The sequence below is a fragment of the Prionailurus bengalensis genome, chromosome D3 (assembly GCF_016509475.1).
Source record: "Prionailurus bengalensis isolate Pbe53 chromosome D3, Fcat_Pben_1.1_paternal_pri, whole genome shotgun sequence".
Taxonomy (NCBI): domain Eukaryota; kingdom Metazoa; phylum Chordata; class Mammalia; order Carnivora; family Felidae; genus Prionailurus; species Prionailurus bengalensis.
In genome coordinates this window covers 53,430,817-53,574,995 of record NC_057356.1, presented here as the reverse complement: position 1 = coordinate 53,574,995, position 144,179 = coordinate 53,430,817, and the positions used below count along the sequence as shown (strand labels likewise).

The window sequence follows — 144,179 nt, the reverse complement described above, 5'->3', positions numbered from 1 at the left end:
ACAGTGAAAAATAAGCACCCTCCCTCCCAGTAACACCCACCAACGACATACTCCTGTGGCCAGTTTATGAGGTATTCTCCAAGGATGCTTTATGCACATCAAGCATACAGATATACATATAAACCCCTTTTTGTACACAAATGGGAGAATACTATACACAACATTCTATGGCTTCCATTTTTCATTGAATAGATCCTCTTTTGTCACTTCATGGGTCACAAGATGATACCGAGATCTCTTCAATGCTATGCTCATTCTGTTTCTAGGCTTTCCAAATTATGCTTCCTTCAAGGCACGCTTCAATATAACTGTAATGAGGTGGCTGTGGATTATTCAATTGCATTCTGTTATTTGGGTTCATCCTAGGCTGATCTTAGATTCAGTCAACAATATCGCACAGCTTACAGATAAGAGGAAGTTAAAAAGGATGCAGAATAGGAGAAATTGCTGAATCACACACTATGCATTTGCTAGGGCAGTAGTTTTCAACTGTCGATTGTGATCCACAGATAGGTTGTGAAATCCACTTATTGGGTTTTAAAATCCAGGATACATTAGAATGTAATAAACGTAGAATAGAAAATAGATACAGCACGTATAGAAGAGGTAAGTAGTATTTGATAAAACATTTGTTTCAGTTTTACATTCACAAGCATGTATGTGTACTGGTTTCTGACATGAAATATATCCCTAACTGAAATCACAGGAAAAAAGAAAAAACAACAGAAAAAAACATTGTCCCCACATGCGCTCCTTGGGAAAATAAGTCCATTAAAACTTAAGAAAAAGTTAGAGGTGTGCGGTCAAATAAGTTTGAAATATGTCTGAGAACCAATTTGCCTTTTGGAGATTCAAAACTCAGGTTAGTATATGAAAAGCCCTTTATAGTCTTACAGTGAAGAAGCTTATTTAACCAAACATTTCCCAAAGATTGGCTGCAGAACTTTTCTCGGTATTCCAGAGATAGCATTAACATCCTCCATCATGGGTGTGAGAAGAAGCACAATTTCATCCGTGCTGTCATGGTCTTCAATTTCTACTGGCAGGTTGTTTTCTTTGAGAGTGCTAAGTCCTGTCCCCAAATCCGATCTAGTTCTGTCTCACCCAGAATGTTACAAAGAGGGCTAAGACCTCTTCTCAAGCTTCCTCCAATCCGGGCATGCTAAGGCAACTAGTCTGGGGCCAGAGTGTGAGAACCCAGGGCCTTCTCTTAATAATTCCTTTTGTAGCTCCGATGGTATAACAAGGAGCACTGGCTTAAGCGCCAAGAGTCCTAACATCTAGGAGTGATGCAGTAACTAACCAGATTAAGATACTATCACCTTGGACAAGTTACATACGTCCTTTATGTTGCCAGTTATCATATCTAAAATAAGGAGGTTGCACACTGATTTTGGAGGTCCCATTTTGCACCAATATTTGGGTCTTTATCTGGTGTTCTTTTTTTTTTTAACGTTTATTTATTTTTGACACACAGAGTGCAAGTGGGAGAGGGACAAAGAGAGAGGGAGGCATAGAATCTGAAGCAGGCTCCAGGCTCTGAGCTTTCAGCACAGAGCCTGATATGGGGATTGAACCCATCAACCATGAGATCATGACCTGAGCTGAAGTTGGACACTTAACCTACTGAACCACCCAGGTGCCCCTGGGTCTTTAACTGGTGTTCTTAAATCTTTACAGTAATTCTGAAACTTCTTCCCTCCAGCCTTTGCTTCCTTCTTTATTTTTTTCTTAAAGTTTACTTATTTATTTTGGGGGGGGGGGAGAGAGAGAAAGAGAGAGAGAGAGAGAGAGAAGACCAGAGAGAGAGGGAGAGGGAGAATCCTAAGCAGGCCCCACCCTGTCAGCACAGAGCCTGACCCGGGGCTCGATCTCCTGAATCGTGAGATCATGACCTGAGCCTAATTCATGAGTTGGATGCTTAACCGACTGAGCTACTCAGATGCCCCTCCTTTCCTTCTTTCTTGACTTACTTTCAAAAGTTGTTTTGAGAGCCTGCTCTTTGCTAAGCATTGTATCAACTGTTGGAGATATGGTGAACAAATTTTTACATCCCGTACCCAGCAATTGCCTGCTTGGACAAAATGATAATTCCAAACTCTAACTTTGGCCCAAGTGAATTTTGAGAAGGATAGTCTTGTGTCTGATCATTATCATTACTACAGAAAACATTTCTTCATTTTACTGAAACATCTATTCTTCTCAAAAATAAATAAATATATGACTCATATTTACATTAGAAAATTGATCATGCCAGTTTTCTATTTGGGATGCTTCCCCAATACTATCCTCCTTGTTCCCTTGGAGAAGGCCCATAATATCTATAAGTGCTGCCACCATACAACAGCTGGTCTCAGTTCTTATATTCATGTTCTAAACAAGCCCTATCCAGTGGAAATTAGTTCAGGCAAGAATCATTTCTGAGCAGCTGATAGACTGACTTAAACCTAAGCATCAAGGTGGACACAAAATTAAATGTCCCATAACCTTTATCTTCTGCAAGTTTTTTTTAAAACACACATATATATGGGGAACCTGGGTAGCTCAGTCAGTTAAGTGTCAGACCCTTGATTTTAGCTCAGGTCATGATCTCACAGTTCATGAGTTTGAGCCCCGCATCTGGCTCTGTGTTGGAAGTTCGGAGTCTGCTTGAGATTCCCTCTCCCTCTCTCTCTGCTCCTCCCTGCTCTCTCTCTCTCTCTCTCTCTCTCTCAAAGTAAGTAAATAAACTTAAAAAAATAATAAAACATACGTAAACAAAATAGGCAAAATATGAGGGCTATTCCTTTAACGGCCCTCAGAAATACCTGCCACATACATGACAGTCACCGTAAACTTTATTTTTAGAAAACTTCCTACTTGTTAGTTGACATTTAAAAATTTTTTTAATGTTTATTTATTTTTGAAGGAGACAGAAACAGAGTGTGAGCAGGGAAGGGGCAGAAGAGAGGGAGACACAGAATCCGAAGCAGGCTCCAGGCTCTGAGCTGTCAGCACAGAGCCCCACGCGGGACTTCAACTCATGAGCTATAAGATCACAACATGAGCCTAAGTCAGACACTTAACTGACTGAGCTATCCCAGCGCCCCTGTTAGTTGACATTTAAAAGGTATATTTTCCAAGGGTGCTTGTCTGACTCAGTCATAGGAGCATGAAACTCTTGATCTCAGAGTTGTGAGGTAGAGCTCCATGTTGGATGTAGAGATTACTAAAAAAAATTAATAAAGTTAAAAAATAAATGAACTTTAAAAATAAATAACTAAAAAGTAAAAAAAATAAGGTGTACTCTCCACATGATGGAAGATAATCATCGCATTGCACTTTGTACTGATCAGATCATATCTGGAACACTGTTCGATTCTAATTACTGCATTTTATTTATTTATTTATTTTTTAATATAACTTACTGTCAGGTTAGCTAACATACAGTGTATACGATGTGCTCTTGGTTTCAGAGGCAGATTCCTGTGATTCATCGCTTACGTACAACATCTAGTACTCATCCCAACAAGTGCCCTCCTCAATGCCCATCACCCATTTTCCCCTCTTCTTCCACCCCCCCAATCAACCCTCAGTTTGTTCTCTGTATTCAAGAGTCTCTTATGGGTTTGCCTCCCTCTCTCTTTGAAACTATTTTTCCCCTTCCCCTTCCCCATGGTCTTCTGTTAAGTTTCTAAAGTTCCACATATGAGTGAAAACATATGATAGCTGTCTTTCTCTGACTTAATTCACTTAGCATAATACCCTCCAGTTCCATCCATGTTGTTGCAAATGGCAGGATTTCTCATTGCCAAGTAGTATTCCATTGTATATATAAACCACATCTTCTTTATCTCTTCATCGTTCGATGGATATTTTGAAAATCTCTTTCTATGATTTGGCTATTGTTGAAAGCGCTGCTATAAACATTGGGGTGCATGTGCCCCTATGCATCAGCACTCCTGTATCCTTTGGATAAATTCCTAGTAGTGCTATTACTGGGTCATAGGGTAGTTCTATTTTTAATTTTTTGAGGAACCTCCATACTGTTTTCCAGAGTGGCTGTACCTGTTTGCCTTCCCACCAACAGTGCAAGAGGGTTCCCGTTTCTGCACATCCTCACTAGCATCTGTTGTTTCCTGATTGTTAATTTTAGCCACTCTGACTAGTGTGAGGTGGTATCTCAGTGTGGCTTTGATTTGTATTTCCCTGATGATGAGTGATGTTGAGCATTTGTTCATGTGTCTGTTGGCCATCTGGATGTCTTCTTTGGAAAAATGTCTATTAATGTCTTCTGCCCATTTCTTCACTGGATTATTTGTTTTTTGGGTGTTGAATTTGGTAACTTCTTTATAGATTTTAGAGAAACACAGACAAATGAAAGTATTCTCAGAGAAGTGAAGGGAAAATGGAAAAGGAACTAAAAACCATGCCTGAATGGAACTGTTAAAGACGTGTATATTTTTAGTGTAGAGAAGAGCAGATTATAAAGGCACATGGTACTTAGCTGGCTCTCTTCATATATGTAAAAGGAGATAGTATTTTTGTTATATAATGCTCTAGAGAGCAAAATCCAGACAAAGGGTAAAAGTCATGAGGAAGCATGTTTCAGTTCAGGCTAAGATGTGGATTAGACATTGGCTTTGGTATTCAGTCATCAGAGGCAACGAAGTAGAGGCTAGACTATCACCTGACTGGAATATTGTAGCTTTTAATTCTAGTTTGAATATTAGATTTTATGTCCCTTCTTGTCCTTTGATCAGTCGGTGTGAAACCCAGAATCTGATGAAGGAACTAAGCCACACTGCACAATTCTACAATATATTTGAAAAGCTTTAGCTGGTACAAGTTGACACAGAACCTAGGTGGGTTTTTTTTTGGAACTGTGTTACTCACAGCTCTAAACCGACTGCAATGTAGTGCGTGATCTCATTCACATTTTTGATGTGTATTTTCCAAGCATAAGTAGTATAAAATATCTCATACAATGACTTCATGGACACAATTTCAAGATATGTATAACTTGCAGAGCCAGAAATGTAGTCTTCTGGCTTTTTAAAAATTGAAACTTTAAGAGAATTTTCTTAAAATAGAACGAGTTGAACTTGCCCTGCAATTTTCTGGAAGAAAACCTGTTATCAATTTTCAGAGAACCATCCTGGAAAGTGCTCTCTGACTTTCAGAAGTAGGATGAAAATCATATCCCATGGGTATCACATCCTGTGTGTGGGTAAAGTGGCTCTATAAAGTGTCACTCATAGAGGCATGCCCTGAGTGAGGGGTTGGGAAATGGGTGACAGAACAAAGCCGAGGAATGCATGTGGCCTGAGGTGGGAGAGGGGGCGGCCATGACATAAGAACGAGGCTCTGCAGGAGAAGACGGGAAGGATTGGTAGGGCCACTGCAGTCAGGGGTTTCAGCATTTAGCAAAGCAGATGAGATTAAGCACAGATCCATGCAAGGATGCTGGAAAGAGTAAGAGTCCCCTTTCCTTTCCAGAAGGTCACTCAGATGGATGAAAGGAGAATTGTATACTCTCAGATTTCAATGCATTGGTGTTGGAAGAATAGAGAAGCCTACAGATTCTGATGGTAAAAGTACTACTTTATATTTGCATACTATCTTTGAAATACTATTTTGAATAGTATAGGATTTTGAACAGTATTTGAAATATTATTTTCCAAAGTTCTTTTCATTTAATGGAACCAGATATAATACTGTAGAAACTTTAAAATACGCTTGATATTTTTGGAGTTCCAAACCGGCTTAATGACTGCAAAATTCAGACTACCAAATGTCTCTGTAAGGCCAGTGAATTTTGTGGGTATCAATAATAACTTCTCCATTTTATTTTTGTAGTAACTAATACAAAGATCATGTCTTCAGCTTCACATTCTGGTCCACTGTATGTTTTGGAAGGTTAGAATTATTTTTGTGATGCAAAATACTGTCCAGAGGGAAACTGGGCCAGGACATTGACTCGATTGCTTAAAAGCATGAACAACAGATCCAAGATGCATTTTATAAGTTTATTCTGGTTTATTCTAATAAACCTTATGTTCATATGGTTTTAAGACTTGTGCCAGTGATTCCTCAAACTAAAGCAGAAATGTTGAGTATTATTTTCAAATCAATATTCTTCATACTTTGTGGTCTTTTTAAGAAAATGCCAACTCTATTATTTCTCAAGTACAATATTAAGAATTCTACTCACATCCATTTATTGAGTATTTTTTGAGGAGAAACTTGAAATACAAGTTATGACATTAAAAAGAGTCAGGGCAATAGAAGGGGTACAGCATATAATAGATAAGAATGTGGAGTCAGAGTCTGTCAGAGTTTAGATTCTAACCCTACCACTTACTACATGGGACTTCTTGGGTGAGTCAATTTCTCTGTGACTTGGTTTCCTCAGTTGCGAAGTGAGGCTAATAATAGGATTCACTTCTTAGAATTGCTGAAAGTTTTCAATGGACTAATATACATAGAACACTCTGAACAGTGTCTAGCCTTTGGCAAATGCTCTGTAAGTGGTAGCTACCATTAGTCAGAGATTTCTACTTGAAGTTCTAAGAATTGAAGCAAAAGTTTCCTTAATCTTACCATGTATTTAGAAGTATTGGGAAAGAATTTTATATCTTAGAGCTTTGGGAGTGCCCAGCTGGCTCAGTCGATATAGCATGTGACTCTTGATCTCAGGGTTGTAAGTTTGAGCCCTACATCAGATATAGAGATTACTTACAAAATAAAATCTTAAAAAAAAAAAAAAGATCTTAGACCTTTGAAGAAATTATACATCTTACTGTTTTGGGATTCCAAATCAATGAATACATGTAAATATAGTATTGTTTAGATATTTAAAATGAAAGAATTTCATTTAAAAAAGTGAGAGAATTTAGATATATGTAGATTAAGGGACTTGCCCAAGATGTGAAAGGCAAAGATTATATTAGGAATTCAGTCTTCTTATAATCTTTAGAGCATTGCAAGCAAAAGTAAATGAATACCCAGAGCCAACTCTGGTTCACAGATACTATTAACACTTGTACCCTTCGGTGTTTTATGTACACAGCTTTTTTTTTTTTTTTTTTTAATTTTTTTTTTGAACATTTATTTATTTTTGGGACAGAGAGAGACAGAGCATGAACGGGGGAGGGGCAGAGAGAGAGAGGGAGACACAGAATCGGAAACAGGCTCCAGGCTCCGAGCCATCAGCCCAGAGCCCGACGCGGGGCTCGAACTCACGGACCGCGAGATCGTGACCTGGCTGAGGTCTGACGCTTAACCGACTGCGCCACCCAGGCGCCCCTATGTACACAGCTTTAAATGCAAGGTGACTTATTCCAAGGTGAGTTGAAATGAGTGAGTTGAGTCATCTTACCTTCTGGAAAATGTACTCATTTGTTTTTCCATGCTAGCAACCTTAAGACAATTATCTATACATAGGCAAGGTAGAAAGATTAACTGGGAAAGCAAACCGTATAATTCAAACCAAATGACCCCTTTGGTCTGAACTAGCCAAATAACTATGACTATAAACAACGTGGTTATTTTTTTGTTTTTTGTTTTTTTATTTACTTCATTTTGGAAACTGGAGGATCAGCAAAAAAGTGGATGTAGAAAGAACTGAAGTATCCAAACAATTGTCTCAATTTTCTACTCAGGGACAGTCACTGTGGACCCTTAAAATAGATAACCGGACGTGCTATGAAAGTGTTTTGCCCTAAAATAAGAACCCTAGATCCTGTCATTTCACTATTATGCATAATTTCTATTTAAATTTTATGTTTAAAAAGCATTGCTGTTATTAAGATGTTTACTCTAAGCTGCTCTCGGCCAAAACCTGATAGTGCAGTGTCGTCACTGTCCATCAGCAGAAAGCAAGGTTAGCAAATTGGTTTCTAAATATTTGTCTTAGAGAAGAAAAAGTCTTAGACATGAGGACCCAGTTTTCCAATATGCATGACTTGGATTTAGTCTAAAATGTAAACCCCGGGATCACCTATCAGTATGAAATTGAGTTATTACACATAGAAACGAAAAAGCAGGGCACCTGGGTGGCTCAGTTGGCTAAGTGTTCGGCTCTTGATCTCAGCTCAGGTCATGATCTCAAATGGGATCCAGTCCCATGCCAGGCTCTGCAATGACAGTGCAGAGGCTGCTTGGGATTCTCTCTCTGCCCTTCCCCCACTCACACACATGCACTCTCTCCCTCAAAATAAATAAATTTTAAAAAATAGTTAAAAAATAGAAATGAAAGGGGAGCCTGGGTGGCTCAGTTGGTTAAGCGTGCAACTTCAACTCAGGTCATGATCTCATGGTTTGTGGGTTTGAGCCCCGCGTCAGGCTCTGTGCTGACAACTCAGAGCCTGGAGCCTGCTTCAGATTCTGTCTTCCTCTCTCTGCCCCTCCCCTGCTTGCACTCTGTCTCTCTCTATCAAAAATAAATAAACATTAAAAAAATTAAAAAAATAGAAATGAAAAAGCTAGAGCAAAATCAATTATCAGTTGCTACTATCTAAAAATATTAGAAACCTCTAAAAGTATTTGTCATCATAGTTGATGTGAATTAAACTATCAACTACCTTAACTGATATCAACAGAACTCTACACTTAACAACTATAGAGTTGTCCCCTTTGATTGCACCTTCCAAATTTTCAAATTTCTTTTCAAATTCATGTTTACTCATGAATTTTGACTCAAAGATGTTGACTCATTAAAAATATCTAATGAAAAAAATCATAATCATGTAGAATATGTTGCCTGACTATAGCAGTATTAAATTAGAAGTTACAAACAAGATATCTTGGTATATTAGGGTCCTCAGGCTGCTACAACAAAGTACCACAGACTAGGTGGCTTAAAGATTTAAGGTGCCAGCGAATTTCTGGTGAGTGCTTTCTTCTTGGCTAGTACATAGCTAACTTCTTGCTATGTCTTCACATGGGTACATGAAGAAAGAGAGATGTGAAAGGGCTCTCTGATGTCTCTTATAAGGACATGCTAATCCTATCGGCTCAATGCCCCACCCTTATGACCTTATTTAATTTTAATTAATTTCTTAGAGTCCCATCTTCAAATATAACTACACTGGGGGTTAGGGCTTCAACATACGAATTTTGGAAGGACACAAACATTAAATCCATAACACGTGGAAAAGTTCAAATATTTAGAAATTAAGCAACAAACTTCTAAGCGATCCATAGATCAATAAGAAATGACAGGAGAAATTGGAAACTATTTCAAACTGAATAACAATGAAAATACTAGATATCCATTTTGGGGAGGATGCAACTAAGGCAGTGCTCAGAGAAAACTTTATAGCTTTAAATTCTTATATTAAATAGAAGCAAGGCCTAGGGCACCTGGTTGGCTCAGTCAGTAGAGCATGCAACTCTTGATCTCTAGATGGTAAGTTCAAGCCCCATGTTAGGGGTAGAGTTTATTTTAAAAAAAATAAATAAAAGAAAGGTCTTACATCAATTATCTAAGATTCTACCTTAAAAAACTTAAAAACAGAAGAGCAAAGCAAACTCTAAAATTGTAGAAGGCAGGAAATAAAGCAAAGAGCAGAAATCAGTGTAATAGGAAACAGCAAACAATAGAGAAAATTAGTAAATATAAGAGCTGATTTTACATTATTCACTAGTAATGCTAAAAAGATTAGCATATGGGGCACCTGGGTGGCCCAGTTGGTTAAGTGTCCAACTTTGGCTCAGGTTGTGATCTCACAGTTCACGATTTTGAGCCCTGTATTGGACTCTGTGCTGACAGTGTGGATCGTGCTTCGGATAATCCATCTCCCTCTCTCTCTGCCCCTCCCCTGTGCTCTCTCTCTCTCAAAAATAAATAAACATTAAAAAAAAAAGACAAGACATTAGAAAAAATATATAAAAATATTAGCATAAATAGTCAAGCCTTAGAAAAGGAATCAAGGGAAAAAAATAATACATATTGCCAATTAACAAGAATGATACAGGAATTATTACCATAGATCCTAGCGGATGCCTGAAACTGATCATAGTACCAAGCTCTATGTATCCTGTTTTTTCCTATACACACACACCTATGATAAAGTTTAATTTATAAATTAGGCACAGTAAGATATTAATAACAATGCTAATAATAAAGTAGAACAATTACAATGATATAATAAGTTTTATGAATGTGGTCTCTCCCAAAATATCTTATTGTATTTACCCTTTTTTCTTATTATTTATTTATGTATTTAAAAAAAAATTTAGAGATAGAGCATGCATGAGCAGGGGAGAAGGGGAGAGAGAGAGAGAGAGAGAGAGAGAGAGAGAGAGAGAGAGAGAAACAGAGAATCTCAAGCAGGCTCCGTGCTAGGCATAGACACAGGGCTCAATTCCATGACTCTGGGATCTTGACCTGAGCCAAAATCAAGAGTGAGATGCTCAACCGGCTGAGCCACCCAGGCACCCCTGAAACAAAGTAATTTCAAAACAAAAACACCAAAAATTGAAGGACTTAAGCAACCTGATTTCAAGACTTACTATAAAGTTATAGTAATCAAGATGGTGTAGTATGAAGGAAAAAAAACCACAAACAAACAAACAAAACAAAACAAAACAAGGGGTGCCTGGGTGGCTCAGTCAGTTGAGCGTCTGACTTCGGCTCAGGTCATGATCTCATGGTCCATGAGTCTGAGCCCCGCATCAGGCTCTGTGCTGACAGCTGAGCCTGGAACCTGCTTCAGATTCTGTGTCTCCGTCTCTCTCTGCCCCTCCCCTGCTCATGTTCTGTCTCTGTCTCTGCCTCTCTCTCTCAAAAATAAACATTAAAAATAAATAAATAAAAAAAAATAAATAAACAGAGCAAAGCAAAACAAAACAAAAAGATGATGTATTACTGGTATAAGGATAGATGTAGAATAAAGAATCCAGAATTAGGACTTCAGATACATGGTAAATTGGTTTTCTACAAAGGTGTCAAGGCAATTCAATAGGAATGAAAATACTTTTAACAAATGATGCTGTAATAACTTGATATCCTTATGAAAAAAAGTTAGTGTTGACTCTCAAACCATTTACAAAATTAACTTGAAATGGATCATAAATGTAAACACAAAAGCTAAAAACTATAAAACTTGAAGGGAAAACCTTGGAAAAAACTTGTGTCACCTTGGTATGTTTGGGGGGTGGTAAATTAAAAAAATCAAAATTATAAAACATCAAGGAAAATAAACAAATTTAAGTTTATAGATCACTAAACTCCTATAAGCGAATATATCTATGCAACCACTCCCTATATCAGGATCAAGAACATTACCAACACCCCAGAAACCTATCTCATGCCCCTTTCTAGTCACTATTTCTCCACCAAAGTTTACCACTTTTCTGACATCTGTCATTACAGTTAATTTTACTTATTTTTTATTCCATAAATGTGGACTCATATAGGATGTCTTTGTACATGTAGTATTGGTTCACCACTTTTGTATACATTCTATCATAGGAATATGCCCCAATTTATCCACTCTACTGTCAATAGTCATTTTGAGTTTGTCAAATTTAGAGCTATTATTAACAAACTCCTATGAACTTTCTTATACAAATCTTTTGGAGCATATATGCCTATGTGTTAAATATTTGAATGGAATTACTGGGTCTGTTAAAGTATGCTTGGCTTTATTAGATAAATGAGATATAATTTGTGTTTCTCAGAGGGATCTGGTCCAGATAAGCAGGACAGTAGTGGATTTATTTAGTTTCCACAATTCTAAATGTAAAGAGCAGCTGAAGCCAATGGGACTGAATCAACTTAAACTCCCATAGCAGAATATGACAGTTCCAGTTACTCTACGCTATTGTGAACACTGAGTATTGGCCATGCCATAACTTTAGCCATTATGGTGTGTGACAAATGATATGGAGCACCCTTTCATTTGCTTATCAGGCATTTGAATGTCCTCTTTTGTCAAGTACCAGTTCAAATCATTTGCCTATTTAAAAATTGCAGTGTCTGTCTTTCTTACTGATTTGTAGAATCTGGATACAAATTTTTTCTTGTCAAATATGTAAATTGTGAATATCATCTCCTATTCTGTAGCTTGCATTTTCATTCTCTTAATAGTACATTTGTTGTACAGAAATTTTAATTTTAGTCAAGTCCAATTTAGCAATCTCTTTCATTATGTGTCTTGTGTTACGTTTAGGAAATCTTTGCATATCCTAAAGTCATGGGCATATTCACCTATGTTATATTTTAAAAAGGTTTTGGGGCGCTGGAGTGGCTCAGTTGGTTAAGCATCTGACTTGATTTCGGCTCTGGTCATGATCTCCCAGTTCACAAGATCAAGCCCCACGTTGGGTTCTGTGCTGACAGCACGGAGCCTGTTTGGGATTCTCTCCATCTTTCGCTGCCCCTCTCCTGCTCATGCTTCAGCTCTCTCTCTCTCTCTGTCTCTAAAAGATAAAGAAACTGAAAACAAAAGTTTTTTTTTTCTTAGACATTTAAGTGTATGAGCATCTGGCATAGATTTTTGATGTTGTTTTTGAAATTTGTTTTCTGATCCACTGATCCATTTGCTACATTTGAATCAATACCATGCTGTTTTTATACCTGTATTTAAAAATAATTTTTGATATTTGATAGTGTAAATTCTCAATTTTGTCCTTTTTCTTCAATATTGAATTTGTTATCCTTTAGATATTGATATAAATTTTAGAATCAGTTTTACTAAATTTTCTATTCCTTTCCCCCCAAAAATATTCTTTGATATGGAAAGAATCATCATCTTTAAAATATGGAGTTCTCAAATCTGTGAAGATAACACAACCTTGATTTATTTGGGTCCTCTTTAATTCTTCTCTGTGATGTTTTGTTGTTTTCTGAATATAGGTCTTGGATATTTTTTATTAATTTTTTTCCTTAGGTATTTGATGTCTTTTGATGCAATGTTAAGTTACACTGTTTTAATATTTTATTATCTAATTTTTTAGATTTTGTTATGTATTTTTTTCCTAGCTTATAGAAATACAACTGATTTTTATATATACTGACCTTATATCCAGTGACCTTGCTAAAATTACTTATTAATTCTACTGGCTGATGCAAAGTTCTTTCTGATTTTAATGTGCACAATTGTATCATCTGTGAATAATGACTGTTTTATCTCTTTCCATTCTTTGTAGATTTACTTGTTTTTCTTGCTTAATTGCATAGTTTATATCAAGTAAAATATTGAATAAAAGTGGTGATAGTGGATATCTTTTTTTTCCCCAGGAAGGCTTTGGAGATTTCATCATCAAAGGTATTTTCTGTATGAGTTTTGTAGATACCTCTTTTCAGATAGACTGTATTATTTTTCCTTATTTGCTGAGAATTTTTAGATCAATAGGTATTTTCATATGAAGGGATATTAAATTTTACCAAATGCTTTTTGGCATCAATTGAAATTATTACATGATTTCTCTCCTTTGTTTTGTTATTGTGGTAGGTTACAATGATTGGTTTTTCAAATGTTTAAATGAATTTTATATTCCCTGGAATAAAAGCATCTTGGTCATTATGTAACACGTATATCTGTATGAATTTAATTTATTAATATTTTATTTATAATATTTGTACCTATGTTTATGAGTAAACCTATAACTTGTTTTTGTAATTTACTGTTAAGTTTTGATATCAATGTTATGGTGGTTAGGTAAAATGAGTTGGGAAGTATTCCCTCGCCTATCTGGAAGAGTTTAGGATACTTTTTTTTTTTTTTTTTTTTTACATGTTTGATAGAATTTACTAATGACGCCCCTTGGGACTGGAGTTTGCTCTGTGAGAATATTTTTTTTTTTAATTATAGATGCAATTTCTTTAATAGTATAGTATTATTCACCTATCCTATTTCTTTTGGTTTCCTTTTTGTGAGGGATTGGTCGGCTTCATCTAAATATTCAAATGTATTGACATAAATAGTTCATTCTCTTATTATCCTTTTAATGTCTTTGGCATCTTTTTGTCTTCTTTTTCATGCCTGTCTTTGAAACTTCTACCTTTTTCCTGTTAAGCCTTACAAAGGGTTTAATAAAAACTTCAAAGAAAAAGTATTTTGCCTTGTTGAATTATCTCAATTTGTTTTCTATTTCTTTGATTTCTGATCTTATCTGCATTATTTCCTTCTTCTTTTCTTTAGATTTAATTTGCTAATTTTCTCTTAGCTTCTTTAGTTGGTTGCATAAACAGTTAACTGATATCATTTCTTTTTATTCATAAATATTTAAGTCTTAGATTTTCCTCTACGCACTTTCACTGAGTTCCATGACTTTAAATGATATGTTTTCATTAGCATTTAGTTCAGAATTTTTCTAATTTCATTCTGATTTCTTATTTAGCCAAGAATTATTTAGAAGTATGAAATTTCCATGCATTTGTGGATTTACTAGTTACCTGTTATGTATTTCTAGCTTAATTTCTTTATAGTTAATTTCTCTATGATTGTAATCTTTGATATTTGATTAGTCTTGATTTATGACCTAGCATATGATTTATTTGAATAATTGTTCCATGTGTATTTGAAAATAATGTGTTTTCTACACTTGTTGAACTATATTTTACATAATGATTAGGTCAATTTTGTTAAGTGTGTTATTCAAATAACCTTATGGACTCTTTTCTGCTTGTTTATCAATTATTAAAAAGATTTGTCTGTTTTTGCCCCTAATCCTTTAAATATTAGCTTTGTATATTTTGAGATCATATTAGGCAAACAACTACATTTTTATTTTATTTTTAAATTTAATTTTATATTAAGAGCATTTAACATGAGATCTATCTTCTTAACCTGTTTTTAAATGTGCAATATACAATTGATGACCATATGTGCAGATCTCTAGAGCGTATTCATCCTGCTTGACTGAAACGATATGCCCATTTATTTGTAACTTTCCATTTCCTCCTTCCATCAGCCCGTGTCAACCACCACTTCACTCTTTGCTTTTTTGAACATTTAGATATTTCTTGTAAGAGAGATCATGCAGTTTTTATCTTTCTGTGTTGGGCTTATTTCATTGACCAAAATGTCCTCAAGATTCATCCATGTTGTTGCAGATTGCAGAATTTTCTTCTTTTTAAGACTGAATTATATTCTGCTGCATGTATGTATATACCACATTTTCTTTATTCATTCATCAGTCAATGGACATTTAGTTTGTTTCTACATCTTGGCTATTATGAATAGTGCTGTGTGGGACATTAGTGTCCTAACATTTCTTCAAGATTCCAATTTTAATTTTTTTGTACAATTTTTCAGAAGTGGGATTGTTGGATCATATTGTAATTGTTTTTAATTTTCTGAGGAACATCATACTGTCTTCCATAGTGGCTGCACCATTTTGCATTCCCACCAACAATGTACAGAGCTCCAACTTCTTCATATCCTTGCCAACAGTTATCTTTTATTTTTTTGATAATTGCCATCCCGACAAGTGTGAGATGTTACCTCATTTCGGTTTCGATTTGCATTTCCCTGATGATTTGTAACAGTCAGCATTTTTTTTCATATGCTTGTTGATCATTTATATATATTTTTTGAGAAATGTCTATCACGTCCTTGGCCCATTTTATTGGTTATTAGTTTCTTTGCTATTGAGTTGTAGGATATATTAGATATATGATTTGCAAATATGTTCTCCCATCTTGTATGTTGCCTTTTCATTCTATTGATTCCTTTGCTGTGGAATTTTGCAGCTGAAACCACCTGAAAATAATCTCAAAATGAATCTCCTTTTCCACCTGAAAGTCTAAGTGATATACCTTTGGAATAATCTCTCTTCCTGTTTTACATTTCTTTCTAATAACCCTCTCTTCCCTACTCTGCTTCACATATCTGGGGGAAAAATTACACAGGAGATATTAGTGAACTAAATTAGTGTCTTGATTGTCAAGTATAGTTCAGAACCATGGAGAGCAGCCCATATGGTTTCAACTTTTAGCAGTTAAGATATTATTATAGAAGGATTGTTTGCCTTGTTGTAAACCAATTGGGGCAAGACTATGAACACTTCCATAGCCCTTGATACATGCCACCATATTGCTTTTGAAAAGCGAGACATTAATTTACAGAGCTGCCAAGTAAAACTTCTATGATCTCTCTCTTTATATCCTTCTTTCATTTATCTTACACGGGTGATGAAATGAGTGCCTACTGTGTACTTGCTCTCAAAAAACTCAAAATTTATATGTGAGAACAAATAAGAAAACAAATGATTATATTACAATGGGACAGTCTATATTAACTTTTGCTATGAGACACGTAGAAGTATACGACATTGCTAAACTTGAAAGAGAATTCTATCTCACGAGAAGATGAAATTTGAGCAGAATGCATTTGTGGAGGAAAAGACTGGGGAGAGGACAATGTCCGGGTAAAAATATATCCTAACATGTCATGTTAGGGATTTGGGCTATGGAGAGTCACCGAAAATTTTTACAGAAGTGAATAACATGTTTAGATATGCATTTTAGAGAGTTCACTCTAGAGAATGGCATTGAAGCTGAACAAGATTGGAGGCTGAAAGAGCAATTAATGGGCTATTGAAAAATTGAGGTGAGGTATAATAAAACAGTAAAGGCAGCAAATACCTGAGGATAGAAAGAAGTGGGACTAATTGGAGAGATGCATAAGAACAAAAAGATATGAGGAAAGATTTATCATAAATATAACAAAAATCAAATATGTTTCTCCTAGAAAGGAAACTCTGTATATGGAAAACATTTTATTTTTGTTATATTTACAATAAACCTTTCCTCCTGTTTGGTTATTTTCTGATTATCCCTTTTTTTGTAAATAATAGTTTTAAATTTTGAAGTAGTGAAATTTACTTATTTCTCCTTTTGTAATTCCTCATATTTTTTTTAAGTTTATTTATTTATCTTGAGAGAGACAGCACAGAGCCCAATGCAGAGCTCAAACTCATGAACCAGAAGATCATGACCTAAGCCAAAATCAAGAGTCAGATGCTTAATCAACTGAGCCAACCAGGCACCCCTGATTCCTCATATTATTAAATTTAGAATTGAATTTACAGATTAATTTGAGAAGAACTGCCATCCTTACAGTGTTGAGTCCATAAACAAAGCGTATCTATTTACTTAAGTATTATTTTAAATTTTTTAGTTTTTCAAAAAAATTATTTACTTTTTCAATAAAGTTTTAAGGTTTTCTCCACAAAATAATTTCATGTTTAAAATTTACATGTAATAAATTTCATATTAAAAAATAATAAAAAAATTTCAAAAAGCTAAAAAAAATTTACATGTATATCATACATATAAAAATACATCATATATATTCCAATCAGGTCAAATATTTAATTGTTGTTGAAGAATTATCTTTTTAAGTGTCAATTTTCTGGGTATCTGTTGCTGATATGTAATAGCACAATTGGTTTTTTGATCTTTTATCTAGCAATTCTGTAGAACTCTCTGTTGTAAATAACTTTTCTATGACAATAAAGTAAATTTTCTCCTTAAGTAATATCATCTGTCAAATAATGAGAGACTTACTTATTTTTCTTTCTGATCCATAGACCATATATTTCTTTCTTGCCATATTATGCAAACTAAGACCTTCAGTATTATGCTGCATGGGAGAACGATAGTGTTCATTCTTCACTAAAAAAGCCAATCTTCAAGAACACTTAGCAATACTAAACATTAATGCACCAAATTGAGAGCTTCAGATTATATGAAGCAAAAATTCATCGAACTGAAATGAGAAATAGGCCAATCTACAATTATAGACAGAGATTTCCATACTTCTCTCTCAATGAATAGATGTACATCAAAAAATCCACTGTAAGTCTAAAGATACAGAATGACATATCCTTCTATGAGGATAGATATACGGATATAAGAATAGATATAAGAATAGTGTTGTGGGTTCAACTGCATCTACAAAAGAGGTGTACTGAATTCCTAACCCCCATATGTATAAATACGACTTTATTTGAAAAAGGATTTTGTAGACGTAATCAAGTTAGATGAGGGTGGGACCTAAATCCAATCACTGGTGTCTTTATAAAGAGGGGGAAATTTGGAGATACAGAGACATAGGAAAGCAATCCAAGTGACAACAAAGTCAGAGATTAGATTTGCCACAAGCCAAGGAATGCCAAGGACTGTCAATATTCACCATAAGCTACAAGAGGGAAAAGGAAGAGGATTCTTCTTTAGAGTCTTCTAAGGGAGCACGGCCTGCTGACACCATGATTTTGGACTTCTAGATTCCAAAGCTGTGGAATAATAATAATTTTCTGTTATTTTAAGCCACTCAGTTTGTGGCAATTTTTGCTACAGCAGCCCTAAGAATAAACAGATAATAGAGGTGCCTGGGTGGCTCAGTAGGTTAAGTGTCTGACTCTTGATTTCGGCTTAGGTCAGGATCTCATCATCATGAGATTGAGCCCCACGTGAGGCTCTGCACTGACAGTGCTAAGCCTGCTGGGATTCTCTCTCTCCCTCTCTCTCTGCCCCTCGCTCTTGAGTGCTCTCTCTCTCAAAATAAATAAATCAACATTAAAAAATTTTTTAAAAAGATAAAAAGATATTAATAAGATAAAAGATAAATATAATAGATAGATATAAGAGTACAAGGCAATTGAAGATCATGACCAATCAATGTTACCTAATTAACATTTAGAGAACAACCTTCCAACAAGAGCAGAATACATAATTTTTTTTCAAGTATGCACAGAACATTTACCAAGATAGACCATATTCTGAGCCTTAAACCAACTCTCACTAATTTAAAATTATTCAGTCATACAAAGTATGTTTGATCACAAAGGCATTAAATTATGAATCAATAATAGAAACATATCTGGAAAGTCCTCAATATTTGAAAAATAACTGAAATTTTCATTGATTGAGATAACCTTCCAATTCAGGAGTATAGATTTGAATGTGACATCTTTTTTTAAAAAAAAAATTGTATTTTCCAATTAAACCTAATTGTTCATTTCTATTGACTTTTATGAATTTAGGACACTTTGTTGAATAATTTTTATTAATTCTCATGATTTTTTTTCTAAATTTGTCCAGGTTTTCTGAATATATAACAGCCTGTTTTTCCTTTTTCAATATTTATACCAGTTATTTTTATTTCATTTGTCCAAAATTTCAAAACAATATTAAACATTAATAGTAATTAACAGTGCCTTATGATTTATACCAGAATGCCCCTGATGTTTATCAACTTCTCAAAGAGATCTGTGATCCTAAAAATTAAGAACCATTGTTTAGAATCATAAGTTCTTTAAAAAAAATTTTTTTTTTAATGTGTACTTATTTTTGAGAGAGAGAGGCAGAGCATGGCGGGGGGAAGGGGGCAGGAAGGACAGAGAGAGAGAGAGACACAGAATCTGAAGGAGGCTCCAGGCTCCAGGTTCTGAGCTGTCAGCACAGAGTCCAACGCAGGGCTTGAACCCAAGAACCGCAAGATCATGACCTGAGCCAAAGTCAAACGCTTCATTGACTGAGCCACCCAGGCTCCCCTAGAATCCTAAGTTCTTAGCATTCGTACAATCCTTAACCTACAGATGATGATTCTTGAGATCTACAAAAGTTAAGTGACTAGTGTTCCAAGGTCTTACAACTAGGCAGTGGAAAAACCATGAAGAATTTCTTTCCATTTATGGTTTTGTTGTTACCAAACATTACAACACAAATTGTAATGCTTTTCCTCATCTCTGATCTTTTTTAATTGCAAATCATTGCAATTGCACTTTTTGAGTAACAAGTTTATTGAGATATAATTCACGTATCATACAATTTCACTCACTTAAATTATACAATTCAGTGGCTTTTTAGCACATTCACAGAGTTGGGCATCATCATCATAATTATTTTAGAATATTTTTATCACCCCAAAAGAAGCCTGGCAGCCCTTAGCCATAAGCTTCCAACTCTGCCACTCCTCCTCCTCACTCCCCCCAACCCTAACCTATTTTGCATCTCTATGAATGTATTCTGGATATTCATATAAATGGAATTATATGTGGTCCTTTGTGACTGACTTCTTTCACTCAGCATGTTTTCAAGGTTCATCCATGTTGTAACATATATCGTAATATTAACAGTAATAATATTCTGTCGCATGGTATATACTTACTTATTCATTCATTAGTTGATGAACACTTGGACTGTTTCCACTTTTGGGCTATTATGAATAATACCATTATGAAGGTTCACATACCACTTTTTGTGTGGACATACATTTTCATCTCTCCTAAGAGTAAAAGTGCTGAATCATATGGTAACTCTATGTTTTTTTGTTTTTTGTTTTTTTACTTTTTAAAAAAATGTTTATTTCTTTTTGAGAGAGAGAGAAAACACAAGCTGGAGAGGGGCAGAGGACCTGAAACAGGCTTGGTGCAAACAACAGAGAGCCCAATGTGGGGCTCAAACTTGTGAACTGCAAGATCATGACCCAAGCCAAAGTCTGACACCTAACCTACTGAGCCACCCAGGCATCCTGGCAACTCCATGTTTAATAGTTGAGAAACTCTGTTTAACAAGCTGTTTTCCAAACTGCTGCACCCCTTTAACCTTCCCACCAGCAGTAGAGGAAGGCTCAAATTTCTCCACATCCTTGTCTCATTTGTTATTCTTTGTTCTTTTGATTACAGCCATCCTAGTGGGTGTGATGTCATATTTCATTATGGTTTTGATTTTCATTTCCGTGATGGTTAATGATGTTGAACATCTTTTATGTGCTTATTGCCTATTTATTATCTTTCTTTGGAGAATCATCTATTTGTATCCTTTGCCCATTTTTTTTTAACTTTGAGAATATTTAAATGTTTATTGACAGTTCAAGTTTCCTTTTCTGTGAAATGACTTTCTGTCATTAGTCCATTTTTCCATTGTACTGTTTCCCCTTTTCCTTATTAAACATAATTCCTTAGTGTAGATACATATCTTTTCACATCTGTAGCTTGTATTTCTGCTATCTTTGTGGTCTTTTGATGAAAAGAAGATCTTAAATTTAATTAATTAATTTATTTGTTTAGGTTTTTTGTTAAAAAAATTTTTTTAATGTTTATTTATTTCTGAGACAGAGAGAGACAGAGCATGAGTTGGGGGGGAGGGGGCAGAGAGAGAGGGAGACACAGAATCCGAAGCAGGCTCCAGGCTCCGAGCTGTCAGCACAGAGCCCAATGCAGGGCTCAAACTCACAAACTGTGAGATCACAACCTGAGCCAAAGTCGGTCGCTCAACCGACTGAGCCACCCAGGCTCCCCTAGAAGATCTTAAATTTAATTATCAATATTTTCTGTCAGGATATGCACTTTTGGAATCTTGTTTAAGAAATCTGACCCTCCTCTGTCCGAAAGGGAGACAATATAATGCATTAACATATGGCATATTAAAATGGTCTCAAGAGGCAGATTACCTAAGTTCAAATCATAGTTCTTCTACTTAGTGGCTTTGAGACAATTTAATTAACTTCTTTTGCCTCAGTTTCCTCATTTATAAAATGAGATGATATTAACAGTACCTATTTGATAGGGTTCTTATGAGGAATAAATAAGTGGCATACGTAAAAGGCTTAAAACAATGCCAGGCTTTTATTATTTTTTTTTATTTAAAAAAAATTTTTTTTTTCAACGTTTATTTATTTTTGGGACAGAGAGAGACAGAGCATGAACGGGGGAGGGGCAGAGAGAGAGGGAGACACAGAATCGGAAACAGGCTCCAGGCTCTGAGCCATCAGCCCAGAGCCCGACGCGGGCTCGAACTCACGAACTGTGAGATCGTGACCTGGCTGAAGTCGGACGCTTAACCGACTGCGCCACCCAGGCGCCCCAACAATACCAGGCTTTTAATAGGCATCAAGTAAGTGTTTGCTATTGTTATTTGCATCTTTATTCTATCTAAACTGTTTTTTTAAAATCTTTTTTAACATTTATTCATTTTTGAGAGACAGAGTGTGAGTGGGAGGGGAAGAGAGCACAGAATCTCAAGCAGGCTCCAGGCTCTGAGCTGTTAGCACAGAGCCTGATGTGGGGCTTGAACTCACGGACCACGAGGTTATGACCTGAGCTAAAGTTGGAAGCTTAACGGACTGAGCCACCCAGGTGCCCCTACCTAAACTGGCTTTTTTAATGAATTGGATTTTTCTTCCAAAGAGATAACCGATTATTAAAGCGCCATTTATTGAATACTCCATCCTTTCTATATTGCTTTGTTTCAAGTTGGTCTATCCTGCTGCTCTCTGTTCTATTCCACTGGCCTATTTGTCTACAGCTGTCTTTTGACAACTGTATTATGACCTTGGTATGGCTGGCTTCCTGGTAGGGTAAATACCTTGGAATTTGTCTTCAAAATTATCTATTCTTAGACCTTTGTTCTTAAATGTTGATTTCTGAATTAGTTTGTCAAATTCCATAAAATCTCTGTGGGTATTTTGATGAAAATTGCATTGAACCTGTAGATTAATTTCAGTAGAATTGACATCGTCGTGGTGCCTCTGCCACTACCAGGGAGAGCAGAAGTTAAAGTTCTCCAAAAGCATATCTTCTCATGTAGTTCACTTTCAGATAGGACTTTTGCAAGTATACGCCTAGCTGACCAAAGCCAAGTCAAATGATGATGCCTTAACTCTAAGAGCTGAAAATATGAGTTCTGCCTTCCACTTGTGAGAGAGCAACTGAAGAGAAGATGAACAGCCACATGAATATGATGAAGGTGCACTGGATATTTACTCCACTATATCATCTCCAACCAAGTACAGCTTTGTTTCTTCCTTTTGAAAGCCTATAAATTTTGGTTATTTTTCTTTTCTAGCTGCTTTTGTAGGAAGCTAGAAAAGTATTGAATAGCAACAGTGATAATGAACATCCTGTTTTATTCTGACTTTAAAGTAAATGCTTCTTATATTTCACCATTGGGCATAATATTATGGATTTTTGCTACATTTTTATCCAGTTTTGGGAAGTATTTATATATAACTTAAAAGCAAGCATTTAAATTATTTTTAATGTTTGTTTTTGAGAGAGAGAGTATGCGTAAGTGGGGGAGGGGCAGAGAGAGAGGGAGACACAGAATCCGAAGCAGCATCCAGGCTCTGAGCTGTCAACACGGAGCCTGATGTGGGGCTCGAACCCATGAACTTCAAGATCATGACCTGAGCCGAAGTTGGACACTTAATGAACTGAGCCAAACAGGTGCCCCTTACTATATTTTTTAAATTTTAGTGAGAGAGAGTACACAAGCAGGGGTGAGGGGCAGAGGGAGGGAGGCAGAGAGAGAGAGAGACAGAGAGAGAGAGAGAGAGAATCCCAAGCAAGCTCCACGCTCAGTGTGGAGCCTGATTCAGGGCTTGATCCCATGATTCTGGGATCATGACCTGAGCCAAAATCAAGAATTAGGTGGTCAACTGACTGAGCCACCCAGGTGCTCCTAAAACCAAGCATTAAAAAAAAAAATAAAATCAAGCACTGATACAATCTCTTATTTTAGAAGCATAAAGGAGAAAAATACTTACAAAAGATTTTTACCTGCAGATTTAATTAGAGAAGATTTATATGGAGTGTAAATACCTGTAATAAGTATAAAATAGAATTATGAGCTTTGGAGTACAAAACTGTGGTTATGATTCATCCTTAAAATAATTAGAAAGTGGATGTCATGTGTTTTAGAATGTTAATAAATAATCTTAAAACATCAAGTGCAGTAAATAAAATAGAAAATATGGGCCAACATGTGGGTTATATATTTAAGTCTTTTTCCCCCCTAGCGTTTTAAAGCAACATAATGTAAAATCTTTGAGCTTAAGAAACTTTCACGTATGAATTTTCTGGTCATCCCCTGATCTCCGATGCTCTAATATACAGGTAAGTGTCTCCTATGTGAAAACTATGTATCCAGGAATTAGAAAGGCTTTTACTGGGGTTTAAAAGCCAATACTCAATAGCACCATCTACTGTTCACACAATGAAATTTAATAATAGTGGAAAGAATAGATTCTCAGATCTTCACCTTCAGATGAATACAGCAAATCTTCTAGTCTCAACTTTCTAAGCTTACAGATAAAGAATGTGAGGCTCAGGAAAGATAAGTGACTTGTCAAAAGCCACAGATTTCTTGCTAAAACTATGTATACGAAACTATGCAAATGAAAATTTCTATAGGTGCTTTCAAAGCAAGGAAACGTGGAAAAGCAATTTACCCTAGTGATCAAGTCTCTAGGTTAAACTGTGCTGGTCCTGTTCCACGCTCCATTGCTGATTATCTTTGGGCAAGTTAATTAACTGTTCTGTGTTTCAGTTTCTACATCTAAAAATTGGCGATGCAAATACTTCTAAGGGTTTGTTGACAAGCAAAAGTAGTAGAGAATGTAAAGCATCATGCCTGGTGGATAGTGACCAATAATGGTGATATTATTTCTATTCACAAGTGGTAGAACTGCTTTTTCACTCAGGCCTCTCTGACTCCAGTGTCTCTGTTCTTTCAACTTGACTTCACCAGCCATCAGAAGAGATCAGCAATACCATACACACCAAATAAAATAATCAATGAACGTTTGATAGCACAGTATACCAAAATATAAGCCCATTGGCTTAGCAGAAATTTTATGTCATTCTTTGATTTTGGGGAGAGAAGGAAGATAGTCCTCATATTTAATATTGGAAAAGAGGTCCTTAGTTGTGTTATTGTTACTATTTTGTCCAGCAAGTTTCCTCTTTTAGTGATAGACCCTATCCTCTTGACTTTGAGGTTGGGCACATGACCAAAGCCTGGCCAATCATAGCACCTCATTTTTCCTGGACACAGTGAATAGTCCCAAGGACATGAGATACAAAAAGTTCCAGTGTCCAGAGGAATCAGAGAAATGAGAGATGTGTGATATCTTGGACCCCATATAATACATTCAGTTACATACAAATACATTCTGCAGGGTATCTCATTAATAATAAATAATGAAATGTAGTGGACACCTTGACTTCCATCCCATATTCCCTCTCCTCCTCTTCATTTAGCAACAGAAGACTATGTTTTTCAGTCTGTTTTGGAGATACATGAGATTGTGAGACTCATTAAGGCCAGTAGTATGTGAGTGAGATTATTGAGTGCCATTAATACAATTTGAACTTAAACTATTAATCATGTGCTTTTCCATTCTCTTTTGTCTACTCTTGTAGCCTGGAAGGCAGTGACTCAGCTTTAACCTTTAGATGAGGACACCTTATAAGATCAGGATAGACGAAGAAAGAAATAGATTTTTACAGTGAATTACTCACCCACTCTGTGGATGTGGTGTTAGATTGTAAAGTCAGTGCATAAGACAAAAATCCATTGAGGTTCAGCCATAAAGAGGAATGAAGTACTGATAATATGCTAACATGAATAAATCTTGAAAACACGCTAAGTGAAAGAAGCCAAACACAGAAAGTCACATCTTCTATGATTCCATTTATATGTAATGTTCAGAATAAGTAAATCTTATTGAGACAGAAAGTAGATTAGTGATTGCCAGGGGCTGGAGAAGGTATAAGGGTAGAGAGTGTCTGCTAATGTGTACCAAGCTTCTTTTTAGGGTGATGAAAATGTCCTGGAATTAGATAGTAGTAATGGTTGTACCACTTTGAATACACTAAAAGCCACAGAAATGTATACTTTAAAGGGGTGAATTTTATGGAATGTGAATATCTCAAAAAATTCACTTAGGCTAAAATATTTGAAAGTCCTTCTCAGGGGTGCGTGGGTGGCTCAGTTGCTTAAGTGTCTGACTCGTCATTTCAGCTCAGGTCATGATCTTGAGGTTCATGGGTTCAAGCCCTGTGTCAGGCTTTGGGCTGGTGTTGGCAAGCCTGCTTGGCTTGGGATTCTCTCTCTCTCTCCCTCTCTCTCTCTGCCCCTCCCCTACTCATTCTCTCTCTCAAAATAAATAAATAAATTAATTAACTGTTTTAAAAAGAAAAAAAAATAAGAGTCCTCAGAGAGGTTAATACAAATAGTTTTAATTTTAGTGTAAAAAATATGTTGCCTTTTTAATTACTTTGAGTACTAAATAAAGTTGTATGCTTGCAGTGAGGCGCCCTGTTACCAAAAAAAAAAAAAAAAAAAATGTATAACTTGAGTCATACTCACTTTTATAGGATTCTCACATAAGGGATTGAGGTCCAAGGTATTCAAAAGGGGATGTGTACTCCTGAGGATACAAGAAGAATTTCCAAGAGATGCTCAGGCACAGTTTTAAGGAAATGAATTCCCAGATCCTCAACTTGCATGTTATGTGTTCGAAATTCATTTGTGGCTAAAATGTCATGTCATTAGGTCCTGTCGTCCTTTCCTACCTTCCATCAATTTACAGGAGAAAGGCATACCTCTTGCCTGTCATAAATTCTTACCAAGGTAAAAACCTCAGGGTGCCAAACAATCCGACAATTTGAGATACTGGTGTTGGGGAAGCCTCCTTTAAATTAAGGTACCATGAAAGCATGATAGAGCATTGTAGTTTTCCTTGCCTTGTATCTTTGGCTTATAATTCAGAAGGAATTCAAACAATTGAGTGACACTGTAATAGAATCCCTTTCATTCACCTCTACTTACGTAACCGAACAATCTCTAAAAAGGCAAGCTAAGAACGGAAGCCAGTTTAGGACTTCATTTGGTAAGGAATTACTGGCTTCCCGCAACTCTATCACTGTGAAGAAAACATCCAAGCATAGTGGAGAAACGAACGTGGCGGCGGACGACTCAGATGTTTGCAAGCACACCACTACCCTGCGACCAACAAACATACAGTAGTGCCAGGAGTTTCCCCTTACACGCCTGTTAATTCCAGCACCCACAAGACCACACATTTCTGCTCACTGGTTGGGTCCACGTTTGTGGTAGTCCATTTCTAAAAGCATGGCTGTATTTAAACGATACAAGGTCTGCTTAGGCCCGCGCCACGAGAAACAGGCACATATCGCACGGGCAGCACACTTTTCCATGAGCAGGTGTCCCTTGCTGCTCTACGGGGAGCGTGGGAAACAGCGCGAACAGCCACATTATTTTGCCTACTGTTTCCAGGGAGAGACTTTGGGGCTCCAAATAGGCCCGGCCCGCGTGGAAGGCGAGCGAGCTCCCGCACCACTGTGACAGCACGGATCTCGAACGCGGACCCACACGCTCGGCGCCTGCACCCCGCTCGGCTTTGCCAAAGGCTTGTGTGAGAACCAGGCCTAAAGTCGCGCGTCTCCTGTTTGGCTCCGCCCACCGCGCTTGTAGCCCCGCCTCACTCCGTAGGGGCCCACCCATCGCACCACTTCCGGCGCCAGCCTCCCAACCGGCCTCCGTCGCTCTTCACTTCCCTCTCCTCTGCTCTTTCCCCGCCCCATCACCTCTTTTAATACCGTCACGTGAGGGGCGAGCGCGGGGCCTGCTGGGACGGGTACTGCCGGTGGGTCAGGGTTCGGCCTCAACATGGCGGTTCCGGTCGAGCAGTGACCAAGGTTTTACCGTCTGGAGGATTAACTGGCGATTGTCGGCGTCTCCACCCATCACGGTGGAATGCGAGGACGCCGGGGCGAGCGCTGAGGAGCGGCGGTGCAGGGGAGGGGTCCGTGGTGTGTGCCTGGGAGCCGAGGCAGCGGCGTCTGTTCCTTCTGTTGGTCTCAAGGCTTCAGTGTGGGGCCCCGCCCGGCCGGGCTAGGCCGGCGGGCGGCGGCAGTAGCTGCTGCAGCCGCAAGATCAGTCTCTGAGAGTGGGCCGGAGGGCGGGCGCCGCCGCTGCTTGTGCCGCGGCGATGGCCCAGTGTGTACAATCAGTGCAGGAGCTAATCCCGGACTCCTTCGTCCCCTGTGTCGCCGCGCTGTGCAGCGACGAAGCCGAGCGGCTCACTCGCCTCAATCACCTTAGCTTCGCGGAGTTGCTTAAGCCCTTCTCTCGCCTCACTTCGGAGGGTATGTGGTCTACTCCCTTTTTCACTGTGCTTCCTCAAAGCCGGGCCGGGCAGGGAAGAAAAGGGCGATGTTTACATCTCGGAGCCGGTAGAGTGGCGTCCGCGGCTGGGGCCCCGGGGTGTCTCCACTGGCGGCTGGGGGAGGGGCCATGAGTGAGGTTGTCAAGACAGCGCGGTCCTAACCTCTAGTTTCTCTAGGCACTTTCCTTCTTCCCCGGACCAGCGGGGCTGCTGGGTAATTGGGGCGGGGGGGGGGGGGGGGGAGAGCCCCAGAGAAGGGCTTTGAGACTGTTTTCAACGACCATAGGGAGGGAATTAGGAAGTTGCAAGGCAGGTAAGGGTAGGAAGATGCTGCCTTAGACCACTGAAGTCTTAATGAAGAAGACGAATCATCTTCCCCTGGTGTTAAACTGGACTTTCAAAGTTGTTTTGAGTAGTATTCTTCTGGTAGTGGGGCCTAGCTCTGTCTCTTCTTAAGTTTATTTATTTTGAGAGTGAGAGAGCAGGGGAGGGGAAGAGAGAGAGAGAAAATCCCAAGGAGGCTCTGCACTGTCAGCACAGAGCCTGCTGCTGGACTTGATCTCATGAACCAGAGCGGAAATCTAGAGTTGGATGCTCAATCAAATGAGCCACCCGGGTGCCCTCCTGGGGCCTATCTCTTTCTAAGCTTCTATTTAGTTATGTTTTTTCTTTGAAAATGTAAACACTTTCTTAGGCATATAGTATTTTACTTAACCTCTTGTGGAAAAAAAAATGTTATAAAAATAATAAAACTTGCAACAGCCTTTTGCCTGATGGATGAAGAAGTAAGGACAAATTGTAATTTGGATGGTTGGAATTAAATAGATTTATAGGAATGGAAAAGTCGTAAGATTCAGTTTTTCAGATAAAAGTTTAATCAATAGGAGAAATGTGTCTTTAATTGAAGAGCCGCCTGTTTTCATCACCTTTACATTCTTTATTAGTGAAAACTAAGCATAATAAAACTCCCGAGTATTTAACCAATATATTTACCTTTGCAAATAGAACATAGCAAAGTATAAATAAAGTTCTTTCTTCTTAAGGTCCGAATAAAATGAAGGGTTCTATGATGAGGTTGTATCAAGCAAATGACTATGATGTTTATTTGGTTATGATGATTTCTTCACAGAAAGTGCTGGGCCATACATGTATGTATTTACGTGCCACAGGTGTGTATTCTTTGAGAGAATAGCTCCATAAGTTCACTTTATTATTTAAAGGAGAGTGGGAGCTGTCCAAAAAAACAAAGTTTGGGAACCTTTGGATTTTCTTCAGCTTGTACTTTAGCCATCAAGCTCAGCTCCTCCAATGTTCTACTAAGTCAAGAACAACAAAGTGCCCTACATTCTGTTTTTGTTTTGTTTTTAAAATGTTTATTTATTTTGAAAGAGAGGGTAGGGGAGGGGCAGAGAGGAAGAGAGAGAGAGAGAGAGAGAGAGAATATCCCAAGTAGGCTCCATGCTGTGGGTGCAGAGTCCTGCGTGGGGCTTGAACTCACGAACCAAACTGTGATCATGACCTGAGTGGAAATCCGGTGTCTGATACTTAACTGAGCCACCCAGGTGCCCTTAAAGTGGCCTACATTCTTAAGTTCTTAAAAAAAGTGTGAGAATCAGTTTGACTTTGATGTGTATGCTCTTTCCTGCTTTGTTGATGAGGAATAATAACGCTACTACTTGATACCTGCTTTATTTAGCTCTTCTCTTCTAGCTCTGGTTGAATCCTATAGAGTAGATAACTCTTCTCACCATTTTAAATTTGAGAGCATTGAGTCATAAAGATGTTAACTTGTCTACAGTCCTGTATGTAGGAAAGATTTAAAAACAGCCAATGTGACTCAAAGTATTCTTAAGTCATCTTATCTCTTAGCAGTAGGATTGTTATTCACACTAGAGAGCAGTGCTGTCCAGCAGAAATATGATGTGAGTTACATATATAATTTAAAATTATTTAGAAGTCACACTATAAAAAAAGTGAAAAGCAGGTGAAATTAGTTTTAGTATTGTATTTAACCCAATATTTCCAAAATGTTACTATTTCAACATGTAATCAGTATAAAACATCTTAGTATTTTATGTTCTTATGGCTAAGTCTTTGAACTTTGGTATGCATTTAGACATTTATAAGGTTTACATTTTAGTTTGGATTAGACATTTCAAGTGCCCAACCCAATAGCTTCATCTGGCTGGTGCTTCCTGTATTGAATAGTGCAGTGAATAGGGGCCCACCTCAGGATTTTTCTGATTTCCTTCTGTAAACTGCAAAAGATTTAGGAAGAAACAAAATGAATTGGACTTTCATGGTTAGGTAGAGAGTTGGTGGAAAGGAAGAGTGCCAGCATTTCCCGTTGAGGATGGGGATGAGGTGAGAATGGCAAAAGCTAGAAGTTAAGATTGAGTGCTTCCTGAGCAGTGAGGAAACTGTCCCATCAGAGTACGGTATAGTAAGGGAAGATGATTCCTAGGTAAGGAAGGATCTTGAATTCTGGGAATGGGATTTTGGATTTCATATCTAATGGTAAAAATGTGTGGTAGTCATAGATTCTTGAGCAGGGGTATCAAGTTAGAATTGTATGGTTTATAATGATAAATAAGAGTTGATAAACATTTCAAAGTTTAAGGTGATTAGGACATTGGACTTTGGTGGTGGCATTAGAAATTTGGTGAAAAGGACATAATTTTCTGTAGTTTAACTTTTTGCTGATAAATAAATTTTGGGGTTCTTAGCCATCCAGAAAAGGCTACTGTTTTTTTTTTGTTTTTTGTTTTTTGTCTCAAGTGTGGGGATTCCTCAAAGATAGCGTATCTTTAGGCAATGAGGCATGAGAATATAACTTCAGGCACATAGTTTAAGAACACAACTAACTAAAACAGCTAAAATTTCCTTAAAAGGAGAAAGGAGTGTTAAAAAAAATAATTGGACTCCATTCTGCCCTGTGGGTATATTATTATTTGAGGTCAAAACTTGCTTTGACTATTGAGATATAATGTAGAGTGCACTTTTTTTTCGATTTCAGTAGAAAAACCCATGGTTTAAAGCTATAGTGAATAGTGAGGGAGGGTTGATAAAACAAATTTGAATACCATGCATGTGTAGGGCCTTAAAAATAGAGTTTAAATAAAAATAATAAAAAAAAAAGAGTTTATTTGATGTATTAGTCAGTGGAGAGCCATTCTAGATTTCTTGGATACGTGTTTTAAAATCCAACAAGTATTTCTTTATATTAAGTAATGGTGAGTATATATATTTTTCTTATCGTTATGCTATATATATGTTTGAGACCTAAAAGAATATATATTCGTCATTTCAACACAAAGTTTGTAATCTTAATATTGCTTGAGAAATTTCTACTGGCCATCTATTTCAAAGAATAGTGGCGGTAGTATTACTTAATCAGACTTCACTGTTCTTGCTGTCATAGTGATAGTTCTTCAGTAATTTTAAACAGTATTTCAACATATCATTTAGACATTTATAAGACTTAAGAAAATTTCACTTAAACATCAACTTTTGAAAGTACTTGACTGTCACTTTCAAAAAGTATTATTTTTAACTGGAGTAAATTTACTTAAGGGTTTAAAAAGAACAGAATGTAAATCTTCAGTGTAAATCTTGAATATTTTCTAAAGGACCTTTGAAGGAAACTTATTGCCTCTAGTTTTCTTTAAAAGGAAATATTTTATTAATTTTAACTACCATGTTAGTGTGACTAGATAATTAACCTACAAGTTTTTCAAGTACCAAACTTTGGATGAATTCAAGTCAAGTTTCAAAATTTAAATTTTTTTTTAATGTTTTTATTTTATTTTTGAGAGACAGAGTGTGAGCGGGGGAGGGGCAGAGAGAGAGGGAGACACAGAATCCAAAGCAAGCTTCAGGCTCCACACTGTTAGCATAGAGCCTGATGCAGGGCTCGAACTCACAAACTGTGAGATCATGACCTGAGCCGAAGTCAGATGGCCTAACCAACTGCGCCACCCAGGCACCCCTTAAAATTTAGATACATATGTTGTTTGTGTCATTTTTGTACAAGTTATGATTATTTTTCCAGCAATTCAGGTTTCCTGTATATAGTAAAGTCTCGTGTGCTAGGTAAAAACATAGAAGATATTATCATTTTTAAAAATATATTCCATAGGACACCCAATGTGTTATACATGCCCTGCAAATGAGTTTTATGATCAAATAAGTTTGCTTCAAATAGCATGTGTTTGGGAGAATTACAGTGTCACTGAGCACATTAAAGGCTCTGGGAAGACCTGGTATAAAGAGACTTTTTAAAAACTTAATCCTATGTTTCTCAAATTATTTGAACATGAAATTGATTTTTCTGAAACAACTCTTAATTAGCTTGAGGAAACAGTAGTCTGTGGACCTGCACATACTGGGAAATGTTACTTCATAATACAGTATTCAAGAAATTATATTTGCGAGACTACCTGGCTGGTTCAGTTGGAAAAGCATGCAAGTCTTCATCTCTGGGTCGTGAGTTCGAGCCCCATGTTGGGGGTAGAGGTTACTTATATAAAACAACAAAAAAATTATATTTATATGGTAACTTGTAAAAGTAAGACAATGGTAGAGCTGAATTTCATTTTGAAATTGAGATGTCATGTGATTATGATGTCACCTTTTGTGATATACTCTTAATGAAGCCAAGCTTTAGAACTGTGTGAGTTTTTTCAGAGTATTTCTTTTAATCAGTCTTAGCTCTTATCTTCCTCTTTATTAGGTTAGTTTTGGGATATTCCAGTGTTTTACTTCTCTGTTGTTGTATAACAAATTACTCCAAAATTAAGCACTTTAGGGGGGACAAAAGCATTTCTTGTCTCAGTTTGTCAGGAATCTGGGAGTAGCTCAGCTGGGTAGTTCTGTCCCAGGGTCTCTCTTGGATAGGGTCTCTCTTGAGGTTGCAGTGGTACTGTCAGCCTAGACCGTAGTCATCGGGTCTGGAGGATCTGCTTCCAAGCTCACTCATGTGGTTGTTGGCAAGTCTCACTTCCTCACTAGATGTTTTCCTGAGATCTCTGTTGTGTGCAGTGTAGGCTTTTCCATAGGCTCCTTGAGTATCCCCATGGCACGGCAGTTAGTTTCGCTAAGAGGGAGTGATGAAAGTGCACCCAAGATAGACCCTGTACTCTTTCATAACCTTATTTCAGAAGTGATGTACTCTTGTTTTTGCTGTGTTCTGTTGGGCACATATAACAACCCTGGGTGGGAAGGGATTACACAAGTGTGTGCATAACTCAAAATACAGGATTATTGGGGACTGTTTCAGAGGCTGGCTGTCACATCTGTTAACTCATTTCTGGATTTATTAGTAGGATTACCTAATAAATGATAAACTCATTCTGAATATGGGCAAAACTAGAATGTCTTTTTTTTTTTTTTTTAAAGTAACCTCTACCCCAAACGTGTGGCTTAAACTCATGACCTCTGAGACCAGGAGTCATGTGCTTTACAGACTAAGCCAGTCAGGCGACCCTAGAATGTCTTTTTTGTGTTGACACTTTTTTGTGTTGATACTAACAGTAATTAGCCAGTTTAAAATTTTGAGAGACACTTTTATGTTTTTTGACAATTAGAGACCAACTTTAGGGAGAATACTTGTACAGTATTTTCTAAAAGATATCAGAAATACAGCATAGTATTTTCATGCTTTTCATTTTCTCTATTTCATAGTTAGACCAGCTGGGAAATTTAATTAGGGAAAAAGGCTTGTGTGTGTTTATTTAAATTAGAAAACAGGGGCGCCTGGGTGGCGCAGTCGGTTAAGCGTCCGACTTCAGCCAGGTCACGATCTCGCGGTCTGTGAGTTCGAGCCCCGCATCGGGCTCTGGGCTGATGGCTCAGAGCCTGGAGCCTGTTTCCGATTCTGTGTCTCCCTCTCTCTCTGCCCCTCGCCCGTTCATGCTCTCTCTCTGTCCGAAAAATAAATAAAACGTTGCAAAAAAAAAATAAAATAAATTAGAAAACAAACAATTATTGAAGAATTCAGAGAATTTCCTACTAAGCTTCCCACTACCCAGAACCAACTAATATTAATCTTATTACATTTACATTGTATTTCTTCCTTTTCTTTAAAAAGAAATCAAATATTATACAGTTGAGGTTCCCTTTCCTTTCTTCCTTTTTAAATCATAGCCAGTCATAATGGAACTTAAATGTATACTTTCTTTTTTTTTAATTAAAAATTTTTTTTATTTTAATTTTTTTAATGTTTATTTTTGAGAGAGCTAGAGAGAGCGTGAGCAGGGGAGGGGCAGAGAGAGAGGGAGACAGATTCCAAAGCAGGCTTCAGGCTTTGAGCCGTCAGCATAGAGCCTGACGCGGCTCTTGAACTCGTGAACTGCAAGATCGTGATCTGAGCCAAAGTCGAGCGCTTAACTGACTGAGCCACCCACGTGCCCCTGCATGTATACTTTCTATACATATATTTATTTTTATAATACAAGTGTACATATTTATGCCACATGTAGTATTTTTAAAAGATTATCGTCTTATGTTAATTAAAACTTGAGAAGTCAACAGAGAGGACACATAGGAAATTTTAGGAAGACATTTGATGTAACTTTATTTTAAAATATGGGCTTCATATAGAGGCTCAGTCAGTGAAGTGTCTGAATCTTGATTTTGGCTCAGATCATGATCTCACGGTTGGTGGGTTTGAGTCCCACGTCTGGCTCCATGCTAACAGTGTGGAACCTGCTTGGGATTCTCTGTCTCCCTGTCTCTGCCCTTTTCCTGCTCTCTCTCTCTCTCTCTCTCTCACACACACACACACACACACACACACACACTCTCAAAATAAATAAGTAAACTTTAAAAAAAAAAAGTTTGATGTAAAGATTCTCCTCTGAGGAAAATAAGTGTTTGTTTTTTTTTTAATGGGTAGGTATCCAAAGCCAGTTTTCCAGTTTGCCTCTTATTTAAAAATGATGATCCATGCTGTACTTGAATGTGTGTGATACCTGCTGCTTTCATTTTTTCTTAAGCACCTAACTATATAGTTATGTATATGTCAGGTTTGGTGCTCAGTGCTTTTCACTTAATTGTCTCATCTAACGATATCTCATCTAAATTCTTAACCCTTTGAAGAAGGCATTAATTACATGTTATAGATGAGGAAATTGAAGCATAGAAAAGTTGAAAAGTTTTTAGGATAACATGTGGTGGGCTAGGATTTAAAGTAAAGTCTGACTTTAAAAGTTGAGTCCAGGGGCGCCTGGGTGGCCCAGTCGGTTAAGCGTCCGACTTCAGCTCAGGTCATGATCTCGCGGTTCATGAGTTCAAGCCCCGCGTCAGGCATCTGTGCTGATGGCTCAGAGCCTGGAGCCTGTTTCAGATTCTGTGTCTCCCTCTCTCTCTGACCCTCCCCCATTCATACTCTGTCTCTCTCTGTCTCAAAAATAAATAAACGTTAAAAAAAAAAATTAAAAAAAAAATAAAAATAAAAGTTGAGTCCTTAATATAATGGACTGCTTTTAATACTGTTATGAAAACTAATGATCTTCTTTGATTACATTTATGTGAAAAGAATACGTTCACATTTCCTGCTGTGCACTGTGGACACCGTCTTGTTACAGTCCCCTGCAAACCTATCCCCTGACCTAAAGTTCTGAAACACTGGTTATAAATCCTGTCGCCTTGGCAAGGCCTATAGCAGGGTGGAGTCAGGGTTTTGGGGTGGGGGAAGGGATCTGGGCACTTTCTTTTTGTTTTTTTTTTTAAAGTAGACTTTCTTTTTTAGAGCACACTTTCTTTTTTAGGTTCATAGTGAAGTTGAGCAGAGAATACAGAGTTTTCAAATACTTTATGTTCCAGAACATAGCCTTACTACTATCAACATCTTGCTCTGGGGTGGGCACTGAGTTTTGTGATGGTAGAATAGGGCTGAGAATGCAGGCAGTATACTAGGAGAAGCAGAGGAACCCACATGCAGCACTTAATTCCCCTTTCTTCCCCTTTACTATTTTCAGCATTGATACTACAGGTCTCACAGGTCACACTGCCTGGGGATTGCCCTTAGGGTGAGTGAGAATTAGGGATTTGATATAGATGGGGATTGGTTCCTGGCAACTCCAGAAAATAGGGGGAAGGAAAGGACCTACAAATAGCAAAGTTGTGAGTAGTAGCATTGAGGGAGAAGGTTAGACTCTACCTAGTCCTCTTGGTATATAAGTAAGTCAGTTGTGTTGTACTTCTGGAAGACTTCCACTTGGAATTCCTGGTTTTTGATTTGTGCATTCTTTTTGTAAACTATTAACCCAATTGTTTATTGTTGGATTGTTATTGTGTAGGATTAATTTCAAGTTTTTTTCCTTTTTTTTTTTTAAAGTTCATATGAGAGATCCTAATAATCAACTTCACATAATCAAAAATCTGAAGATAGCAGTAAGCAACATTATCACCCAACCACCTCAACCCGGAGCCATTCGGAAGCTTTTGAATGATGTTGTTTCTGGCAGTCAGCCTGCGGAAGGATTAGTAGCTAATGTGATTACAGCAGGAGATTATGACCTCAACATCAGTGGTATGTAGTAAGTTTTATTACTACTATTTAAATGAAATTTTCTTTTGTTAGAAAAAGTAATTCTGTATCTTGGAAATCATTCAATATTTAAATGCCTACTGGGTGCTAGAGCCTGGGAATACAGTATTGTAAAAAACCAATCCTTGCTTTTATGGAGATTATAGTCAAGTAGGCAGCCAACTATGAATTACATCATTTCATTTTATTTTTTTATAATGAAAATGTTTTTATAGTTCTAATTGTAAAGTTAATAGAAGGCTCCATGAGGACAGGAACTTTGGCTCTTTATTTTCTTTCCAGTACTTAAAGTAATGCCTAAAACTTATGCATGATAAATCTTGAATGAAAGAACTAGCAGTAGATAAAAAGCAATATATTCTTTTGTGACATAAGTGATACTAAAATGAAAAGAATTAAGTTTATTTTACTTTTTATCCTGCTTGGTGTTAAGTTGAAGACATTTTTCTAATATACGAGTAAATATTTAATTTTTTGTAAGAGCTTATTTTTTAATTTTTTATTAAAAAGATTGTTTTTAATGTTTATTTTATTTTTGAGAGAGAGAGACAGAGCATGAGCGGGGAGGAGCAGAGAGAGAGGGAGACACAGAATCCGAAGCAGGCTCCAGGCTCTGAGCTGTCAGCAAAGAGCCCAACGCGGGGCTCGAACTCACAGACTGCAAGATCATGACCTGAGCCGAGGTTGGATGCATAACTGAGCCACCTAGGAGGCGCTCCCCCAATTGCCTTTTTGAAAAGCAAACTTGCTTAGAGTTCTTTGTATCTCTTCCTAGTCTTTTAAACTTCCAATAGCCTCTTGATAAGATTTCATGATTGACATTAATTTATCAGATAATCTGTTTATCAGGATCTCCTTCCTGAAGTTTTCTCTCTGCATTCTTAGTGAGGAATGATATCATCTGTCAGTGGGGGAGAAAATTTGGTTCTCAGTGGTGCAAAAATCCTAGATATTACAATGGTTTATGACTCTCCAAAGGACCATGGTACATAAATAGGTGCACGGTACATGTATATATCTGTGAAGACTAATTAGAAATGTCTAAAAGGCTCATAGGGGAGATTACAAAATAAAAGTTGTGAAAACTGTTCTGCTGCACGTTGGACTAGTTACTTTTCAAGGTCTGTTCCACAACTGTCAGCCTGGGGATTTCCTTCCTTTCTCTTCTCTGTAGACTCTCAGTTTTATCTTTTTTGGTATATTTTCTTAATTTGGTGAAGGACATCTCCAGTAGCTTCCTGAGAAAGGTCACTTGGAAGGTAAAGTTTTTGAGCCAATTAATGTCTGAAAATGCTTTTAGCTTTTATATTTGATAGTTTGGCTATATATATTGTTGGAAATAATTTCCTTCAGATTTATTCCACTTTCAGTTTCTGGTATTGCTGTAAAGAAGCTGGATGACATTAGGATACCTATCCCCTCATTCTCTCCAGCCTTCAGAAGCTTTTAGAGCCTCTTTATCTCTGTTTTGAAGTTTCATTTTGGGCCTAATTTAACTTTTTTTTTTTTCACTCGTATCAGCAGCCCCTTTTGATAATTTGGGCATACATACTCTTTTGTTAAAAAATTTTTTTTAATGATTTATTATTTTTGAGAGAGAGAGAGAGAGAAACAGAGCATGAGCAGGGGAGGGGTGGAGAGAGAGAGGGAGACACAGAATCCGAAGCAGGGTCCAGGTTCCGAGCTGTCAGCACAGCCCTATGCGGGCGGGGCTTGAACCAGCAGTGAGATCATGACCTGAGCCGAAGTTGGCCGCCCAACCGACTGAGCCACCCAGGTGCCCTGGGCATACATACTCTTAAACTTGACAAATTTTTTTATAGTGTTTCTTGGTTAATTTCTTCCTCATTGTTTTTCCCTGTTCTTTCTGGAACTACTTGTTAATTGGATGTAGAACTTCTCAGTTGCTCCTTTAGTGTTCTTTCCTTTTTTAATAAATATTGTTCATTTACAGCTCTGTGTCTTTTTGTTTTACTTTCTGGGTGATATCTTTATCTCTGACTTTGTTTTCCTAACCTTCCGTTGAAATTTTAACGTTTATTGTGTGTGTATGTGGTTTGTTTTTTTTTTGAAACTTTGCCTTGCTCTCTTTGTTTTCCTATTTGTACTGGGCAGTTCTTGTGTCATGTTGTGGTATTTTAATTCAGGAAATTAATAAATTGTTGTTGACTTCTTTGAGTATTTAAGTTTTCTTTTATCCTGTGTTTTCCTCTCATTTGTATTATTTTTTTCAGTTTGTTTTGGTCACTTTTTCACATTGGAAACTTTTCTCACATATCTGCTGAGCCTGTGGCATTATTTTCTATTTCAAACTGAGAATTAAACGCCCCGCTGGGCATAATAAACTCTTGTTATCTAGTGGACTTCTGTACTGGGTGGTGAGGCTGTGAATAGGCTTTAGAGTTGCCCAATACTTATGGTTCTTTTATTTGGGGCCATTTCATTTCTCCAGAGAAAGATGCTCAAGTCTGATGTCTGACTATCTGTAAAATGGGGGGGGGGGGAGGCTGTTTTATGTCTGTTTGTTTTTTTAACAGTCTATTAAAGTAGTTTGGTAGATACAGAACATCATTTCCCCATGTCTGAAGATACCTTCCTATTTAATCAAATTTTCATTATCTTTTATTTTATTTTCTTGTCCTTGGTGCTGTGTGAAAATACATATTAATTTTATAGCTAGACTAATTTTGACTGATTTTGGGGGAAGATATAGGTTATTGGTTGTTTGGAAAGAAAATGGGTTATAACATTGGCTAGTATTGTCATTTATTCTCCAATTTTTTGTCACTTTTCATATAGATTATGGTATTTCTAAGAAAGCTTTTTCTCTCATATAGCAATGAACATGAAATTGTTACATTGATAGCCCTCCTAAACAATATATGGGTTATTCTCATAAGGTATTTGTTGGAATTAAAATTTTATATGTTTATATATGGCACCAGGTTAGATACTACTATTTGGCCAAGGTTGAATGGTTTTTTTTCCCCTTTACCTTCCAGTTGGTTAATGTAGTATTATAATGTGAACAAAGTATATTAGGTTTTTCAGTGATTGAGGTGAAAGGTTTGGTAGTCAGCATAAATAGCTAGGAATAGAATGTCCTTTAGTAAAACTGTGATTTTTATAATCTGTTTAAACCTTGTGAAATGACCTGTCTAATGACTTAATTGTAAGTTAGTTTAAAAACAAATAAAGAGTAGTTGTAGAATGCTTAGCATGGAGCAAGAGAAGTTTGACATTTTAAGAATTACATTATATACATTTATAAAAATGTGAAAACACACCTCCTTATATTTGATTACAAGGTAAATATACTTTGAAATTTCATTTTAGGAAGTTTTGTTATTGTCATACTCAAGTAATCAAATTATAAAGTAGATGTTGTCAACCTTACCGCTATTGACATTCTGAGCCACATAATTCTTTTTTGTGGGGAGCTGTCTTCTGTTCATTGTAGGATGTTTTGCACTGTTCTGGACGTATTTGCCTAGAAGTCAGTAGCACACAACCCCATCCCTAGTGTGACAACCCAAAGTATCTCCAGACATTGCCAAATATTTCCTGGAGGTCAAAATCACTGTTGGTTAAGAAACCATTGTTTTGAAATGATGTTTATGAAGAGGAGAGGGGCACAAAACTTTAGTTTCAGAATCTTTTTACTCATGTAGGTAATATTTAAAGGATTAATAGGTAAGTAGGTTGTGGATCATTGTGTAGGTTTAGGAATAAGTCAGTTTTATTTTTGCAAATGTATATTCCTATATGTGAATATATTTGTGTGTATGGCACAGACACTAATTTTAAAGCAGAGGTAGAAAATGCTTGTTTATATCTTTGAGTACAAGTGAAAAATGCTTATTTACTGTTGGGAATCTTTCACACCTTTTAGGAGTATGGACTTGACATTTTTTTTGTTGTAAATTGATTCTGTTAAGGAATTTTAACTGTTGTATATCTTGTTTATTTTAGCTACCACTCCATGGTTTGAGTCTTACAGAGAGACCTTTCTTCAGTCGATGCCAGCATCAGATCATGAATTTTTGAACCACTATTTAGCATGTATCCTTTGACCTTTGTGTTTTTTTTCTTTAATTTATTTTTATTTTTTGACAGAGAGCGCACGAGTACACAAGTAGGGAAGGGGCAGAGGGAGAAGGAGGGAGAGAATCTTAAGCAGGTTCCTCCCTTAGTGCAGAGCCCGAAGCAGGGCTTGATCTCACGATGGTGAGATCTTGACCCAAACTGAAATCAAGAGTTAGATACTTAGCCGACTGAGCCACCCAGGTGCCTGACCTTTGTGTTTTCTTTCCTTTCCTTTTTTTTTTTTTTTTTTTTTTTTTAATTTTTTAACGTTTATTTATTATTGAGAGACAGAGCATGAACGTGGGAGGGGCAGAGAGAGGGGGAGACACAGAACCCGAAGCAGGCTCCAGGCTCTGAGCTGTCAGCACAGAGCCTGATACGGGGCTTGAACTCACAAATCTTGAGGTCATGACCTGAGTCGAAGTCGGACACTTAACTGACTGAGCCACCTGGGCGCCACCTGGGTGCCCCCTGACCTTTGTGTTTTCTTAAAATCAAATGTTTTGGAAATTAGTAATCTCAGAAATAGTTCTATGAAGGCAAATTTTTAATTTTTTTTTTAATGTATATTTCTGAGAAAGAGAGTGCAAGCAGGGGAAGGGCAGAGAGAGAGAGGGAGACACAGAATCTGAAGCAGGCTCCAGGCTCTGGGCTGTCAGCACAGAGCCCAACGCAGGGCTCAAACTCACAGACTGCGAGGTCATGACCTGAGCTGAAGTCGGACCCTTAACCAACTGAGCTACCCAGGTGTCCCCTATGAAGGCAAATTTTTTGAGAGGACATGGGAGAATAGAAAAATTATTTTTCATTGATGATGCTTCAAGTTTTTGTAACTGTTGTTTTTGTTAAATGACATCCTAGACAAGACTGGTTTTAATAAATTAATTTTTATTACAGAGTAAGAATACTGATGGCTTGCTTACTGTTTTTCTTTTTTCTCCAGCTCAAATATTTCATGTTTAGTAAGTTTCTGAACCAAAGAGTAAATGTGAACTGTCATTGTTAACTGCTTTTGCTGATTGCCTCAAGATTAGTTTCTTATGCAAGATCTCATATATAAAAGCAGTTTTCCATTATTTTAGTAACCTGTTTTATAGCTGTTAACCTCTTTTGATGCTTATGACTTTTTAGTTTTCTTAATGAGGTTGCAGAGAAAGTTAAGAGGTAGGATAGAGTATGAAACCGCTGTGAGATGGAATGGAGAGGAGCAAGATTCAGCAGAATTGTTCATTGTGTTGATGTGTAACTTTGATATTGTCCATTTTTATGTTCATGGATTTCCTTATATATGTAAATGACCTAAAAACCATCGTCAAAAAAGTATTTGAGATTTAAAACCTTGAGTTATTTGGAAATGCTGGAGAAATTATTTTGTGTTTGCAGTGAAAATCTATGAAATCAGATTTTTTAGCTTAGAAAATTTCCTCAAAGTTTATTTTAATAGGATAATATGTATCATTTAGTGATAAGTGATAATTACCTTAATATGGTTTACAAGGTATGTTGGTAGCATCATCTAGTGAAGCTGAACCTGTGGAACAGTTTTCAAAGTTATCACAAGAACAGCATCGAATTCAGCACAACAGTGACTATTCCTACCCCAAGTGGTTTATACCAAATACACTTAAATATTATGTACTTTTACATGATGTAAGTGCAGGAGATGAACAGAGGTAAGCTTTATTTTTTTAACTAAAAATGTTTCCCTGTTATATGATTAGATATTAGTTTGCACATTTTATTTAAATTTTAGATGTATTTTTTTATCTAAGAAAGTAAAAATACTAATAAAACATTTAACTATATCTTTGTTATGTTCAACAGCTAAGTTATTTTATGTTAGATTTCATATGCTTATCCAAACTTTGCTTTCAATATATATCTGTTACTACAATCTTTGTACCAAAGTGCCTGCCAGTATTTTACACTTGTAGGTCTTAGCTGTTATTTCTTACTTTCTCATTTTTTTTTCTTTTCTCAGTTTTCCTTTTAACTTTTCACTTCTTGACTTTTTTTTTTTTTTAATTTTTTTTTTCAACGTTTTTTATTTATTTTTGGGACAGAGAGAGACAGAGCATGAACGGGGGAGGGGCAGAGAGAGAGGGAGACACAGAATCGGAAACAGGCTCCAGGCTCCGAGCCATCAGCCCAGAGCCTGACGCGGGGCTCGAACTCACGGACCGCGAGATCGTGAGCTGGCTGAAGTCGGACGCTTAACCGACTGCGCCACCCAGGCGCCCCATTTCTTGATTTTTTTTAAGGGCATTTCTGTTTCCACTCTTTACCCTATTGTCACTTTGTATTTTTAGCCTTGATATTTTCATAGTCTCAAAAACATGCAGACATTTCTTTATTTTCTCTTCTCTTCTCCTTTCCTTTCCTTCCTTCCTTTCTTTCTTTCTTTCTTTCTTTCTTTCTTTCTTTCTTTCTTTCTTTCTTTCTTTCTTTCTTCCTCTCTCTCTCTCTCTCTCTCTCTTTCTCTCTTTCTGTCCATCTGTCTTCCTTCCTTCCTTCCTTCCTTCCTTCCTTCCTTCCTTTGTGTCTGTCTTTCTTTCTGTCTTTCCTTCTGAGAATGGGCACAGCGTGAGCGAAGGGCAGAGAGAGAGAGAGAAGTGGGCCTCACCTGGGGCTTGAACTCACCTTGAAGCAGGGTTTTGTGCTCCCCTTATGCTCACCTGAAGTGGTGCTCGAGCTCACCCGAAGCGGGACTTGAACTCAGAAACTATGAGATCATGACTTGAGCTGAAGTCAGATGTTTAGTGACTGAGCCACCCAGGTGTCCCCAGACATTTCTTACATGTCCTTTAATATTCATTACTAGTGATTTGCCGTAGTCCTTTTATCTTTGGAACAAATGATTAACTTATCTTTAAAAATATAGTAAGTTCTTAAAAAATAACATAAAAAGCAATTTTATTTTTATGGTTTTGGAGTTTATTTTGACTTTTGATTTGGGATGTGGATCAAATTAATTTTTTGTTTAAAATTGTCAGTCTGATAAATCAGTGCCATTTAGGATATACAATCAAAGAATCATTTCTTGCCGTTGTTTTGAGCACATATCATTACCTTTTAAATAAATTTTCCTTTTACGTATTTATTATTTTAATTAATTTATTTGAAAGATTTTATTTTTAAGTAGTCTCTATACCCAACCTGGGGCTTGAACTTACAACCCCAATGTCAAGAGTCGTATGCTCCACTGACTGAACTAGCTAGGCACCCCATAAATTTTCCTTTATAACCAAAGAACTTTTCTGAGGAATAATTAATATTTAGGATTTTTTCTGAAATCATATACAGGCTGTAGCCTGTGGATGAAGTATACTATGTAAATAGAAATAATTTGAACTGGCTATTAAAATTAGTTTCTATCTATAGAATATGATATGTATCTTTCATATTGAAGGGTTGTAACTAGGATATTTAAGTGGTAATTCAGGTATTAGATCAGTGGTTCATATCTTTAGCAGTATCACTGGTAAAGTGAGCAGTTTATTTTATTGTACTTGAGTGTATATACACATACATATACTTATATCTGCTTGTATACATTTATAACTTTTATTAATCCAGCCTTAATTTTATAGTGTGTAAATATGATTCGGTAGTCTGTTAGGCATGTTACTTGTATAGTATTATCTTTTGCATTTAAATATAATACAAAATTTTCTCTTCCCCCCCCACCCCCCCAGATGGCTGATTGACTTAAAAAGATACCATTTAAATTAGATTAGCCCTATGTACTAAAATTTCAGTTTTCATCAGAATATGCTGTTTGCTTCCTAGGCTGTGTTATCACTACCAGCTAACATAGCTTAGTTAACTTAAACTATGGCAATAAAACTACTTTTTATTGCATCTAAGATGTAACTCATGGATTCAGCTATTATAAATTTTGCAAGAAAAAAGGGTGGATTTTATGTAATAAATAAGTCAGCTGCTCTTCTTGAGTTTTCTTTCCTTTTCTGTCTTTGAACTGTGTCCCTTTGGAAGACAGCTAAGGGAAGGATAAACTGTAGCAGTGAAAGATGTTTTGTAAGTTTTGGGGTGCTATACTTTTCTGTTTCGGCGCTTACGTTTTTTGATAAATGTTTGTTTTCTCAGATGGAATTTCCAAAAGCTTCTTCCCTAAAGCCTGGTACTCACAGTTGAAAGAGTTCTTGATCTAGAAGTTTGAAGCCATTCTTTGGAAATTTACAGTGCACATTAGTAAATGGAAGGCTTGGAGGTGGTCTGCTGGTTTTGTTTACTGTAGTTCAACTAGTTTGACCACCAGAATGGTCTCTTTGACAGTTGAAGCACATTTTGTTAACTCTGCTTTAAGGTGATATCCAAGCTAGCTAAATTTCAGTTAGGGTCATGATCTTTGTTTTAATTTTTTTACTATTTTATATCTGCTTTTCTGTTCTGCCTTTTTTGGGGATTATTTTTGCATTATTTTAATATCTGTTATTGCCTAAGGTATGCTCTCCATTTACTACAAACTTTTTTCCATTTTTTATTTTAGAGCTGAATCAATTTATGAAGAAATGAAACAGAAATATGGAACTCAGGGTTGCTATTTACTTAAAATTAATTCTCGAACATCTAATCGAGCATCAGATGAACAGATACCAGATCCTTGGAGTCAGTATCTTCAGAAAAATAGTATTCAAAACCAGGTATATGTAAAAAACAACCATGAAGCAAACCACAAAAGCTGTATTTCAGTTTTATGACATAATGGCATCACTGTAGAATTTTTTAAGTCTTCGTTTAACTAGTAGAATTGTTTATTTATTTTGTGGAATCTAGCTAGTTCTGATCTATCAGCATGTGAGCTCTTAATTCAGTGGTTTAAAACTGTTTTTAACTAACACATAATCCCTTATATGTATTCCATTCAGGTATATAATGTCCGTATTAATTGATCTTTTCTTAAAAAAATGAAAAGTGAATTACATAAGAATTGAATGAGATTGGCTAGACATGTAGAGAATAGAAGTTTTTACTTGTACATATAATTCCTTATGAATGCTTACAGTCAATTCTTTATTATCCACATGCTCTGGGGTTGCCTTCCTTCATTTTCAACATGCTGTTCTTATGGCCACCTTTTGGAGCTCATACTTTTTAGGTGGGTGGGCTTTTTTCCCTAACTTTCCTTTGATTTCCTTTCCTTCTGAATTTTCAGGAAGTGTTATTTCTTCCTAATTTTCTCCTTTCTTAATCTAGAGTCCTAGTCTAATGTTAATTGCCTATTAGTTGAAGTGGGTAGGTATAAGGTTTCATGGTCTGTTGAACTTCTAAGATAGAATTGTATGCCACTTGGTAGTAGTCAAATATGAAGTTCCCATGTTTAGTTCAGATAATCAGGAGTTGACTTTTCTGTGTGTGTGTGTGTAGAAGGGGGGTTTTGTAAGTAAATGAAAATATAGTTGTGTTCTGTACATTTGAATTACATTGGGTACTCTATGATATTCTTTTTAAAATAACAAAGTTTGTGATTTTTGATGTCTTAATATAAATATTGTTTAATAATCTGTTTGCCTTATTTTTCTATCTAATATATGGAATTTTTCATCCAAATACAGTGTTATACTGATATTTACTCACTTTAAGAAAGTGCTGGGAAAAAGTGAGAAAAAAGAAAAACCAGTTGCATATGAAGGAGTTTTATTTAAAAAAATGGTCTTTCAGGGCCACACTCAGAATAGGGACAATATTGAAAAATGGAATTTATTATTATTTTTAGTGTTTATTTGAGAAAGGGTGTGTGAGCAAGCAGGGGACGGGCAGTGAGAGAGAGAGGGAGAGAGAGAATCCCAAGCAGGCTCCATACTGTCAGTGCAGAGCCCGATGTGGGGCTGAATCTTACAAACTGTGACATCATGACCTGAGCTGAAATTAAGAGTCAGATGTTTAACTAAGTGAGCCACCCAGGCGCCCCCCCAAAAATGGAATTTAGAGTCCAATCATTCTAAGGAAGGGAAACATAAGTCAAATTGACCAGTTTGAGAACTTTTAAAGAAGACAGAGGTATCAGAAATTCTATAGCTAGATGCCAGGATTGGAGGATAGCTTTTTTATTTTTTATTATTGTTTTTATTTTTTATTTTGAGAGAGCAAGCAGGGGAGAGGGGCAGAGAGCAAGAGAGAGAGAGAGAGAGACACTCTCAAGCAGGTTCTACATGGAGCCTGATGCAGGGTTCAATCCCACGACTGTGAGATTTTGACCTGAACCAAAATCAATAGCCGGACGCTTAACAGATTGAGTCATCCAGGCACTCCTGGAGGATAGTTTTAAAGCTTATCAAACCTAACCCCTAATCTATTTTAATTTCCTTTACCTATGAATAACCTCATCAAGTACTCTCTTCATGTCTGAACAGCTGGAGGATCAACCAAAAATTATCTCCCTTAGCTTATACTCCTTGGTCCTTTGGGACCAGTTTTTCATTAAGTCACCTTTCAAAATGTAGAAGGATAGTTTTTGTGTCCCCTTCTGTATTTACCAGGCTAAATATAACCACTTTTTTCAACTTTCTTGAGTGGCAGTTTCTTGTCCTGATCGCTTTTATCTTATTAAGTACTAGTTTGTAATTTCCCTCAAAGCATGACACTCAGAATAATACCTCAAATTAGTCTGGGTATTTTTATTTTAAGTTTGTTTTGTGACTGAGAAACCAGTGCCTTTGTAAAAATAAACATTGCATTGGATATATTTCTAATGCACTGTGATATATTCAGAATTTACTCCAACCTGTTAACACATGTCCATAACCCAGGAGATTTCATACCATCCTCTTATTTTCCCCTGCCTGACTCTAGTAGTCCTTCTCTCTTGGCATTTATTTCTTACTTCAGACAACTCTGCAGGTATTCATGTACTTACTACATATAAACAGGTAAACTGAGGTAGAGATCATTTGAATTCAGAAGAATTAGGATAGTAGATTGAACGTGAAAGGGCGTTTAGGAATATAGTAGGTGTGGATTAGAATGATAAAATATATGAAAGAAATTAAGAATTTGGAGGAATAAAAAGAAAGTGTCTTGCTAAAACAAATAAATGAGGCATATAGTCAGCAGAAAAACCACAGTTGTTGATGGATTTGGTGATATCTTAAACATGATTAATTAACTAACTGCTAATGCTTTTTTATTTTATTTTGATAGGAATCATATGAAGATGGCCCTTGTACTATAACTTCAAATAAGAATTCTGATAGTAACTTGCTTTCATTGGATGGATTAGATAACGAAGTCAAAGGTCTTGATACACTTTCTCTAAGTTTCTCTTTTAGTTGAAAATCTGCACTGTTGTCAAAGCATGCTAATCTTCATAGATAAAAGATGGGGGAAATTTTCATAATAAAAATAAAATGGGCTTCTCATTTGAAGAGTTTTTTGAGTCATTTGAGTTTGACGTTTTTTGACATTTAAAAATTTGTTTACCGAGAGTAATATATACTATTTCTTTTAAAAATTTTTTAGGAGGCAAGGGGGAAGATACTGTGTGCAGCATTAATTATTCCCAAAGTTGACATGATTTTGAGAGCTTTATTTCTGTATTTTAAATTACAGTTGTTGTTTTTTTAATTTTTTTTTTCAACGTTTATTTATTTTTTTTTTTGGGACAGAGAGAGACAGAGCATGAACGGGGGAGGGGCAGAGAGAGAGGGAGACACAGAATCGGAAACAGGCTCCAGGCTCCGAGCCATCAGCCCAGAGCCTGACGCGGGGCTCGAACTCACGGACCTCGAGATCGTGACCTGGCTGAAGTCGGACGCTTAACCGACTGCGCCACCCAGGCGCCCCTTAATTTTTTTTTTTAACGTTTATTTATTTTTGAGACAGAGAGAGACAGAGCATGAATGGAGGAGGGTCAGAGTGAGAGGGAGACACAGAATCCGAAACAGGCTCCATGCTCTGAGCGGTCAGCACAGAGCTTGATGCGGGGCTCGAACTCACAGACCGCGAGATCATGACCTGAGCTGAAGTCGGACGCTTAACCGACTGAGCCACCCAGGCGCCCCTAAATTACAGTTTTTGATAGTGATAGTTCTACAAATGTTTTTTAAATTTTTTTAATGTTTAATTTTGAGAGAGAGAGTGCATGAGCAGAGGAGGGTGGAGAGAGAGGGAGACACAGAATCCAAAGTAGGCTCTAGGCTCTGAGCTGTCTGCACAGAGCTTGACACGGGACTCAAACTTACAAACCTTGAGATCATGACCTGAGCCGAAGTCAGATGTTCAACAGACTGAGCTACCCAGGCGCCCCTCTAAAATTGTTTTGTTAAAATTTTTGTTATTGCTTAGTTGTGTTATTTAAATTTATTCGTTATATTATTTTAACACTGTAATTTTCTTCATTTATTTATATGAATCTAATTTTTTTTAAGTTTGAGAGAAAGAGCATATGCATTCACATGCCAGCCAGGGGTGGGGAGAGGGAGGTGCAGAGAGAGAGGTGGGAGAGAATCCCAAGCAGGCTCTGTGCTGTCCAAACCCTGAGATCACGCCCTGAGTCGAAATCAAGAATTTGGATGCTTAACTGACTGGGCCACCCAGGCTCCCCTATTTAAAATCTTTAAATTGCTATTACATGTAACAAATATTAACCCAAGTCCTGTAGTTTTAGGAGGGAAAATGTTAATGTTATTGTATCTTAGACTTCTGAGATACACAGAAAGATGAAGGGTTCCAACATTCTTTTTGTTTTCTTTAGCAGTATGGTAGTAATATCACAATTTTCTGTTGCATTCTGAAAGTAAAAGAAAGATCTGTTTTTCAGTAGATGGCTTACCAAATAACTTTAGAGCTCACCCACTTCAGTTGGACTCATCCAGTGACGCTTCTAACAGCATTGATGGCCCAGATCATGTAAAATCTGCTTCATCATTACATGAAACAAAGAAAGCAAATACTGGAATTATTCATGGTGCATGTTTAACCCTTACTGATCATGATAGAATTCGACAGTTTATACAAGAGTTCACTTTTCGGGGCCTTTTGCCACATATAGAGAAAACAATTCGGCAATTAAATGATCAGGTAAGATTTAATTGTTCGGATTAGTATTTTTAAATTTTCAGTAAAGAGTAAATTTGGGAATATAGTAGTATAAGTTATTTAAAGTACTTGAAGTTTTTTTTTTTTTTTTTTTAAGATAGACTAATGCTAGTATTTATTGGCATCACTGTCAGTGATGAAATTCTCTTAAATCCTAGAAGATACTTATTTACATTAGGGATTTTGCCAGCATATTGGACAATTTTCTTTAAATCAGTGTTGTTAAAATGAATATTTGCTCACTATTAAAGCTTTTTAGTTATTTAGAATATATTGTATGTAAAAGTAAAATACTAAATCTCATATTCGTAACGTATACTCTTTTTTTGGTAGCTAATATCAAGAAAAGGTTTAAGTCGATCTCTATTTTCTGCAACTAAAAAATGGTTTAGTGGCAGTAAAGTTCCAGAAAAAAGCATTAATGAGCTGAAAAATACATCTGGATTGCTGTGAGTAAAATATTATTGTTTTTGTTTTTCCTCTGTTTAACTCTGATTGGTGTGTGACTGTGTGATGTCCTGCAAAAAATTCTCTCTTTAGTTTTTTAGTTTCATGTTTGTTAAAACTTCAGTAGATAAGAACAGTGACTATAAGTTAATTATATTAAAAAATGTTTTTAAACCATTAGGGAATCGGGTATCTAAAAATAAATAACAATGGAGAAAGTCCCTTACTTTGGGTTTCTTTCCCTATTTGTAAAAAGATGGAATTAGAACAAATATTCATTAATAACTCATCTAAATAAAATATTGTGGTCTAGTGGTTCTGAGCCATGGCATATATTTAGAAAATTTTGTTTCAAGGGAAAATAAAGTTCATTTTGGGTTTTTGTGTTTTTTGTGGTTGTATGTATAGTGAGTTACCTAGAATTGACCATTTGCCTAATAATTTGACCATGGAAAAATTTCTTGCCTCTTGTTGAGAAGTTCTCAGTATAGGGCTATAAATTATATAAATACAAATGTTTCCAAATGTCTTTGAGAAATGACAGTCTCCCACTGGAGACAGAATTCTTGTTGAATCAGATTAGTTTTCCTAATATTTTAGACTCAGTTGTCTAGCTTGTTAGACATTTTATAATATTTGATGGTTCAGGGGTTATAAATTATAAATTCCTTTCTTAATTCATTTTATATTTATAGGTATCCGCCGGAAGCACCAGAGCTTCAAATCCGAAAAATGGCTGACTTATGCTTTTTGGTGCAGCATTATGATTTGGCTTATAGTTGCTATCATACTGCAAAGAAAGATTTTCTTAATGATCAAGCAATGCTCTATGCAGCTGGTGCATTGGTTGGTATTCTGTAATATTATAATTTCTTATTTCTATTGTCATAAATGATTTAGAAATCTCTTTATGAAATGGAAAACAAAATACCTAGAGATAAAGTTGTACTCAAAGAGGACATAATGCTTTATGGGTTTTGAATTAGTTTATGCTGAATTGATGGATTTTCCTCAAACTGGTTTAAACGTGGTCAGATATAATGGTTGATGTCTTAGCTTTGTCTAGTACCTTCTAATTTTTGTGTATGCTTTCAAAATTTAATTGAGTTTCTGTTATTGAGTAATTTTTTTTTAGCAGATGCTTTTAGAGCTACTGAAAAATATTTTAAAATTGCTTAAATGTTTTTTTCTGATGTAAGACTATATATTGGTTAAGAACATGTACTTTGGTGTGAGACAAACTGTCATCTTAGGCATGTATTGAACATCTCTAAGCCTCAGTTTTTTCGCCTGTACAATGTGAACCCTTAAGGCATAGGGTTGGATGAAGAGGTATAAGGGCATGTGATGTGCCTAGCACACTGCCTTGTATGTTATAAGCTGTCAGTAAGCATCAGCTATGTTAGTTTTTATAATTGATATGTAAACCTTGGTGTGTCAGAAATTTATTTTGAAAGGGAGAGAGAGTGAGCATGAGCAGGGGAGGGGCAGAGAGAGAGAGAATCCCAAGCAGGCTGTCAGTGCAGAACCAGATGCGGGGCTCAAACCCACAAATTGCGAGATCATGACCTGAGCCGAAACCCAGAGTCGGACGCTTAACTGACTGAGCCACCCAGGCATCCCAGAGAGAATTTAATATACTTGTTGCCTTATAACATTTTCATGTTCTTTTAAAGTTGTTATATGTATATGCGTAATTTGCTTTCTGTGTGTAGAAAAGAGTAAAATCAGCACTGTTGCATTCTGCATAATCACTTTAAGAGTATGTAAGCTTGTAAACAAAGTGCGAAGAACAAAAAAGTATGAGAATAAATATTTCATTGGGAATTATCATGTAGGCGCTTGTTAGTAATTGCCACTTATTTTGCATTTATTTTAATATTATGTGTGTATAAAACTAAAATAGGCAACTTAAAAATGTAAAGCTAAAATTGCAAAATTATATTACTTTTCCTTTTCACTTCTGTAATTTTAAATGTTTACTTTTGAGAGAGAGAGCATGAGCAGGGAGGTGCAGAGAGAGAGAGGGACAGAGGATCTGCAGCGGGCTCTGCATTGACAGCAGAGAGCCTGATGTGGGGCTCAAACTCATGAACTCTGAGATCATGACCTGAGTGAAGTTGGATGCTAAACCGACTGAGCTACCCAGGTGCCCCTGTAATGTTAAAAAAAAAATTTTTTTTTTAAGTTTCTTTATTTCTGAGAGAGAGAGAGAGAGAGTGCGAGCATGAGCGGGAGAGGAGCAGAGAGAGGGAGACACAGAATCCAAAGCAGGCTCCAGGCTCTGAGCTGTCAGCACAGAGCCTGACACAGGGCTCGAATTAGCAAACTGCAAGATCATGACCTGAGCCAAAGTCGGACGCTTAACCGACAGAGCCACCCAGGCGCCCCTTTTTAAAAAAAAGAAAAAAAAAAATTTTTAAGTTTCTTTATTTCTGAGAGAGCGAAAAAAATATTTATTTTGAGAGAGAGAGGGAGGGAGGGAAGGAGGGAGGGAGGGAGGGAGGGAGAGAGAGAGAGAGAGAGAGAGAGAGAGAGAGAGAGAGAGAATTCCAACCAGGCTCTGTGCTGACAGTGCAGGCTCAATTCCACGAACTATGAGATCATGACCTGAGCCAAAATCATGAGTCAGATGCTTAATTGACTGATCCACCCAGGTGCCCCTTCCTGTAATATTTTTAATGAAAAACATCTAACTTTTGAAAACCTTGTTCAGGAACTTAAAATATGCTATCTTTATAAATTGAAGTGTTTGAAAGCTTACATGAATTGTCCTTGGCCAGACATTCTGTAATCTTTTATTATAGTCATCTAAAATGAGGACTATATGGATATGAAATAATAAATACTTAATGTTATTTCATAAATATAACATATTTATGAATTGATAAAATTTTACATTATGTACTTGCTAATTCATTGCTTGTATTTAGGTAGGTCTTTATAAAGGTATGGCAAAAAAATGTCAGTGGTTTTATGGTGTGTAAGCTTTTTCATTTTTATCTATAATCTGATAAATACTGTATTTAAGCCATTTAGGTGGTGGTATTAATAGCAACTGTATGAGAAAAAACAGTTTAGCAATGGAAAATAAAGGTATATCTGCTATAACATAATATATGTATACCTGAAAATCCTTGTAGTCTATAAAACTGTCCTAAAAATAATAGGCCATGGAGAAAAATAGGGTCGGGAAGTCTTCTTAAAACCTATGTATGTATCTTTTAAAACAAAGTACAAACAAGAACACAAAATTTGTACCTTGAGAGATGATATATGTAATCTAGTGAGGCTGCTCCATCATGCCTAGAAGTTACTTAAAGGCATTAAAACACACACACATACACAGAACCAGTATTTCAGTACTGGCTGGGAGTAGAGGCGGAGAAAAAGAGCTCCTAATCCGTTATGGTGCCATGATGGGGAGCGTGGAGCGAAGTGAAGCTGTCTTGAGCCAAGAACTGTGCATTTACACTGGGCATGTACTTCTCTAGAGAGAGAGTCAGTGAGCACCAAAACTCAGGCATTCGGTTTCTGTAAAATACAGATAAAGGGAGCTCCTGCTTGTGCAACAGCTGAGCTTAGGGCTTGCTCCTTTCCTGCTAAAGGTTATAATTTTATATTTGCTATTTTTGATCCCCTTGCCCAAGAAAAATTGTTTATAAATGAATACAAATTTTATTTGTGTTGATACCACTTTCCTATTTCCCATTCACATATTTAGCTAATTGATAAGGTCAAAATATGTTGTAGTAGAACAGACTATATTGCTTGCCTTTTTAGCTGAAAATTGTAGAAGGTATTTAGTTATGCTATCTTTAAAATTAAGTATCATAGCAAAACCAGTAATAGGAATTCTTAATACTGTTTTTTTGTAGTTCAGTTATATAACTACCTTAACTAACTGAAGGGTAAGTAGATCACTGTGGTTCTTGATGAAAATTTTTGTAAAAAGTATTGATCTGTTATTGATGACTATAAGAAATGATTTAATGGTTTGATATAATAGCTGGGGGTGATCATTCTGAATGTTCTCACCAGATCTGTAAAAATTATGTCAGTTTTGTTTGAATGTATATTGATTTAATACTTGCAGAATTAGAAAATAACTTAGAATTTGGGGGCATATTTTTCTCACAGGATTTTTTCTTAGTACCCTTTAATATATGTAATATATATTGTTTGTATGTAGTAAATGGGTATTTTGTACAATATAGTATACCGTATGTTCAATGCATATTTGCTTTTTTGTATAATATAGAAGCATATGTGTATTCATTACATTAGTTAAAATATAAAGTAGTTAAGAAACCATGTTTCAGAGCTGTAGTATACTTTGTCACATGGGTATAATGCTTTTTCTTTAAGTTTATTTATATTTAGAGAGAGAGAGGGAGGGAGAGAGAGAGAGAGAGAGACAGAGACAGAGAGAGAGACAGAGAAAGAGAGAGAACAGGGGAGGGGCAGAGAAAGAAGAGGGAGAATCCCAAGCAGGCTCTGCACTGTCAGTGCAAAGCCCTACGTGGGGCTCAAACTCATAAACCGAGATCATGACCTGAGCTAAAATCAAGAGTCAGACACTTAACCTAATTGACTGAGCCACCCAGGTGCCCCTGGATATAATGTATTTTCATTCAGCTTTTTCAGTAAATTTTGGAGCAAACACTGCTGGGTACTGAGGATGGAAAGACATTCTGTAACAGATACATTTTATATTGTCATGAAACCTATAGTCTGTCACGTTAAAGGTTTTAGTTATTCTCTGGTTTTTAGGTAATTATTTGTATTTTTTTCTATTTTAAAAGTTGCAGATAAATACATATGTTCATCCTAAAAGTGTTGGCATTAACAGTTTTCCTTCCCAATTTATGAAGGTTTCATTTATTTCTAGTTTTTATTAAAACTTGGTCTATAAAAGGACATGGGATATTTTACTAAGAAAGCCAAAACCCATATTTGGATCATCATTTCTAAATTCATTAGGACTATTGTATATTTTTTGCATTATTAACTGAAAGCATACACATTGACAATAGATTGGCTTTTAAAAATGAAATACAAAGATCTAGAAAACTGACAGTAATTTAAGTCTAAGAAATAAGGTCTTTGTGCCTTTTGTATGGTATAGGATATACATTAGAGTGTGTAAATAGCTGAAAATATATATAGTTCAAGTTGTTGAGAGCTCTCTTTGCCTGTCCTGATGCCAGTAATTAGAAAGAGATGTGCTGGGGCGCCTGGGTGGCGCAGTCGGTTAAGCGTCCGACTTCAGCCAGGTCACGATCTCGCAGTCCGTGAGTTTGAGCCCCGCATCAGGCTCTGGGCTGATGGCTCAGAGCCTGGAGCTTGTTTCCGATTCTGTGTCTCCCTCTCTCTCTGCCCCTCCCCCGTTCATGCTCTGTCTCTCTCTGTCCCAAAAATAAATAAATGTTGAAAAAAAAAAAATTGAAAAAAAAAAAAGAAAGAGATGTGCTTTATTTTGTCTTGCTCTATATGGTCTTATCATTGGTCTGTTTCCTCATTGAGGAATAGGGAAGAACAGAGAGGAAGTGGTAGCAGAATCTTAAGCTAGGTGTACTTGGTAGTTGTATATGTACACCATAATTCAAAATGCTTCTCAGGTCTTCTTGAAAATCTCATTTAAATTCTGAATGACAGACTTTGGTATTTGACTGTAGAATTGAAAAACGAAAAGCATATATTTTTCAAGCCTGCATTAATCCATGAAATTTCTATATCATACATAAAAAGCCCCAGCAAACTTCAGTCCAATTTTTAGGTTTCCAAATGCTAAACTATAAGAATATTCCTCTTTTTGAAATAGTATAAATATCTTTTTCTTTAGGAAATGGCAGCAGTGTCAGCTTTCCTTCAGCCAGGAGCGCCTAGGCCATACCCTGCGCATTACATGGATACAGCAATCCAGACATACAGGGATATCTGCAAGTAGGTGACTAGAATGTTTATGTTCTGTCCATTTAGAGGTAAATTTAACACTTACATCATTATGAGATGTAAATGGTTGTTTGTTTTTCAGGCTTTAAACTTAAGCTCCCAAATCAAGTCAGTATGTTCAGATAAGATGAGGTGATTTTTTTAAAAGTCAGTGTTTTCTTACATCCCTTATTTTCCTCTTTTGTTTGGATTTGTAGTTAAGAATTTGTTACATGTAAAATTGGGGTTATATGTTACATTGGATGATTTTATTGTGAGGATAGCTCTAACCTAAACTATTGTTAAGCCAGGGGTTAGCCATTTTGAATTTTTCTTGTTAAATAGGCAGAACGCAGAGAATTAAATAGTAGTCCAGGGAAGAAAATGAGAAGTGTTTTCTTCACACATAATGAGTTCTCTTGGAACTCTATAGTAGTTAGAACTCACCACCTATAAGGAGACTATGAACCGGTGCAGAAAGTGGTCAGAGGAGGTTTCGTAGTATTTTTAAGGAATGAATCTAGAAGAAAGGTAGTGGGGATTTGACAGCCATGAATATATTTCAGGAATTGTGATTGGCAGGAATAATGTTTTGGTTGAACATCACTGGTAAAAGGAAATGGAGCCTTGGCTAGGTTAGAAGGTGTACATGAAAAGGTGTTTTGAGAGACATTGGTGTGGGGAGCCTTCACTCTCACTTATTATTGTTATTCTTAAGCTGTAGTTAAGATTTATGTATTAGCAATGGAGAGTTCCTGAATATTCACATAGAACCTTGACATAATAAAAGTGATTTTTCAGGAAGGTTGATCTGACTGTTCTATGTAGAATGAATGGGTTGGAAGACAGATAAAGAGGCAGTCTTGTCTCTTATAATGTTGTTTAAGGATTAGTAATAGCAGTGTGTTTTTTAGTGTTTTAACAGCACTAATAAGCATTAACTTTTTTGTGTGTGCCCAGCATTTGCCACTATGCCAAAGTAATTTACATGCTCATTGAATCTTTACAACAAATCTGTGAAATGGTGGGTACTATCACTGTCCTCACTTATAGATGAGAAGAATGAAACTTAGAGTTTAACTTGCTCTAGGGCCGCAGCTAATAAGTGGTGGAGCCAATTTTGGATCCCACCTCTTACCTTTTACAGTCTGTTTGAAACTATATTTAAAAAAAAAAATATATATATATATATATATATATATATACATACATACATATATATATGTATATATTTGGAGAGTCTGGCAGGAGATATGCCCTGTGTGAAGGAGGACACATTGAAGGATTCTGAAAAGGTGAGGTTCAGAAGGTAGAAGAACTAGGAGAGTGAGGTGTCATAGAAACTAGAGTAGTAAAAAACTTTCAAGAAGTTTGAATATTCGTTCTCTGAGAAGATTTTTCTTGTTTTTACAAGGTACATAGCTTTCGGTGAGAGGCACATGGAATGATGCAAAAGAGAAGGCATAATACCTAGTGACTCAGATAGCCAGATATGTCTGGCAATCCAATTTTGTCCTCCTGTCTGCAATAGACTATCATCTTTTTCTAAGTCTACACTTATTGTTTTGCAAAAAATTTACTTTATAATCTTCATTCTAAGTTATCATAATTGATAAGATTTATCATCAATTTAATATATATTTTGGGATAAATGAGAAACACTACATTCATTATACATGTGCATTTTAAGAAGCTCCCTGATCTCAGAAATATTAAAATGTAAATAAATTTTCCTAAAGTACAGGAAATGCAATATTACTTTTATAATGCCCTCCTCTTAGAATACCATGCTTCACCTTTTAACTGATGAGATCCTGTTTATCCTTAAAAGATTTTCTTAAATATTCTTTTATGATGCCATCCATTCCCTTTCTCTCCCCAAATCATAGTAAATATCAAGTATTTCCCGTTGGTTATCTATGTTTTTTTGTTTGTTGGTTTTTTAGAGAGAGGGCACACATGCAGTGGGGGAGGGGGAGAGGAAGAGGGAGAGAGAATGTCAAGCAGGCTCCACATTCAGTGTGGAGTCTGATGCGGGGCCCAATCTCATGACTGAGATCATGATGTAAGCTGAAATCAAGAGCTGGATGCTTAACTGACTAAGCCACCCAGGTGTCCATTACCTGTTTTATACCAGTTTCCTTTTTTAGTTAGGGATTGTGTCATGGAAATACTTGAGTTTGTAGCACTTCCAATGCCTGAACCAAATGATTTTTTTAAAAATTATTTATTTAAAAAATGTAGATATTTTTGTTAAAAATTCAAAATTTGGCCATTCTGATAGGTGTGAGGAGATATCTCATTGTGATTTTGATTTGCATTTCCCTGGTGATGAGTGATGTTGAGCATCTTTTCATGTGTCTTTTGGCCATCTGGATGTCTTCTTTGGAGAAATGTTGATGTCTTCTGCCCATTTTTTAATTGGATTGATGCTTAATTGTATTTGGTGTTGAGTTATATATGTTCTTTATATATTTTAGGTACTAATCCTTTATCAGGTCATTTGCAAATATCTTCTTCCATTTAGTAGATTGTTTTTTAGTTTGGTTGGTTTCCTTTGCTGTGCAGAAGCTTTTTATTTTGATGTAGTCTCAATATTTTATTTTTGCTTTTGTTTCTCTTGCCTTGGGAGACATCTACAAAGATGTTCCTGTGGCCAGTGTCAGAGAAGTTACTGCCTATGCTCTCTTCTTGGATTTTTATAGTTTCAGGACTTACATTTAGGTCCTTAATCCATTTTGAGTTTATTTTTGTGTGTGGTATAAGAAAGTGGTCCAGTTTCATTCTTTTGCATGTAGTTGTTCAATTTTCCCAATACCATTTGTTGAAGAGACTTTTTCCCATTGCATATTCGTGCCTCGTTTATCAAAGATTAGTTGACCATGTAATTATGAGTTTATTTCTGGGCTTTCTGTTGTGTTCCAGTGATCCATGTGTCTGTTTTTGTGCCAGTGCCATACTGTTTTGATTACTACAGCTTTTTTTTTTTTTAAGTCTTACTTACTTACTTACTTACTTATTTATTTATTTATTTAGAGAGGGAGTGAGTGTGAGTTGGGGAGGGACAGAGAGAGGGAGAGAGTGAATCCCAAACAGGCTCTGCACTGACAGTGCATAGTGCAACATGGGGCTTGAACACATGAACCGTGAGATCATGACCTGAGCCGAGATCAAGAGTCAGACACTTAACTGACTGAGTCACCCAGGCTGCAGCCACCCTGATTACTGCAGCTTTATAATAAAACTTGAACTCTGGAATTGTGATACCTCCAATTTTGTTCCCCTTTATTCAAGCTTGCTTTGGCTATTCAGGTTCTGTTGTTCCATATAAATTTTAGGATTATTTGTTCTAGTTCTATGAAAAATGCTGTGGGTATTTTGAAAGGGATTGCATTAAATCTGTAGATTGATTTGGATACTATAGACATTTTAACAGTATTTGTTCTTTCAATCCATGAGCATGGATTGTCTTTTCGTTTGTTTGTGTTGTCTTCACTTTCTTTCATCAGTGTTTTACAGTTTTTAGAATACAGGTCTTTTATCTCTCTGGGTAAGTTTATTCCTAGGTATTTTATTATTTTTGTGACAGTTGTAAATGGATTTTTTTTCTTATTTGTCTTTCTGCTATTTCATTATTGGTGTATAGAAATGCAGTGGATTTATATCCTGCAACTGTACTGAATTCATTCATCAGTTCTAGTAGTTTTTTGGTGTAGTCTTTCAGGTTTTCTATGTATAGTATCATGTCATCTGCAAATAGTGAAAGTTTTACTTCTTCCTTGCCTATTTGGATGCCCTTTATTCCTTTTTGTTGTACGAGTGCTGAGGTTAGGACTTCCGCTGCTGTGTTGAATAAAGGTGGTGAGAGTGGACATCCTTGTCTTGTTCCTGACCTTAGGAAAAAAACTCATACACTGAGCGTGATGTTTGCTGTTGGTTTTCATATAAGGAATTTATTATGTTGAGGTATGTTCCTCTAAACTTACTTTGTTTGAGGGTTTTTATTGTGAGTGGATGTTGTACTTTGTCAGATGCTTTTTCTGCATCTATTGAAATGATCACATGGTTTTTATACCTTTTGTTGATGTGATGTATCACATTGATTGATTTGCAAATATGAACATAAATGATTTAAGAAAAAAATTTTTTTGTAACGTTTATTTATTATTGAGAGACAGAGAGACACAGAGCATGAGCAGGGGAGTGGCCGAGAGATGGAGAGACACAGAGTCTGAAGCAGGCTCAACACTCTGAGCTGTCAGCACAGAGCCTGACGCGGGGCTCGAACTCACAAACTGCGAGATCATGACCTGAGCTGAAGTCAGACGCTCAACCAACTGAGCCACTCAGGCGCCCCCAAAATGATTTTTTTAAATGTTGCTTGAATAAACAAATTAATCAAATCTTGGACTTGGTAGCGTTGTAACCTAATAACTGACCACATGGAGAAAATAGGTGAGGAATCAAACAAAAATAAGTAAAACAATAGTGTAAGATGTAAGAGTGTTTATAAAGTTTACTTAAAACTCTTTAAGAAATGAGCATATTTAAGGGGTGCCTGGGTGGCTCAGTAGGTTAAGCATTGGACTTCGGCTCAGGTCATGATGTCATGGTTTGTGAGTTCTGGCCCCACATGGGGCTGTGTGCTGATGGTGTGTAGCCTGCTTGGAATTCTCTGTCTTCCTCTCTCTCTCTGCCCCCCCACACTCTCTTTCTCTCTCTCTCAAAATAGATACACTTAAAAAAAAAAGAAGAGAGCATATTATATATGAGTAGATGTTACTAATTAGGAGTTAGTCTTTTGTGTTCATTAAAATAACCTTAGATGTTTATAAATACTAACCTAAGAAAACATGATTTGTAGTAAGCTTATGGCAGATAACTTTTGAATGTAGAAAATTGTATTTTTAAAATATCACTGTTCAGAATGACCTTCAAGTTAGTAATCTGTGCAATTTTAAGGCCAATTTTGATACAAGGATTAGAAAATTAAAATAAAAAACTTTGCTATTTCCCAGCAAAAGCATTCCATCTTATAATTTCACAGTAAGAATATTTTAATTTATTATTGTTATTATTTTTTAGAGACAGAGAAGGAGGGGCAGAGTGTGAGGGATAGAGAGAATCTTAAAAGCAGGCTCCATGCCTGCCGCAGAGGCCAACACAGGGCTCAATTTCATGACTGTGAGATTATACCCTGAGCCGAAATCAAGGGTCAGATGCCTAACCAACGGAGCCACTCATATGCCTCTATTTTATTATTTTTAATAATGATATTTTATTATTTTTAATTATTGATGATAGTAGTCCATGAAGAAAAATCAGCTGATTGTGTGTTTTTACAAAGATTTTGCTCAAGAATCAATTAGGCATCACTGCCCCTCATGTTATCTCCAATTGAAATATCTCAATGGTACTACTAGATGGAAAACACTTAAGTATTCCCAGAAGTAGCCGTAAATTAAAACACACATAACCACAGTTTGCAATGAGGAAAGAGAAAGAAATATGGTGAAATGTATGTATTCTTTTGTGTTCATAGCAAGTTTTATTTGTTAACCAGCAGCTGGTTCAAATATACCATTTAGGTTCTAGTGTTTTGTGTATAGAAAATGTGACTTTGCACTGTATTCTTACCGTGAAATTATATGATGATCAAAAGTTTTGAATACTTACGAGAATTCTTTGAAGTTTTCTTTTTAACCTTTTTGGTAAGTGGAAAACAAGAACATGGATTTCTTTTTATTCAAAAACTAGAATTGGAACTTTTATTTAACACATGGTTACTATGATGTATTAAGATATTATTGTAGTGCTAATTATATTTTTCTTTTCTTTTTTTCTTTAGGAATATGGTATTGGCTGAAAGATGTGTATTGCTTAGTGCTGAAATCTTAAAAAGCCAAAGCAAATATTCAGAGGCCGCAGCTCTCCTAATACGGTTGACCAGTGAGGTACTGAAAATGTATTTACTTTAATAACACTTTATAAATTTTAAAAAGTGTGTCTTTTTTCTTGAAAGGGTGTGCAAAACATAAAAGTAGAGGGGAATTTCCTTTTGGGAATTTACACTATGCTACTTTAGCTATTGAATTAATTTTAAATGTGATATTTCATAAATATTTTGAGAATTTATTTTATTTCTAAGTTTTAAGTCTATGCTATTAACCACAAACATATATTGTACATCTTCTGTGAGTTAGATTCTGACTTATGTGTAACTATTTATTTATTTAGATTATTTTTCTTTAAAAATTTTTTACTTTGAGTATAGTTGACATACAATGTTACATTAATTTCAGATATACAACACAGGATTCAACTTCTCTATACATTATACTGTGCTCACCACAAGTGTAGTTACCATCTGTCACATACAGCACTATTACAGTATCATTGACTATTCCCTATGATATGACTTATTCCATAACTGGAAGCCTGTATCGCCCATTCCTTTTCATCCATTTTTGCCCATTTCCCCAACCCTTTCCCTCTGGCAACCATCAATTTGTTCTCTGTATTTATAGCTCTGATTCTGCTTTTTATTTATTCATTTGTTTTAAGTTTCTACATATGAATGAAGTTATATGGTATTTGATTTTCTCAGTCTGACTTGTTTCACTTCACATAATATCCTCTAGGTCCATCTATATGTTGTTGCAGATGGCAAGAGTTCATTCTTTTTTATGGCTGTGTAATATTCCCTTTTGTATATAAGTATCCATTTGTCTACTAGTGGATGCTTGGGTTGCTTCCGTACCTTAGCTGTTGTAAAGCTGCAATAAACAAGGGGTGCATATATCCTTTCAAATTAGTGTTTTTGTATTCTTTGGGAAAATAAATACCCAGTAGTGTGATTAGTGGATCATAGGGTAGTTCCATTTTTCACTTTCTGAGGAACTCCATATTATTTTCCGCAGTGGCTGTACCAGTTTGCATTCTCAACAGTGCACAAGGTTTCCCTTTTTTCCACATCCTCACCGACACTTGTTGTTTCTTGTGTTATTGCGTTTAGCCATTTTGACAGGTGATGTCTCATTGTAATTGTGATTTGCATTTCCTTAATGATGAGTGATGTTGAGTATCATTTCAAGTGTCTGTTGACCATCTGTATGTCTTCTTTGGATAAATGTCTGTTCAGGTCCTCTACACCACTTTCAATGGGATTGTTTATTTTTTGATGTTGAGTTAGTTTAAGTTCTTTATATATTTTGGCTGTTATCCTCTTATTGGGTATATTATTTGCAGATATCTTCTCCCATTCAGTAGCTTGCCTTTTTGTTGACAGTTTTTTCACTGTGCAAAACTTTTTATTTTGATAACAGTCCCAATAGTTTATTTTTGCTTTTGTTTCCCTTGCCCTATACAAAAAAAGAGACATATCTAGAAAAACATTGTCATGGTCGATGACAGAGAAATTACTGCATTCTCTTCTAGGATTTTTATGGTTTCAGATCTCACATTTAGGTCTTTAATCTATTTTGAGTTTATTTTGGAGTGGTGTAAAGAAAGTGGTCCAGTTTCATTCTTTTTGCATGTAGCTGTCCAGTTTTCCCAGCAGCATTTATTTAAGAGACTTTTCCCCATTGTATTTTATTGCCTCCTTTATCATAGATTAAATAGATAGATCATTGATCATATAAGGATGGCTTTTATTTTGGAGATGTCTATTCTATTCCATTGGTCTGTATATCTCATTTTTGTGCCAGTACCGTGCTGTTTTGATTTTTAAAGCTTTGTAGTGTATCTTGAAATCTGGGATTGTGAGACCTCCAGCTTTGTTCTTTTTTCTCAAGATTGCTTTAGCTATTCAGGGTCTTCTGTGGTTCCACAAATTTTAGTATTGTTTGTTCTATTTCTCTGAAAAATGCTATTGGTGTTTTGATGGGAATTGCATTGAATCTGTAGATTGCTTTGGGAAGTATGGTAATTTTAACAACAGTAATTCTTCCAGTATATGAGCATGGATTAATTTTCCATTCGTTTGTGTCATCTTCAGTTTCTTTCATCAGTATTTTACAGTTTTCAGAGTACAGGTCTTTCACCTCTTTGGTTAAGTTTATTCCTAGGTATTTTATTCTTTTTGGTGCAGTTGTAAATGGAATTGTTTTCTTATGTATAACAATATTTAAAGCAACATACATGTGCATCATTCTCATATACAGTTGATACTTAAAATGAGTAATCACTGAGGACTTTTTAATCTTGTTTTCACTAGTATGAACTTTTAAAAACAATAATCTTAAGCATTGAAAATCTATATTATGAATATTTCAAAAGACAGAAAAAGTAATCCATTTATAGTTGCTGGTGAAGGTTTACAACGGATATTATTAAGTTGCATTGACTCCTGGCTTGTAAAGTACAATGGTAGTGATTTTGTGAGTATGGTTAAAGATAGGCTTTTTTTTTAGATGAATGCTTAACAGCAAAAGAACAAAATCAAGCGCCTCCTTTGTTTGCCTTTTAAATGTTAATATACCCTATGGTTTTAATCCTTGGACTGCTGTACTTTTTACTCTACACATTTTTGGGTGTGGTCAGTTCTTAGTGATGATTTTTACTCTTAAATCTGTCTTCAACACTGATCTCTTTGAGGTTTATAGATTTGTAATGCCAGCTGCCTTTTAGACTTACCTACTTGGATGTTTCTAAAGCACCTTAAGTTAACATATCTAAACACAGAAACTTTCTTACCTTGTTGATCATGATTTAAAATTATGGTATAACCATCTAGCTCCTTGTTTGCTCAGCACAAAACTGAGAGGTGCCTGTATTCTCCTATCACTAATCCAGTTGGGTGTTTTTTGTCTTTGTTGTTTTCTTTCCGTATCTCCAAATAATTTACTCCCTCCACTTTAAGTCCTTCCTACTGCTGTCTTGGTTCATGTCCTTAATGTCCTTCTGGACTGTGGCCCTTTTCCTCTTTGCTCACCTTATCTACAAGTCCTTACATCAGTCTTGTCCTAAAGATAGTTATCTGCAGTGCCCCAGGTTATCCTGTGTCTCTATCCTCCCCTCTCATATAATGCTGGAAGAGCTGACTTGTCATGTAATACTGGAAATCATATTTAAGTTCCTGAGGGTAGGGAACTGTGTTGTCTTCTACATTTTTGTCTTTCGTGCTTAGCACTGGCCTTGGCACATGGTATATAATTTACCTGTATTTGTTGAGCTGAACCATTAATTATTCTAAAAAGGTTAACTAATTAGGTTAAGGGATGATATTAACAATGTTGAGTAATTGATATTGCATTGACAACTGATCAATATGAATAGTTGCTAGACATAAATTATTTGGTGGAGCTGAACATGTAGACACTTGAGGGCGATGATGTTCCGTATTGTAATAAATAATCTTAACGTGGGTTTGAATATATTGCTGTTTTTCAGTCTAGGAATTATCAGTGAATATAAAGGGAATTTATGCTTTAGGAGCTTGAATAAAAATTATCTAGCGAAAATTCTTCTGGCTTTATTTTTTGGACTGCAAATTTATGGGCAAGTGGATCTTACTATTGTTATGCCCTGGGATTCTCAGGATGACAGAGCAAACCCAGCTAATGATACAGTATGCCACATTTACCACCACACAGGACAGCGTGTCTGAATTTGGTGCTTAAGATATGATGCTTTTCTTCTACTTATGTCTTTGTTTCAGTGCTGAACATTTATTCTGGTCTTAATAGCCCCTTTGTCTGTTACTGCATTTAAACACAGTAAATCAGTTTTTTTTTTTTTTTTTTTTTTTTTCTTACTATCTGGGATAGTAATAGTTTTTACAAGGTTCTTCACCTTGGCAGGAACTGTTCCTGGGGTAAACTCATCAGCTCATAGCACCTTTCTTGCTAACTTCATAGTTGCCCAAGGAAAAAATCTGAAAGCCATCCTTGAGATTTGATTCCTTTAAGTTTGTGCCACCAGTACCTGTATCAGTTCTGTAGTATCAGATATTTTTTTCTTAGTGCCTTATGGAGCGCATGTAATAGACTTGTTCATATCATAGATGTGAACTACCACTAAAATAAAATTTTATTCAATTCATTCAAAGCCTCTGCTTTCTAGATAAAACTGTCACTTTGTGAAATCCTTTCATTTTTCTTCCATCGACACTGATGGCAGTTGTGATTCTTTGCGGGGCTATTTTTTTGGTTTCAGGGGAATGTTTTTTCTCCTTTAGGTGTCACTGTAAGTGATAGGGACTACTAAAGAACAAAGTTGCAGTGAGCCATGAGTGTAGGGCATTCAGCACAGCAAATTGATTCTTTTTCAGACAACTGCCATACTGGATTCAAGAGTCAAATTTTGCTTCAACTAAATTAATAATATGCCATGGACTTCCAGGTCTCTTCTAAATTGGTCAGCCTTTGAGTATTAATTTTGACTGTGCTGAGGGTTTACTGTCCTGGTCTCAATTGGGTTATACATTAGAATCATTTACATACCATCAAAGATTCTAAGGCGTGTTCCTTATCTTAATCAAAATGTCCAGGATTGCTGCCCTTCCAAGTTTTTGAGTTTAATGAAGCCTCATAGGCAATTAAAAAACATATATATGTATTTATGCTGTATGTTTGTATGTGCCAGCGTGTGTTCGCTTGCACATACTAGGTATAGACTTAATTTATAGCACTTAAAAAAACCTGTGAAATACTATTGAGAAGCCTAAATAAAATTCTGAAATAGAAGAAGTAATTAGAGGGAATTGCTCTTCCAGATATTAAAATGTTACAAAGCTACAGAAATTGAAACTTTTTACAGTGATAAAAAGAGACAGAGTAATGGAATAGAATGAGAATTTAAATACAACATATGATTAGGTATCATTAAAACTAGTGGGGAATGTGAGGTTATTCACCAAATAGTATTGTGACATCTAACTGTTTGAGGTTGGATTCCTGTCTTACTTGTTACATGATAATATAATTATAGCTTGATTAAGTTATAATATAGAAAAACAACCTAACAGAATATGTAGGAAAACATTTTTTTTAATCTAGGAATGATATCATCCTTTCTTAGTTTGATGCAGTATTTTGAAGCTATAAAGGCAAAAGGTAGTATGCTTGACTACTAAATAAACTCTTTCATGTAAAAACTGGGAAATACTAATGCAAATGTATGACAAAGACCTAATATTGATTAAGCGTACAAAGGGCTTTTAGAAACCCCATAATCACAAAAACCCATTCACAAAAAGAGTATAAATGGGTAATTCACAGAAAAAATACAAAGATCCTTAAACATACGAAAAGATTACCAGCCTTACTAGTAAATGTATGTTGAGCAAAGTGGTTTTTTTGTTTTTTGCTTTTTTTAATTAAAGAGGTAAAAAAAAATTTAAATGATTTTTGGCTGAGTGGAATAGAAAACATACACTCATTCTCTGTTGAGATGACTATATGTTGGTATTACTTTTTTTTTTCTGTTGGCTAGAAATTGAACTATATACATAGCTTTCATTAACCGGTTCTACTTGCGGAAATGTGTGTAATAAAAATGTATACTCACTCAAAAATGATTTTGTAAAGATGTTTATCAAAGTATTTTTTTGTAGTAACAAAATTCTGAAGCAATATTAAATCAGTTGGACACTGTATTAATAAAATTATGGTGTATTTATATAACAGGATACAATGTAGCTTTAAAAGAAATAAGAGATGTAGGTGTCTTGAAAGATGTCCGTGATATTATTGTAAGTCAAAAAATGAGATAAAGAATATTCTGCATAATACCATTTATGTATAAAAAAGTATGTGTATTTTTAGAAAACTATGTATTACATAAAAACAAATATGGAGCGAGAGAAATGACAAACACCAACACCAAGCTGGTAACTGTAGGTACCTCTGGAAAGTCAGATGAGGCATGGGGTAGGAAAGAAAGATGTTCACTTTTTTTTTTTTCTGAACATTTATTCTTTTAGAAAAAAGTATTTTTAAAGAAAACATTTTCCTAAAAAATAAAAAAAGTATACTCCCTAGCTGCCTTAAGTAATTCTGATGTAAACCCTTGGATAAGAACTGCTTGTTAATTGTACGTTCCTGATTTTCCCACTTACTAGCTTTGGGATCTTACTTAGAGAAAAACACCTGATCAGATACTTAGTTTTTGTCACAAGGGGGTTGAAATAATATCTGCCATTTACTGGATGCTTTCTAGATTTTTTCCTCACATCTGTTTCCACTCTAATTTTGTGATTGCTGCAGAGATAGTTATAATCACTGATTACACTGATTATGAGCACTATTTGATGTAACTATAATTTGTTGACATTATTGCATTTAAAGTAAATGTTTTCTGTTTTCAACTTTCCCTGGGGAAAATAATGGCAGCAGAACACATGGAAGGGCATGGTAAGTTCAGCTTGAGAACAGCTGAAAACCTAGAGAAAGTTTTGGTGAAAATGTTGTTGATGCTTGATCAGCAGCCTTCACTACTTTCTCAGTTATTTGTAAAGTGATGATGGCTCTTTCATTTGAAAGGTTGTCCTTATGGGTGAGGATGTAAATGCGGTATGTGGTTTTTGTAGACACTGTTGTAAGAGTCTGTTGAAGTGGAAACTAATTTGAGTTGTACCATTTACTAATAATACTAATAGTAGGTGATAATCTTCTAAGGGAAAAGCCTTCTAAATTTTTTAATGAAAAGCAGTCATTTTTGACATTCTTGAATTAAGTAAAAATTGAGAATTGCTTTTAAATCCAGTAAAGTTAATAGAGGATAAAGTAGTAGATTGGATTATTTCATAATCTACACACATTCTCTTTCCTTTTTTCTTGGATGGAAATAGGCTATTGGATGTCACAGATCAGTTTCCAGAAGAAATTAGATAATTGTGAATCTATTGTTTTCTGCATTCTCTTTTCTGGTTTATCTTTATTCAGTATACCTGTATTAAATTCTCAGTTTATATACTTTTTTCTTTGCCATTTGAAAAAGGATTACATTTCTTTTGTATATTTTTGAGACAGAGAGAGACAGAGCATGAGCAGGGGAGGGGCAGAGGGGGAGGGAGACACAGAATCCAAAGCAGGCTCCAGGCTCTGAGCTGTCAGCACAGAGCCTGACGTGGGACTCGAACTCACGGAGTGTGAGATCATGACCTGAGCTGAAGTCAGACGCTTAACTGACTGAGCCACCCAGGCTCCCCGAAAAGGGATTACATTTCTTCAGAGATTTATTACAGGGTACATATCATAACCACACATTTGGCTTTATGAAAAACAAAAGAAAATATTTCATGGTAGAGAATGTTTTGACGGACTTTAAGAAAAGTTCATGCTTATTGGAAGAAAGAATCATCAAGATTAGATTGCCCCTTGATCTCTTCCCTCAGATACTCTTAAGTTAAAGTGAATATGCTTATATTGTTTTTAGAAAGTAAATATTTTCTTACTAGTTACCTTTTTACTTTTAATTTTGTGAAACTAACCTTATTTTCTCTTAAACATTCAATAGGATTCTGATCTTCGAAGTGCACTTCTTTTGGAACAGGCGGCACATTGCTTTATAAACATGAAGAGCCCCATGGTTAGAAAGTACGCATTTCATATGATACTGGCAGGACATCGGTTTAGTAAAGCAGGGCAAGTGAGTGCATTTTATTTAACAAATAAATTATTTTAATTTTTGTTACAGTTTGTTATGTGTTTTATAAATGTATGTCATTTGTCAATTTTTTATGATTTAAAATTAATCCTAAAAATGGAAGTAAATTTTGTTATATTGGTAAGGGCATGAGATTTGGATTTAGGTAAATGTGGGCTTCAGTCTTGATCTTCTACTCACAACATGACCTGGGTTACTTCTCTGAGCCTCAGGTTTTGTATTTATAAAATTTGAAAATTCTCCCAAAGTTTTGTGAGCTTAAACCAAAGTATATATGTGAAAGTTCCAATATACTGAATGTATTCAACCAGTTTTAATTATCCTTCACAGTGGTTGGACAGTCCCTACTTCAGCTCTAGTCTTCTGTTACCTCTCAAAGTGCCTTATGATGATATTTACTAAATATTTAATGAGTAGAAATCATCTCTCTCTCGTACCTGGAAGCATTTGGGTTGGAGAGATCTTTAATTTAGATCGATTAATTTAGAGCAGTTTCTCCAGCCCCAGTTGCCTCTTTAAGCATTAGTTGGAGGGACTTTGCTGGAGGCAGAATGGTAGCGGTAGTAAATGGTGGATAGAAATGTGGATTGAAGAATCCTCCCTGTGTTCCTATCTGTCTCTGTCTCTGTCTCTCTCTTTCAAAATAAAAAACTTAAAAGTGTTCTGTTCAAAAATTTACAAAATGCTTAAAGTATGTGGTTCCCTTTGCTTGGGAGGAAAATTATATACCTCATTGCGAATGGTCCATTGTTTCTTATTAAAAACAAGTCATTCTTTTTCCACATCTTTGTCCACTTTTGTGAATGGTTTCATTTGTGAACATGATGATGTCATTGGAACTGGAAATAGCCATGCATATTTCATCTTCTGAAATTGTAGGGCATGTTGCTTCTAGGAAATGCATAGCAAATTAAAAATGGCTACATTTGTGGTAGATTGACATACATTTACTATTTGGCTCAGTAATCTAACTGTAGTTATATCATGGAGTTAATGATTCCAGGGTACCCGGTTTTGTATTTTGCGAACATTCTATATAGACCCTGAACCTCTTTCTCAGACAGTATGGAGCAGCTGAAAGCCTGACTAGAAATGCTTTTCTGTTGGAAAAGCAAATGCATATCCTATTGAAGTTGGTCAAGAACAGTATCTTCCTTGGAAGGTAGGACGTAGAACACAAACAGTTGTGACTGAGGCCAAATTGTTTCTGAGAAACACCAACTTTTCATGACATTTCCATTAAAATGTGTGTTGTTGGCAAGGATGAGAGGACAGTAGAGGAGATATGTGTGTATAGTAATGCCATTTCTCAGTCCTCCCTGAGAATTTATGCTGGATTGCTTATCTTGTCCCTAGAAATTTTTCCTTTTTCCTTTTTTTTTTATTTTTTAAGAGAGAGAGAGCCTATGCATGAGAGCGCAAGCTGGGGAGACGTAGAAAGGGAGGGAGGGAGAGAATCTCAAGCAGGCTCCATGCCCATTGCAGAGCCTGACATGGGGCTTGATCTCACAACTGCAAGAACATGAACTGAGCTGAAATCAAGAGTTGTATACTCAACTGACTGAGCCACCCAGGCGCCCCTAGAAATTTTTTATAGGTTTTTTTTTCCCCATTAGATTTCCATTATGATTATCAACTAGTGAAAGGCATTTTAAAAAAAGGAACTGGCATTACCAAAGATTAAAATTAGTAAATTTTTTTTATGATAATTAGTAAAAAAAAATTTTTTAAGGAAGTGCTGGGGAGAGGGTGCCTGGGTGGCTCAATCAGTTGTGTCCGACTCTTGATTTCATCTCAGGTCATGACCTCACGGGTTTGTGAGTTCGAGCCTTGGCTTCAGGCTTCACACTGACAGTGTGGAACCTGCTTGAGATTCTCTCTCTCCAGTTCTCTCTCTGCCCCTCCTGCTCTCACTCTCAGAATAATAAATAAAAAAAAAAATTGCTGGGGAGGGTATATGTATATGTGTCCAAGTATACCCCTAGACAGTCTTTCAATTCTTACTTTAAAAAGCAGACTTTAAATCCTTTTTACCTTTTAAATCTCATTGGATGTTTTTCCAAGAAATCCTAAAAATGTACTTGAACTCAGCATTTTGACATATTCAATTTTTTCTCTGTATCTCTTAGTTTTTAAGACTTGTTTGTATTCCTTTTTACTAAATGCAGTATGGAGATTAGGGGTGTTTTCAAGAAACATCACTTTAAAATTATTTTGAAATAGTCTCAAACTTATAAAAATGTTACAAGTACAGTTCAGAAACTTTACCTGAGTGTTTGATAGTTGTCTCCCTGGTATCTCATTACCTCCACATACTTTAGGACATTATTTCCTGTTTCCTAGAAACAAGACTTTTTCTACTATATAACCATAATACAACCATCAAATCAAGAACTTAGTACTAATACAGTACCACCCATCCTTAGACCCCATGTGGGTTTTGACAGTTGTCCCATAAAAATGGTCCTTTATAGCATAAGGATCCTGTTCAGAAAGATACTTTGACTTTATCACCTTGATACTCTTGAAGATTACAGTCCAGTTATTTTTGTGGAGTATCCCTCAATTTAGGTTTGTTTGGTGTTTCCTCGTGATGAGATTCAAATTGGGTATCTCTGTAGGAATATCACAAAAGAGATACTGAGTTCTTAAATTCTATGGTATTAAGTGGCAGATGATTTTGATTTGTTTTAATTATTTATTTACAAGGAAACATTTCTTTTAAAAAATGAGCAGTCTTGGATATACATACTAAAAGTTTGTAATCCACCCTGGAGAGTAGAGGAGGTATAAGAGTATACTCTGAAGCAGAAGGTTGAGTGGGGAGAAGCCTCTTCCTTGGTACCAAATCCAGGTTTTAAGCTAAAGGTTGTCTGAGTTCAGAGTGTGGCAGTGATAGGTAATTAATGCCAAATAATTGCTCACGGGTGTGGCAGGATGCAGCAGTGGGCAAAAAAAAAAAAAAAAAAAAAAAAAAAAGAATATATCATACTCTTACTCCCAAGTGACACAGTAGTTAAAAAATGTGTATACACATATAAATACATACATACACACGTATGGGGTATTCATTCAGCCCAATGCAGTGGTATAGAGATGATCATAACAAAATTAGTAAGATAGTTCTTAGTTATAAAATAACAACCGGGGCGCCTGGGTGGCTCAGTCAGTTGAGTGGCCGACTTCAGCTCAGGTGATGATCTCACAGCTTGTGAGTTCAAGCTCCGCTTCGGGCTGTGTGCTGACAGCTGGAGCCTGCTTTGGATTCTGTGTCTCCCTCTCTCTCTGCCCCTAACCCACTCTCATTCTGTCTCTGTCTCTCTCAAAAATAAATAAACATTAAAAAAAACCATTAAAATAACAACCAAGCCTCTGATTCATGACTCCATATACTGCCATTCTGAGAACTCCCAGATGGTTTTTTATAAAGTCATTATTATTTCTGACTTCTTAGACTTCCTGCCCTTGGACAAAGCAATTAACTTGCCTGCTTCAGGATCTCTTGGTTTTTAGTAATAATTGCAATGGAGTTTTCATAAATGTTAGTTTCATTTTGCTCATCATTCCAGTCTCTGTTAGAGGAAGTACCAATTAACAGTTACGTGATTATGTGTGTGTGTATTTGTTTTTTCTAGTCCAAGAGAAATTCAGATTGTAATACTTTGTTTATTTTTTTACAGAAAAAGCATGCTTTACGCTGTTATTGTCAAGCCATGCAGGTTTACAAAGGAAAAGGCTGGTCTCTGGCAGAGGATCACATTAACTTCACTATTGGGCGCCAGTCCTATACCCTTAGGCAACTGGACAATGCTGTGTCTGCTTTTAGGCATATTTTAATCAATGAAAGTAAACAATCTGCTGCTCAACAAGGGGCCTTCCTCAGAGAGTATCTTTATGTTTACAAGGTGAATACTTATTTTCAGGACTAGATATTAAAATTATATTTAAGTTATTACTTTCAGCAAAAAGCATATTCAGTGGTGTCTAGTAGGAGTTTAATAAAATGGCTTTCTTAGAATTTATGTACTTATCTGCCATAATAAAGTGTGGCAGGCTATGCTCTTGAGTCATAGATCTGAGTTGCATTGCTCTTCTACAGTTCTTTACAGGAGGATTTTAATATTTCATTAAGCATTTGATTTATATTGGAATTAAAAACATTCTGGACTATTTCTTCATTATTTCTTTTTTTTGATCATACAAATTTTTTTATATTGGGTCCTCATACCATCCCTTGGTGAGAAAATACTTCACTGAGACAAGAGGGTAGAAAATACAAAACATTGTTTTACGGAAAAAGTGGAAAGTTGTGAATTTTTTTCTGAAGACCTATGGATAATGAATATTTTATCTGTCCTGCAGAAAAATACCTCTTTCTAAGAAACTTTATTAATTTGAGATCATATGGGTTAGAATTTTGGCAGATAGGATGCTGTAATGAGTCACAGGAAGTAAAGTGCACCAAAATAATATCTGGAAGTTTTAACTTCCAAAGAGAGCTAATAGCTAGCTGAGTAACTTTAGGAAGATTCTCTTGGGCCAGAATAAATGAGACCTAAAGTTTTATGACTGATGTATTAAGTAAAACTATTAATTGTTTATCTTAATATTCTTGCTTAACATGTTTTTAATACTTTGCATGTTAAAAAATGAGGAGGCAAATATGAAGGAAATGGAGTTTTCTCAAAAAAACTTTTTTCTTTTGTATTTCTCCTAGAATGTAAGTCAGCTGTCACCAGATGGCCCTTTACCGCAGCTACCTTTACCGTATATTAACAGTTCAGCCACACGGGTTTTCTTTGGCCACGACAGACGACCAGCAGATGGTTTGTAAAATTTTATTTTGCCTTTTTACCTAGTGACTATTTTTTTAAGTGCTTTTTTTCTTTATTTAAGAAATGATGTTGTAATTGTTGAAGAATGTTTGAAGATAAGTAACTCTACCATGTCACCATCCTGCCACCTTGAAGATAACCACTACTTCAGTGGTTTTTCTTCCGGCTCTAAAAGCTAAAAATAACAAAATAGCTATAATTATAATGGGTTTTCTCACATAATAGGAAAAATGCCCATGTTATTACATACCTTTAAAAAAATTTTTTTTTTTCATGTTTATTTATTTTCGAGAGAGCAAGGGAGCACAAGCAGTAGAGGTGCAGAAAGAGAAAGACACAGAATCCGAAGGAGGCTCCAGGCTCAGAGCTCTGAGTACAGAGCCTGACGTGGGTCTCGAATCCACAAACCATGAGATCATGAGATCGTGACCTGAGCCAAAATCAGATATTTAACCAACTGAGCCACCCAGGCACTCCCATGTTATTATATAATCTTAATGAACAATGTTAATGGCTGTAAGATACTTTATTCAGTACTTATAAAGTACTGTAATGTTCACGTCTTATATAGTTGGACTATTTTCTTCTTTTCCTTATATAAACATTGTGATGGATTTTCTTGTGGATAAAACTTGTTAACTTTTTATTATGGAAATTTATTTATTAATTTATAATTTATTAATAAATTTACTAAATTTATTATGGAAATTTCAAATGTACACAGAAGCAGAGAACAATTGCCAATATTCTGCTGTCCTTGTTGTAAGACTTTTTAAAATATAGGCTTATTTTCTTAGGATTGAACCTTAGAATGGTATACTGGGCCAAGAGTATAAATATATTGATGTATGTTAGAGTAAACTTTGTGATTCCGTGTATTGCTATATTTAAGCTTACTATATTTCTCCTTGAGATTTAATTTAGTATTTTATTTAAAAATATTTATCAAGATGTTTATGGCAACATTAGTGTTAACAGCAAAAAAAAAAAAAAAGTGAAACAGTAGCAGGAAATGAATTGATAAATTTTGGCATATTTATACAATGGATTCATGCTGTAGAAATAGTTCTGTATGTTTCTACATGGATAATACACCATAATGTTGAGTGAAAACAGTTACAGAACAGTCAGTCAAATGTAATTCCATTTCTATAAATTTCAAACATATAAACCAATTCTATGCATTGTTTATGTATATATTCATGTGATCAAGTAAAAAACAAATATGGATGAAAACATTATATTTCAGCTTTGGAATAGCCCTGGGAAGAAGGGCTAGTGGACATGAAGGAGAGCAGTAGGATTTGGGAGGGTTACACAGAGGGCAATAATTCTATCTGTAACATTTATTTTATGAAGAGTATTTGGGATCTTATAACTAACATTGGCATTTGTTAAATATATAAATATTTGTTATTCCCCATGTGTTTCTGTATGTTTGAAGTATTTCATATAAAATTATTTGGAATATTAGGAAAAATATATTCTTTCAGAGTCAAGAGGAAAAGAACATCAATGTTATAAGCCAAGTTCCAGTTAGACTAAGGTTAATAAGAGGATATTTTTCTCTCAGATAATTATAGGCAAGAGTGTATATGTATATGTATTTATTCGGATACCTCATATTTTTATTTAAAATAAGTTTCAGGGGCGCCTGGTGGTTCAGTCGATTGAGTGTCCGACTCAATTTTGGCTCAGGTCATGATCCCGGGGTTGTGGGATTGAGCTCGGTGTCGGGCTCTGTGCTGAACGTGGAGCCTGCTTAAGACTGACTCTCTCTCTGTGTCTCTGTCTCTGTCTCTCTCACTCTCACTCTCTCTCTTTCTCTTTCGCCCCACACCCCCACCTCTTCTCCCTCTGCCCTTGTCCCCTGCTTGCGTGCACATTGTTTCTCTCTCAAATACAATAATAATAATAATAATAATAATATGTTTCATTGAAGGCAGGTGTTAATAAACGTGTTTAATTGTGACACTTTTTTTTTTAGGTGAAAAGCAAGCAGCTACTCATGTAAGTCTCGATCAGGAATATGACTCTGAATCCTCTCAGCAGTGGCGAGAACTTGAGGAACAAGTTGTAGCTGTGGTTAACAGAGGAGTAGTTCCATCCAATTTCTACCCCACACAATATTGTTTGAATAGTTATTCAGATAACTCAAGATTTCCACTGGCAGTTGTAGAAGGTGATATACTTGAATTTTTATTCATGGTTTTTTGTTTACCTACAGCAGATGCAAGATAATTTTCTATGTGCCAAAAATGACTGGAAGCCAGGCATGCAAAAAATAAATTAGGAATCATAACTTAGTGAGCTGTATGTATAAAACTAGGCACTATGTATGAGATGTAATACTAGTATATAAGTGTGCTATTGGAATATAGAAGAGAGAGTGACATTCATTAGCACATAGGAATTGGGGAAATCTTCTAGAGGAAGTAGTTTTAAAACTGAATCCTGAATAAATGGACATTTATAAGCTGGTAAAGGACAGTCTAGGCAGAAATGCAGAGCTGTGAAAGTAAGGTGTGTTCAGAGAACTGAAGCATAGGATGGTAGGTGGGGTTTATTGAAGTTACTAATTTAGGCCTTTCTTTTTGTAGAACCAATAACAGTGGAAGTGGCTTTTAGAAATCCTTTGAAGGTTCCACTTTTGTTGACTGATTTGTCATTGCTATGGAAGTTTCAACCTAAAGATATTAGTGGAAAGGATAATGAAGAAGTTAAAGAACTAGTAAGTTATTAAAAGGTATTTGTAATAAGCATGTTTCAGTAATAGCCTAGCAGATGCATAACATTTCAATATTTTCTGTTCAGTGAACTACACTTATTCTTTTTTATGCCTGTTTTCCCTAGCTATAAAAAGTATGATATATGCATATTGTTGAAAACAGAAGAATACAAAGAACATACAGAATAAAGATAAATCTGTCTTCTCAGTATTTAGAAATAACCACTTTAACACTTTTCTATATATCTTTCCAGTAATTTCTATTTGTATGTTTTCTCTCATATATGGGATTTTAAAAATATTGTGTATGTTGGTTTTTTTTTCATTCTGTTGATTTGTATGTGTATCTTGATATTAACATGTCTTAATATTTCATTTCTGTGTAATATTCCATCATGGATGATCTATAAGCTCTTCTACTGTGTCTCCATTGATAGTTGTTTTAGAAGTTTCCATTTGTTTACTATCCTCATAATTCAATGGTAAAAGTTTGGGTGTATACTTTTTTCATCCTGATAATTTCTGTAGTAATGATTCCTAGGCATGAAGTTAAAAAATTTTAGGGAATAAGTATGTTAGTGCTCTTTTGGTTTCCCAAGAGGTCATACCAAAGCTTTTTACCAGCAACACATGGGATTGGATATCTCATCTTTGCAACATTAAGCATTCTTATTTATAAAAAAGCATCTTAATTGATTTACTAGGTATGAAAAATGCTGTTTTACTTTATTATTTTCCATCTCATTCATTAATTTCTGGTGAAGTTGAAGATCTTGGATTTCCTTTTTTTGGATTATCTTTATATGTATTTTATCTTTTTCTTATTCGTGTCTGTAATAAGCTCTTTATCTATGATAGTTTTTTGGTTTTTTTTTTTAAGTTTATTTTGAGAGAGCACACACACACTTGTCAAGGAGGAGCGGAGATAGAATCCCAAGCAGGCTCTGTGCTCACGAACCATGAGATCATGACCTGAGCTAAAATCAAGAGTTGAACACTTAACTGACTGAGCCACCCAGGCACCCACCCCTAAGATAGTTATTATTGAAGTAGGAATGACTTGGACAAATAATCTTTATTACCAAGCTGATTGTAACAGAAATAACTGGGAAAAATAATTTTTTTTTCCACTTACTGGGCTATTCACCACTATCTACTATATAACTTTTACTTCTTTGTACTACCTTGAAATATGCTTTAATCATTATTTTGGAACTGGGAAATATCCCAACATTTTGGCATTGATTTATGAAGGGAGAACTGGAATGAGATGTATGTCGTACTAAACTTTACTATTAAATTATTTCTCTTGGAGTGTTTTGATTTTTAAAGATTTCCTTCTGTAAAGTCTTGTTGGTTAAATTCATTGAAGATGTTTTGTGATTACACTCATTGTGGATAGTTCCAAAGATTGAGATTTTGTAGGCTCTATTCTGACTTGAATTTTAGCAACTCCATGAATTTTTCTAATTTTTTTTTTTCTGATGCCTGGAATACAAATAAGAAGCTTATGAATGGTTCACTCTTGGTACAGTTTTTTAAAAGATCCATTAGGTTTTTAGTATATTAGTCTGTTTAATATATTAAATTTTAAAGGAGGTTTATTAAAGTGAGATTTTTCATTGTGTATAATTAAGTTATACTTTATCCTGTAAATTTCAAACTCTTTGGATTTCTTCATAACTTTCTGCTGCTGATGGACTAAGATACTGAACTGAAATTTAGGGAAATGTAATTTTAATTTATTGTGTGAAATAACTAACTTCATGGTAAAAGTAAAACAGTGTTTATGAGGACCAGCTTTACCCCAAGTGTGAGCCAGTTAACTGTGCTTTGTTACATGACCAAAGATTATAGTCTCTTACAGAAGTCATTGATTTGGAGGAGGCCTTTTTTTTTGTTCTCTCCTACTGCCCTTATTGTCCATCAGTCTTTTATGCATGTTGCTTAGGCTGCCATTACTCGATACAATTGGACAATGTGGAAAAAGAGGCCAGTCAGAGTAAAAGATGGAGAAATTTGCTCTTACTGCAAAATTAAACTAAGCGGCCATTTTGGCCATTGTTGACAATTAGTAGCTGAACTTTGTGTCTTGAAGTTTTATCCTCTTGGTGGCTGCAACTTTGAGTAGATCACTTATCCTCCTCACTTGAATTGGACTGAATGAAATAGAAAAATATATATCACATGTTAGATCACTCCAGGTGTGAAAGTAAAAAAAAACAACTTTGTATATTGATTAGCACATAGTAAGAACCTGGTAAATGCTAACTGTAATTATTGTTATTGTTCTTCAATATTGATGTATCGGAATGTTAATATTCTTCTGATACTTTTCATTAGAATATGTATTTTACAAAATATTTTTCAGGTAACAGGTGAACCTAAAATGATTGGAACTGAAGTTATTTCAGAATTTTTAATTAACAGTGAAGAATCTAAAGTGGTAATTATTTTCTTATTTTTATGTCTTAAGAAAAAGTAAGTTGGAAACAAATTTTAAAAACCAATTTATTAGGTTTATTTTATATTCTAATTTTCTTTTTTTTTTTTTAATTTTTTTTTTTCAACGTTTATTTATTTTTGGGACAGAGAGAGACAGAGCATGAACGGGGGAGGGGCAGAGAGAGAGGGAGACACAGAATCGGAAACAGGCTCCAGGCTCTGAGCCATCAGCCCAGAGCCCGACGCGGGGCTCGAACTCCCGGACCGCGAGATCATGACCTGGCTGAAGTCGGACGCTTAACCGACTGCGCCACCCAGGCGCCCCTATTCTAATTTTCTTAAAAGCTAAAATTTGGAAGATTCGGAAACAGGAATTGCACAAGAGGAAATTGGTGGGAGAAGAGTAGTCTGGTTTGTTAATTTGGCTTGTTAATTTTCAAAGAAGCCTGGTGCAATGTTTTTGGTTTTTTTTTTTTTTTTTGGGGGGGGGTGGTCAGTATGGTAATTTCATATGACATTTGGTTGACCAGAATATTTTGGTTTTTGTTGACTTTGAAGTATTAGTTAAGATCTGTGCCTGTAATTGTAGAATTTACAGATTTTTCTTTTGAAGCAAATGCTTTCCAGTATAATAAATTAATTCATTATTCAAAGGCTTAGGTCATGACTTTCCATTTCTGCAATATTACAGAATTTAGGTATTGCACTATTTAAGATATTATGAAAACAGATAATAAGAGTGACTTAAATATCTCCACAGGCAAGACTAAAGCTCTTTCCCCATCACATAGGGGAGCTGCATATTCTCGGAGTTGTGTATAATCTTGGCACTATTCAGGGCTGCATGACAGTAGATGGCATTGGTTCTCTTCCTGGATGTCACACAGGTAAAACCATAGCATTGCTAAACAGATATAAAACTAGTAATTAAATCTTCATAAAATAAAATGAATGAAAATAGCATGTTTAAAAATTTTTTTTTTTCAACGTTTTTTATTTATTTTTGGGACAGAGAGAGACAGAGCATGAACAGGGGAGGGGCAGAGAGAGAGGGAGACACAGAATCAGAAACAGGCTCCAGGCTCCGAGCCATCAGCCCAGAGCCTGACGCGGGGCTCGAACTCGCGGACCGCGAGATTGTGACCTGGCTGTAGTCGGACGCTTAACCGACTGCGCCACCCAGGCGCCCCGAAAATAGCATGTTTTAAAAATAGGTCTAATGTACCTTTAACAAAGGCAGTTAGATTATTTGGGTTATTTTAAACTCTGCCATTGCTTCAAAAATAAACAACTGTATTCCTTTCTAATGTATTTTGTATTTGCAAAGTAAGTAAGTCTCATTTCTCCTAAATGAGAAATTGAGCAGCATACAGTAGGTATGGTTAAACATAAAAGTAAAATATGCCTAATTCTTTGATGATTCATGCTGCTACTCAGTAATTGTCTAGAATTTTTCTAGAAATAATATGAAAGTTACAGTATTCAAGCTAAATTTATGTCACTTAACATATCAAATTATTTTAGGGCATTGATTATTTTTTGTTTCAGGAAAACATTCCTTGAGTATGTCAGTCAGAGGGAGACAGGATTTAGAAATTCAAGGTCCTCGACTTAACAATACAAAAGAAGAGAAAACGTCTATCAAATATGGTCCTGATCGACGTTTAGATCCCATTATCACGGAGGAAATGCCACTGTTGGAGGTATTTCACTTTTTAAAATTTCATGGACTTAATAAATTATAAGGTCAGATAATATTTTCAGTAAATTAATTGTAGACTTTGAAGGTACTGATGTTACATTGAACCATACTTTTTATAGACTTTGAAGGTACTGATGTTACATTGAACCATACTTTTTAATTATTGCTAAGCTAGGAACGGTTAAATAGGTCTAATTTACAAAGGTAAGTCACAGCCAGGTTATAAAATATAAACCTCAAAATATTGATGGAAATTGAGAAAATGCATTTAAAGAACACTTTATTAAAATCAGTGGCTCTTTTTTGATAAGGTACACAAATAATATAGGAATTAATGCTTGTAAAAAGTTTACACAAAATAGATAAATATATTCGTAAGAAACAATATTCCCTTTATTCTCTCTGTTTTCCTACCCCACCCTACTTTTATGCCATATAAGTTCCAGCTTTTTTAGTTGCAGAAGATAGAAACTGATGCTAGGGAGCATAAGCCAAAAAAGAGAAAATGTATTATTTAGTTAAAGGATATTGGAACATCTCTTGGAAACTGAAGTATTCTAGAACAGTAAGACTCAGAAAAATAAGGACTTGGCACCTCCAGGAAATTTAGCAGCAAATGTTTGTGAGCCTTTAGAAAGCATTGCTTTTGATATGACCTTAGTTTAACAACTTCTCCAGTCTTTGTGCCACTTTATTACTAGTTTCAAGTTTCTAGGAGAGAAATCTGGCCTACCTTGGATCAGTTGTCTACCTGAGAGGCAGACCAGTGGCAGGGTTGTATAGTATTACAGACACTGGCAGGTCTTTCCTCCTGCATCCTCAAGTTTTCTTAGTAGGGGAGTTAGATGCTTAGCCACTTACCTTTTACAAGTGCTCGTGATATTAAATTGGCATTTTCTCCTTTCAGACCTTTCACTGAACACTTATGGATAGTTTTAGTAATTATAAATGGAATCATACTGCACATTTTATCTTTACTTACTTTTTGTCTTTAACAACATAACTTGGTCTTTGTTTTCATTCAGTAAAAATTCCTTATTTTACAGCTATATATGGTATTCCTTTATTTAGATACCATAATGTATTTTAACCATTTGTCTGTTGTTGAGTGTGGTTCTGGTTTTTCATCATTACTGATAGTTCTGCAGTAAATCACATTATGTATATACTTTGTGTTCTAGTTTAGACTAAAGTGGAATTGCTCGGTCAAAGGATATATAAATAAAATGTTTTGTAACATACTACAGAATTACCTTCAGCAAGGCTATAGCAATTTGCACTTACCTTGAGTATGAGAATATCCGTTGTCTCACATTTATGACATACTGGGTATTATCACTTTTTTTTTTTTTTTTACTTTTGCAAATCAGATTGGTGAAAAATGACATTCTTTTTATTTACATTTCTCTGATGTCTGATAAGATTGATCAATCTTCATACGGTTTTTGTTCATATGATTTTTTTTCTTCTATATGTTTATATGATTACCTGTTGATACCCTTTGAATTGGGTACCATTTCCCTTTTCTCATTGGATGGTTTTTATGGGCACTAATCCTATGCCTGTATGGGGAGGGGGAGGTATACTCATTAAAAAAGTAAAGGGGAGGGTTGTGTTTGAGGGAGGGTATTGCTGAGCCACATGTATTCTCCCCAAGTTTTACACTTGGTTAATTATGGTTCACTTAAAGAGTTATGTAGGGCAAAAAAAAAAAAAAAAAGACTTATGGACTGACTTCAGTGCTAGCTTCTGCTTGGTAAATATTTTATATATTTTAACTTTGATTTGGTGTCTTTCACCATGTTAAGGCTTTTAACATATATGAAGGCCTATCTGATTGTCCTTTGTTGCTTCTGAGTTTTACAAACACTTTTAAGAGACTTCTATAGTCAAAACTTTTACTGTTTTATTTTTTAATGTCTGTGTTCTGTTTTAAATCCAAGGGAATAATACTCTTCCGAATGTCAAGGGGTAGCGAGTCAAACTTTATTTTTACCGTTAATTGAATATTGGCAACTCATTATTACCATCTTTCTAATATACTAGTATCCTTAAAGTGTGTATACCTATTTTTATTTTTTTCTGTGGGTACCTATTCTTGCCGATAATAATTCCTCATCTTTCTTTGTCAATACTATAATCTTGCTTTATAATTTTTTGAATCTGACAAACCAGATTAAAAATTAATCTTTAATTTTTTTTCTTTTTTCTTATACTTGTGCCATTTTTGTATAAGCCTGTCAAGTTCCCGTAGTAATGCATTGGATTTTTATTAGGATTTGCATTGCTACATCTAGGAGTTCTAAGGCTGAAGATGGATTGAAATGAGTTGGGATCCAAATTTTATTTTAGGGCTATTCATCATTATAGCTAGCTAGCTAGCTAGCTGGCTATTTATTTATTTATTTATTGTTTTTCAGTTTATATGTATTGAGAGAGAGAGTGCATGTGTGAGCAGGGAAAGAAAGGTCAGAGAGAGAGAGGGAGGGAGAGAATCCCAAGCAGGTTGTGCACTGTCCACACAGAGGCACACAGGACTCAATCTCACAAGTGTGAGATCATGACCTGAGCTGAAATCAGGAGTTGGATGCATAATCGACTAAGCCATCCAGGCGCCCCCCATCATTATAGTTTAGAAGTCACTAATTTATACAGTTTGCTTGGAATTCTATACATAAGAATTTCCTAGAGCTTACTTTGAAAGGGAAGATTCTGACCCCTCTGGTTAATTGAAATCAGTCCATTGAGGACACCAGAATACTCAGTTTTTATAGCTTACCCTTTTTTTTTAAGCTTATTTATTTTGAGAGTGTGAGAGAGCATGAGTAGGAGAGGGGCAGAGAGAATGAGAGAGAGAGAGAGAGAGAGGGAGAGAGAATGAATCCCAAGCAGGCCCTGCACTGTTAGTGCAGAGCCCGACTCAGGGCTTGATCTCAGGAACTGAACCATCAGATCACGACCTTAACCAAGATCAAGAGTTGGATGCTTAACTGACTGAGCCACCCAGCTTATACATTTCATTGTATCTGATGATTAAGATGTTCTTTGTTACTAAGATTGGTAAAAGTACAAATGTTTTTTTAAAAAAAAAATTTTTTTTTTTTTTTTTCAACTTTTATTTATTTTTGGGACAGAGAGAGACAGAGCATGAGCAGGGGAGGGGCAGAGAGAGAGGGAGACACAGAATCGGAAATAGGCTCCAGGCTCTGGGCCATCAGCCCAGAGCCTGATGCGGGGCTCGAACTCACAGACCGTGAGATCGTGACCTGGCTGAAGTCGGACGCTTAACCGACTGCGCCACCCAGGCGCCCCAAAAGTACAAATGTTTTTTAAGTGTGGTACTTCTCAGATGATAGATTATTATGTATAGAGCCTTTCTTTTAGACTTTTTTCTAAGCTCCATCTCTAATTATCTGACCTTGGAAAGTTTCTTCTCTTACGAAATGAGGAAAATTGAACCAGATGATGTTTAATTTTAAATGTTTAACTGAGTAGTCTTTAAAATTATTTTGTTTTTGATATTGCTCATTCTGTATTTAAGTTTTCTTCTTGCATACCATAGTGGTTTAAAAAAAAAAAACTTTATTGTTATAGATGTCATTTTCCTTGCAGAAGGTAAAATATGTAGAGGACCTCTTATTCTACATAGCAACAACGGGTGTTTGGTTGATTAAACAAAAAAGCTTGTAGTGAATAACAAAAAAACCCCACAATAGATCCATATCATAAATATTTTGCCTTAAGAAAATACATAAATGTACATTCATTCACTGTCTTGCCATCCTCTTACCTTGGGGGGGGGGGGGGATTTAGGTCAGAGGCCTTTTCTTTAAATTTTTTTTAATGTTTGTTTATTTTGAGAGAGAGAAAGAGAGAGAACATGCATGAGCAGGGGAGGGGCAGAGAGAAAGGGAGACATAGAATCTGGAGCAGGCTCCAGACTCGAGCTGTCAGCACAGAGCCCACTGTGGGGCTCAAACTCGTGAACTGTGAGATCATGACCTGAGCTGAAGTTGAACACTTAATTAACCAACTGAGCCATCCATGCACCCCATTTTCATACCCACTTTTAAAGCTTCTGACATCCACAGAATTTATCTGCTTTCCTTAAGACTATGGCCATAGTGAAATTCCTTTCAAACTTAGATTAAGAAACAGGTTTTTCCACTGGATTTTTATAACTCCTCTGGGACTACTAGTCATAACTTTATTAGAACATTTTTTCTTACACTTTTACCTTTATGTTCCTCTTTTCTTGGATACTTTCAGTGTACCTCTGATATTTACACTTAAGGATCTTTTATTTATTTTTTTAAATTTTATTTAACTTTATCTATTTTGAGAGAGAATGCGCATATGCACGGAGGACGGGCAGAGAGATGGGGAGAGAGAATCCCAAGCAAACTCTGCACTGCCAGTACAGAGCCTGATATGGGGCTCAAACTAACAAACCATGATACCATGACCTGAGGAGAAAGCAAGAGTCAAATGCCCAGCCACCCAGGCGCCTGACTTAAGGGGAAATGCAGATAACTTACTAGATGGTTGGTAGCCCATATTTCTACCTCTGTAATACAGGTTCACATTCCCTTATCTGAAATCCTGAGGCCGGATATGTGTTGGAAATCTTTTTCTCCTTTAATTTGTAGAAATTGTGTGTGTGTGTGTGTGTGTGTGTGTGTGTGTGTGTGTGTGTGTGTTTATATAAAGTGTTATGTAACCCCTGTTGGGTTTGCGGTAGCATCTGGAAATCAAGCAAATTAATATTGTGTGACTGAACCATAGGACTATCACACTAAATGGGAAAGGGTATAAAAAGTCTCTCTTAGATCGGGTTTTGTTCCCATGTGAGTTACTAAACGTTTGAGGTCATTTGGAGCTTTTTGGTTTTAAAATTATGGATATGGAATCATGGATCTGTACCTCCCTCCCATTTAAGACTTATGGGGTATCTTTTCATCTTGATGTGTAAATAAATAGTTGAGCTACTTTTCAAGTTGACATTGATAAGGGCTTTTCAACTGACAATTATTTAATTCACATAGCTATGTTAAATTTCTCATAACTTCTCTTACCCATAGTCTACACAGTCGTCAGAGTTTTGCTGATACTCACTTGCCACTGATGTTTTGTCTTTAATTCATACCTCTGACATCTGCTGTTGAATAACATTTTCTAAAATGGTATTGTTAATTGCCACATATTCAGGGAGATATCAAAGAGAATTAATGAAATTCTCTTTATAAAGAAATATAACATCTTAACTTATTATTCATTAGAGGTTCGGAATTTTTAACAGACAATATAATAATATTTTTTCCCTCCAATGCAGGTATTCTTTATACATTTCCCTACAGGGCTCCTCTGTGGAGAAATCCGAAAAGCATATGTAGAGTTTGTCAATGTCAGCAAAAGTCCTCTTACTGGATTGAAGGTTGTTTCTAAACGTCCAGAGTTCTTTACTTTTGGTGGTAACACAGCTGTTCTAACACCACTGAGTCCTTCAGCTTCTGAGAACTGTAGTGCTTACAAGACTGTTGCGACAGACTCTACCGCTGTGTGTACGGCACTCATATCATCAGCTTCCTCTGTAGACTTTGGCATTGGCATAGGGAGTCAGCCAGAGGTGATTCCTGTTCCCCTTCCTGACACTGTTCTTCTACCTGGAGCTTCAGTCCAGCTACCAATGTGGTTACGTGGGCCAGATGAAGAAGGTGTCCATGAAATTAACTTTTTGTTTTACTATGAAAGTGTTAAAAAGCAGCCTAAGATCCGGTGAGTATTATAAAACTTTCTTGATTTAAGCTCTGTGTTTAATGTATGTGCACAAATTCAAATAAACATTTTGATATTTGTTAACATCTGTCATTGTTTATTTAAAAAATTACCCCCTTCTATATTATGCATGATGTTTATAATTGAGTTTGTCCCTAATCTAAGTTCTAAGTAGCCAAAAGTGAAAAAAAATTAGGCTACTATAATCTTCTTAGTGGCTTCTGTCTGTTAACTTCATGATTCTCTGATTCGACCAAGTACCAGGGCCAAAGTTACCACATAATAATGAAGTTCACAGGTACCATTTGTATGTGAAAACAACCTGTCGATAGTCATCCTGTTTCAAGAAAATTACTTTGTTTTACCTTTCCTTTTCCCTGTGCCCTCTTCTGACTCCTGGGAATGTATGGGGGGGGAAAATATATATTTGCAGAACAGATGATTAGAGTGGTGTTACAATAAGGGTCACTGAAGAAATTTACCTTGGCACTCACAAGGGTCTGTGGCCTATAAATCATTAAACAACAGGTTATTTTATTTGTGATAATGCTGCTGTCATTTTTATAAAATTAACTAGGAATAATTGTATTACTCCATTTATTAATGGAATATCTAAAATATCTAAGACTTCTGAGGACAAAATGATACAGTATTTATAATGGGGACATATTAGATACTCAATAATATTCTCCTTCAGAGTACAATAGAGCATATTCTGGCCAAGGCAGTCAGAGAAGGCTTTGTAGAATATAGTAGTGATGAAATGACCTTCCAAGGAAAGTAAAGATTTCAAAATTTGGGTATCAAGTGGGATAGGCAAGAGAGTAGTGGGTGTTCCAGGGAGTGGCTGTATATATGAATGAAGATTTGCAAATTAGGAAATATAAACTGAATATAGTTAGTTTGGTCGCAGTGTAAAATATGTGTAAAAGAAGGGAAAATTGTTAGAAGTAATGAATTCAGTAAAGTCGTAGGATCCAAAATTAGCATACAGAGATTGATTGCATTTCTAGATGCTAATAATGAACTATCAGAAAAAGAAGTTAAGAAACCAGTCCTATTTACAATTGCGTAAAAAAGAATAAAATACCTAGGAATAAATTTAACCAAGGAGATAAAAGACCTGTACTCTGAAAACTGTAAGACATTGATGAAAGAAATTGAAGATAACATAAATAAATGGAAAGATACACTGTGTTCGTGGATTGGAAGAATTAATATTGTTAATATGTTCATACTTCCCAAAGGAATCGACAGATTCAGTTCAAGCCCCATCAGAATACGATTGGCATTTTTTACAGAATGAGAACAAAGAATCCTAAAATTTGTGTTGAACCACAAAAGACCCCAAATAGCCAAAGCATTCTGGAGAAAGAAGAATAAAGCTGGAACTGTCATGCTACCTGATTTCAAACTATACTACAAAGCTATAGTAATCAATACAGTATGATACTGGGACGAAAATAGACACACATCAGTGGAACACAATAGAAAACCCAGAAATAAATGCATGCATATGTGGTCAATTAATCTTGCCCAGGGAGACAAGAATATACAATGGAGAAGATAGTTTCTTCAATAAATGACGTTGGGAAAATGGGACAACTGCATATAAAAGAATGAACCTGGACCATTAGCTTACACCATAAACAAAGATAATTCACAATGGAGTAAAGACTTGAATGCAAGATTTTAAACCATAAAACTCCTAGAAGAAAACATAGGCAGTGAGCTCTTTGACACTGATCTTAGCAATATTCTTTTGGACCAGTGTTTTCAGGCAAGGGCAGCAAAAGCGAAAACAAATGGGATCACATCAAACTAGAAAGCTTTTGCACAAAGAAACTATCAGCAAAACAAAAAGGCATCCTACTGAATGGGACAGAGTATTTGCAGATCATGTATCCAACAAGGGGTTAATATCCAAAAATATAAATAACCTACACAATTAATATTAAGAACACCCCAATTTAGGGGTGCCTTGTTGGCTCAGTTGGTTAAGTGTCAACTCTTGGTTTTGGCTCAGGTCATGAATTTGCAGTTTGTGAGTTCGAGCCCCACGTTGGGCTCCTCACTGATGGTACAGAGCCTGCTTGGGATTCTCTCTCCCTTTCTCTCTGCCCCTCCCCCACTTACTCAAAATAAATAAACTTTAAAAAAAATTTAAAAAAGAAAAAAAATCCCAATTTAAAAATGGGCAGGGGATCTAAGTAGACATTTTTCCGAAGACCTACCAATGGCCAACAGGCACAAGAGAAGATGCTCAGCATCACTAATCAAGGAAATGCACATCAAAACCACAATGAGATATTACTTCACACTTGTCAAATTGGCTGTTATCAAAGACACAAAGTAATATATATTGGTGAGGATGTGGAGAAAAAGGAACCCACATATACACCATTAGTGGATATGTGAATTGGTACAGCCACTTAGAAAAACAGTATGGAAGTTTCTCAAAAAATTAAAGTGGAACTACCATATAAAGCAATTTCAATTCTGGTATTTATCTGGAGAAAACAAAATCACCAATCCAAAGAGATACATACATTCCTTTGTTCACTGCTGTATTATTTATAATATTAGCCAAGTTGTGGAGGCAACCTAGGTGTCCTGTTGATAAGGATAAAGAAGATGTGCAATGCGCATGTGTACACAAACACACTCAGAGGAATGTTACTCAGCCATAAAGAGGAATGAAATCTTGCCATTTGTGATTACATGGGTGGAGACCTGGACGGGTATTATGCTATGTAAAATAAGACAGACCACATTATTTCACCTGTATGTGGAATCCAAAAAAACCAAACAGACTCATAGAAGAAAGAAGCTGTTGGTTACCAGAGTAGGGAGGAGTTGGTGGAGTAGGCGAAATAGGTGAAGGGGATTAAGAGGTACAAATTTTCAATTATAAAAGAAGTCATGAGGATGCAATGTACAGTGTAGGGAATATAGTCAGTAATATTGCAATAGCTTTGTATGATAGGTGGTCACTAGATTTATCAAAGGGATAATTTCATAATATATAAAAATACTGAATCACTATGATTTATCCCTGAAACTAATAGGATATTGTATTTCAATTGTACTTTAAAAAAAATATGGGGCGCCTGGGTGCTTCAGTCAGTTAAGCGTCTGACTTCGGCTCAGGCCATGATCTCACAGTTCGTGAGTTCTAGCCCTGCGTTGGGCTATGTGCTAACAGCTCAGAACCTGGATCCTGCTTTGGGTTCTGTGTCTCCCTCTCTCTCTGCCCCTCCCCCACTCACACTCTGTCTCTCTCTGTCTCAAAAATAAGTCAATGTGAAACATTTAAAAAAAAAAATTAGGAGGTGACATTAAAAAAAAAAAGTAACGGGGAATTAACATGGAAATGTAAATAGCTGTATTGTGGAGGGCTTTGAATGCCAAGTTAAATTTTGAAGTTTACTTGATAGGGGATCAGTTACTTTGGAACCACTGTCAGAGAAGAAGCATAATGAGGACATTGCTGCATGAAAATTATTTTCCTGTGCTAGACTGATGAGTTTGGTAAGCAGACATGCCTAGAGTCAAGGTGACTATTAGTTTCCTTCTGAACTGAGAAGAATTGAACGGAAGTTACACTACATAATTTTACTTTATTATTCTGTTTTTGTTTTGTTTTCTGAGTATAAGTGGTCCTGAGAGCAATTAGGTTTTAAAAGCTTTATTTGGAATTAGAGAGTCATAACACATGGAGAGGTTCTTACATTAAACTTGCTATTTTTTATTTCTTCAGTCACAGAATATTAAGACACACTGCAGTCATTTGTACCAGCCGATCTTTGAATGTACGGGCCACTGTCTGCAGAAGTAATTCTCTTGAAGATGAGGAGGGCAGAGGGGGCAATATGTTAGTCTTTGTGGATGTGGAAAATACCAATACTGTAAGTTGGTTTAAAACTAAATTTTATTTTTAATTATAGTGGAAGTGTTTCCTTTATTTTTAGTAAAGGATTCTTTTTTCACAAGATAGCATAAGCTAGGAATTTAGGAATATTCATATACAACAGTGTGAAAATGTCTTAATTTTCTATTAGCTTTGTGATTTTAAGTCTCTTCAAATAAAATGACCTGGTGGCATTAATATGGTATGTATCATATGAAAGGTAGCCCTATACGTGAGTAATTAAACCCAAAAGAGATCTGATAGAGTGCTTTCTAGTCTCACCGTTCAGAATCTGTTGATGTAATTAAATTTACAAAGTTCTGTATTAGGATTTCCCATTCAGTATTATTAACTTGATAATCATCACTTACATATTTCTGAGAGTACCATTTTCCTTATATAAAGCATTTCAAACATTTTATCATTCCTGTTTATTTATATACTCTAAATATAAAAATGAGTATTAAAGAAGAAAATGTGATCTCATTATTAAAATAATATCTTAGTGGGGCACCTAGGTGGCTCAGTTGGTAAGGCCATTGATCTCAGCTCAGGTCTTGGTCTCAGGGTTGTGAGTTCGAGCCCTGCATTGCACTCCACTCCTGGGCGTGAAGCCTACTTAATAATAATAAGATAGCATCTTAGCATCAGATTGATTCAGTTCAGATACTTACATGAAGTGTTGCTTATTCTGTAATGAATTCTGTAATGTCCTTTGTTTTAGCTTCATAAATTTGTAAGGTTGCTTTTTAGGATATTTAGGATTTATGTGCTTAATACTTTGGTGATCTTTAAAGAAAATAACATTTGTAAAAGTAAGAAAATTGTAATAATTTCAAATTAGCTCTTTTCCAGGTAAATGAAAAATTGTATACAGATTAACTTTATGTGCATTGGCTGTGTATGGAGATTCTGATTTGTTCAATTTTTGTTTATTTTTGCCTTAATGACAATGAGATCTCTCAGAAAGATGAGAAGGAATAAAAAAAATACTACAGTTTTGATTAAAAATTGACAACAAATACTGTTTGATTAAATACTATCAGTAACTCATTATGATAGGTTCTAATGACTGAATACTCCAGTGGGAGTGCATCATAGTTAAATACAGTTCTCATATAAAAAAAAATAATACAGTTCTCTAAGTAAGTTTAAGGAGGGATTTAAATAACGTAAGCATTCCGAAATGTATATTATTTATTTCAAAATAAAAATGTAATCTTATGTTAATTAATACTTACTTTGGTAACAGAGTTAGAATATTATTTACATTAGAATATTCTAAGTTCATGCCCCTAAATCTTAAATGACTCTTTTATTTCTTTTTGATAGAGTGAAGCAGGTGTTAAGGAATTCCATATAGTACAAGTATCGAGTAGTAGCAAACACTGGAAATTCCAGAAATCTGTAAATCTCTCTGAAAACAAAGGTTTGTGCTTTATTTTCCTTTTCATAGTAAATTTTCAAATCTTCATTGCTTGATTTTTTTTCAGAATAGTACTATAATATCAGAAGATTGTTGGTACCTTTTTTATAATTAACTTTTTTAAGCATTAAGTTGTGTTTTCATTAGTTCAAGTGACTGTGAATCAAATTACCTATCTTAATCTGTTCTTTCCCATCTTTTTATTCCCTTCCACATATTTCTATTTGCATTTTCTTTATTTAATTGGAAAATCAGTGCCTGAGTAGATGATCACTTTCAAAATTTCAAACAGTACAGAAACATATAGACTAGAATGTGGAAGGTTCTTTTTGTGTCCTTTGCCACTGGTAGGCTGTTTTTTCTGTGTATAACCATACCTCTGTAGTGACTGACTTTATACCCATAAAACACTTAAAAGAATATACATACTTGTGATATATATTGACAGATTGTTTTCCAGGATATTTCTGTCAGTTATCCTGGTAGTAATATGAGAATGCCAGTGCTTTTAAGAGTGGAGGGAAGCTGACAAAATATTTGCTCTTTCTGGAGAAAAATTGTACAGTATTATTTCAGAAGCTATAAAAATATTTAAACTCATACTTAGCCTTTCAGTAATCCTTATTTTTGGAATTTGTACAAAGGAATTAATTCAAAACATAGGAAAATCTGTATACTGAGAGCAGGGCAGTTAATTGCAAAGTTGTGTTTAATAGGGAGAAATTCAGTATGGCTTTAATGTAAATTATAACTCAGACTATTTTTTAGTCACTAAAATTTATTAACATTTTAAAAGTGTCTGTAATAGCAGGGAAATGCATCATAGCACAGTATGTGCATATAGCAATATTGATGTAAGTCATACATACGAAAAAATACTGAAAGGAAATGAAGAAATGATAGAATGGTGGGTTGTGGGCTCCCTGGTTCCCAGGTTCGGATCTTTTAAACTTTTATCTGTAATTTCACACACACACACACACACATAAATATAAAATGAGTATTATTTATTCACACACACACACACACACACACACACAAGCACATGTGTGACCATGTATTTCAAGAAAGTTGAATTTCATCCTTTTTATGGGCTGAGTGAAATTTGCTTTATTGACATGAGAACAAAGATGTTTTTCATTAAACATTATTTATAATTATGAATTATTTTCCAGTATTGTTAAGGAAGTCTGAATAATAAATTAGGTTTTACCATGTCAGAAGCTGAGAAGGATCTTTGAAATTTTTTCTTTCTTTTCTTTCTAGATGCCAAACTTGCCAGCAGGGAGAAGGGAAAATTTTGCTTCAAGGCAATACGATGTAAGGAAAAAGAAGGTAAATTCATTTTATTTTCAGACTTTCTTAATGGTATTTTATATTTCATGCCAACGATATGATTAGCTTGTTTTCCCCTGTTTTTTAGTTGCCACACAGTCCTCAGAAAAATACACCTTTGCAGATATCATCTTTGGAAATGAACAGGTATGAAAATAAGCACAATAGCATTTGATCTTCTGGATCAAAGTCACAGTTCTGGAATATCTATTTTGGCAAAACTATTGCTTTAGTAATCCTCAAAATCTTTAGTGGGTGAATATGTCAACATTGTTGGGTTTTGCAGCTTCCCTTCATGCTCTAAAACAGACCAGAAATACTATGTGGATTATGCCATTTTAGTTAGTTATTCAAAACTAACTTTCTTTTGAGGGTATCACAGGAAAAAAGTATAAACCTTGGTATTAAAGAAAGAAACCAGATTATACAAGGGAACCAATTTATTAGGTAAAGTGGTTACAGTGGAACATAAAGATGATAATTCTCTGGATTTTGGTGTATCATATGGTTCTGAGACCAAAATAATAAGCTCTTTTGTAGTTTTAAATGTATTTTCCAAAACAGTAGTATTTCAAGTTAATTATTTGTAAGAATCACTTAGAGTAGGTTTTCAAACTTTCACAACATGTGTGGGGCTCTTGTTAAATGCAAATTCTATTTCAGTGGGACTAGGGTGGGACCTGAGATTCTAAATTGCTATAAGCTGGAGCATCTGGTTGGCACATTTGGTAGAACATGTGACTCTTGATTTGGGGGTTGTGAGTTCGTGCCCTGCATGGGGCATAGTTTACTTAATAAAAAATATGTATACTAAATTACTGTAAGCTCCTAGATGATGTTAAGGTTATTAGTCTCTTTTTTTTTTTTTTCAGACCCTATTTTTGATCTGAGAATTTTGTAAAAGTGAAAATTTTGCTTTCCTGCCTCCAAAACTTTGATTCGTTATGTCTTGGGGGGAGTTTGGGAATATGCATTTTTTCCTTCCCTCCCTCCCTTCCTATTTATGTATTTTGAGAGAGGCACAGAGACAGGGACAATATGAGTCGGGGAGGGGCAGAGAGGGAGAGAGAGAGAATCCTAAGCAGGTTCCACACTGTCAGCACAGAGTCCGATGTGGGGCTAGAACTCACAGACTGTGAGATCATGACCCAAGCTGAAATCAGAGAGTTGGAAGCTTAACCCCAGGAATATGCATTTTCAGCCAGCTCTGCATATAATCTGACGAGGTGATGTGGTGATTTGCTTTGAGAAATGCTGGACCAAGGGTGTAAACTTCCACGTAGGCATGCCCTGGTACTGTTACCAATGTTACTGTTTGTGTTTTTGTTTCTTCTTTGTGTTTTTTGATTTGATAATTCCAGACATTCTTATGCTTTTGTATTTCTCTTATCATTGGCCTTCATCTGACTCACTCTTTGTGGCTATCTTTTGACTATTTGAAGAAGCAGTTATTTAGAAATATCTCAGAGTACCAAAAGCCCAGTAATTCCAAAACAAGTATACTTTTAGCAATGCCATGCCTCCTGAATGACTGAATTTAGGTTTCATGATTTCAGTTGTTTGTCCTTTTCACTTCTTTTTTAAATTTAAAATCCCTAGAGACATAATCAAGACCCTTAAATCATATTAAGTGTATAATTTTTATTGTATATATTAGCAAATAATTTTGTATAGGAGTACTGAAGAAAGTAAAAACAAAAAAGGACATTTTCCCTTTTGATGAATCTGGTTGAGTAAATAGAACTCCCCAAGCACTACAGATTAATGAGAGAACTATGGGGACAATTGCTTACCAGAAAATAGTTTATTCTTAAAGGGAAAATGTGTATATTTATTAATATTTAATAATTAACTTGAAACTTAGCATCTATATAATATAGCCTATAATGAAGGGAATCCTAAGTGTAGACAGTTTACTGTGAAACATAATATCCCATTAAAGGAAATCCTGTACTTCTGATTCCATTAAGAAGTTTTTAAAAAATTCTTTTCTCATGTTCTCTTCCTTCAAGTAGAAGAGCCACATTAAGACCAATTACTCAGTTTGCATTCTGTTTCACTAGATGTTGTCTAGTATTCGAAGTATTCGAATGAGAACGATTTCTGTTATTTTAATAGCACAAAAAATATTACTTTTCAATAATTTATTTTTTATTCATTTTCTTAGAGCTACCCATCATCTTCCCTGGATACTTGGAAGGTCAAACCTAATGTCATGGCAGTGTAGATTAATTATTTTGAGGTAACAGCTTTAAGATTCAGGGTAATTTATACCAAATATTTTAGGTGTTTAAATGTTTTAGTGTGTTTTACAGCCTCCCTCTATTGACAGATTGACAAGAAATTTTTTAATAAGCGTTTTGGTTATACAGAAACATATAGAGAAATATAAATTTTGGTAGGGTGTATTTAATTGAAAACATTTATGTAGATAAGTGATTTTCTTTTGACAGATAATCAGTTCAGCAAGTCCATGTGCAGACTTCTTTTATCGAAGCTTATCTTCTGAATTAAAGAAACCACAAGCCCAGCCGTCCGTGCATACTGAAAAACAGTCATTAGAGGATGCTGTGAGATTGATTCAGAAGTGCAGTGAGGTGGATTTGAATATTGTCGTATTATGGAAGGTATGTGTTACTAAATTATTTCAGCAAGCCTTGCCTACGGATACTTGAGCCTTAACCTAAAGAACAAATGTAAGCTGGTATTTGCATTTTTTCTGCTTAAATTTTTAGTTTCAATATTAAAGTTGTTTTATAATTTTATTTAGTAGTTCTATAATGACTTTTTTACTTAAAGAATTCAAATTAGATAGCTTTCTTCTTTGTTATTGTTACTTCTAAGTGGTACTGAGAATATTATAGATTTGTTAATGAAAACAACTGTTATTATTAAATTCTTTGTTATTGGCATTTTCAGAAACTGAAAATGGAAAAAATAGCACTGTGAACCTTTAGGTACCCATTACTCAGACTCCATAGTCACTAATTTGTTGCTATTCATCTTTCATCTATTCCATTAGCCCCTCTCCTTTGTTTTCTTTTATTTTTACTTTCCTTTATTATTTGCTATAGTATTTTTTTTTTTTTAGTGACATAATATTTTACGTGTAAATGCTCTGTATTCTAGCAGATGAAGACTTTCTTTAACATCTCCAAAATATTGTTATCTCATCCAACCAAATTAACAGTAATTCTTAATTATGATCTATTTGTTGGTCTGTTTTTGTTTTTTCCAGATTATTTTAAAATATTTTAATTTTTAAAAAATCATATCCAAATAAGATCCACACATGACAGAGCAAAATGAGATTGCTTAGGCATTAGTCTTCCTTAGAGTTACCTGTTATACAGAGCAGGCTTGTTTCGCACAGTGTACCCTCTGTATCTTAGAAATTTATAATTGTATATAAATTGTATACATTACATAGAATATATAATAAAATTATATATTACTTTTTAAAAAACAATTCTACAGTGAAATTAAGGATCTTGCTTAAGGATATTCACCTGAACTATGTGGAAAGGTTTCATTTTGTGTTGTCTGATACAAGAGCTCTCTCACATAGAGGTATTTTCATAGTAGATGATCAATATATGTATTTTTAAATTGGTTCAGATATTCTAGACTATTATTTTTACTAAATCACACATTTTTAAATAAACTTTCTTGAAACTAAGCTGGCATAAGTTTTTTATTTTTTATTTTTTATTTTTTGCATGAGTTTTAATAAAACTGCTTAAACAAATTGGTACTTTTGTTGACTATAGATGTTTAATATTTAAAAGGTCAGTTACACATTTTTAGCTTGAAATCAGATGTTCTTGGGGCTTAGAATCAAGAGGATTCTATTTTCAGGCTTAGCAGTATTTTCCTCTTAATGTAAACCAACCAGTCATTAAATATATACTATAACCGTGGCGTATGTGGCTGTCACTCCACAGATTCCTGCCGTGTAACAGTTTGTAATTTTACTGAGACAAGATTTTGAGTAATCTGTATTCTGTATTCATTGTTAAGTCCACAGTAACTTTGGCTGGGGGTGAAAGTGTTACCTTTTAAAAAACAGCCCGGAATAAAATCCCACTACTAGTAGTACTGCTGATCACATGAAGAAGAAAACTAAGATTGTGATGCTCCTTGGCTAGAAAATGGAAATTGGAATAGAATGAAGAATGGGATATGAAGTTGGTAGTGGCTCGTATTTGTGTTTATCACATGCTCATTTGAGAAAGTGGTAGAGTTCCTTTAGTGAGGTCTCTAGATAATGCAGAAATGACACACTGAATGAAATGAAATTTGAAAAGTCATTTAAGCTGTGGAGGAGGAAACACAGGATGCCTAGGACTCTTTTAATAAAATATAATTCAGGAGAAAAACCGAGCTCAGACAACATCTTTGTGAAAAATAATTGGAAAAGAGGCACAGAAAAACTCAGCAGTTTTAACTAAGCATAAATGTTTGTTTTAAAAAGCAAAGCCTTTGTGCAGAAAGGAGAATGTTATTTATAGAATTAGACATGGCTAGGGGTGATTTTTGTTCGATCCCATGAGACCATTGGAAAAAAGGTGACATGTCTCAGAACCTTGTATTCAACCTCTCAAAGGTCCACCCCGTCAGGTGTTTAAGTCCAGCATTTTGGGTTATGTATTGGTTCACACGAGCAGGTCCTGGGCTGTCCAATGCCTTAGTGCACTACTCCCAAGTTGGTCTGCAGATGACATGCTGTCACTGGTCATGGTAAAATGAGTACAAAAATTGAACATAAACATTTAGAAACTTCTATAGCATTTTGGCTGAGAAATTTTGTGTCTGTTGAATCTAATAGTAAAAAAATTGGGCTTGTTAAAAAATTTTTAAACCTTTGTATTTGCATAATGTGGCAGTAACAGCGTATCAGAGCCATTTACGTATTATATTTTCTCTGGGACAGAAGCGGTTCAAGAGGGAGATGAGTTATATGCTGGAACCAGTGTTTTGACATAGATGAAATTGGCCTTTTTTTTTTTTTTTTAAGTATATGTACTTACGTTTAAGATATCTCCAAGGGTGTGACATTTCCACTTATAAGATTTATGACTGTTTTCACGATTATGTTCTTCTAGGTGATAAACCCTATGGCATTTCAGAAGCATGTACGTTTTGCCTGTATTTTGGTAGTTCAATCACAAAAAGACTTGTGTTATAGCACTAGTTTCTTAAGAGCTCTAGAGAAAACTGAAAAAAGATTTTAAGATGTATCCTTCAAATATCCAGGCCCAACTGTATTATACTGAGGCAAACAGATTTTGACAGATTCTTTATTTATTGAATGAGTAAATAAAAGTAGAAATGCTGACACAGCCATCGTGTTGATAATTGATAAACAGCCATGATATTTCTACCTTCCACCAAATAATTGCATTCATTACTTTTGAGGTATTGCCAAGCAAGGTAACATTTTTGTGCTTTGTATGTCTTAGGCTTATGTAGTGGAAGATAGTAAGCAGCTAATTTTGGAAGGTCAGCATCATGTTATTCTTCGCACTATAGGAAAAGAAGCCTTTTCATGTCCTCAGAAACAGGTAATAGTAATGTTTGCTTTGGGTCTTCTTGTGAACTTGGGGTTTTTTGTTTGGTTGGTTTTTGGGTTTTTAAAGGGATCTGCTGGTATATGCAGGCTTTTATATTGAGATTTGAGTGAGGGGTTGGTGGCAGACGACTAATTAGAATGAGAAATGAACATAAATAAAATTCATTAGCATCTTGTAAGAGTATTAGATACACTTGTGATCTTGAGGTTTCCTAATATTCTGTATTGAATCTAGAATTCATAGTTACAAAAAGAATTGATTTGCTTGAGAGGAAGGGAAACATGCCTTTGCCACTGCAGAACTCCAGAGGAGGCATATCGTGAAATGTAAAGGCCCCTGGAGTTGTGCAGCAGCTGGGAATAGTATTTAATATGTTTTCTCATTTCTCATAAAATACTATTTCATCTTACCAAAAAGTTCTTGTATATATGAACAAAATTTCCAGTAATTTGAACCATGACCTTGTATTGCATTTCTAAATAATGAATCTTAATTTCAAGCTTTCTTACATATTTTTGAAAACTTATTTTGAAATAATTTTCAAACTTGCAGAAAAGCTGCAAGAATTGTGTAAAGAGGGACTCTCTTACACCTTTTACCAAGGTTCACCAGTGGTTAGCATTTTACCTTCTTTGCTTTATCATTCTTCCTCTGTTTATGTACACATTGATTTTTTTCTTAATTATTCTTAAGTAATTACTCTCAAGTAAATTTGCAGACATCCTTCTCCTCTGCCCCTATTTACTTCATTGAGGATTGCAATGAATAAGAATAATCTCTTAAATAGCGGTGCCTGGGTGACTCAGTCAGTTAAGTGTCCGACTTCGGCTCAGGTCATGATCTCACGGTCCGTGAGTTCGAGCCCCGCATCGGGCTCTGTGCCGACAGCTCAGAGCCTGGAGCCTGCTTCGGATTCTGTGTCTCCTTCTCTCTCTGCCCTCCCCTGCTTGCACTCTGTCTCTCTCTGTCTCTCAAAAATAAACAAACATTTAAAAAAAAAAATCCTCTCCCAAATCATAAAAAAAAAAAGAATAATCTCTCAAATAATCACAAAAACCATTATTAAATTCATGAAGTTTAACATTGATGCAGTACTCCTGTATAGTCCATATTCAAATGCCATCAGAGTTCTCCATTTTATCCTTGTAACAGTTTGTGTTTTCTTACCAGGATCCAGTCCAAGATCATACATTGCATTTACTTGTCCTGTTTCTCTAGTCTCCTTTAATTTGGGACAGTTTCTGAGCCTTCATTTGTCCTGTGTCATATGATATCTTTGAAGAGCATGGGCAAGTTATTTTAATGTAAAATAATACCTTTTTGGTTTTTTCTTGTTTCCTCAGGACTAGATTAAGGTTATACATTTTTGGCAGGGATACTACAGAAGTGATGTTATGTCCCTGCCAGTGAATTACATCAGAAAGCTCTTGATATTAATTTGTTTCATTATCAGTGATGGGTCACACTGATAAGGTCCACCTTATTTCTCTACAGTAAAGTTACTGTTGTTTCTAATAAGTAACTTGTGGAGAAATAATTTGGGCCTGTGTAAATGTCTGATTTCTTGTTAAACCTAGTTCCACTAGTTTTAGCATCCACTGGTTGTTCTACAACTTGAATCAGTTTTTACTTTGATGATTACTAATGGTAATATTCCATTAGGTTTAATGAAGATATCAAATTTAACCCTGCATCTATTTCTTAATATAAGAAAATTGTTTTTTCCCCTTTGAAGTCCCAAGTTTTGGTTGTCTATGTTACAAACTTTTGATAATCTAGAATATCTCAAACATAGGCAGAATAAGTATTTAGAAAAGGAAGAAGTGATTTAAAAAAAATTTTTTTTAATGTTTGTTTATTTTTGACAGAGAGAGAGAGAGACAAAGCATGAGTGGGGAGGGGCAGAGAGAGAGGGAGACACAAATCTAAAGCAGGCTCCAGGCTCTGAGCTGTCAGCACAGAGCCTGATGCAGGGCTTGCCGTGAGATCATGACCTGAGCTGAAGTCAGATGCTCAACTGACTGAGCTACCCAGGTACCCCAGAAGTGATTTATATAAAATATATTTGTATTCTTGGGGCCCCTGGGTGGTTCAGTCAGTTAAACATCAGACTTTGTCTCAGGTCATGATCTCTCAGTTCCTGAGTTTGAGCCCCACATCAGACTCTGTGCTGTTAATGCAGAGCCCATTTCAGATCCTCCGTCCCCCTCTCTTTCTGCCCCTCCCCTGCTCTCTCTCTCTCTCTCTCTCTCTCTCAAAAATAAACATTTACAAAAAAAGTGATATTTTCATTTTATGTACCATGAATAGCATATCCTTTTTATTTCTCTGTATTTCACTTTTGAAATATTTTATATTCTCTTTATATGGTTAACTGAGCTTGGGACATAAAGCGGTTTCATCATACTGTGAATAATAGATTTGGAGCCCAAAAACTTTCAGATTGATGATCTAGTATAAATTACTTGCATAACTTAATGAACTTTAGCTTACCACTCACTTGTAAAACCAGGATAATAATTCTTTACACCTTGTCTGTCTTGTGGTAGAAATGTCATAAGGTAGAATCAGATCCTTATTATCAAACTGCTGCACAAATATTTAGTGCTGATTGTGAAAATACTTTTTGCTGCTCTAAAGCTGGGAGGGGGGAAACCTTTTAAATATTCTCTTAGTAAATTAGCTTGGGCCTTTGGTATCCTTTTCATGGCTGTTGTTCATGTATTTTCCTCCTAATAAGTGGCATATAGAAATTTATAACTTAGAAGTCTCAAATAATAGCTTATTTTTTGATGATTGGAATATATTAAAAAATACATTTTTTTTTAACTTTCAATTGAAGTGTAAGATAAATACAGAACAGTTGAATAGCTCATTGAATTTCACAAATTGAAGAATACTCCAGTATAACCAGGACCCAGATAAAGAAATAGAACATAACCAGCACCCCAGAAATTCTGCTTCTGTTCTCTTCTTTCTTCCAGAGTAAACCTCTAGTCACTTTTCTCTGACTTATAAATCAAAAGCAAATTTAGGTCTTGCTTTTACAGCTATGTAGATCAGGGATCAGCAAACTTTTTCCAAGAATAAGCAGATGGTAGGTAATATTTTAGGCTTTACTGGCCAGAAGGTCTTTGTCTTAATTACTCATCTCTGTTGGTGAAGTCCAGAAGCAACCATATGACAGTATGTAAACAAATGGATATGGCTATGGGTCAATAAAACTTTCTTTCCAAAAAACAAACAACAAAAAAAACCCAGGAGGCCGGCTGAATTTGGTCCATGGGCTGTAGTTTGCCAATCCCTGGTGTAGATCAATGTCCAGCTAGGCTAGCAAGAAATTAAAAATCAAAATTTTCCTGGATGGTAAAGGGAAATAGAGAAAAAATGGTTAAGAAAAAAATACCACTAGAAAGGGAACAATACTCTCTGTTTTCATTTAGATGATAATGATATTGAAATGTTTACAGTATGCCTGACATTGGCTATATTGAGACTTTTACATGTATGTTAACCTTCAGTTAATACAGATGAAGGATTACAATCTATAAAACACAGCAGTCTATTTTCAAAATGAAATTTTAAGGCAACTTTAGTTCTTTATTAAAACAGATGCTATACAATTGAATGTCTGTAGCTTAAGTACTAAGGAATTTTACTAGATGAGACCCACAACAGATTTTGAAATTATTATAAGACTTTTTTATAAATGAGGAAATTAAGTCTTAAGATATTAAATGCCTTATCCAAGATCACAGAGCTAATATGTGAAATTGTTGGAATTCAAGTCTAACTCCAGCATATAATAAATAAGGAATGAATAAATGATTCTGATCCTAGATTCTTTTTTTTTTTTTTTTTAAGCTTATTTATTTATTTTGAGAGAGAAAGGGAGAGAGCATGAGCAGGGGAGGGGCAGAGAGAGGGAGAGACAGAATCCCAGGCAGGCTCCACACTGTCCGTGCAGAGCCTGACATGGGGCTCCAACTCACAAACTGCGAGATCATGACCTGAGCTGAGATCAAGAATCACACACTTAACCGACTGAGCCACCCAGGCGCCCCTGAGTCTAAATTCTTTATCCTAGATTATATCGCAGATGATTCTATTGGTTTAAATAACAGCAGAAAGTATTGTTCATGCTTTCCCTTATCTCAGCTGTTTTTAACTACTTTTGTTTATGCTATATTTTAACAAGACAGTGTTTTTATTGTCATATGTATATTTTTTTCTTTTCTCAGGAACCACCAGAAATGGAACTATTAAAATTTTTCAGGCCAGAAAACACTACAGTTCCTTTAAGACCGTCAGTAGAGCAGCTTTCTAATCTCATTAAAACGAGTCTTCACTATCCAGAATCATTTAATCATCCATTTCATCAAAAAAGGTCTGAGGCTTATTTTTGTTAAAATTTTTCTACGTGTGCACACCCATGCAGAGACTCTTATTTATTTAAACGATAGCATTAACCCAAATATTGATGAAGAAATTTAGAATAATATTGAGTATCTGTAAAGTGCTCTTAAATATTTTACCCTTTACTCTGATTACTGTATGTTGCACCTGTGGTTAGAGATGGCTATTTGCCTTAGACACCTCAATTGCCAAAAGTTTATGGTGGGCAAGTTTATCACTAAGTCAAAAACAAGGAAAAAATATGTTATTTGTTTTTGTGTTGGACACAAATTAATTGTAAGAAATGACTATAGTATAGACTCATCAAACAGTTCAAGTTTTAATAGCATCATTTACTTAAGATTTACTAAGTGCCAAACTTCTTGGGGAATGATGTTCAGTTCAGTTGAACAATGAAGTTCAAACTGTGTGGGTCTACTTATACATGATCTTTTTTATTGTAAATGTGTTTTCTCTTAAGGGTTTTCTTAATATTTTCTTTTCTTCAGCTTCTTTTATTATAAGAATATAGTATATAATTCATATACCATACAAAATATGCATTAATCGACAGTTTATGTTATTGGTAAGGCTTTGGGTCAACAGTAGGCTATTAGTAGTTAAGTGTTAAGGTAGTCAGAAGATGTATATGATTTCCGATCGTGTGGGGGTTGGTACCCCTAACCCCTGTATTGTTCAAGGGGCATCTGTATTTGCAATTTTGGTAAGTAGGTTGATTATATAAACTTAAGGTTCTGTAAATAAAAAGTCCTAAATCAGATGACACTTCAAAAAGTTGCTGGTTTGCAGGTATAAAAACATGGAGAGAAGTCTATTAGAATCAGTCTATAAGTGAAAATTGAAGGTATGGATTTTGGTGAAGTCACCCTGGGTAGGGGTGGGGATGAGGTGGGATAGAACAAAAAGAACAGTGACCTGCAGAACAATGACATCTGAGAGAAAAGCTAAGGAAAAAGAAATCCGTGAAAAAGACTGGTTGAGAAGTAATTAGGAAGAAAAGATCAATGAGAAAGTGATATCTCAAAAGTTCAGTGAGAGAGAAATGGGTTAACTGTTTAAAATGCTGCAAAAATGTCCAGAGCCTGGAGCCTGTTTCCGATTCTGTGTCTCCCTCTCTCTCTGCCCCTCCCCCGTTCATGCTCTGTCTCTCTCTGTCCCCAAAAAAATAAATAAACGTTGAAAAAAAAAAAATTTAAAAAAAAATGCTGCAAAAATGTCAAATAGTAAAAGGATGAAAAGGTTACTTATTGGATCTGACAATGAGTGACTACAGTCATTTCCTCCCCGCCCCCCACAAAATTAACACCCAAATAACCAAACTACCTGTATTCAGGAAATAAAATATTGCTAGCATCACAGAAGCCCGCTGGTACTCCCTCACAGTCACTACCCTGCCCCCCCCCCCATATTGGTAGTCATTTCTTTGCTTCTTTTTATAATTTTCCCAACTAAGTTTATATGCATCTCTAATTTTGATTTTCATGGGGCATTTTTTGAACTTTATTATATAAGTGGAATTATACAGAGTATCTTCTTTTTATGTCCAGCTGCTTTCGTTTAATATTATGTTAGTAATTGTCAGCCACTGCATGAAGCTATAGCATTTTCATTGCCATATGAATATGTTTGAACGCACTGGAATAATTTACTCTCTTGATGGACTTTGGGATTATTTTCATATTTGAGCTATTTTGAATTCTGTGAATAATCTTGTGTATAATCTCTCGGTTTATGTGAACTTGCCCAGCCCCCCTTATTTTTGCATACTTATCTAGGAATTTTTCCAAATAGTTTGACCATCTTGTACAACTCACCAGCAGTTCCCTTTGCTTTGTATCTTTACCACCACTGTTGTCAGATTTTTAAAAATTTTAACCATTTAAATTATTTATAAAATTCTTTTTGTCCAGGTCTTAATGTTGCTCTAATATGCAGCTGTAGTTGAGGGGGAAGATGGTATGTTTTATCCCTATCAATCTGTCATGACTTCATGTACTTTCATGGGAAATTTGGATTCCCTGATATTTCTTTTTTTTTTTTTTAATGTTTATTTACTTATTTTTGAGAGAGAGGAGAAGGGACAAAAAGGGAGAGGGAGAGAGGGAGAGAATCCCAAGCAGGCTCCACGCTGTCAGTGCAAAGCCTGATGGAGGGCCTGAACTCATGAACTGTGAGATCATGACCTGAGTCAAAACCAAGAGTCAGACACTTAATGACTGAGCCATCCAGGCCCCCCCCCCCCCCCCGCCCCAATGTTTCATTGTAACCCATTGTTCTACTTTATCAGACCTATCCTGCTTCATATCTTAGATTCCATGGTGTTTCTTTTTAACCATAGCAGTTAAAACCTTAGCTGTGCTTTAGAGGTAAGGATATTTAGGAATTGTCCACATGATTCAATTGGAGTTAAAAAGCATCATAGAATCTGGGAATCTAGCATGGAATTATGTGAAGCAGGGCAGGTGTGATCAAACTAGAGTAGAGTGGTGGGTTAAAAATAAAACATCACAGAATTAAAACTGTACACAAAGTATGTGAAAACAAGGCAGGCTAGATAAGGATGAAATGTGGCAGTTTTTTCCAGCCCTTGCTGCCCATTAGAATTACCTGGGGAATTTTTAAAGATTCCAGTGCCAGTTAAATCAGAATCTCTGGGAGTAGGACCCAGGCATCTGTATAAGTTAAATGTCCTCAGATGATACCAGCATGTACCTGTATCCATCACTGTTGCCACAGAAATGCTTCACAACAAACCACTCCAGAATTTAGTTGCTTATAAGGCATTCTTATACTCATGGATCCACAGATCAGCTTACCATTTGGCTGCAGCTCACCTTCAAGCTGTGGTTGGTTGGGTTCATGTCTGCACCACATATATTTTGGGCTCAGTGCAATGGGCAGCAGCTACTTGGATATGTTCTTCTTATGGCATATCTCTGGAGTACAAAGGTGAGTTATACTGAGATAGCACATTTAAGGCTTTTGTTTGCGTCAAAGACATTAATATTCCATTGGCCAATTAGCCTCACCTTCACATCAACAAGAATGACTCCTAGTCCCACAGTGGGAAGTAAATAATGGCTAGGGGAGTAAATAATGAAGTGAGGGGAGTAAATAATGGCTAAACAGTAATTATAGTTACACCTCAGCCACCAAGATGGAGAAGCACTGATGTAGAGGGCCGGAGTGGTTGGTCATCCTTACAAAACTAAGAATAGAAGGGTACTTGAGTGAGAGAACTGGAGAAATGGGAGATGGTTGTCAGAGAGTGGAGTGACAGTATTATTTCAGAGGTGGCTATTTTAGGTGACTAAAAAAAAATTACAATATGGTTAAGGAAGGTAGATGGATGAGTTTTGAATAGTACTGATGGTTATGGAGGTGGTATGAATTTGGGAAGGTGTTGAATGAGTTATCTACTTAGTAAAGTTGTCAGGATTGAAAAGAAGAAAGCAAATTCCTGCTGAAGCTTTTAACTGAAGCCAATAGATGATCTGGAAGAGAAGCCTTCGAGCAGTGTCTCTCACGTAGGTGGTATGCCTCTGCTTCCCAGACGTGTAAGATGAATGGGAGGTGGGAGGTCAAGCAGATGGTTCCCTCATCTTTACCTCAGATATTTCAAAATACTCATCCTTTCTCCCTCCCCCAAAGAATCTGCTGTACTGAGTTACTATTTTTGGTTTTAGTATTTTAGTATGAGGACATAAAAAAAGATTAAAAACCATGGAGTAATATGACCAAAAAATGGATGTTTTGACAGAAGGGGTAGGAGGAAGAAATCATCAAGAAGTGGCATTGAGAACTACATTAATGATACATTCTGACCCGAGATATGGAAGCTGTTGGAGGAAACACAGCATCTAATGTTGAGAGGACTGTAGAGGAAGCTGTGTATTCAGCCAAATTTCAGTTAAAGCAAGATATAGAAACATAGACATTAAGGGTCTAGGGGAGTGTTCTTAATGTAACATAGAAATGTGGGAGGGAATGCGACAGCAGGAGGTTTGGTTATGTCAGTAGCACACAGATCATACAGGAACAAGAATATGAGGAAGAATATTTGACCAGAGATAACAGAGGTGAAACACTGGGTTTAGCTGCCATAGTTTTCAAAATAAGAAGTCACATTAGACATTGTTTATGGAGCTTTTGAGCATTATTCTCAGCACTTAGCATATTTGATCTCACCTAATCATAACAAACCCAAGAGGTAGGTACAGTTGTTCCTAGTTTGCAGTTGAGAAAACTGAGGTACAGAATTATTGAGTAGATATTTGAACCTTAGTCAAACTGTAGTATGCTTTTATTAATGCTAAATTTGGTGGTGGGGGATAGTTGTCAGCAGTTTGGTCTCTAGGGACTGTTTGTGCCTCATCAGATTAGCATTTTTCAAAGACTATTAGTATAAAGTGTTTTTGTTTTTTTTTTTAATTAATTTTGAGAGAAAGGGAGCAGGGAGAGGGGCAGAGAGAGAGAGGAGAGAGAGAATTCGAAGCAGGCTCTGCATGAGAGAGACCATGAGATCATGACCTGAGCCGAACTCAAGAGTTGGACACTTGGGGCGCCTGGGTGGCTCAGTCGGTTGAGTGTCCGACTTCAACTCAGGTCATGATCTCACAGCTCATGAGTTCGAGCCCCGCATCAGGTTCTGTGCTGACCGCTTGGAGCCTGGAGCCTGCTTCGGATTCTGTGCCTCCCTCTCTCTCTGCCCCAACCCCAGCCCACTTGCATTCTGCATTTGTCTCTCTGAAAAATAAATAAACATTAAAAAAAAAAAAAAAGAGTTGGACACTTAACCAACTGAGCCACCCAGGCACACCTAGTTTTTACTATCTCTTTATTCTTTGTGTTTATAGAATAAAATATTAATACTAGTATGTAAGCAGGCTTCATTTGTGCCCAGGTTATGTCCATTTATTATATTCTTGATTTGAACATACACCAGTCTATTCATATATCCTCTTCCGTCACTGCCTGTCCTTTCTGTGCTTAGTAATGCTTTAGTAATTTATTAATTCTAAAGTGATAGGAGAAACTGGGTTACCTGAGAAAATGTGTCCACTTAAAAAGGCTTTCCTCATAATTTGTTCTATAGAAAGAATTTTCATATTCTCTGTAACACAATGGCTTTTATGCAAATTTGGTAGAAAAGCAAATGTCAATCTAGTCCAAGTTCCCAAAATAAATTTCAAGAAACATAAGGAGAACAGGATTAGTTGTTGGCATTTTCATGATTTATTTTTTTCTTCATTGATCTGAGTTTTACTTTGTTTTTCATTTTGAGACATAACCACTTAGAAACACTTGGGTGTTTTTTTGTTTTGTTTTGTTTTTTTGTTTTTTTGTTTTTTAGTAGTAGCTATAATAAATGGAAATAAGATGGTTTTGTGGATGTATATATTCTGGGATTTAGTATGCAAGTATTGTAGTAACAGGTTTTTCTTATATACACATAATTTGTCTGGAGTGATTTTGGAACTCAGTTTTTTTCTCTACTTGAATCTGATTAGTTTTAAGGAGATTGTTAGGTATTCTTAAGTGTTATTTTCAAGATAGCTGATTTAAAAAAGAAAATACACAGCTTAACCTTTTTCGTTTTTCTTCCACAGCCTTTGTTTAGTACCAGTCACCCTTTTACTTTCCAATTGTTCTAAGGCTGATGTTGATGTAATAGTTGATCTTCGGCATAAAACAACAAGGTAAAGATGTATTTAGTGCAAGATTGTTTTGTGGCTTAAGATTGATTTGAGAACAATTTAATTATGGATATAATTACCTAATGTGGATAGAGAAAGTTTATTCAGGCGTGCCCTGGGTGTTTGGTTTTACAGAAATGTTACAGAAGACTTACAGAGGGTTGTCTCAGCATTACAATAGTGATAAAATAACAAGCAGTTTCCAAAAGCAGCGAATTGTTTTGATTGGAGACAATTTTTCAGAAAAGTTTGTTGGTGATAAAAAACTCTAAAATTGAATATCAGCAAGTTTGTGATAGAAGAGTTTTTAAGGTTTTTTTTTTGTGTGTGTATGATTGTAAAATAATACTTACCCAAAAATACAGGTACATACTTCCATATCTGATACCTCAAGGCTAGATGCTTTTTGGAATTCAGAAATTTTTGGATTTTTGGAAAAGTAATATGAAACGTGAATGGATTACTACTACTGTATAAACACTCCAAATAGGATCTGGGGCAGCTGTATGGAATCCAGACATGTCCTATGTATGATTATGTGTGTCATAAATTAATGCCTTATTGGTAGATACTGGGTTCCATTTTTCAGCATTATAAATGGTTTCAGTATTATAAGCATTCCTGTATATGATTTTTTTTTAGGTACAGATAACCAATTGGTTAAAAGCTGAGGTTTGAAATCAGGTTCCATTATTTCCCACCTGCTGTTGTGAGCATTAAATGCAATAATGCTTGTGCCTACAACATAGTAACTATTAATAAATGTTGACTATTAGAGCAATAGTAATACTAGCTGTTTTCATTGTTGTTATTAAGAAACAGTTGGCTTCATGAAAAAGTTTCTAGAAGTAGAATTGCTAGATGAAAGGGATGTGTTACTGAGACTTGGGGAAAATTTTTATAAAACCCTTCAACTTACCATTTTCCTTCTCCCACATAGTCCAGAAGCATTGGAAATCCATGGATCATTTACATGGCTTGGACAAACACAATATAAACTTCAGCTTAAAAGCCAGGAGATTCACAGTTTGCAGCTGAAGGCATGCTTTGTCCATACAGGTGTTTATAACCTTGGAACACCTAGGGTATTTGCCAAGTTATCGGACCAAGTTACAGTGTTTGAAACGAGTCAGCAGAACTCCATGCCTGCCCTGATCATCATCAATAATGTGTGATGACTTGCAAATTTGTACTGAAATCCACAAGAATCAGTTTTATTTTACTGAATGGGTTTTAACAGCAGTATTTGTTATACCTAACTTGTTATGGAGGTTGGTGTCGGGTCACTGCAAAATACTTTCGACTTGTCAATCTGTTGATGATGCAAAGCACGTTGGACTGAGAATACTCATATTCTTTTTTTGTATTTCTTTAAACCCTGGTAATAATTTACATGCTCATAATACGGAATTTCAACATAGCCACGCACCTTATTAAGCCCTATCTTAAAAACCAGTGTCTAAGTCTGCTGTTACAACATATTGATGGTATATGAATATTACCAGATGATTTTGAGGAAGGAAAGGCCTTGTTGGTGATACTCCTGTTAAGCCATTAGTCTATAAATTCCAGCTTTACTGTGAAGTTCTATAGAGTGTTAAATACGGATTTTCCTGTCTTGCTTCACACGATTCTCTAAAATACATTTTGAACTTTGGTTATAGAGTCTTCATACTTCAGTATCTGGTGGTTCCTATGGCTTATACATAACTTTGTAAAAAGAAAAAAATTTTTTCTGATGCTTTGAATATAGTTTTGAAAGGAGTTTGACTTTTTTTCCTCATTCATCTCAGTATAGGGTGCACTATTTCACAATATGAGATTTTTTGTCATTTAAATTATCATATTCTTTATTATGTAACTTTAACATTTGAGTTGATCTGTTTAAAATATGAATCTCAAGTTAATTAAAAATAAGCTTTTCAAAAATGTATTATATTTATAACAAATGTAAATAGAATAAAGACATGCTATTCACTGTATAGATTTATTAGATGCCTTTTTTTAATTCTGAGGACATCATATAGTCTTTATTTAAAATGAATGCTAACCATATTAATTATAGCAGGACAAACTAGTTTCCTGAGAAAGCCTTGTTTCCAAACATGAAGTACAAGGCTTTGTTCCAGTAGTCCTTGGTGGCCATGTTTACATGAGCAAACAAATTTTGTCTGTAAATATGTCATGTCTGACACCCAGTTACAAATTTGGAGAATTCTTTAATATCCTGGGAGAAAGGAAGATCATGCCTACTGAACTATTGAAAATAACCACATTGCAGACTCTGATGCTGGGTATGGTAGACGAGGTGATTAGCCTTCCTGCTGAAGAAAAGTAGACTCTAGACAAAAGAGAAGAAAACCTCTTACAAAAAAACAAAGTGTTAACAGTATAGTCAGTTACTAGTGGACCAAAATCTAGAAGAAAGTCTAGAGGTCTAGAAAGTCTAGATCAACATTTGAGGCTACTTTGCCTTGGGAGTGTTTATCTACTTAGGAAGAAGCAGCCGATGCACAGAGCCTTATGTTTGACATATTTTGAAACAAATACAGGTCAGGAGAAATCATCGGAACTTCTGAAGCAAGGAGACAGTATTTGGAAAATAAGCACAAGAAACTAAGGGACCTACTGGGTTCAGTGAGAAAATTTTATGTTTATCTGGAGTCCCAGAAGGAGGAGAGAGAGGGTAGGGCAGAAGTGGTATTTGAAGAGAATCTCTGAGAATTTTCCAAGATGAACACCAAATTACAGATTCAAGTGGTTTAGTAAACCCCAAACAACAGAAATATAAAGAAGCCTATATCTGGATGCCACGTAGTGAAAATGCTGGGAATTAAAGAAAAGGGGAATACAATCTTGAATACAGAAGACAATTGGTAGCATAACTGATAGCATACCTCGGAATGAAAATAATGGAAATCAGAAAAAGGGGGGGGGGTATCTTCAAAGGGCTGAAAGAAACTAACTGCTAAGCCAGAATTTAAACTCAGCAAGAATACTTTCAAGAATGGAAATGAAACATATTTTAAGACAAAACCAGAGAGTTCATTTCCAGGTGGCCCTAGGATAATGATGTCTACCTAAATCTTCACCTTTCCCTTCATTCTGCAATTAAGTATACAAATCAAGAAGAACAAGTGAAGCCGCACCCAACTCCTACCTTTAGCATAACTAGACAGAGAATACTGCTAATTTGAAATTATCTGTACACGGAGAATCTAGCACTGAATTGCAGCAAACTGTCTCAAGCATCTACTACAAGCCTTTGTAGAGAGTGGAGGTGGGGAAGACAGGAATCCAGAAGGAACTGTGGAAAGGAGCCAAGAGAACACAGGGGTTAAGGGCCAGCTGAAGTCACTCTCAATGTCTACCCTCACTGCAAAAGTACTCAACAAGAGGGGCACCTGGGTGGCTCAGGCAGTTAAGTGTCCGACTTCGGCTCAGGTCGTGATCTCACAGTCCTTGCGTTTGAGCCACGCGTCAGGCTCTGTGCAGACAGCCTGGAGCCCGCTTGAGGTTCTGTATCTCCGTCTTTCTCTGCCCCTCCCCTGCTCACGCACTGTCTCAAAAATAAACGTGAAAAATTTTTTTTTTAAGTACTCAACAGGAGATCTGGCAGATGGAGCTCTGATAGGCTTTGCAGTGGGGCCTCTTAGGAGCAGCAAGAAACAGGGTCCATTCATCAGGCAGCTAAGGAAATGGGAATAACCTTATCAGTTGGCTACTTAGGAGAGTATTGAGTATTATGAGGCTTGTGCAGCTCAAAGAATTTACAATCTCAACAGAAATTTTTTCATTAAGTTTCACGCCCTTAGGCCTGATTTCCAGAAGACTCCATTAAAATGCAAATAACCTGTGAGTGCCGTAATAACCAAATTGATAAGATTCGTCAGGCTGCTTGTAAGAGCAGGTCTCGGCTCCTGGTGGCATGGGACACAGGAACAGTGCCTAGAAGGAAGGTGAGGAGTGCTGGTGGGAGGTGCAGGGGTGGGGGCGGGGATTGGAGGAGCCAAAGAGAAACTTGATCCATCTCATGCTTTTGCTAGGGCCAGCGCTGTTTGATAATATCCCATTGCTTGTTTCCAGGGTTATTGGGCTGTAGTTTGGGGCCTCAGAAGAGTTTGCACGTCCTGTGTTTCCCCCCTCCTCCCCAGGTTTCTGTTTTGATCTTTAAGCTGTGATAGAAGTCAGCTTTACTAACCAACAGTTTGCACTTCCTTAGCTGTTGAATTAATTATGCTGTACTTGGTGGGAGGAAGGGACACATCTGAGAATTAGATGCTTTTGTGAAAGGCACCCCCTCCCCAGTTCATTTTTTGCATTTGAATGGTATGTGTTAGTTCAGCAAACATTCCAGGAGGATTATTTCAAGGCTATTATCTGTTGATTAGAAAGTCTGGTTTCAAAATAACTTACTAACCAGAGGAGAGGCTCATTTGACTGGGACCGGCAACCCCCAGAATTTTACCACAAAACCCTGATACACGCAGTAAAGGAAGAGGAGGAGCTCTTTCCAAGGCTGGCCTCTGTAATTGAAGGAGGACGGGCTGTGGTGTGGGCCAGAGGGAGCCAGGCTCAGCCAAGTCTGAAGCAGGTGGAACCTCAGCCCCTGTGCTTTCGGCAGTTGCCACAGTTTATTCTAGTATGTATCCCAGCAACCTTCTAGGGGGAACTGCACAAAAGTGAGGAGAGATCAAAATACCTCATTTTCCAGATTCAAGAACTTTGAAGATTCAAAACCTGGCCACAGAGCAATTTCTGTTAGGGTTGCAGGGGGGCGCCTGGGTGGCTTAGTCAGTCGAGCACCTGGCTCTTCATTTAGGCTCAGGTCAAGATCCCAGGGTTGTAGGATGAAGCCACATGTTGGGTTCCGAGCGGAATGTGAAGCCTGCTTGAGATTCTCTCTCTCCTGCCCCTCTCCAGTCGAGCACATGCTCCCTCTCTCAAAACAAAACAAAACAAAGCACTTCTGGGTCTTAGGCTACTGCTCATCTGTTCCTGACTCTGCATTCAATGCCGTCTTGCTCTGGTGAAGTTTGAAATTATCCATAGTGGGAATATTTACCCCAGGGGCATCAGATGCTACACATTAGGACTTGATGTATTGATGTTTGCTGTTTAGTTCTCAGAGAACAATGGGGAATATAATAATGTAGGTTAAAAGTGTTGCATTCAGGTAGCTGTTACATTATGAATAGCACAAATATTTGAGGAAATATCCCTCCAGAATCTGAAAACTATTATCCAGATCAGCAAAGAAGTTGCTTATGTCATTGATGAACAGCATCAGGTGAGGACCCGGCATGGCATGTCTTCTCACTTTCCTCTTTCTCAATGTAAACAAAAATATCAACCAACACTCATACTGGAATTACTCTCATTTGTTGATTGCAACATAAGTTGGTTGTGTAAGAGTTTGGCAAAACTCAACAAAAACCTTCTGTGAGGATCAGTGAGCTATATAGAATTTATAATACAGAATATTACATATTTTATTATTTGTAAATTGTGCTGCAAAGACTTGATATCTGCTTAGAAACTTTTTTCCTGTAAGTTGATAAACATTTACCAGCAGACCTCTGGGTATGGGCATAGACATAAAGAAGTTCTATATTGTAGTTAGCCAAGAGCTAAGGTGTCTTATGGAATATTCCAGACTTTAGGACTCAATAGGGCAACAGTTCTTAAACTGTATGGGCATAATCATTGGTCACTACTAAAAGTGGAATTCCATACACTACTTCCCTAGAAATCGATGGTCTACCTGCCTAGACCAATTTTGTTGGTTTGGTTTGAGTGTGGAATCTTGTTTTTGTTGTTGAGGTTTGTTTGTTTATTGTTTTTAAATCTTGTGGTTTGGGGCACGTGGGTGGCTCAGTTAAGCATCTGCTCAGGTCATGATCTCACAGTTTATGAGTTTGAACCCCACATTGGGCTCTGGCTGACAGCTCAGAGCCTGGAGCCTGCTTCAGATTCTGTGTCTCCCACTCTCTCTGCCCCTCCCCTGTTCTCTCTCTCTCTCTCTCTCTCTCAAAAATAAATAAACATTAAAAAAAAGTTTTTTAATCTTGTGGTTTTTAACAAGTCCTGAAGCTAATGAGGGGGCCTGTCCTCCACACTTTAGGAAACATTGCCTTAGGGAGCCTGCAAAGCACTGTTTTTTTTATCAAGTTTGTTTCTATCTAATTTTTAGTCACATCATAGAAATATTATTCTTTAAAAGTTCTAGGTGGCTAGGCCAGTTGTCTTAACCATAAGCCCCTAAAATATGGCAAATTGTTCAAAGATTAGTTTTCTACTTAAGGATATTGAAATAAAAATTCAGTTTACAATAGCTCTTATGCTCAATTAGTTAAAGTAAACAATTAGGCTGTGGTTGATGTTCAATCCCAGCTTGCCTGTCAACTTTACTATTTCTTGGCCATTGATCATCCATAACTATTAACTCTTAGTAGCTTTTGACATTGTCAGTTTTGCCATTCACAAATACTAGGCATAGGTAGATGAGAGCTATAAATAAGATGGCCACATGGGTTTTCACTGCAAATGAGGTATTTTGAGAGTGAAAGGGGGCGCTGTTAATTTCAGTGGGACAAACAGGCATGAACTGGGTCTGTTGCAGGCTCACTGGGATATGTGTTCATATCAGCCTCAGCTTTCCTTCCTCTCAGGTTATTTGCTGGTTGACATGTTACAGTGAATTCTGCTACACATAAGTACTGCAATTCACAAAGCAGCCATAAAGACTCCTTCCTAGATGCTGGAGAAGTTCTAGCTCCCTGCATTTTGGCAGCAATGTTTACTCAATTCTTGGGGTACCTGGGTGGCTCAGTCGGTTGGGCATCTGACTTCAGCTCAGGTCATGATCTCTTTGGTCAGTAAGTTCGAGCCCCACGTTGGGCTCTGTGCTGACAGCTCAGAGCCTGGAGCCTGCAGATTCTGTGTCTCCCTCGGTCTCTGCCCCTCCCCCACTCACGCCTAGTCTCTCAAAAGTTAATAAATGTTAAAAAAAAAATTAAAATGTTTACTCAATTCAGATGTGATGGTGAGTGGCAAAGATTCAGCTAATCTTCAGATTGGAATCAAGTGACAGAATTTCTTGATACTTAGTGGCCAGAACTAGGACTGAATTTTAGCCCTCCAAGGGGTATAGGCTACTGGCCTGTCTAGTTCCTTAAACCGTCTTCATGTAAGCATGGAGGACCTTGTAGAATATCTCTGGCCAATATGCATATCTTGAACACCACTTATATCAATCACCTTACGTTGATTAAACTCAACTATTGCTAAGTGAGATAACTGATATTTGAAAGGTTTTGGTAGACATTTTTGGATTATGGACTGAGGAGATATTTTCAATGGCTAAATAACCATTCCTGGGTTAGGTACTTCAAGTGTTTTTTAACTACTCCTAGGTGGTTAAAACGAACTTAATTTATATATCCCCCTGCGTTGGTGAACTATTTTTTTTTTAATTTTTTAAATGTTTTTATTTATTTTTGAGACAGAGAGAGACAGAGCATGAGCAGGGGAGGGGCAGAGAGAGAGGGAGACACAGAATCTGCAGCAGGCTCCAGGTTTCCAGCTGTCAGCACAGAGCCGATGCGGGGCTTGAACCCACGGACCGGGAGATCATGACCTGAGCGGAAGTTGGATGCTTAACCGACTGAGCCACCCAGGCGCCCCGTTGGTGAACTATTTTAAAGTAAATTACACTCAATATAACATTTAATTATAACTTAAGAAATGAGTACAGATGCACCAAGATGGAATATTTCCTCTTAGACTGATAAGAACTGTAATAAGACTTAATGCTTTAAGCACAATATTATAAAATAGTATTTCCCAAGATGTTTTTCACTGAATAGGACGTAAATAGGTATTAGATGAAAGAAGAGTTCCCTGACTGAACAAATTAGGGAATGAGGGAATTAAAATTAGAGGTTTCTTTACTGCTCATGTGCATTCATGGGGGTTTCCCAGACATTTTCGACCAAGGACCAGCCCTTCCTCGCCAAGCGTTTTTCAGAGCTAGTGATAACGCTTACAGACCAGAGATCAGCAAACTTTTTCTGTCCAGTAGCAGACAGTTAGCCTTTTCGTGTGTTCGGGATCATACAGTCTCTGGCTGCCAAACATGGGATGTAAATGAAAAGGTGTGGCTATTTTTGTAAACAAACACCTGTTTCTGTAAGTAAAGTTTTATTAGTTTTGACACTGAGTGATATCATCAGTATATTTTGGGAACCTGGACAAGACCAGAGAATAAAGGAGGAGAAAGGGGAGAGGACAAAGCATAGTGAGAAGAAATGCCTCATTCCTCTTTGGCAGGTTTCGCTAGAATTTAGCAAGTGATTCCTGAAACCAACCATGTCCACTAGAGGGCACCAGGACTGCAATTTTACATTGGTGCCATCCTTCCCATTTGCTTTTACAATGTTGAAATTTATCATTTTATGAGGTAGCACTTAGTGGAGTTTAGGTTAGCATTTTCCTTCTTCTGCTACAGAGAATTAGAATCAGGCAAATTAATAATTTACCAACCTAACATTAACGATATTAAGCCAGGATATACTTCATAATTAAAACTTAATTGACTTTCTAGTAGCCTTTACCTCATCCAGAGAATCAAGATGGATGGATTTTCTTGAAACTTTTAATAACTTAAGGCACTGAAAGTTGCCTTAAGGCACTGAAAGTAAAACTAAAGTTTTACTGATCAGAAAGTCATTTTAATTTGTCATAGTGCAATCTAAAATGGAGGCTACATTGGGAAATTGTTAAATCAACAAAACCTCTGATAAAAGATGACGGTAAGAATTCCTCCATCTTGGGGCACCTGGCTGGCTCAGTCACGGAGCGTGTGATTCTTGATCTCGAAGTTGTGAGTTCAAGCCCCATGTTGGGTGTAGAGATTACTTAAAAAATAAAATTTTAGAAAAAAAATTCCTCCACCCCCACTTGTTGGTCATGGACAAATCTCTTGACCTCTTTATTTCCTTATATCGTGGTATTCTTTTATGGTATATTTAAGTGAGATAATGGGTTTTAAAGCATTTGAAATGGGGCACCTGAGTGGCTCAGTCAGTTAAGCATCCAACTTCTGGTTTCCGCTCAGGTCATGATCTCATGGATATGAGTTCGAGCCCTACATTGGACTCCTTGCTGACAGTGGGGAGCCTGCTTCAGATTCTCTCTCTCCCTCTCTCTATGCCCCCTCCCCCAATTGCTCTCTCTGTCTCTCAAAATTAATAAATAAACAAACAAACAAAAAAATAAAGTGTTTGAAACATGGTTGGTGTCCAGTACATAATTTGCTAAGTCATATTTGGGGAGGCTATGTGTTGGAGTTTCAATGTACCTGTAGAAGTCCTCCCAGTGGGATATGATACCATAGGATGAGATGACTGAAACTGGAAGTCCCCCCAGGCTGCTGGGGAGAACAGGAAAACTTACACGCTGGATTCAGTCATTGGGGCAGCTTTCTGAATTATCTCACGGTTGCCCAAAAGTACATATTTGGGAAAATGTTTGCTTATTGGGGTTGTATTTCTGGAAGGTAACAGGAGAACCTGGTAATAATGATGGTTGTCTCTGGACTGGAAAGTGGATGCTTGTGGGACAGGAGCAGGGGGCAGGCTTCCTTTTACTTGATATTCTTTGTTACCATTTATACATCTAACCATGAAAATACCTTTACTTAAAAATTACAATAGTTAAAAACAAAATTATTTTTTAATGTTTATTTTTGAGAGAGAGAGCATGTGCGAGTGGGAGAGTAGCAGAGAGAGAGAGAGAGAGAGAGAGAGAGAGAGAGAGAGAGAGAGAGAGAGAGAAAGGATCTGAAGTGGGCTCTGTGCTGACACCAGGGAGCCCGATGCAGGGCTCAAATCCACGGACCATGAGATCACGACCCGAGCCAAAGCTAGAGACTTAACCGACCGACTCACCAAGGCACCCCAAAACAAATAACTTAAAAAACTAATTTCCAACCCCTATGCCTAGACAGATCTGAATAGGAACGATGAATGTACATATTTAACAGCAAAAATGTTCATGTCTTAGGTTTCCTCGGGGATGTGACATTTTTATGAGTATAATGATAGAATTTAGAATTATCTCCTGAATGAATGTATAGTATCAGTATTTACCATTTGTTGCTGGTAAGTACCATAGTCTTCACATTATAAGTGACATTTTGGATCCCTTCCCCTTGATAACAAGGAACTAGAGTATTCTCACAGAGATTCTCAGGAATTATTTATTGAGGTATAATTAACATGTAACATTATGTTTCAGGTATACAACATACTGATTCAATATTTGTATACGTGTGGGAGTGGGACCTACAGGCTTCCAGTTAAGGAATGAATAAGTCACAGGGATAAAAGGTACAACAAAAGGAATATAGTCAGTGGTTATCGAGATAGTGTTATATGGTGATAGATGGTAGCTACACTTGTGGTGAGCACAGGTCAATGTATAAACTTGTCTGTCAAATCATTATGTTGTACATGTGAGACTAATGTAACATCGTAACATCATGTGCCAACTATACTTCAATAAAAATATCTGTATACATTGCAAAATGATCACAGTAAGTCTAGTTACTATCTGTCACCATACAAAATTATACAAATGTTTTTCTTGTGATGAGAACTTTTGCAGTGTATTCTTTTAGCAACTTTCAAATATGCAATACGATATTACTGACTACTCACCATGATGTATATTACATCCCCATGACTTATTTATTCAGCAACTGAAGCTTTCTACCTCCTGATCCCCTTCACTCATTTCACCCACCCCAACCCCCTCCTTTCTGGCAACCACCAAGCTGTTCTCTGTATCCGTGTGAGTTTTGTTTTGTTTTGTTTTTCAGGAATTATTTTACATCACTCATATATGACTTATGGACAAAACATGCGCCATTTGCTCGTGCAATGCCAATCGTTTCACTTTCTTTTCTTTTTTAATTTTCTTTTTAATTTTTTAAAATTTACATCCAAATTAGCATATAGTGAAACAATGATTTCACGAGTAGATTCCTTAGTGCCTGTTACCCATTTAGCCCATCCCCCCTCCCACAACCCCTCCCATAACCCTCAATTTGTTCTCCATATTTATGAGTCTCTTCTGTTTTGTCCCCCTCCCTGTTTTTATATTATTTTTGTTTCCCTTCCCTTATGTCATCTGTTCTGTCTCTTAAAGTTCTCATGAGTGAAGTCATATGATTTTTATCTTTCTCTGACTAATTTCACTTAGCATAATACCTTCCAGTTCCATCCACGTAGTTGCAAATGGCAAGATTTCATTCTTTTTGATTGCCAAGTAATACTCCATTGTATATATATACCATATCTTCTTTATCCATTCATCCATCGATGGACATTTGGGCTCTTTCCATACTTTGGCTATTGTTAATAGTGCTGCCATAAACATGGGGGTGCATGTGTCCCTTCGAAACAGCACACCCATTTCCCATGGATAAATGCCCAGTAATGCAACTGTTGGGTCATAGGGTAGTTCTATTTTTAGTTTTCTGAGGAACCTCCATACTGTTTTCCAGAGTGGCAGCAACAGCTTGCATTGCCACCAACAATGCAAAAGAGATCCTTGTTCTCTCTGCATCCTCACCAATATCTGTTGTTGCCTGAGTTGTTAATGTTAGCCATTCCGACTGGTGTGAGGTGGTATCTCATTGTGGTTTTGATTTGTATTTCCCTGACGATGAGTAATGTTGAGCATTTTTTCATGTGTCGGTTGGCCATCTGGATGTCTTGGAGAAGTGTCTATTCATGTCTTTTGCCCATTCTTCACTGGACTATTTGCTTTTTGGGTGTTGAGTTTGAGAAGTTCTTTATAGATTTTGGATACTAACCCTTTATCGGATATGTCGTTTGCAAGTATCTTCTCCCATTCCGTCAGTTGCCTTTTAGTTTTGCTGATTGTTTCCCTCTCTGTGCAGAAGCTTTTTATTTTGATGCGGTCCCAATAGTTCATTTTTGCTTTTGTTTCCCTTGCCTCCAGAGACGTGTTGAGTGAGAAGTTGCTGCAGCCAAGATCAAAGAGGTTTTGCCTGCTCTCTCCTTGAGGATTTTGATGGCTTCCTGTCTTACATTTAGGCCTTTCATCCATTTTGAGTTTATTTTTGTGTATGGTGTAAGAAAGTGGTCCAGCATCATTTTTCTGCATGTTGCTGTCCAGTTTTCCCAACACCACCTGCTGAAGAGACTGTATTTATTCCATTGGATATTCTTTCCTGCTTTGTCAAAGAATAGTTGGCCATATGTTTGTGGGGCCATTTCTGGGTTCTCTATTCTGTTCCATTGATCTGAGTGTCTGTTCTTGTGCCAGTACCATACTGTCTTGATGATGACAGCTTTGTAATACAGTTTGTAGTCTGGGATTGTGATGCCTCCTGCTTTGGTTTTCTTTGGTTTTCAAGATCGCTTTGGCTATTCGGGGTCTTTTCTGGTTCCATACAAATTTTAGGATTATTTGTTCTAGCTCTGTGAAGAATGCTGGTGTTATTTTGATAGGGATTGTATTGAATATGTAGATTGCTTCAGGTAGTATTGACATTTTAACAATATTTGTTCTTACTATCCAGGAGCATGGAATCTTTTTCCATTTCTTTGTGTCTTCTTCAATTTCTCTCATAAGCTTTCTATAGTTTTCAGTGTATAGATTTTTCACCCTTTGGTTAGATTTATTCCTAGGTATTTTATGGTTTTTTGTGCACCTGTAAAGGGGATCGATTCCTTGATTTCTCTTTCTGTCGCTTCATTCTTGGTGTATAGGAATGCAACAAATTTCTGTGCATTGATTTTATATCCTGCAACTTTGCTGAATTCATGAGTCAATTCTAGCAGTTTTTTGGTGGGCTCTTTTGGGTTTTCCATATAGAGTATCATGTCATCTGCGAAGAGTGAAAGTTTGACCTCCTCCTGGCCGATTTGGATGCCTTTTATTTCTTTGTGTTGTCTGATTGCAGAGGCTAAGACTTCCAATACCATGTTGAATAACAGTAGTGAGAGTGGACATCCCTGTCTTGTTCCTGACCTTAGGGGGAAAGCTCTAAGTTTTTCCCCATTGAGGATTATATTAGCATTGGGTCATTCATATATGGCTTTTTTGATCTCGAGGTATGCTCCTTCTATCCCTACTTTCTTGAGGATTTTTATCAAGAAAGGATGCTGTATTTTGTCAAGTGCTTTCTCTGCATCTATTGAGAGGATCATATGGTTCTTGTCCTTTTATTGATGTAATGAATCATGTTAATTGTTTTGCGAATATTGAACAAGCCCTGCATCCCAGGTATAAATCCCGCTTGGTCGTGGTGAATCATTTTTTTAATGTATTGTTGGATCGGTTGGCTAATATCTTGTTGAAGATTTTTGCATCCATGTTCATCAGGGAAATTGGTCTGTAGTTCTCCTTTTTAGTGGGGTCTCCGTCTGGTTTTGGAATCAAGGTAATGCTGGCTTCATGGAAAGAGTTTGGAAGTTTTCCTTCCATTTCTATTTTTTGGAACAGTTTCAAGAGAATAGGTGTTAACTCTTCCTTAAATGTTTGGTAGAATTCCCCTGGAAAGCCATCTGGCCCTGGACTCTTGTGTTTTGGCAGATTTTTGATTACTAATTCGATTTCCTTACTGGGTATGGGTCTGTTCAAATTTTCTATTTCTTCCTGTTTCGGTTTTGGTAGTGTATATGTTTCTAGGAATTTGTCCATTTCTTCCAGATTGCCCAATTTATTGGCATAATTACTCATAATATTCTCTTATTATTGTTTTTATTTCTGCTGTGTTGGTTGTGATCTCTCCTCTGTCATTCTTGATTTTATTTCTTTGGGTCCTTTCCTTTTTCTTTTTGATCAAACTGGCTAGTGGTTTATCAATTTTGTTAATTCTTTCAAAGAATCAGCTTCTGGTTTCATTGGTCTGTTCTGTTTTGTTGGTTTCAATAGCATTAATTTCTGCTCTAATCTTTATTATTTCCTGTCTTCTGCTGGTTTGGGGTTTTATTTGCTGTTCTTTTTCCAGCTCCTTAAGGTGTAAGGTTAGGATGTGTATCTGAGATTTTTCTTCCTTCTTTAGGAAGGCCTGGATTGCTATATACTTTCCTCTTATGACTGCCTTTGCTGTGTCCCAGAGGTTTTGGGTTGTGGTGTTATCATTTTCATTGACTTCCATATACTTTTTAATTTCCTCTTTAACTGCTTGGTTAGCCTATTCATTCTGTAGTAGGATGTTCTTCAGTCTCCAAGTATTTGTTACTTTTCCAAATTTTTTCTTGTGGTTGATTTCGAGTTTCATAGCTTTGTGGTCTGAAAATATGCACGGTATGATCTCAATCTTTTTGTATTTACTTAGGGCTGATTTGTGTCCCAGTATGTGGTCTATTCTGGAGAACATTCCATGTGCACTGGAGAAGAATGTATATTCTGCTGCTTTAGTATTAAATGTTCTGATATATCTGTTAAGTCCACCTGGTCCAGTGTGTCATTCAAAGCCATTGTTTCCTTGTTGATTTTTTTATTAGATCTGTCCATTGTTGTGAGTGGGGCATTGAAGTCTCCTACTATTATGGTATTACTATTGATGAGTTTCTTTATGTGTGTGATTAATTGATTGATATACTTGGGTGCTCCCACCTTTGGCACATAAATGGCACAATTAGGTCTTCTTGGTGGATAGACACCTTGATTATGATATAATGCCCTTCTGCATCTCTTGATACAGTCTTTATTTTAAAATCTAGATTGTCTGATATGAGTATGGCTACTCCGGCTTTCTTTTGTTGACCATTAGCATGATAGATGGTTCTCCATCCCCTTATTTTAAATATGAAGGTGTCTCTTGTAAACAACATACAGATGGGTCTTGTTTTCTTATCCATTCTGTTACCCTATGTCTTTTGATTGGAGCATTGAGTCCATTGACCTTTAGAGTGATTACTGAAAGATATGAATTGATTGCCATTATGATGCTTGTAGAGTTGGAGTTTCTGGTGGTGTTCTCTGGTCCTTTCTAATCTTTGTTGCTTTTGGTATTTATTTGTTTATATATATAAATATATATATATTTTTTCATCTTTTCTACCCTCAGAAAGTCCCCCTTAAAATTTCTTACAGGGCTGGTTTAGTGGTCACAAATCCCTTTAATTTTTGTTGGTCTGGGAAACTTTTTATCTCTCCTTCTATTTTGAATGACAGCCTTGCTGGACAAAGAATTCTTGGCTGCGTATTTTTCTGATTCAGCACACTGAATATGTCCCACCACTCCTTTCTGGCCTGCCACGTTTCTGTGGATAGGTCTGCTGCAAACCTGATCTGTCTTCCCTTGTAGGGTAAGGACTTTTTTCCCTTGCTGCTTTCATGATTCTCTCCTTGCCTGAGTATTTTGTGCATTTGACTGTGATGTGCCTTGCTGATGGTTGGGTTTTTTTTAATCTAATGGGGGTCCTCTCTGCTTCCTGGATTTTGATGTCTGTGTCTTTCCCCAGGTTAGGAAAGTTTTCTGCTATGATTTGCTCACATAACCCTTCTACCCCTATTTCTCTCTCTTCCTCTTCTGGGACTCCTATGATTCTGATGCTGTTTCTTTGTAATGAGTCAGTGATTTCTCTAATGCTTAAATCGTGCCCTTTCGCCTTAATCTCCCTCTTTTTTTCTGCTTCGTTATTCTCTGTACATTTGTCCTCTATATCGCTGATTCTCTGTTTTGCCTCGTCCATCCTTGCCGCCGCGGCATCCATCCATGATTGCAGCTCAGTTATAGCATTTTTAATTTCATTCTGGCTATTTTTTACTTCTTTTATCTCTGCAGAAGGGGATTCTTATCTATTTTAAATTCCACCAATCGTTTCACTTTCTGAAGTGCCAGTGACCCAAACTCTTATGTTTCACGGAAGCTCAAAGGTTTGTGGCAATGGAGCGTTGTTACATTGTAGCACACCCCAACACAACAGAAACTGGAAACTCAACTCCAGACATCCAGGCAGCAGTCCTTTGATGACCTTTACCCCAGGCATCATTTTCTGCTGACCTGCTTTCCCAGTTTCCCATCATCTGGCCACCAAACCTCGCTCTCTCCCTTTTCCTATCTGCCTCCTGGAATGCAGTATTCATGTCTTATGTACTTATGGAGTCCGTAGGATGCAGCAGAAAACAATTCTTCTTTTCCTTCCCTTCCCCAATACATGCACCAAAACCGGAGAATGGAATGAAATTCGGGCACCATACTGCTTTCAGTCAATGCCTGCCATTCACCTTAAATCTCAAGAACAGATTTAATTCCAATAATTAAAATTTCCAGGGTGCCTGGCTGGCTCCGTCAGTAGAGAATGTGGCTCTTGATCTCTGGGTTGGGAGTTCAAGCCTCACTTTGGATGCAGAGCTTACTTAAGATTAAAACAAAACAAAAACTGTCTTGGTGAACATGGCCTTAAAAAAAATAATTAAAATTTCCAAGAACCTTATTTATTTAAGTTAAATTTTTTATTTTAATTCAAGTACAGTTAACATTCAATGTTATATTAGTTCCAGGTGTACAATATACTGATTCAACAATGCTATTCCAAGCACTTTGATAACTAGCAGGCTGAATTTCACAGAGTTAAACCTTTGTTTCTCTACTAAGAAGCCTTAAAAGGGGGAGGAACATGGCCAACTTGCCCTGTTTTCTATTGAGTCTTCCCTTCTGTCTTGGTATACCTGGCTGCCTCCGAGTCTTCCAGGATTTGGTGAGAGGTAGGAGACACAAGGGTTAAGGAAGGTCTCCCCTCACTGGTACTGCGGTCATTTGGCATTGAGGTCCTCCGGGCTCTCTGCTCTCAGTAGCTGTTTAACACAGACCCTATCAGGGAATGTTTGTGTTTTTGGGAGAACTGCCATTGCTGGAGATCTCTCATCTAAAGTTCCTCGAATGTGGGCATACCTCCATGGGTGGTTGTTTATGGCTTGCTTCCTCTCTTGGGCTCCCACTTCCCTCTCATGAACCCCTTTAATTACAGCTGCAGGTGGTCTCTCTCTTGACCATGGCCCACATCTGGTACTTCATGCCAACAAACTGCAAAGACGGACTGTTCCCAATGCAGCCACCTCTCTTGGCTCATCTACCGGAGGAACAAGCCACAGTTTCTTGCATTTAGGCTTTTCCGTCCATGGGCCTGACACTCACTTCTCATCCCCACCGTCTCCATGAGACCCAGGTCAAACTGTCTGAGAAGTTCCACCCAGGCCCTCTAGACTTACCTCTTTTTACACTTTTGAGGTGGATGTTGAGTCAGTTGGACTGTGAACCCTGCACAGGCTGTTTTGGTGCCTTACTTAGGAATATGGGAGTACTTTAAACCTTTTGTGCTATTCTCAGAATTTGGGATACCAGTGAAAACGAAAACAGAAGGAGTCCCATTTAAAAACCCATTTCAGGGGCGCCTGGGTGGCGCAGTCAGTTAAGCGTCCGACTTCAGCCAGGTCACGATCTCGCGGTCCGTGAGTTCGAGCCCCGCGTCGGGCTCTGGGCTGATGGCTCAGAGCCTGGAGCCTGTTTCTGATTCTGTGTCTCCCTCTCTCTCTGCCCCTCCCCCGTTCATGCTCTGTCTCTCTCTGTCCCAAAAATAAATAAAAAAACGTTGAAAAAATAAAAAAAAATTAAAAAAAAAAACCCATTTCATTCATTGTATGGGACAATTTAGGTTTCTGTGTGCCATTATTCTTGTATATTGGCCATTTCCAAAAGGTGATACAACCAAAATGACCCAGCAAAGTTTTTGACGTTGTTGGTAAAGAGTTTGGCTCTATTCATTTCTATTTCATTTCTCTTGACTTTTTTCAATTTTGTTCTCAATAACCTTGTATTTTCAGCAGTGTCTCATTTTTGTGCTGCTTCCAAAATACACTTCACTTATATATTTTTATATATGTAAAAATATATATTTTTTTCTTCTTTCATGTCATTCTCATCTTGTTCTTGTGATCTTATAGCTCTTGGCCTTGTGCTCATGTCAATCCTCGAGGGGATTGCTTCATTAAGTGTTTCTTTTCTAATTTGATGAGTAGATCTCTGCTCACCTTTTCTGTCTTCTCTATGGCAACCTTATTCAATACTTTTTATTGTTTTTCCTTTTTCCATATAGTATTTTTTATATATATTCTGGTCTGGTTTCTAAAGTCATCCTCAAAAGAAATGAGTTCCTTGACCAGCCAGGTTGCAAGAGGTTCGTGTTTGTTTGAAATGCTGGCTTGCAATAATTTGGTGTGTGTGTTCCAATGATTTTCCTTAGAATCGAGGGTTATATATATGAGTAATTTTAGCCTTTGCTAGTTTTTTGCCAACCATGATAAATAGCTGTAGAAGTTCCTTGTGAATATTTGCTTCACTCTGCCTCATTGAAAGATTTTTTTCTTACAAAAAAGGCTTATCCGTGTATTTCTAGTCCCACCCTGCCTTCTCTGTTTTTCTCATATTCAAACTCAAACTAGAGAGACTCTCATCTTGACTTTCACGGCAGAATACACTTCAGGTTGTTCTCCAATACCTTCCATGCTCCCTTTGATAGATACACCTTTTTAAGCTCCTTTGTCTTTATTCAACCATCAACAGTTGGGTCTAATTGTTTGTTGAAGGGTGGACTAGTTTTGGCAAAGCATGAGGTTTCAACTAAAAGGAGAGACTTGGGGCTCCTGGTGGCTCAGTTGGTTAAGCGTCGACTTTGGCTCAGGTCACGATTTCACGGTTTGTGAGTTTGAGCCCCATGTCAGGCTCTGTGCTGACAGCTCAGAGCCTGGAGCCTGCTTTGGATCCTCTGTCTCCCTCTCTCTCCCGCCCCCACTTGCTCTCTCTCTCTCTCTCTCTCTCTCTCTCAAAATAAGTAAATATTAAAAAATTAACAAAAAAAAAAAAAGAGAGAGGCTTGATTCTACTCCTATTTTTATTTTCTGCACTTCCATGGAATCTTGGGTTAGTAATCATAAACAATTATAGGGAAAGTGACTTTTCTCCTGAATTTTTAGGATGCATAATTAAGCATTTAAAAATTAACAGTGCTCAGGACTAGATGAATTAATAAAGAGGACAACACAGAAATGGCTTTATGATAAAAAAAATTCCAGAGTAACAAGGTGAAATAAATTTTTAAAATATTCTTACATAATAAATGAAAGGTAAGCCTGATGCCATTCTTTAGAAAGCTATTCCTCTGTTATAAAAAATAGAATTGTCAACTCAAGGAAAAGTAATTAAAATCTGGAACTGTCTGTTAGCCTAAAATGAATTGTAGTTTGGGGAGATGCAAAACTCCTTGATAAGTTTAATATTTTAAAAATTGGGACTGTCTTTCTAGTAAATTTTTTACACTTCATATTTCACATTAATGTATTGAATCAATCAGAAAATTGGATAATTGCAAGTCACTTATTATACATAAAATAAATGATTACTGCTGATGTAATAATGTAATATAACTAATGTAATAATTCTTATGTTCTTATATATAGGAACTTGGGAGTGGCTATTTTATACAAACACTCAAGTGCCTATTATAGTTATTTTAAAATGTAAATTTAGGTCTACCATATAGGAATTTGGAATTGGATACTTTTCACAAACACATTTGTCAGTTATAATTATTTTTATTTTTATTTATTAAAAATTTTTTTTTAACATTTATTCATTTTTGAGAGACAGAGAGACAGAGCATGAGCAGGGAAGGGGCAGAGAGAGGGAGACACAGAATCCGAAGCAGGGTCCAGGCTCTGAGCTGTCAGCACAGAGCCCGATGTGGGGCTCAAACTCATGAACTGCGAGATCATGACCTGAGTCGAAGTCAGAGGCTCAACCGACTGAGCCACCCAGGCGCCCCCGTTATAATGATTTTTACATGTAAGCTTAGATACACCATTTGAACATGATGATTCATCAATTACAAATTTATATCTCCAACCAAAATTTCTCTCTGAACTTTAGCCCTGAACATTTAAACTCCGCATGTTCTAAGCTATCCCACCTTCCCCTGCTTTGATGCTGCTACCAGCTTCCTTATCTCAGTTGACTGAAGTTCAGCCACACACCAAAGCCAAGACACAGAGACTTGTCCCTAACTTCTTCCTCTCCTTCATCCTCCACAGCCAATAAATTGTCATCTCTTGTTAATACTATCACCAATCACATGAATTTGTCTACTTTTCTCCTTTTCTATTGCTACTTCCAGACTCTGGGCTTCTGTGAGACTAGTCTGGTTTACTACAAGAGTTACCTAATGGGTTTAATCCTCATGTTATCCTACATGCAATCTAGTTTCCAAATTACATCCAGAGTTAAAGTGCAAATCTGATTAAGTTACTGGAAGTGTTATGTATAATGTCTGAGAAGTGTCCTTAAAGGGAGGGGATATGCCTTCCTTCTCTCATTATTCTTGTGGAAGGCCAGGATGTATGACTGGATGGCTGGGGCCGGAGCAGCCGTCTTCAGCCACGAGGTAGAAGCCACGTATTGAGAATGGATCAACAAGTTAGAGAAGTCCATAGTTCTAATGACTGCAGCATCTACATAGTAGTCTACAAAAGAGTTTTGTGAAAAAGAAATACATTTTATTTTTATTTAAGCCATCCGTATTTTTACTGAACATGACCCTAATAAAACTGTATAGCCATTGCCAGTTAGGCTGGTTTGGCATGCCATATTTTATTGTTTATGCCCAATTTCTAATACAGCAGGTAATTTGGTTGGGGTTAGCATTGTTCTTATTGACCAATTATTCCTCCAAATTCTCCATCTCCCATACTTTTTATTTATTTAATGAAGTATTTTTAAAAAGATTTTCTAAATGTTTATTTATTTTGAGAGAGAGAGACAGAGTGAGCAGGGGAGGGGCAGAGAGAGAGGGAGACACAGAATCCAGAGCAGGCTCCAGGCTCTGAGCTGTCAGCACAGAGCCCGACGCGGGGCTGGAACCCATGAGTGAGATCATGTTGGATGCTCAACCGAGTGAGCCACCCAGGCGCCCCTAAATGTGTTTTATTTATTTTGAGAGAGAGAGAGAGAGGGAGGGGCAGAGAAAGAGAGAGAGAGAGAGAGAGAGAGAGAGAGAGAGAGAGAGAGAGAAACAGAGAGAATCCCAAGCAGGCTCATCATTAACAGCACAGAGCTTGACTTGGGGGTCAGTCTCACAAACTGCAAGATCATTACCTGAGCCAACATCAACAGTTGGACACTTAACCGACTGAGCCACCCAGGCGCCATCCCCATATTCAGTTTTTTAAAGTCTAGTCTTTGAGCAGGTTCATTCCACTATTAAGTCCATCCTGGCTTTGCTTGTCTGGATAGCTGCTGCTCTCACTTCTAGGGACACCTCTGGCCATTGGGCAAGTAACACACTTCTCTGGCTGCAGCTTCTTCCATGCTACTTGGCCCTTAGCTATACTAAGCTATAGCACTGGAACGAGAATTAACTGAAGGTTTGCTGGTAGCAAGAACACCAATTAGGGGCATCTGGGTGGCTCGATCGGTTAAGCATCCGACTTCAGCTCAGGTCATGATCACACAGTTTGTGGGTTCGAGCCTGGCATCAGGCTCTGTGCTGACAGCTCAGAGCCTGGAGCCTGATTCAGATTCTGTGTCTCCCTTTCTCTCTGCACCTCCCCTGCTTGTCCTCTATCTCTTTCTCAAAAATAAATAAACATAAAAAAAATTAAAATTAAAACAAAACAAGACCACCAACTAGAATCTGTTTTCTAAACAGAGTAAAATTGCCCAGATGCCGAACAAAGTCCAGCCTTTACCAATGGATTTGTCTCAATGGGCTTTTTACTGACTGTGGGGTAACTTAGATTCAAACTTCCGTTCATAAAATATTTATATCTTTTGTAACGGGCTTTAAGCAAACCCACCTGACCTTCACTGCAGACAGGGACATTAGCTTTGTTATCCTGAATGCAGGCTTCAAAGGCTGTTCACTATACAGCTATTCTGGAGAAGATGGTCTGAAACAAAAGGCCCCTAATGCTCATAAGACCTGCAGAAATACGAGACCCATGGAAAACTGTCTCCCGACAGAAGGCCATTATGTCCCTTGGGGATACCACTGAACATTTAAGAAGCTTTCTTAAGTAATGTTAAGAGTAATAAAACACTTTTAAAATGTACTCCACCTGGAAAATAATCCATAGCATATAATCTTAAAGAAAAAAGGAAGTGTTATATCAAGGAATTATTAGGATTGCTAGCCAAGATACTAGGAATATGGATAGCCTTGGAAACGATATTTGTAGCCTCTTGCGTTACATCATAAAATCTGTGTTAGCCGTTTATTTCTTGGTATCACAGTTTGATTGATGATAATCAGAAATCCTTTGCAGATGAAGGCCATTGTTCTGTAGACTGTGTGTTCTCTAATGACAGATAATGCAATTCTGGGGTTCCCAATGCTCACACAAACTTTTCCATTTGGGTAAGTTGACTCCTGGTCCACAGCTTACTATTTCCTTTTTCTTATTTCCTATTTTGGCTTTGTATGCATTCAAAATGTTCTATATTTAGTGTGTCTCTTCCCCCATGTGAGATGGTGTGATATTATAGAGAATTTAAATTCTTGCAGCTAAAGTAGCTTTACCTTTAGTCCCTTATTTATAATGGAAATATCACAACTCTCATATTTTATAGTATTTTTAGTTCTTTCATTTTTTTCTGGAATGGAATAATATGATAGGAAAGATACAATTTTTTTCCTGTCGGTTCCTGAGACAAGCCCCAGTTCCACCTAATGGGGAAATTGACCAGTCATGGAATAGCACCAACCCAGTCTATGTGGGGCTTAGGGCTCTGTGCACACACTGCTCCAGAGACAGAGCAAAATGGCAAATGGAAAAGACCATGATTAGTCCAGAATTTGAATTTTCTTGCTTGTAGTTATCAAAACCCTTCCTCCCAGTAGTGTGGGACAGCTGTCAGGGTTACCTGGACATGTTTGAGACCATTGTGGCATGCAGATATTTAGCTTCTATCCATAGAAAGATGCTTCTAGCACCAGGGAACAAAACTATGTTCGAAAGCTCATCCCAGAGATGTACAGAGGGCACAGAAACTCAGAATGTTTTTTATGACTATGTGTCTTTTCTGGATTGTTCCCTTCTTTCTGGTAGAACATCACATATGTCCCCAGGCAAATCATGGGAATTCTGGATGTTTCCTAAAACCCCATGTTTCAAAATTTATTTAAGTCATGTGGATTTGGCTGAGATTGAGGATGTTGATCCTATTAGGAAGCGGTAAGACCCAACAGATGTAGCAGAAATATTCTAAAGCAATTAGCTGGGACAGCAGAAGCTACAAAAGGGTAGTCATTATGCAAATACAGGGCCATCAAATGCCGGTCTTCCTCGCATAAATAATGTCAAAACCTGTTTCAGACCCCAAAGAAGGGAAGATGAATGCGTCATGGTTTCTTTCAGCACAATTCACCAGATTCAGACCCAGGCTGTCCTCATTCCACCAGGCTGACAAATTTTGCTGAACAGCAAAGACCAGCAGCTGATTTCTGATGGAAATGATGTCCATTTCACATGCTGGTTTGTTCTCCTCCTCTCAGTACCTTTCCTCCTCCTCCTCCTCCTCCTCCTTCTTCTTCTTCTTCTTCTTCTTCTTCTTCTTCTTCTTCTTCTTCTTCTTCTTCTTCTTCTTTTTTATGAAATTTATTGTCAAATTGGTTTGCATACAACACCCAGTGCTCATCCCAACAGGTGCCCACCTCAATACCCATCACCCACCCACCCCTCCCTCCCACCTCCCATCAACCCTCAGTTTATTCTCAGTTTTTAAGAGTCTCTTATGCTTTGGCTCCCTCCCTCTCTAACTTTTTTTTTTCCTTCCCTTCCCCCATGGTCTTCTGTTAAGTTTCTCAGGATCCAGTATCTTTCTTCTCAACTTTGAAGGTTTTTCCCCCCCTTAAGTTACATGGTCAAGGAGACTCAAGAAAAAAGCAAGGAAAATCATCTTTGAAAGGCGTAGTCCATTTCCTACCTATTTTACATCTTATGAACTACAATGCGTGTTTGCCGAGAAAGTGGATCCATTGTCTCGTCATTGCTCAATGGATCATGACCAATGGCTGTGATTCGTCTTTCTCCCTCTTCTCTCCCTAAGACCTGGACTGGTTTAGTGTTGAAAGAGAACTTTGGTTGCCTCCATTTTGACCTCAAGCTTTCCAGTGGGGTTCTTCTTTCCAGGTTGTCTCTTGGCTCAGGTGAAAGACGCTGAGGGGAAAGCATCCCCTGGTGGGAACTGAAATGGCCCCCTCAGCAGTCAGGACTGCCGGGAGCCCAGGACCCCGCCATGAATGAATCCAAGGCCAGGATCGATTTGACCTTCACTGCTCACCTGCACGTACCCACCTACCTTTGCGCCACATTTTCCTTATAGAACCCTGGAAGTATTTTTGGCACTTTGGAGTGAGTCTTTGAGGTGCTAGTCTGCTGTCTTCCTGGTATTGGCCTCACTGAAATGAGTTCCTTTCTTATTTTCCAAAATTCCTTTCTCTGCTTTTGGCTTTTGTCAGAGGTGAGTGGCCGAATCTGGTCTGTTTGGGACCCCCGGGGTCAGGGGCTCAGGCACTCCTGCACCCCAGCTTACAGTGTTATCTCGCCTGAAGACTCTTTGGCTAAAAGAGGAAAGAAACATGTTGTACACCTGAAACTAACATGACACTGTGCGTCAACTACACTTCAATTAATAAAGTGGAAACAGGGACAATCATGTACTTCATATTATTTTGCAATGTTATATTGTTACCTAAACTATTTTATACAATCGTTTATAACAACAACAACCAAAGAGGCAAGAAACAGGTGCTGTAATTCTGTAGTTCAGTTATTGCCTAAAATGAAAAAGCCCCAAGACCAAGAGTGCTTGTATCACAAAGGGTGAAGGGAGAGAACAACATTGTGAGGTTGCTGTGTATTCCCCACAATGATCCAGGCACAGCACCAGGAAGAACTGAGCCCAACTGGAAGGAATGCAAGGGGAAGGATCCAGAAGCAAGCAGGAAAGAGAGACGACAAGCTGAAGCTTGAGAAGAAAGGGCAGATCTGGTGGGACAAGCATCGATTTTGGACCAAAGGTCCTAGAAGGGAAGTTTCTGTGACTTGGAATCTGAAGATGGGTTTTCCCATCAGTTCTGGCACTAGGGGCCCCAAGAAGGGTCCAGGGCCGTCTCTGCCGCCCTCACGGGGAATGGCAACAGAGAAGCCGCAAATGAAATCCTCTGTGAGCTGTAAAGCAGAAGGCAAATAAGTATGAGGTCTCAAGAACGTTACAGATAATTTGAGGCACATTAAACATTTTAAGAACTTAAATTTGAGCAAAATTGATTGGAATCAGGTAGTGCTGCACTGGGAGTGGTAGGAGCGGTCCACTGACAGGAGCCAAGGGAAAGGAAGCAAAGGGAGGGAATTATTTGAATGCTACTGCTCAGAGCTCACATTGGGATTGGCTGTCCCTAGTGATCTGATTTTGTAACTCTGAGGCATTCACAGGGTTCCATTTTGGTTTGCTCACAGGCGGTCGACCATCAGAGCCACCTCAGTCCAGGGGCCTCCTTGTCTAACTTAACAGGAGTCACAGGCGGAAGAGGGCGTCCCACCTAGAACTGGGGAGACTGCTTTCCTCCGCAATCCCTTCTTGTTTTTTCCAGCCTGCATCCCGGATATTCTGTAAGCCGTAGCTTCCAGAAAAGTACTTTCTGATGACTGAGTCCCTCAGAGCCAATGTTTCTTCTTCCCGCCTGAGCCCTGAAGCAACCCTTCTCATCACCGATCCCCATTTCTTCCTTTCCACGCAGACAGCATCGTCTGCTCACCTGTTCTGCCTTCCATACATCCACGGCAGTGAGAACGTTGGTTTCCTTTTGCTTCCAGCCAATCGTCAGTTGCCTCCTGCTTGTCTTCCAGCTTGGGAGGAAGCACAACCTCTAACGGAACTCTTGAATGAATCACGTCTGCTATGTTGTGGTTTACTGGTTTAACACTCAGAGGGCAATATGTATCTCCTTAAAATGCATTGGGGGCTGTTTCACAGTCACGGCCATATATATGGCATTGTCAGAGGCGGGACTTCGGGAAGAAAGGTGGGTTTTGGACTTCGTCAAACTTGTCTGATTGCTGTTCTGAGTCATGGAGCCCACACCACATTGTAGCACGCAGGGCTTTCCCCACAAAGACAGTACATGTTTCTTCTGTCAGTCATCCTGAGGTCGGACGGGATGGGTTCGGGGACATCCTCTGGGGCGGTTGGGTCTGGACTCGTGAAGTGCCTAGGGGTTCCCCGGGGTCCCCACCGGGGGGTGGAGCGCGTCCCTCTGCATGGCGGTGTGTTGCAGTCTGCTCAGGACTTCTTGGGGTAGGTTAATAGCAGTTGCACAGTAGTTGTCCCATTTTCTGACTCCTACCTTACTAAAAAGGAATAAAAGCCACTGTCTGGTCTCAGCTGTCCTCTGGGCAATTAGTGGCCTCAGCACACCCCAGGTGAGGACAAGGCAGGAGCATCAGAGTGGTCATCATGGGCACAGCTGACCCCAACAGGGGGCTAGGTTGCAAGGCTCACTGGAAGAAACAGGGACCTGTGCTACACTTCTCCTGAGGCAGGTCCTCGGAAAGGCTGGAAAGAGGCGGAAGGCCCTTGGAAGGAAATAGGCCCGTGGGTGATAGCGTCCCAGTAAGTCAATGGACAAAGGGGACGTAAGCTCGCCATGGGGCGTGTGCCACTGGCGACGTGAATTACAGCAATTCTTTCAATATTCCCCACTTCCCCTTCTTCTAAAACTATGCTCGCCAAGTGGCCTTCAAATAAGGATTCAGCTTCCCAAACAGTTGCCAGCAGGAGAGAATATACTGGCAGCGGCCAGTCGTTCAGTGGTTCAGCAAGCTTTGTTTTGCTTCATTAATCAGTATGACTCTTCCTGTCCACAAAGCAACCTTCTGGGAGTTTGGCACATGTCCGTTAGTCCTTAAATGATTACCTAGTGCTCCCAAGAACAACACCAGATTCGGGGGCCTGCAGAGCTGAGGGTGAGGTCTTGGCTACAGTCTCTGCAGTAGTTTGCTAGAGCTGTGGTAGAGTCCCACAGACGGGGTGGAGTCAACGATAGGAATGCGTTTTCTCACAATAAACAGAAATTTATATTCTAAAAGAAAAATTTTAAGTTTATTTTCGAGAGAGAGCGAGGGGGAGGGGGGACGGGAAGAGCAGGAGAGAAGGAATCTCAAGCAGGCTCCATGCTCTTAGCACAGAGCCCGACGTGGGGCTCAAACTCATGACCCGAGCCGGAATCAAGAGTCAGACGCTTAATTCTGGTGCCCCCAGAAATTTATCTTCTAAAGGGGAGTCTAAGGTCAAGGTTTTATCAAGTTTGGTTTTTCTTCAGGCTGCGTTCCTTGGCTTGCAGAGGGCGCTCTTCTTGCTGTGTCCTCATGTGGACTTTTCTCTGTCCACCCATCCCTGTCATCTCTTCCTCTTCTCGTAAGGATGCAAGTCATTTTGGGTTAGGGCCCCATCCGTATAACCTCATTTAACCTTAATTACCTTTTTAAAAGCCCTATCTCCAGAGGTCACCTTGGGTGTTAGGGCTTCAATGCAAATTTGGGGGGACACAGTTCAGTCCACAATATCCTCCCTCCTTTCTCCCCTGACCCCAACAGTACTGCTCTGTGAGGCCCAAAGATCCGACTGCTCTCCCCAGGTGACTTTTCTATTGACCCCTCTCCACCAACCTCATCACCTCCCCATACTTTCCTTATTGTTGCTATTGACTATCATGAATGGCCCTCCACAGGTTGACTCTCACCCCTGGATTCCTCTCCCTCTTCTTCCTGCTGTCACCCTGGGTTACTTCAGTGGGTGTGGGGCTCAGCACTCTGAACTCACATCTTTACAAGCTCCCCCATTCAACCTGTGTGCTCACGCCAACCCACTGAACTATTCTCTTCCCAGAATTCTCAGCTTGTAGACCTACACTGTGGTTCCACCCGACTCACTTTGTAGGCCCTCAACCTTAAAAATGTTCTAAAGTCCAGTTTTCTTCTCCAACACCAGGAGGCTTCTAGGAAACAATTTAAAAGTCTTTAGTACAACAATCAATCCTTAGTCGGCCAGCTCATTTGGGCATCAGTGGAAATCTATCTGACTTTCCTCTCTGTCTGGTTTCTTGCAGCAGCTCTGACAAGCTACCTTGTTCTTCTTAGGCCTCCAAATATGAACGCACATTCCCCATTCCCCACACATCTCATGTATTAGTTCACTTAAATCTAATTCTCCTAACACCCCTGTGAGGTAGATACTATTATTCATCTCTGCCCTCCATTGAATAGATGGAGATTAAGGCACAGAGAAGTTATGGAACCTGCTTATGGTTTCCACAGCTACTAAGTACTAGACCTAGATACTAGACAGAAGGCAAGCATCCTGTCTGCAGAACCTCTGAGCCACTCTGTGATATTGCTTCCAGGATGCTTAGGCTTTCACTAAGGTCCTTACCCTTTCAGAGAGAAAGTGAAGCCATAAATGGCATTGTGTTCTTGTCTTCCACATACTTAATCCTATGCTGATAATCAGTTTCTTTCTCTCTAGGCTCAGAGAGAGAAATGCTTTTTTCTTTTCTTTTTTTTTCAAGTTTATTTATTTATTTTTGAGAGACAGAGAGTAACAGAGCATGAGTAGGGGAGGGACAGAGAGAGAGAGAGAGAGAGAGAGAGAGAGAGAGAGAGAATCTGAAGCAGGCTCCAGGCTCTGAGCTATCAGCATAGAGCCCCATGTGGGGTTCGAACTCACCAAGTGCAAGATCATGACCTGAGCCGAAGTTGGACACTTAACCAACTGAGCCACCCAGGTGCCCCGAGAGATGCTTTTTCTCTTGTCCCAGGTAAATTCTTCCACCTGAGCTGTAAGTCATATTCCTTCCTCTGAGACCTGCTTCTCTCAGTTTTTCCCTGCCTTCAAATTCTTCCTCTCATTGGCTCTTTCCAGCTTTGGAAGTCCCCAGAGCCCAATTGTGTCAGCACCCATCCAGTTGAGTGAGCTCATGATAGCTGATGTATCACCCAGCCCTGAAAAGTGGCATCCCAATGTATCCATATACAGTGACAAGCACCACTTCCAAGGGAGCCAAGTAGTCATTACTGTTCCTTTGAGACAAAGCTCAAATCTCATCTCTTCCATGAGGCCTTTTCTGCTTTGTTGTTTAGCTCTCCTTGGCACTTACCATATGCTACTATGCATTGTTATTGTCTTATGTATTACTGTCCTGTGACAACTAAAGTAGACGCGAGGTCCCTTGAGAACAGATTATATCCAATCTTACTTTATTTGCCTGGCCTAGCACTTTGCACATAAGAATTCACTTGATTCTTGAGGCACTTTTTTCATCCAACACAAATTTATTAGCTGCTACTATGTGCCAGACATTGAGAGTGAGTAGTGTATAAAACAATGAATCCGATCAAATAGAGCCTACGTTCTAGTGGAAGGAGATGAACAATTAGGAAACGTATGTCAGGTTGTAATATGAACTATAAAGAAAAATAATGCAGAAGACAGTGTTAGGGACTTGAGAGGGGGTGCATTATTTTACAGGAAGGGGTCAGAGACAGCTCTGATAAGGTGATATTTGATGGAGACCCAAGTGAGGTGAGGGAACAGAGGCCTGGCTTTATCAGCACGAATGTTTATGAAGCTGTTGGCTCTGGATATGACACCACTAACCAGTCACATAATTTTTTCCCTAATATCTTACTACAAAAAAAAATAAACATTTGGAAAAGCTGAAAGAATTTTACAATGAGCACCAAATACCACCACCTACACTCTACCGTAAGCATTTTACCTTACTGCGCATCTCTCTACGCATCCTCTATTCGTCCATCAAGTTATTTTATTTATTTATTTATTTTTGAGCATTTCAGAGTACATTGAAGACATTAGAATACTTTGCCCTAAATACTTCCATATAAATAAGTTCAATTTTGTTTTAGTTTATTTTTCCTGTAAGTAAAATGAAATGCACAAATGTTATGTGTACATTTGCTGATTTTTGACAAATGCATATATTCACAGAACCCAAATTTTGATCAAGATATAGAATATTACCACCACCCCATGTGGCGTCCCATCAACCCCTGTACCCCCTCCCTAGGCGACCACTGTTGCGCCCCTCCCCCCAAAATAGACCTCTTCGGCCTGTTCTAGAATGTCATATAAATGGAATCACACAGTATGTGCTCTTTCATGCAAGGCTTTTGTCATAATATGTCCATGTTGTTGCACGTATTAGTGGCTTTACTATAAATCAAACTGTAGTCCAGTGGGCCTCAGGAGACATTTAACAATGTCTGGAGACATTTCTAGTTGTCACAGCTGGTTTTGGGGGGGGGGGCGGGTGGGATTGCTGCAGGCATTTAGTGGTTAGAGGCCAGGTATGCTTTTAAACATTTTATCGTGCAGAGGACAGCTCGCTCCCCACTCCTTACTACAAAGAATCATCCAACTCCAATGTCAATAGTTGCGAGGTTGAGAAACCCTGCTTTGGCCAGATATAAAATGTCATTTGTCCTTCCATCCAATCAATGTCTTCTGTCAGCCATCAATGATTAAGGCATTAAATACAGATCTTTGTTTAGTTAGTCTTCTTGGGTGTTTTGTTTTGTTTTACATTTTTAAAAAGGGCATTATTTTTTTTTAAATTTTTTAAAATGTTTTTATTTATTTTTGAGACAGAGAGAGACAGAGCATGAGCAGGGGAGGGGCAGAGAGAGAGGGAGACACAGAATCCGAAGATGGCTCCAGGCTCTGAGCTGGCAGCACAGAGCCTGACATAGGGCTCGAACTCACGGACTGTGAGATCATGACCTGAGCTGAAGTCGGACACCCAACCGACTGAGCCACCCAGGCGCCCCCAAAAGGGCATTGTTTTAGCCAAAATAGTTTTTCTTTAGTAGTGGAAAATTAATTCATCAATAGCAGACCCATGTAGGAGAAAATTTGGGTGTGACTCTTTCCTGGGATTCATCAAATCTTAATGCATTCAGACTTCTTGAAAAACCTAGTCTGTGTCCAAACCACACTAGCTTCTGGGAATGACCAGAGAAAACGCAAGATTAGAAAATTTCACTTTCTTTTATTTTTGAATATCCTTATGAGTGTGGGGAGTGACTAAGTGGCCACCTGATTAGAGAAGGGTTTGGATGTTTCTGGGTTTTATTTGTTCCCTTTCAGAGCCATAATTCAAGAACAGATATAAGCCAGGGGTGCGAGGAAGTGGCAGGTACTTTGAAATATTCTGTTTTATTTTCCAAACAAAAGTCATTGATTGAAACAAAGAAGATGAGATTCACAGAAGTGTATTGTAAAGACGTTACATTAAGTGTCTCATAAATTTAATGGCTATTGTTTTGAACTACCTGATAGATTTTCTGGTGTTGAGACTGCCATGAGGCTGAATTTCTCGTGTCAAAGAGAGCCGTGCTTAGCATTCAGATAGCTCCCTGGTACCACTGAAAGTGGAATAAACACGCAGAGAAGAACATTTGTCTCAAAAGCCAGCTGCCAGGGGCACCTGGGTGGCTCATGCGGTTAAGGTTCCAGCTCTTGATTTCGGCTCAGGTCATGATCCCAGGGTTGCAGGATGGAGCCCTGTGCTGAGAGCACGGAGCCTGCTTGGGCTTCTCTCACTCCCCCTCTCTCTCTGCCCCTCCCCTCCTCTCAAAATAAATAAAATAAACTTAAAAAAAAAAGCCAGCTGTCATGAAGCTCTCCATTTATGATTTACTATTGTCATCTGTGTTGATTTTTTTTATTTTAATAATTTTATCTATTTGGGCTAATTATTTTAAATATTAAAGAGTAATACTAATGGATAGAAAAGCCTTTTTTGTAAGTTAAAATTTTTATTTCTTTGTTCTTGTGTTAGAAATACAATGCAATTTGGCCTTTGATAATCAGTAACTTTTAATTAGTTGTTATTTTACTTTTAATTTACTTTAAATTACACTTTTTTACATAATATACATTACAGTATTTATAAACAAGTAATATAATGTTATATGAAATACAGAGAACAAATCAAATTAAAACCTAGCTATCATCTCTGGGGGCGCCTGGGTGGCTCAGTCAGTTAAGTGTCCAACTTCGGCTCAGATCATGATCTCACAGTTTGTGAGTTTGAGCCCCGCGTTGGGCTCTGTGCTGACAGTATAGAGCCAGCTTCAGATCCCCTGTCTCCCTCTCTCTCTGCGCCTCCCCCACTCACACTCTATGTCTCTCTCTCTCTCTCTCTCTCAAAACTAAATAACTAAATAAACATTAAAAAAATACTTAGCTAGGGGCGCCTGGGTGGTGCAGTCGGTTAAGCGTCCGACTTCGGCTCAGGTCATGATCTCGTGGTCCGTGAGTTCGAGCCCCGCGTCGGGCTCTGTGCTGACTGCTCAGAGCCTGGAGCCTGTTTCAGGTTCTGTGTCTCCCTCTCTCTCTGACCCTCCACCGTTCATGCTCTGTCTCTCTCTGTCTCAAAAATAAATAAACGTTAAAAAAAAAATAAAAAAAAATACTTAGCTAATACTGGGGATCCTGGCTGGCTCATTTGAAAGAACATACAATTCTTGCTCTCAGGATCTTGTGTTTGAGCCCCACACTGGGGTGGAGATTACTAAAATAAATAGACTTAAAAAAAATAACCCCCTGAAAAAAGCTTCACTAGCATTATCTATCTAATGCACTCACATTGTTAAAAAATAACTTTTTAAAAAACGTTTATGAGTCAAAGTTCTGTCCGCTGGTGCTCTTCCTTCTCTCTTTTCCAGTGCCTCTTTCCCTGGTAGCGTCTTGAAAACCACCAACAAGACCCAGAGGATCAGCTACTCTTTGCTGACCTTTGCCTTATGACTTAATTGAGGTGCTGTTAATCTCCGTAGGCCAAATATATTCTTTTTTGTTACAATTAGTTGGTCCAAGTGATATTTTCCTCACAGATTCTTTAAAAAAACGCCGTTACTGGGGGCGCCTGGGTGGCGCAGTCGGTTAAGCGTCCAACTTCAGCCAGGTCACGATCTCGCGGTCCGTGAGTTCGAGCCCCGCGTCAGGCTCTGGGCTGATGGCTCAGAGCCTGGAGGCTGTTTCCGATTCTGTGTCTCCCTCTCTCTCTGCCCCTCCCCCATTCATGCTCTGTCTCTCTCTGTCCCAAAAATAAATAAACGTTAAAAAACGCCGTTACTGGTCATAAGTTCCAGGTGAGAATGTTGTCTCTCTATCACACAATAGTGTTGTACTTGTATGCTAGGGCTGCTGGAATAAAGGATCACGAACAATGTGGCTCAAAAACTAAAATCTGTTGTCTCACAATTCTGGAGGCTAGTAATCTGAAATCGAGGCGTTGGCAAGGTTAGTTCTTTCTGAGGGCTGTGAGAGAAGAATCTGTTGTTGGCTTTCCTCCTTGGTTTGAAGATGGCTGTCTTCATGTCACGTGGCCTCTCCGTGTGTGTGTGTGTGTGTGTGTGTGTGTGTGTGTGTGTGTGTATCTAGCTGACTTCAAAGTTCTCCTTTTTATAAAGACACTGGTCGTACTGAATTAGAGGCCAACCTAATGACATCGTTTTAACTTGATTACCTCTGTAAAGACCCTATCTACAAAGCTGACTTTCTGAGTTACTGGGGTTAAGATTTCAACATATGAATGGAGCAGACACAATTCAACTGATAACAAGTGTTAGTTTCTAAACTTCCTGAGAACTCTTACAGAGCCCAACACCTGTTCATACCTGAAAAGTTTATGTTTAGGGGCACCTGGGTGGCTCAGTCAGTTGAACTTCAGACTCTCGATTTCAGCTCAGGTCATGATCCCACAATTTGTGAGAGTGAGCCCCTCTGTTGGGCTGTGTGCTGACAGCACAGAGTCTGACTGGGATTCTCTCTCTCCCTGCCCCTTCCCCGCTCTCTTTCTTTCTCAAAATAAATAAATAAAGTTAAAAAGAAGTTTATGTTTAAAGTGTACAATTGATAAATTTTTGACTCTGACATATGTCTACAGAAGCCATGAAACTATCACCAGAATCAAGATAATGAACATATGTTTTCCCCCTTCCACCAAGATTTCCCCAGGCCCCTTTGTCAATTCTCCTTTCTGTTCCTCCTCAACCCATCCATCCCCAAGACAACCACTGATCTACTTTCTGTCATCATAACTAGTTTGCATTTCCTATAATTTTTTAAAACTTTATTATTTTTTAAACGTTTATTTATTTTTGAAAGAGAGACAGAGCATGAGCAGGGAAGGGACCGAGAGAGAGGGAGACACAGGATCCGAAGCAGACTCCAGGCTCTGAGCTGGCAGGACAGAGCCCGACACAGGGTTTGAACTCACGGGCCCCTGAGATCATGGCCTGAACTGACTGAGTCACTCGGGCACCCCTGCATTTCTTATAATTTTATACACATGGAATCATAAGTATGTGTTCTTTTTTGTCCGGCTTCTTTCACTCAGCAGAATTATATTGAGATTCATCCATGTTGTCGTCTGTATCAATAGTTCATTTCTTCTTATTGCTGAATAGTATTCCGATTTTTGGATACACTATAGTTTACCCATTTACCTGTAGATGGACATTTAAGTCCTTTCCAGATTTTGGCTATTATAATGCACATATCTAATTAGCTATGAACTTTTGTGTATAAGTCTTTCTATGGGCATATGTTTTCATT

At 37.0% G+C, this 144,179-nt stretch overlaps 1 protein-coding gene across 5 annotated transcripts; it reads left to right on the top strand.

Moving 5' to 3' along the window:
• The first annotated feature begins 27,292 nt into the window (after positions 1-27,292).
• On the top strand, positions 27,293-111,423 carry TRAPPC8 (trafficking protein particle complex subunit 8). Of its 5 annotated transcripts, none has more exons than XM_043558541.1 (30): positions 27,356-27,894; positions 36,253-36,447; positions 40,438-40,527; positions 42,050-42,224; positions 45,062-45,215; positions 47,713-47,806; positions 49,331-49,590; positions 49,942-50,057; positions 50,751-50,901; positions 55,901-56,001; positions 61,838-61,943; positions 68,328-68,345; positions 69,451-69,582; positions 73,281-73,505; positions 74,318-74,426; positions 76,423-76,617; positions 77,036-77,166; positions 79,535-79,609; positions 80,369-80,495; positions 81,157-81,311; positions 86,643-87,085; positions 90,846-90,993; positions 92,328-92,424; positions 93,688-93,756; positions 93,845-93,903; positions 96,210-96,383; positions 99,219-99,320; positions 103,571-103,716; positions 109,355-109,444; positions 110,382-111,423. In XM_043558541.1, exons 1-30 carry the CDS (start codon positions 27,738-27,740, stop codon positions 110,614-110,616), a joined length of 4,329 nt encoding a protein of 1,442 aa, XP_043414476.1. In that variant the 5' UTR covers positions 27,356-27,737; the 3' UTR covers positions 110,617-111,423. The 5 variants fall into 5 exon arrangements, with proteins under 5 accessions (XP_043414478.1, XP_043414476.1, XP_043414474.1 ...); XM_043558539.1 differs by having other exon boundaries at positions 68,325-68,345; XM_043558540.1 differs by having other exon boundaries at positions 27,357-27,894; positions 49,334-49,590; positions 68,325-68,345.
• Positions 111,424-144,179: the final 32,756 nt, after the last annotated feature.

Coding starts and splice junctions, on each gene's coding strand:
- TRAPPC8 (XM_043558539.1), top strand. CDS start 27,738: ATGGCCCAGTGTGTACAATCAGTGCAGGAGCTAATCCCGGACTCCTTC. Junction 93,757..93,844: donor ACGATGTAAGGAAAAAGAAG/GTAAATTCATTT, acceptor CCTGTTTTTTAG/TTGCCACACAGTCCTCAGAA. Junction 96,384..99,218: donor ATATTGTCGTATTATGGAAG/GTATGTGTTACT, acceptor TGTATGTCTTAG/GCTTATGTAGTGGAAGATAG.